Below are 117,358 nucleotides of genomic sequence, written 5' to 3' on the forward strand. Positions count from 1 at the left end.
TTGTGTGAATAAAACCCTATTCAAATATACCAAGTCCCATTTTTTGTTTTAAAGTTTCTAGTCTTTGTTGAAAGTCATATTTGTGTCTTAATAGATTTATTTTTTTGTCGTGCAAGACTTTGGTTATAATTTTGTTTGTCTTTGCAAATAGGTGTAATATTTTCTTTTCCTTGCCTTGCTGGGCATACCATGCCTATCCGGTCAGTCTGGCCCGGCTTGACCAAGCTTTGCTAACCCCGGTCTGGGCGCAGCTGACGCGGCAGGATGCACCACACCCTGTTGGCGTGGCTGCAGACTGCCATGGCCAATGGGGAATCCGCTTGTCTGGCAGGAGCAGTTAGTGCAAGTCAGCACATCGTGGGTTGTTGTAGGTTAAAAAAAAACCATGGTATATTTGTATTGACTAGTAGGGGTCTGCCTACCAGCTTGCCTTTCAAATATATATATATATATATATATATATATATATATATATATATATATATATATATATATATATATATATATATATATATATATATATATATATATATATGATGTATATAGCAGACCGGCTGGGCCTGTCAACACCCAACCGACTGCCTACATGATCAATCAACTTTCTGTCATGTCCTGTTGATGATAGCAGATCCGGTCTACCCTGTTCAACAGAGGGCAACAACTGTTGCGCCCTACATGGGTGCAGCAGGCTGGGGTTGACACAACCCCAATTTTCTTTGTCCTGTATCCAGACAACCAACAGGGTACACCACCCCTGCTGGTGCGCCTATTTTGTGGCTGCAACAAGTCTGCCACTGCTTGCCATAGCTCAACTTGCTTTCAAAAAAAAAAAATGTAATCGTTAGCATGCTTTATCGGTTGTTGCGTAATATGCACATACATGACAGGTGCGCGATAGGACTAAGGGTGGTCTGTTGTAGCCCAATCAATATATATATATATATATATATATATATATATATATATATATATATATAATATTTGAAATAAAATGTTCATTGCCTATATGAATTGGTTATACGATTGGATCCTCAAAAGGGGTTGTCACGTACTCAACCGGATGGTTGTTACATTTGAAAAACCCGATAAAATGATAAAGGAATGTGTATTTTATTATTCTGGCCATTATGTCATTGGAATGAGTGTGCATGTGTATGTTTTCACAAAAATACATTTTTTATTGCATGTATAGGAAAAGAATGTTATGCTATTACTGAGCTTTGAGAAAGAATGAGATATTGATGATACAAATGGTTTCACATGTGAAATTAGTATGTGATTCACATATGATTGTCATGACTAGGTCTAGTGTATAAACTGCTTGTTGTTGAATGCGCGATCTTGATAATTGCATAGTTATGAACATTGTGGGGTCATGAATGTTGCAAAAGCTCGAAACTGAGCTTGGGGTTATGCCGAACCCTTGTGGTGCCATTTGAGCACTTATGAAATTTTATACGTGTGACATGTCATGGTTAATGTTACGTTTGATGTATATACCTGGGTGTGCTTCACTCAGAACAATGCATGTGGTTGCATAATCAATGGGGTACGATGGGTACACCCAAATTCGAAAATAGAATTTAAAATAATGCAAGCACAAGTTCTTGGCTCGGATATGAGCCTGTAATTTTGAGAAAAATTGTGTGGGTGCCTATTGTACACCAGGTTGGTGATGTGTAATATTGTGTGTTTTTACACTATGTTAAATTCTAGCTTTTTGAAATTTTGGCTAAGTGTTGTAGAAAAATTGATAAATACTCGATTTTAGGTGGCGTCTATTGAATCTGGGCTTGGTGCATGTCTCATTATCAAAACCTAAACGAGCCAAACAAGATGTGATAAAACTTTTATTTTTGACCTTTAAAATCAAGCAAAATTTGAGTTAAATTCAAGTGAAATTCATAGGCAAATTTGAAGTTATACATCATTAGATGCACCTTGAAATGCTGAATTCAATGATATTTTATTTTTCTAAATTTGAGCTACGGTTGGCCCAAAAATCATATTTTTCAAAAAAGACCCGTCTTGATGAGACTGGGTTTGGATTGGATCGAAACATATTCGATTCGTATGATCCAAGCTAATATGAATCTGGACTCGGTTCAAGACCCATATTAATTAGGATATGATCCAGTTCATGATCCATATGGATATTGGATATGGATTTGGATCTTAGATTCAGGAATCTAGATCCAAAATCCAAATCCAATGAAATTAAAGCTTTAAATTCAATAATACAAGTTTAATTTAAGGAAATTTGAAGTTAAAAGGACTCCCAAAGAGGTAAGGCACCCTCTGGAACTTTTTGGATATTTATTAATTAATAATAAATAAATAAATAAATATTAAAAATAATAATTTTGAAAATAAATTATATGTGGTAGTTACCAAATAACTAGGGTCTCTATAAGAGCCCAAATTGGTTGAGTAAACAAAAAAATAAGGTAAGAAATTAAAAGAGGTTGAAAGTAGAAAAAGTCAACAAAGAGAAATTAGGAAAGAAGGGTTAGAGATAGAGTCTCACATGGGAAAACTCTATTTCCAAACCCATATGGGGAACTAGGGAGGGGTCACCCTCTAGAGGATTCCGTCTTCTATAAAAACCTCAAAAAAAATGGAAAAGAAAGAGAGAAAGAGAGAGAGAGAAGGGAAATCGTTGGAGGAGGAAGAAAGAAAAAAAAAAGAGAAGAAGAAGAAGAAAGAGAAGACCCTCTTCCTCTTTGATCGTTCAATTTTTCGTTCGATCTTTTTTAAACTTCAACAAAGGTGCGGACTTTTCTCTTGATTCGAATGGGGAGAAATAACTTAGGTCAAGTTTATGTAATATTTTAGTGGAAAGGAAAAAGAAAGAAAAAAGAGAAACACAAAAATCTGATATGTATATATAGGTATATACATAACGACACATCGATTATATATATATATATATATACATATACACACACATATATGCCTACGTGTGTATATATGTATACATATACATGTAATGGTAGATCAAACAATATATTCTATTTCGGTATGTGCACGCTGTTTTGATTTATGTACATCAGTCCCACTGTTCACAAGGACAGATTTAGACAGATCTGTCTTACCATGCATATGGACAGATCTGCCAATTGCAATTATGGACAGATCTACTGATCACTAATAATATGCAGATCTAGTCTAGATCTGCGGATTTAAATGATAATATGTCTATTGTTCAAACATTTTTCTTTCTCATGCCCATAGTTATATAAAAAAAAAATTGTCATAAATGGACTACTCATGCGCATATGCATACGTATGTGAATGCATATATATAAACCTAGACCGCAACTATGGTTGGGGTCAGATTTAACTCAAGCCATGACTGTCGCAGGGATTCCAACTATTATTAGATCTGAATATGCTTAACAGAAACTGCACATACATGTTAAAATAAATTTGGAATCCCACACCCACACACATTATGAAAACAAAGTGACAAACAGACACTCACTAATAAATGATTTAAACAAAGAAAAAAATAGAATATACTTTTGAACAAGCAAAGATAACTTGAAAACCATGCAATTTTTCTATAAAATAACTGACTCATGCCAATCTTTCAGTTATTTAATGATTCATGTTGTTGTTTAAAAAAATAACTAATTCAATTGTTACTTATCAGAAAAACTCATTGTTGCTGATGAAGTACCAAAAACAGTTGATAGAAAATTGCTGAAAGATTTTATCGGGGTAAGAATGTTGGAGACCACAAAAACCTTAGTTTATGGGAAAATTGCACTGGAATGTGAACCATCACTTTTATATTGATGATCGTTGCATTTAATGCTCGTACGAACATTCACAAAACTAGAGAAATTCACAGAGAGAGTATTTCCTAAATTTTTGAATGTTTGAGACCTCCGCAAATGAGTGAGAACTTCTGCATATACAAAGAAAATTCACAAAAAATATTTGTGAATGTCACCACACATTTGTGGACGTCCTTGAGGATCATTTATTTAAAGGATATTCATATGGTAGCTCGCGAATGTCGTACTATATATGTGGAGGTAATACCTTATTTGCAACGATCAATAGAGTGTGAAGGTTGAAGACATTCACAAATATTAATTTGTGAATGTTCTCACACATTTGCGAATGACCTCCTTGAGGATCCGTTACTTAAAGTAGATTCACATGGTAGCTCATGAATGTCATCAATATATGTGAATTTCATATGGTATTTGGAGATTTTCTCAAGGATCATTTACTTAAAGAAGATTTGCATGATAACTCACAAATGTCGTACTATATATGCGAAGGTGGTTTCTTATTTATGGAGATTGACCAGAGTTTAAAGGCCAAGGACATTCTCAAACATTAACATGTTAATGTCAACACACATTTGCGGACCTATTTGAGAATCAATTACTCAAAAGAGATTTGCATGGCATCTCATGAACGTCATCTATATATGCAAATTTCGTACAATATTTGCATGTTATGCATATTTTAGTTATAGGATGTTCACAAATTTGGTTATGTGAATTTTGTGAGGTTTGTGAAAACATCATGCAAAAGTATTTTTAAGTGCAACATTGAGAGATCAGAATAGTGTATTTATATATCGTGTGAATCTCAGGAGGTTCACGCGTGGAAAGGGTAAAAAAATCCTATAAAAGTTGGGCATTTGCGAATTTAGGCATGGGGCAAATTTTAGAAATTATGAAGCATTTCAAGAAATGTATTATGTTTGTCGTACAATATGATATATATGTCTGTTCAATCAAAGGAAGATCCAAAATCTACAATCAATGATAATCAACAACATTCCTTATCTAATGATCGAGTTTTTCATTGATCATACTTTACATATATATTGGATTTTTAACATTCATTTAGTGAACAACATGTTTTGGATTATGAATTTTCGATGTTTAGATGCATTTTTGAAAGCGCTAAGGATCAATGGCCCACAATACTTTGTATTATAAAGTTTTAAATTCATTGTGATATGTCGATTTTTCACATTTTAAAAAACATGTGTATGTCATAAAATCTTTAAGTAAAACATATTTCTTACTAAATAAATTATAAAGAATAAATATATGAGGTCCGATTGATGAGATGCTCAAGCAATAAAGAAGAGAAATTGTCTCATCGTCATTGGTTGTAGATTTTGAACCTTCTTTTCGTTGGATGGATATATATATATATATATATATATATATATATATATATATATATATATATATATATATATATATATATATATATATATATATATATATATATATAGGGAAAATGTTTTGTACACTTAGTGTATAAAACATGTGATACACTCTAGCATTTCCTCGCTACATTACACTATGAGATTGGATGCAACTGGCAAGGTCACATCAGCTAGCATGTACAGTGCTATCTTGATGGTTTTCGGCCAATCTGATGTGATGTTCGAAGGATACAAGTCAAGGAGTTTCAGGTCAACTTGGGTCTAAAATTGTTTCAACTATAATAATAAAAAGATTTCACGAGACTAAACATTTTATGGCCAATTAAGGGTTGTGATAAGACCAAATATGTGTAGAGGGAATCACACCCTTTAAGATGGTATTGATTTCATTGTTTTCGGCAACACAATGATCGGAAAATGGTAGAGTATACAGGACTACCTATACACATGAGTGTATGTAATCATGTCATATATATATATATATAAAGAGAGAGAGAAATGAAAACCTACGAGATAGAAAATGTACCAACCCTACCCACTAACAATTTTTTCAGTGTTTTTTCAAGATTTCCACCTTCCAGACGTGTTCAGCATGATTGATTTACTAGAAATTGACACTTGGAACATACATTTTGGATGGGGGAAATGGTATTTGAAGCTTCAAAAATTTATAAAAATTGTAGATAGGCCATTACTGAACACATCTATGAGAGAGAGAGATCTTTGAGTGTGTTTTTCCCTGCTTGATTTTATAGGAATCCACAATTTGGACCATCCAATTCCGACTGGTGATACTCGTAAGTCGTACCCTTAAAAACGGTTACGGGTAGCTTGTTTACCCGATTGAGCCGATCCATGTCCATTCGATTCGATGTTCTATTCGGCCATCCTCCGGCGACACCGAAAATGCGCGGGAGTCAGACGAACACTTCCCTCGCTCCAACTTCCGATGTTCTCTCTCTCTCTCTCTCTCTCTGCATTGATTTTTTTCTCTTTTCAGCAAACGAAAAGAAAATAGAGAGACGGCAGCGTTCTGTTCGAGAATGGAGAGCCGCGATTATAATGACGACGAAGACGAAGAGACGTCGTTGATGGTAAGAAAAAAAAAATAAGACGTAGCGGCGATTTGGGTTCCTGCATTCTGGTTGTTCTTTGTTGTTACTTTCATCACCTTTTAGTCATCTCCGTTACCGTCATCTTCGTTGAAAGCTTTAGTGATTCGGGTTGTCATTCTACAGGTACCGGTACCATGCTAGAATCATGGTCGATTTATTCGTTGAAATTTTGCAAAAACAAGTATCGGATTTTGTTCTCGTTTGGATTGCTGAGATCCTTCGTGTTTCTCTCTCTCTCTCTCTCTCTCTAGTAATATGGACTCGATAATTGATGTGCTATTTGAATTGTGGTATGGTACTCTAGAGTTTATGTTTTTTTTTTCTTTTTTAATTTAGTGTTTCGTAACTACTCAAGCTTTTGTATATTTGTTTTTGGTTATTCGGAATTAACATAGCATAATTTTGTCACTGCGTGATTTACTTTTAATCCCTTTTTATCGATTGTGAAATTGGTCATTGAGAATTCTGGAAATAATTAATGCTTCATTCCGATTAGGGTTGCTTGTCGTCGCACTATTTCGTGTTTTATGGTTTCTTTTCTTGCCACGCTATGTTAAGAAATTTGTTTTCTTTTTCTTTTTGAAAAAGTTTCTGCTCTTTTTGTGTACAGGATTCCGGGTCGACTCGGCACTTTAGTGTAATTTTCGAGTCAAGCCGAATTGGAATCCTGTAAAGTTTCACAGTACAAAAGTTTGTGAGCATGGTGGTCTTCTTTTTATTTGGATGTGGATTGTCATGTTTCTTAATGAGGAAGAAATTTGTGAATGTTATAAGGCTGTCCCAAGATTCAAAGTTGGTATTGATCAATTTTCCTGTTAATGCATAGGAGAGAGGGCTAGTGATTAAAGTGATGGAAGAAAACTTGATTTAGTTGAGATGATGCTGGTCGATAGAAGATTATTGCTTTATTTTTTCTATTTTTAGTCTTTTTTCATTTTTTGGTGTCCGCCACACGGAGCAGGTTATATGTTACCCCCCCCCCCCCCCGAACATGGCATCTCATGCTCGGGGGTCCCAAAAAGCACCACGTATTTAAGGATGTGTGTCTCGTATCCCCATGTTTGTCAGCATTAATTAGCATTGGAGTTTAATGCAATTGCAAAGACTTAAGTACCCTCTCCTCCATTGGTGCAAAAAAAAATGACGATTTTAGAAAAGGAGTGGTTGTAAAGACTTAAGTGCCTCGAAAATGATTATTTAAGACCATGATTTTGCACTGCAGGATTATCCGAGAAGGAAATCTCCCTCGGAGGAGGCCATGAACATCAACCCTCTCACTCTCTCTCTCTCTCCCTTCTCTTTATGCTTCTGTGCACATCCAACAGAAGATCTTACATTGCTCCATCAAGCACCGGCTGACCTGCACATTGATTGTTGTAGAGCCTGATTCAGAGTTTTTACCCTTACAGGAGGAGGGTTTGGGGGCTCCTCTCAGCGTGGGTAGCATCATTCAACTAAATGAGTTTTGGATCCTGATTCAGAGGTTTTAGCCTTACAGGAGAGGGGTCTGAGGGCTCCTCCCAGCGTGGGTAGCATCATTCAACTTGAAGAGTTGTGAAGCCCGATTCAGAGTTTTTACCCTTACAGAAGGGGGGTCTTAGGGTTCCTCCCAGCGTGGGTAGCATAATTCAACTTGATGAGATGTGGAACTTGATTCAGAGTTTTTGCCCTTACAGAAGGAGGGTTTGGGGGTTCCTTTGGATTTAAGAAACCACTTGAGAAGGAAGATGACAGATAACATGAAGAATGGAGAAATATGTTCTTTGGTTGATTACTTACAGAAGAAATCAAGCAATGACCCTGATTTCTTTAGTGCAATGCAACTGGATGAAGATAGATATGCTGTGAATATGTTTTGGCAGATTCAAAGTCAAGAGTAGATTATGAATGCTTCAATGATGTGCTTGTATTTGATACTACATTAAAGATTAATACTGAACAGACACAAATATACTACGATTCCCAGCGTGGATAGCATCATTCAACTTGATGAGTTGTGGAGCCTGATTCAGAGTTTTTGCCCTTACAGGAGGGGGGTTTGGGGGCTCCTCCCAGCGTAGGTAGCATCGTTCAACTTGATGAGTTGTGGAGCCTGATTCATAGTTTTTGCCCTTACATGAGGGGGTTTGAGGACTCCTCCCAGCGTGGGAAGCATCATTCAACTTGATGTGTTGTGGAGCCTGATTTAGAGTTTTTGCCCTTACAGGATGGGGGTCCGGGGGCTCCCCCCTGACACGGTTTCCGCTGCGCGGTCAGCGAGCGGGGGTCCAGGGGGGGCAGCGCTCCCCGGACCAATTTTTTTGGGGGCCTTGTATAAATTTTTTATTTTCTTTCTCCCTTTTAACTATCAAAAAAGAGCAATAAAGTGTTTTGTTTAATCGTGGGGCTCATGTTTCCTTCGGTTGTTTCTTTCTCGAGGTTTTCGTAACACCTCTTCCCACGATTTTTCTAATTTTCTTTTTCTGTTTCTTTCCCATGATTTTTCAATGACTCCTCTACAGCGATTTTTAGTGTTGTCGGGTCTCCAACGAGCCCCACAACGATGTATAGTGTTGCCTGATCTTCCAACAATGATTTGTAGTATTGTTGGACATTCCTACAGTGATTTATAGTGTTTTTGGGTCTCCAACGAGCCCAACAATGATTTATAGTGTTATCCGGCCTTCCAACAACGATTTGTAGTATTGTCGGGCCTTTCTACAACGATTTGTAGTGTTTTGGGGTCTCCAACAAGCCCCACAGTGATTTATAGTGTTATCCGGTCTTCCAACAATGATTTGTAGTGTCTTTCGCAAATCACTATAGCGATTTGTAGTATTTTTGGGTCTCCATCGACCCCACAACGATTTATAGCTGTGGGGCTCGATGGAGACCCAAAAATACTATAAATCGCTATAGTGATTTGCGGAAGACACTATAAATCGTTGTTGGAAGACTGGATAACACTATAAATCGCTGTGGGGCTTGTTGGAGACCCGAAAACACTACAAATCGTTGTAGGAAGGCCCGACAATACTACAAATCGTTGTTGGAAGGCCGGATAGCACTATAAATCGTTGTTGGTTTCGTTGGAGACCCGAAAACACTACAATCGTTGTAGGAATGCCGAACAATACTATAAATCATTGTTGGAAGACCAGACAACACTATAAATCGTTGTGGGATTCGTTGGAGACCCGACAACACTAAAAATCGTTGTAGAGAAGTCATTGAAAAAATCGTGGAAAAGAAATAGAAAAAGGAAAATAGAAAAATCGTGGGAAGGGGTGTTACGAAAACCTCGAGCAAGAAACAACCGAAAGAAACATGAGCCCCACGATTAAACAAAACACTTTATTGCTCTTTTTCGATAGTTAAAAGAGGGAAAGAAAATTAAAAAATTATACAAGGCCCCAAAACAATTTGGTCCGGGGGGCTCTGCCCCCCCTGGACCCCCCGCCCGCTGACTGCGCAGTGGGAACCGCACCGGGGGGGAGCCCCCGGACCCCCATTCTGTAAGGGAAAAAACTCTAAATCAGGCTCCATAACACATCAAGTTGAATGATGCTACCCACGCTGGGAGGAGCCCTCAAACCCTCTCCTGTAAGGGCAGAAACTATGAATCAGGCTCCACAACTCATCAAGTTGAATGATGATACAGTCAGTGTGCAGGTCAGTCGATGTTTGATGGAGTAATGTAGGATCGTCTGCTGGATGTACACAGAAGTAGAAAGAGAAGGAAGAGAGAGTGAGAGGGTTGATGTTCATGGCCTTCTCCAGGGGGAACTCTTTGCCTCCCTTGATTTCTTCTCTAGAGAGAGAGAGGGTTTTACAGTGTTTTACGGAGAAGGAAGAAGAAGAAGATGACGATGAAAAGTTCAAACAGACATTTTTTATGGTTCAGGTTCGTTTCGCCGGATGACCATCGGATCGCCGGCTCACCATCGAATCGTCGACTCACCATCGTTTCGCCGGATCACCATCGGCGAAACGATTAAGGTTCGTTACGCTGTGTAGACTTTGAAGAGTCAACATCATCCTCGACTTTCTGGATGGAAGACATGTTTGTCCTTTTTTTGAACCGTTTGTTTTTCCTTTTTTGAATGAAGGGCATTTTTGTCATTTTCTCGAACCGTCGTTTTATGAGAATAATAGCAAGAAAGGGTACTTAAGTCTTTGCAACCACACCAGACTCCAATGCTAAGTGATGTCAACATACACGGGAATACGAGCCCCATGTGCTTGTATACGTGGTGCTCATTCAGACCCCCCGAACACAGACGTAGGATTCAGTGAATCATCGGGGGAGAACATACACCACCCTCCTCCCGCCACACCTTTTTCCTTCACTGCAGAACTTTTTATTTCTGATCCTATGTTGTGCACTCAGAAGCAGGAAGCTCATCTTCGTAATACACATCTTCATAGGATTTCACATACTCTATTTCTCTTTCATTTATCTCTCTTTCTTGTCTTTTTTCTCTGAGATCATCAAGCAAACATTTTCATTTTATGATATCTGACAATTTTTTTGATGTGCATGCGACAACATTATGATGTGTTTTAGATAAATGATGCTTTAACCGAGTGACATCACCCGAAAAACTATTTTGGCAATAGTTGTATTTGATTCTTAATCGGTTTTCCTCGTTACTTATATTCACCATTGCCATGCCGGATCTTTCGATGTCATCTTTTCCCCAAAACACTTAATAACAAGCAAATAATAGAGATTTTTTACCTTAACTCACTTTTTGTGTAAAAAAATGGGTGAAAATGCATTTTTATTTTAGAAAATCGTAAAATCCTTCTCTCTTGCACAAGAACCGCCCCCCAAATCGATCTCATGAAACTTAGGGTATGTGAGATTCCTTCCAAGAGTATCTACACACATGTAGAAGTTGGCCCTTAAGAAGTCCTTTAAACCCAAAATGAAAAAACCTGTTTTCGAGTCTTTTTAAGTGTGTCAGACCCGTATCATATGATACAGGGTGTATCTTACAATACAAGTCTATACATGGCTATATCGTTAGACCAAAAAGTAATGATACGTATAGCCATTGGTCTAGCCCAACAGTTGTTTGGGCTAGCTCCAACAGTTAGAAACAAATTTCAAAAATGCCCTTAAAGATCATAACCTATTACAACTTAAGAAAATTATAAAAAAACTAAGAGAAAAACAAAAATACAAAATACATAAGAATCTAGTTTACATACTAAGATACATATACTAATAAATATATACAGATGTAATGTGTGTTTGTGTATATAATAAACAAAAAACTACATATTTTAACAGAACCTATTTAGTATTTTATCAAATGTATTTGGTCGTGTTGGTATTCTTGAAAATGATTAACTTCAGCAGAAATCTGTTGGTTTTAATTGTAGTTTATTTTGTTCCCTGAACTAGTGTAGTCAAAATATATTTCATAAATTCTTACCTTAGATCCATGATTCTAGAGAAATTCTCTTTTTTAAATTTTCTGGAGAATGTGTAACTTCGAGTTTTTTTCCGGGTGCTTTGTTATTTAATGTTCTGTCATGTTTTACCTTTTTCTTTGCTTGAAAAGGCAAGTCTCAATGATATTTCACGGTTACTTTGCAGCTTGGATTGGCACAGAAGGAAGACTAAGTATTGGTATAGTCTCACCATATACTGCACAAGTTCTTGCAATTCATGAGAAGCTTGTTGGTGAGTATGATTTGCACAGTAATTTCATTGTGAGCATCAAGACCATTGATGGGTTTCAAGGAGGTGAGAACGATGTGGTAATACTTTCAACTGTGAGAAGCAATGCTGGTGGCCTTAACTAGGGCTAGGTTTCTGCACTCCCTGTGTACCATTTGATGTATCTTTTGAGAAAAATGTTAATTCTTTATCGTACATTTTTTTTAAATGGTTTAAAAAGGGACATATAGGATAAAAATTCTTGGGAAAATTGTTATTCATGTCTATTATATCTCCTTTTTGGTCACAATGGATTGAAAGGGGAGGCAATAAAAAAAGTGAAACAAACAGATTGGAAATGGAAAAAATCTTTAGATAACATGATATTTTTGAGATTTGGAAAGTGGATATATCTTGCAATGCTTGTAAGATATAATTTTTTTAATTAAATATCTGGAAAAGAATCACTAGATATATTCTTCTCAACAGTTGTACTGAATTTGGTTGTTGACACTTAAGACTTAGACTTTTAAACCACATAAAGGTGAATATTTTTTTTAAAGTTGTAATGTGACTGGGTTCAAATTTTAGACCCAGGTCCAACTAGAGTCTAACCTAAACCTAGCTCTTCCAATATCGAGTTTAATTGGCCTGGTCAACCGTTGTGGATCAGCCTACTGACCCAGCAAAAATTTTAATATTAAAAAAGAAAACTTTTAAATGATTCAAGTGGGTTTTGGCTAGGGGCGTCAATGTGTCAGATCTGGTTTGGACCCAGCTGGGTCCGAACCAGGATCTGATTTTGAGGTGTTGGTATCGTGTCTGCACCCGGGTCTGATCAGGTCCACCATAAGAAAACCATGCCCGGGTCCTATAAGGATTACAAAAATCAGGCCCGCTCCATAACCTATAAAATAATATTTTTTAATCTATTTTACATTAAAAAATCAATCGGTTTGGTTCTGGTATGAAATTTCACAAACTATACCCGGCTCCATATACTAATCGGGATCTTTGGGTCTGACCTGGATTCTAATCAGATCTTATTTTGTCACCAAACCCTGACCCTATAGGTTTTGGTACGTGTTGGGTCTGGGTCAAAACCGATGGATTGACACCCTAGTTTTGGCCTGTTCTATCTTAGTTAAGCCAAGTCTCATATGGTTAGTGCTGTACACTGTAAAAGCTCGATTCAAGCTCAGTGTGTACCTTAGGGGATCAATGGGTATGACCAGCTCCCGTATGACTAGGGATGCACAACTGATGCAAATCCGAAGCTGGATTCAAAGAAATCTATCAATTAACAGTTATGATGGCTACTCTAAACTATCAAGAAGATTTTAATGGATAATTAAATTACATGAAATAAAAAAATTAACTCAATGTTCACCAATCCAATCCTCTATAAAGTCCCTACAATGAGTACTTATAGGAAACAATAGAAAACACTAATTCTTACTACATATACAAGACGAGTCTAAATCTTAGCTAAGATCTAAATGCAATAAAATTTAAATAACAATGCTGGATCCAAATGGTCTCAATTGCATTTCGCTCCACTCTGTATCAACAATGATCGGGTTTTCTCGCAAGAAGCTAGGGCTCATATCAAGCTTGGTTGTTTTGTTCATTGAGCATACATGGGTTGGAGGTTGGAGCCTACTTTGATGCTTGCTTAGTTACAAAAGGGTTGAGCTTGTGCTTAAGCATAGGCACATTAACAGCTTGACCAAAGCATGTATACGTACTTCTATACATGTATTAGTTAGTTCATGTTTATATAAGATGAATCAAGATTTATGTTAATGGCTATTGTTAGAGCATATATAGCTTTCAATTATTGGTTTCAAATTTGGCCTAAAATGGTACTATGAACCTTCTCATATTCGACCTAGGATGGGTCAAGCCAGCCTGACGCCACCATTGCACTCACTCTTCAAAGTCTAATACCAATAGGCAATGAGTGTATATAAACTTAGACTGTGCTTTAAAGTACGGCTGCAAATGGATCAGGGACCTCTAAGCTAAATCTGACAGTATATTTTTGTAGACATGGATTCTTAAAGTAAGTTCTAAGATGTGATTCGAGTCCGATTCGGATAATTTTCTGATTCGGATCAACATTTGAACACAAATTTTTGTTCGGATTCAGATTTGATCTGATCCATTTTCATCTTCTATATGTAAAAATGTCTCTTTTAACTGGATCCAATATCACCCCACATATTTTGGATGTGGAATATTCACATTCACGTTTACATCATCGGATCTCATTTGGATCCAGATTCAAAATTATATCTACCACACAAAGTTCAGATTCAGATTTGGATTACGCAGGATCCTGCTTGCATCTATATCTATTTGCAGACTAAGCATAGACCTATCCATAACCAAACATGAAACTCAAGTGATATCAGATGTAATTTAATTTGTGTTTGCCTTTGTTTATCAGCAGGAGAAAAGAGTATCTATTTGTTTGATAACAATAACAAATATCCATTGAGAGGATGTTATTTAAATGAAGTTAGTTAGTAGTATCTCTTGCACGTCCAGCTCAATTTTGATCAAAAGAAGCTGAAGTACAATTGACGTGGCATTTTAGGTGGAGGTTAGTAGCAATAAAAACCTAAACTAAACTTAATATGTGAGGATGATAGGACACACAAAGTAACTCGTGGTAGAGATGCTCTACGCAATTTGGAGTGCTAAAATAAGTGTTTTACAAAATCAACGTGCAAATTATTTTTACTAAAAAGATAAAAAAACTGTATGACAAAAATATGACACATTTTCTGAAATGCCCTACAATTTTAGAAATCTTTCTCATGTCCAAAATCGCAAATACCCATCTTTGTTATGACCTTTTTAACTCTCGCTTGTACGAAACTGGCAACGTTTGCATGATATATCGCTCCGCTCCTCGAGTAATGCATACTCTCACTTAAAAGGAGTTTTGCATGTTTTTTTTTTGTGGACATCACGAAGTATAAATGAAATTATGTGCAAACTTTGTGTTAATTTTAAACTTCGAAACATCACACATACCTGATGAAGTTTGCACATATGTCACAAAGTTCTCATAAAATTATGTTCAAACTTCATGTTACTCTAAAACGTCAAAAGCACATACCAAGCAAAGTTTGCACATATGTCATGAAATTCACATGAAATTATGTGCAAACTTTTTGTTGTTTTTTCAAACTTCTGAATAACGCAAATACCTGACTAAGTGTGCATATATCTCACGCATTTCGCATAAAATATGTGTGAGCTTTTAGAGGTCCGCATCAAAAATCTTACCGAGGTGGTATCCCATGTGATAGGAGGGGTCATGTGTCAAGCTGAAGGCCCGTGATCAAATCCCTCGGGCTGTAAAACTCATGAAAAAACAAAAAATAAAATTTGAATCCAGGTTGGATCTGACTAGAACCATACCCGGCACCCCCTTCCGTGTTTTCTATTTAAACATAGGGGGGTTTCCCTTTTAAGAAAAGGGAACACACACACACACCGATAGTCTCTATCTCTATCTCTCTCCCCTCTCGCTCTCGCTCACCCTCTCGTCTTCCTCCCTCGGCTCGCCGACGACCTCCCCCTACTGCTATGCACCCCTTCCCTCCGTCTCTCTCTCCTTGCTCCTTCTCTTCACCTCTCTCTTTGTTCTTTGATGGGGGCGCCAACCCTCCTGCCTCACCCCCCTCTTTGATCTCTCTGTGGGGCTGCCAGCCCTCCCCCCCCCCCCCCCCCCCCCTCCCCCCACCCCCACCCACACACACACACTATGTGGTCCACCAGGGTGGCAGGAGGGCACCGACCCTCTAGCCTCTCACACGCACACACACCTCTTTGGTCCACCTGGGTGGCGTTGGCAGGAGGGCATCGACCCTCTTGCCCCACCCTCTCTCTATTCTCTTTTTTGCAGCAAGGGAGGGGCATCGCCCCCTTCCTGCTCCTCTTTTTAATAGAAGAGGGGTGTCATGTTTCCCCTTTTCAACATGGAAGGGGTGTCAGACCCTCTCTGCTTCTCTTTTTAACAGAGGAGGGGCGCCACCCCTCCCTGTTTCCCCTTTTGCTGCAAGGGAGATGCACTAAGTTCAAGCCAAACATATTCTCAACCAAGCTATGTCACAGGGACACGTCACTTTGGATGCAGCATCTAGGGGAGACAACAAGACCCATGGAGATACCACGCATCACATTATAACAAACAAAAGTACAAAAAAAGTATAATTGAGATGCACCAGCTCAAGCCTAACGTGTTCTCTACCATTCTGTCATAGGGACATGCCATTTTGGATCCAGTGGCACAGCTATAACTTATAGTGGAGATGCACTAAGTTCGAGCCAAACACATTCTCTACCAAGCTATGTCATAGAGACACACATTTTGGAGCCAGCATCTAGGGTAGAGGTATCAATGTGTCGGGTTTACCCAGACTCTACCCGAACTAAATCCTATAGGGTCCGGGTACAGTGATAAATAAGAAGACCTATTTAAGACCCAGATCCAAATCCGAAGGTCCAATTAATACATGAACCCGGGTATAGTTTGTGAAATTTTATACTAGACACGGTCCTTTTCTTTTTTCTCAGAGGAGGGGCACCGCCCCTCCCTGGTTCCTCTTCCCAGCATAGGAGGGGCTGACACCTTGTTCTTGTGTTCTCAGGACGGAGCTGGGCTCGGCCTGGTAGCCATGACCACTCCACCCTCTGTGTTCCCAGGATGGGGCCGGGCTCAGCCTGGTAGCCGAGCCCACCCCATTCCCTGCATTCTCAGATTGGTGTCAGGCTTGGCCGAGCATACCCCACCCATTGTTTTTCCTTTGTCGGTGGTAGCCTAACCAGCTCACTCGCCCGAGTGAGCTCGGTCCTCTCCATTTGTCGGCTCAGCGCACACTGACTCAAAGCATGGCTCAGCTTAGCGACGCGGGCCAGGGTCGGGTTTCACCCCTTGCAACCCAAATGCAACACCAACGCATACTGTTTCTTTTCTTTTTCCTGTAGCACGACAAATCATTTAGCGCACCACATCGATGCAACAGACTCCATGCGTGCACCGAGGCATGCACCACTTATCACTTACGCCAAAAACGTTAGCAAATCCGATATTCTTCAAGGTAGGGAAAAGTTGCACAAAAGACAATGGATCGACAATTCATAACACTTGTGAATTATATATATACATATAGGTATTTAATTTAAGGACGTAATTTTATGATCCTTATCGTCTTTTCTTTATGTTACTTTATCGTCGCGATATTACGTACACAGGCTACTGCTTACGCATTAAATTCAAGGACGCAGTTTTGCGATCATTGTCCTCTTTCCGTTATGTCATTTACTTTACGTATTTATTTAGCCGAGGTATAGTTTTATACCTCGTGCACTGCTTACATATTTATTTAGCCGAGGTATGGTTTTGTACCTCGTGCACTGCTTACATATTTATTTAGCCAAGGTACGATATTATACCTCGTGCACTGCTTACACATTTATTTAGCCGAGGTATAATTTCGTACCCCATGCACTGCTTATGCATTTATTTAGCTCAATGTGCGATTTTGCACATCAAGTCTTGCTTTATACATTGCTATCGCGCTATAATGTGCACAGACCTGCATTTATGTAATATATGTATTATTCATACATATATGTAACCTCGTAAGATATGTAATTGTGTATCCCTTCCTATCCTGTAGCATGCTTGCACTTTTACAAAAGACAGATTTACGCATGGGTGCTAGAATTTTAAAGAGAATGAAATCCTTGCGAGAATCCAGCATTCCAAAAATACGTAGTTTTGAAAAACAAGATTCAAGTACTTGAGGGTTGCTTATTTGCAACCAGGTTTTTCCCAAATCGGCACGATAAGAGGAAATGCTTTAACTTCGATTTAATATCCGATATAACCCAGATATCCCTGGTTGGGAGAATGTGTTTGGTTGGAGTTTCTTCTGAGAAACTTATACCCCTTTTATCGTAAGCAGTATCATGAGACATGCGTAGCATGTTGATACTATGATAACTGGATGAGAGATTCGTGGTGATCTCGAATAGTACAAATTATACAATGATATAAAAGTAGTTGGAAAAACAAAATCATGTCAAACTAAACTAAAATGGTTACATCGTTTCTTTTACGAAACATTGGAGTTGGGGTTTCTTTTGAGAAACCGTTACCCTTTTCATCGTAGCAGTACTATCAGACATACACGACATGTTAGTACTACGGTGATTTATTGAGAGGGTTACGATAACCTCCAAATGTGCAAAATGCACATCGTTGAAATCGCATAATGGTGATAATCGCCTTCATAGGCAAGATGCTCGAGCTGGTTTAAAAGACCAGAGCATATAGAATGAGTCTTCAGTTAAATAAAACCTGACATACACATTCACCTATTTGTTTTCGTCAAAGAAAATGATGGGATGATACAAAAATTTTGATGGACAGATTGTTAACAATCACCCTTTGGGAAAATGACTCGGTGTCCTCAGTCATGGCAGTTAGGTGATGGGATAGCAAAAATTATCCTAGGTGATAGATCCCATGAACTTCTGCAGAAGTTGGATGCATCATTTGCCACAAATGCCTTTGAAGAATCCTCTCTTGGTCACCGACCGTCTCCTTAAGAACAAACTTAACTAATTGTTTGAGGTATAAAAAATACATAGCATAACAAATTCACGAACAATCTAAATTGTTTCTATGTTTCGCTCATGTTCGTACCCTCAAGACAGTTAATATCGAAACAAAGTTATCATGTTCACTTTACTTATGTTGAATTGCATATCATGTATGAGATAAAGCATGTGTTAGAATTGTTTTAAATTGTTACTTGTGCATCTACCAGTTTTCCATGAAATTGACTCATCCTATGAGTACAGGCGATTGCAAAATGGCATCAAGATCTCACTATTTCTTCTGGCATTCTGTCACCTAAATACATCTTTTGGGTTTTGAATTTTGTATAAAGGTTTCCTCAGAAAATCTCATTTTGTATAAACTTGATATTATCTTTTAATGCATATAATTTTTAAATGTTGTTCCGAAGATGCAAATCCATTGTAAAATAAAAGCTTTACGGTAATGCACCCAAGATTTATAGACTTACCATTTCGAAAATCATTTTCGTTATTTTGCTAAAACAAAAACTCTTAAAAAGAAAACAAGTTTGAAATTTTGAGGCGTTACACTGCCACATGGGGTGGCTGTTCTTATAGGGGTTTGCTTAACCCCAACTTGCCTTTCAAAGTATATATATAAACTTTTTGTTCTAGCTCGCATAAACCTCACAAAGTTCACACATATTTCTTGCTAACTTCGCTTATACCTCATGCATAAAAACCAAAACACCGCAACCTTGGGCTGTTTTTGCATAATTTTTGATGATTCTTTGTAGTCCCAACCAGATGGTGACTTCATCCTCGATTATTCAAGAATCATCAACAGCAAATTTTTTCAATGCAGCTTTAACAACTGAACCAGATATTTCTTTTGTTTACTTATTTTTTTCGACAATTCCTATTCTTATATTCTATCCTCCAGTTTTGTTGTTTATATTTCCAACAACTCTTCACTTATGAATGAGCCTCTTCTCTTTCACATGAGGTAAGCATCCTCCATCCCAAACATCATGCTGTTGTGGATTCCACGCAGCCGTATCCCCATAGGTAGGTTTCCATACACAGCCACAAACTTCATAGCAAAATTTTATCTCAGTGCAATCAGCTCAAGTAGATCCAAAATTCGAAACTACTACGTGGTTCCACCCGAAGACTTCAGAGTTTTTTTGCCAAATCTCCTCCATACTCTGGTTAACTCCAAAGACACCCCTGATTTTGAACAGAAACCATATCACGTCAATGTATGATTATATTTTGTACAGGCATGACGGCCACACAATCTTCAAGCTGGAATTCAGCCAAAATTACTGAGGGTAGTTTTACATCATATGGATATTTACCAATCGCAGAGATAGAATTCACATTTCATTCTAATCCATCACTGATATACAAGTACGCCATCTGTCAATTGAAATAGCATTTGGCCTTCAGCAAAATAAACTGAAAAACACAAAGTTCAACAAGCATATTTCAATGATTTTTCACATCCGTACGTTTACAAGTCATGACAATAAAATTTTATTAAAAAAAGTGCTAGTGAAAACCCTTTACAATGGACCACACGTCCCAATATGTTTATTGGTGAAAAAGCACTTTATCTTCAGCAACAACGATCCCATTTCTTCGTTTCATTAGTGACCCCTATAAAAGAGATTAATATAGAAATCTTAACTAAACCAGTCCTATTTGACATTGTTTTCTCAGAGGCAAACAAGGATAACAAAGAAAAAAAAAAAGCACTCTCTAGCATTCAATTCATAGCCACCAAGTTTATATACAGCATTTAGCCCCCCCCCCTCCCCTTCCCTATCACCCTTTTACAGCGAACACGATTTATACTCAGGGCTCAGGATACATGTGACGTACACAGTGCCAATAGTATACCTAGACATTACCCTACCAAAATTGGCAATAAATGGTCATGGTCCAAATAATTTCCCTCCCATTTTATTGAAATTTTACCCGCTTGCTCCAGCAGCTGCAGAACCCCTTTCATATTCTCCCTGTTCTTCCTTTGCAAACTCCTCAATTAGCATTCTCTGCCGCTCTGTCAAATTCCTGAAAAAGGAGTGACATAAGGAACCATGCAACTACGAATAACAAGATAACTGAAGTGGAATCAGTGCTACGATAGAGAAAGAGACCATCAACAAACGGGCAATCAATTATATGCATATGGACTGCTGGAAACAGTGGACCTCAACTCTCAACGCCCACAGAATTCAAACAAAGAACGAGAAGGGAAATACCATAGGGAGCAGCCCTCGTTGGGTTTGAACAAAATAACACCCAAAAAGATGCATTACATTCTATCCTGAAAAATAAGAAAAAAGAAAGAGATACTTACGTTGGTATTGTAACATTAAAGTGGACATATTGATTCCCGTAGAAGGAAGAACTCCGTGTCTTGATCCCTGCAAGAATGCCCAAACATAGTCTCGTGAAGTACTTCTATATGGGTGCAAGGGGTAGAACGAGAAATAAAACACATTTTATTATCAATATGACCAATCAAATTGACAGAAAAATCTGACGAGTGTATTTTAACTCACCTTTTCCTTTCAAAACTACCTTCTGAGAATGCTGAGTGCCTTGCCGAACCTAGGCAACATAAAATGACAGGTTTCACTTTTGACAATTCTAAACAAACAATAAATTTTCCAAGTGTTTTAACCAATGACAATTCAAAATATCCAAAAATAAAAGTACGCCAAATAGAAATCATTATATCTACAACACACTCATCTGGCAGATTGGAACCAGGATGCAACCCAATTGGACCTGCAGGATGGGGTTTTGTCCAATCTGTACCCAATTCTCAAATAAATCCAGGCATTAGTATACTGCAGTCACCCATGTCATTCAAGGTATTTTCTGGGTGATCTTATTTCTCAGAGAGATTTTCAAAAGTTAGAAAATCTCGCAAAATCTAGAGTTTAAAAATATTGAAAATATATAAATAAAAAAAAGGATAAGAAAATAATAGACTTGCATGATTTTTCTTGCAAAATATAAAGAAACAAGATTTAGAAGGTTTGAAAATATAAAAGGAACAAAAAATAGAAAATGTATTCTTAAAATATTAAAAACATGAAATTTTCCAAATAAAAAATCATGATATCATCACGATAATATCGTTATCAATGTTGTCAAAAACTCATTTCAAGGCGTGAAAAGCGTTCCTTGAACCGAGGCGAATCCTCATATGCCTCGATGCGCACCTACAAAGCGCAAGAGGTTATGAGGCGTGCACCTCATGTGCCTCGAGGTGTGCCTCATATTTAAGGTGGTCAAATGGGGTCAAACGCTCCATTTGACCTGTTTTATGTCATTAAAAAAAAGAAACATGAATTCTCGTGAAAGGGAGAAGTTTTAAGGCAACGTCAAACTCTTTTCCCCTTCTCTCCTCCACCTCCTTTCTAAACGGCGAGGATTTTCCAACAAAGGTTTTCCGGTGACCGACGGTATTCTTCTTATTCTTCTCTTTCATTTTTTTCCTTCTTTCAGTTTTTTCCCTTTTTTTGTGCCCTCTATTCTTCTTCTTTTCTTTATTTCATTGTTCTTTTTTCCCCATCTTCTTTCTTCTTCCTTTTTCTTTCCCCTTTCTTCTTTTTTCTTTTCTTTTCATTTTTAATCTTTCATTCTTCTTTTTCTTCTTCTATGTTCTTTTATTCTATATATTTCTTCTTCTCTGTTCCTTCTTATTTCAGTCTTTTCCTTCTTCTTTCATGACCTCTGTTCTTTTCTTTATTTCATTCTTCTTCTGTTTTTCCCCATCTTTTCCTTCTTTCTTCTTCTTCTTTTCTTTTTTTCCTTTTCTTTTTCATTTTCTTTTGAATTTTAATCTTTCTTTCTTCTTTTTCTTCTCTATTCCTGTCATCTATCTTTCTTGATCCTTTTTGTTGTCAGTGTGTTTGATGAATGCCATGCATATACGTGTATGTGTGCTTTATGATGTGTGTGTAGGTGAACATGTGGTGTGCGTGTGCTCTGTTTGTATGTATTGTTTATGGCACATTGATGCTGGATTTTATAGATGGAGAAACATTCCGCTGACAATATGCAGGATTTAATATGATTTCATCTGAATCATGATATACTTCCCTGATATAGTTTACATATTGCAATAGTTTGCTTTTCAATTTGTGTAAAGAAAAATCAACTATGATTTACTGTAGATTCTTCACTTTATCCAATTATTCATTAATAGTACATAAATGAAGCATCTTTATTTTGTTTTTTTCATTTGGTTTATTTTTTAATATTTTTTGTGAAGCTTACGCTTTACGCCTCGCTACGCCTCAATGCTATTCACAACATTGATCGTGATAATATCATAATATTTTAAGTAATGGTGATATTCTGAAAATATAGCGATAAACTGTAGATAACATTGGCTGACTTGATATTGGCGACAGAGGTGACACTAGTATAATGATATTAAGCCCAATAAGCCCCAAATATATAGACACCAATACATGCCACATTAATACATATGCAAGAAAAAGTTACAATGCAGATAAGCTTGATACGAAACAACAATTCTTAAAAATTAGGACATATACTCTCTCTCTCCCTATATATATATATATATATATATATATATATATAAGGCAATAAAACATGAATATCATCTAAGTGCAAACTCTTGAAAAATAACTCTGGAACACTATAATAAAAAATGTCAATAATAAAACTAAGTTGAAATTGAAATAAAATGTAATTGATAACAAATTTAAAAGAAAAACAACACAAGTGAATACAGAATAGGTAATGAAGTCATAAAAGGAAATAAATAAAGTTGATGACATCATGACACAATACTGACTGTGTTGGACACAGGTTTGACTATGTCCATAAAGTGCCTGGTTTCCTAGTGTCATGTTGTGCCGGACACTGGTTTGACTTATCTGAAAAATTCCTGATGTTTAACAATGATATATAGAAGCAGGGAACGAAGAAAATAAGTAGAAAAAATAATAATTTAAGAATTTTTTCTACTTAAATTGGAAAACTTAAACAGAAATCTGTCATGATTCATGATAATGTCACAATATTTTCAAGATATTGAAGATATGAGGTTGTGCAAGCGCATTCACCACAATAATACCCTTAACATATTCAACAATGGCATGGTTATTTGGTAATATCGATTTGACATGATCAAGGAATTTTAAAAATTTTATGAGCAAATATTTAAAAAATTGTCTTTTCAAGGTAAAGTTAATAACTGTCATGCACACACTGTTAAAATGTAAACCCAAAGATCCCATTATATATATATATATATACTTTTATCATAATACCCGAACAGGGTATTTCTGTAATTTCCAGTTTTACGCATATTCCACTTGGAATATGCTTGTATTTATTTTTTCCCTTTTTTTCTTTTTCTATTTCACTTTTTATTTTTATTTTTTTATGTCGTTGTCGTTACTTGGAGGGCTCCCAATAGAGTCGTTGGGGGCTCCCAACGACTCCTTTGGGAGCCCCAAGGTGGTCCCTTTAGCACTTGTATAAATAGGGGTGTTTCCCCATTGTATTTTCCAAGCTTGAGAGTCTCAAGCATTGCCCTCTTTCAATAGATACATGCCTTTGTGCATGTTTGCTTATTTTTACGCATTTGTGCGTGTTTGTTCAAGTATTGTGTGAGAGACTTTGTGCACATCTTTTGTAAAGTATTTGTGCTTGTATGCGTATTGTCTCTTTGTAGACATTTTTACATGGTATCAGAGCTTGGCTGGACATTAAAGATCGTGTGAATCTTCGCTTTTCGTGTGCCTCAAAAAGTGTGCCTTTAAATGTTTGAAGATTGAAGTGGTGGATATTCTTCCTTCAATATTTTAGTAGTGCTTTACGACAAGACTCTAAAATCTCATTGTAGTACGTATTTCATCTTTCATCTTTCTTCTCTAATGGGTGAAAAAGAGTCTGTGCTCTCGGTTTCAAACTAAATGGCTCCAACTATCACGTTTGGGCTGGGAACATGAAGGCTCATGTAAAAGGGAAAGATCTTTGGGGTTTTGTGCAAGGCACAATCCCGGAACCGGAACCAAAAATCACCGTAATGAAGGAAGGTGAAATTAAGATCCTTGAGGGGGAGGAAAAAACTAAAGCCCTTGAAGATTATTCAAAGAAACATGATGAATGGGAGATGAAAAATTTCAAGATTCTTTCTTGGATTTTTTCATCGGTTGAAACTAAGATTAATGCCAACATTATTAAATTAAAGAAATCTTCAGAAGCTTGGCATTATCTTGAAAAAATGTATACTTCAAGAGACTTGTCACATAAGTATTACCTTCAAAAGAAGGTTCTTACTCTCCTTTAAGGCGATATGACCATTAGGGAATATTTTGCCGAGCTTTCTTCTATTTAGGACGAGCTTGCTATGCTCGAACCAAAGTGGAGCGGAGAGGCGATTGAACTTCGCCATAAACAATTAGAAGAAGATATATTCTTCAATTTTTTAAATGGGCTAAGGCCCAAATTTGAACAAATAAGGTCCTCTCTTTTATCGTCTTTTACTCCCCCTTCTCTTGAGGATGTTCTTACCAAACTTAGTGGGGAAGAAACCCGTATGGGTATAAGTAAGCAAGGGTCAAATGTGCGTGCGGTTCCTTCTAACTCCGAAGACAATGATGGGGTCAATGCGGTATCTAGACCCGAAAATAATCTAAGGGCCTATCGGCCTACTCATTTTAAGAATCAAGGAGGAAATAGTGGACAAGGAGGAAAGAAGGATTATAGTAAGCTTGTTTGTCATTTTTGTAAAGAACTGGGGCATATCAAACCTATATGTTCAAAGAAACTCCTTGCCATGGCTACCACTGCTCCACCGCAAAAAGAGGAGACTTCTTTGAGTGGATCTCTTTCTCTTAACCAAATTATGGAAGCTCTCCAACCTCTTCTCAAGGGAGCCATTTCAGGAGCTGTTGTGTCCACCTTCTCTCCTCCAGGTAAAACCTCTTGGCTTTTGGATTCGGGTGCGTCTTTTCATATGTCCCCAAGCATGTATTCCCTTTCCGAATATTAAAAAAATATTTCCCCATCTTTTGTTTGTGGATGGGACTTCTCTTGAAATTAAAGGCGTAGGCAATTTTGAAACTCAAAATTTTTTTATTCCCAAAATTAGATTTATACCTAAACTAAATTTGAACCTTCTCTCTCTGTTTCTCAACTCTCGGACCATGGGTGCGATATTAAATTTTCTTCTAATAAATGTTTAATACAGGATCGCCGGTCCGGAAAATTGATTGAGGAAGGCTCTAGGAAGGGAGACTTATACTATATGGACTCTTTTCAATTTCCAAAAAATTCTTTTTGTAATGTTGCTCGACATAAGGATATAAATGTTTGACACAAAAGACTTGGTCATCCTAATATCACCAAGTTATCTTATTTATATTTTGCTAAAAATCTTTGTAAAAATACATTCTCTTGTAATGACTGTATTCTTGGAAAAATGAGAAGTATGCCTTTTGAACAAAGATCCATGTTTACTTCTGAACCCTTCGAAATCGTTCATTCGGATGTTTGGGGACCGGCACTAGTAGTTTCAAAAGGAGGGTTTTCTTATTATGTGATTTTTGAGGATGATTTTTCTAGGTATTCTTAGATTTATTTCCTTAGACATAAACATGAAGTTTTTTCATGTTTTAAATCATTTCATGTGATGGTTAAGAATTAATTTAACAACAACCTAAAGATATTCAGAAGTGATTCTGGAGGAAAATATTTCTCTAATGAATTCAAGAAGTATCTTGAAGATAGTAGAATTGTTCACCAAAGGTCTTGTCCTAAAACCCCTCAACAAATTGGGTTGGCGGAAAGAAAACAAACATATCATTGAAACCACTTGAACCCTTCTTATATCCCAAAATATTCCTAAAAACTTTTGGGCTGAGGCGGCTCTTGCTTCTGTGTACCTTATAAATCATTTACCATCTAGGAATTTGGGTAAAATCTCTCCTTTTGAAGTACTATATAAAATGGAACCTGATTATAATCGATTACGAGTCTTTGGTTGCAAATGTTTTATTCTTAAAGATAAGAATGATAAACTTTCTCTCAAGGCCATTCCCTGTGCTTTTCTTGGATATTCCGAAACTAAAAAAGGGTTTCAATGTTACGATCCTATAAATGATAAGTTATATGTCTCAAGAAATACAACTTTTTTGGAAAATGAGAGTGGCTTTGAAAGAAATGATTCTCACCACGAAAATGTTGATTATTCTTTCTTATTTGACCTACTATCTAGTGATGATGTGTCTAGTGATGATGAAATATCATCAAATCATGATAATAAAGTAAATATTGATGAATTTAACTCACCCAATATTCAAGGAGATAGAACTTCAAATGACCCAATAACCTATTCACGTAGAAATTGAGATACTTTCAGAAGTGCTATTGAGCAGTATAGTGAGTCTGTTCTCACTTATGATCACAGACCGTCTGAAAGAAATAGGAAACCTCCATCTGGATGTGTCTCCTTTGATTCTTTTTCACCTAAATATAGGGTTTGTCTTAGTGCCATCCATTCTTATTTTGAACCTAGAAACTTCGAGGAAGCCAAACAATGTGTAGAATGGCAAGAAGCTATGAAAAATGAACTCAGAGCTCTTAGAAAAGCTGAGACGTGGGAATTTCAAACTCTACCTGTTGGAAAGAAAATTATAGGTTGTCGTTGGGTATTTAAAGTTAAGACTAAGAGCGATGGATCTCTGGAAAAGTATAAGGCTCGTTTAGTCGCGAAAGGGTATGGGCAAGAATATGACATTGACTATGAAGAGACATTTGCTCCCGTAGCTCGAATGGTTACAGTCAGATGTTTTATCACTATTGCATCTATTAAAAAATGGAACATTTTTCAAATGGTAGAAAAATGCTCTTCTAAACGGTGGTCTTAATGAAGAAGTGTATATGGATGCCCCACCAGGTATGAAAATTCCTAAAGATAAAGTTTTTCGCCTTTGAAAAGATCTCTATGGGTTGAAAAAGGCACCCAAAGTCTGGTATGACAGATTTAACATGTAATGATGGAAAATGAATTTTCTTCTTGTTATACTGATACTGCATTATTCATTAGAAAATCTGATGCAGAGATTATGATATTATTACTTTATGTTGATGATATACTAATCACAGGTGATGATGTCGAAGGAATCAAGGGTATTAAATCTGTCTTAACTTCGAAATTTGAAATGTCAGACTTAGGTTTTTTGACATATTTTCTTGGAATTGAGGTTGCTTATTCTCAACATGGTTATTTTCTATCTCAGACTAAACTTGCTTGTGAGATTATTGACAAGTCAGAAATATCTGATGACAAAATTTGCGAAACCCCTGAAATAGTGGGCTCAAAAATGAAGATTGATGATGAGATTCCTCTGACCGATCCTACTCTTTACAGGCAACTGGTAGGCTCGTTGATGTATCTCAGCATCACTGACCTGATTAGACTCATGCAATCAACATTGCTAGTCAGTTTCAGCATGCTCCCACAACGGTTCACATGAGTGTTGTTCTTCGTATCATCAAATATCTAAAGGGAACTGTAAATAAGGGAGTATTTTTGTCTTCCTCTTCTGAATTAAAGTTAATTGCTTATACTGACTCAGATTTGGGAGGTGACCCTAATAATCGTCACTCCACCACTGGTTTCTGTGTTTTCTTAGGTGAGTCTTTAATTTCTTGGAAATGTAAAAAGCAACAGAAGGTCTCTCCGTCCTCCACCGAAGCAGAATATAGAGCTATGGCGTCTACCACCATGGAAATTGTATGGATTCAGCGTCTTCTAGAATATATGAGAATTTACATTGGAGAACCAACAAAGTTATGCTGCGACAACAAAAGTGCAATTTATATTGCCAAGAATCACATTTTTCATGAGCGAACAAAACATATAGAGATGGACTGCCATTGTGTCAGGGAGGAATACTTGAAGGTCATTGATCTCTCGTATGTGACGTCTGAATATCAGTTGGTGGACTTCTTCACTAAAGCACTTTGTTCGCCCAGGTTTCACTTACTTCTTGGCAAACTTGCGGTTATCACACCGTAAGTTTAAAGGGGGGTGTTAAAATGTAAACCCAAATATCCAATTGTATATATATATATATAGAGAGAGAGAGATACATATACATATACTATATGTATATGTATCTCTATATATATAAATATATATATATACGTTTATCATAATACCCAAAAAGGGTATTTCTGTAATTTCCAGTTTTACGCATATTCCACTTGGAATATGCTTGTATTTCATTTTTTATTTTTCTATTTCACTTTTTATTTTTATTTTTTTATGTTGTTGTCATTACCTTGGGGGCCTCCCAATTTTGACCGTCCTTTGGGAGCCCCAAGGTGGTCCCTTTAGCACTTGTATAAATAGGGGTGTTTCCCCATTGTATTCTCCAAGCTTGAGAGTCGCATTGCCCTCTTTCAATAGATACATGCCTTTGTGCATGTTTGCTTATTTTTACGCATTTGTGTGTGTTTGTTCAAGTATTGTGTGAGAGACTTTGTGCACATCTTTTGTAAAGTATTTGTCTTGTATGCGTATTGTCTCTTTGTAGACATTTTCACACACACGTGCACACACACAAAATCCACCTGTAATTATATCAAGAAATTTGCAAATTAATGTATTATTATATTCCTAAAATAATAAGAAAGGATGTGCATATCCCAACAAACATCAGTAGCACAGAAAATGATAGGATAAATGGGACTGTACAAACCTTCAGAACAACATCCCCTGTAAGGGTTGGAACTTGAATTGTTCCTCCCAGAATCGCCTGCAAAAGAACAGTTCACCAAGCAGATAAATGATATTAGTCTGAAAGAAAATTCAGAAAGCTGGCACCCAAAAAGAGATATCTACTGCACATCAAATTGAACCAGGTAAGTAATTAATGCATATATGGCCGAGCTGATTGCTGAGCATAAATTTAATATATACCCACATTAAATAATGATCGCAAGAAAACCACATACTCAAAATTTTCCAAATCTGTAGAGGACAACTAGCATCACCCCACTTTTTGTTAGCTCAGAAGAAAAACATGATTTAGATAGTGTCTGGCATTATTTCACGCTGATACCGGTAATATTTGAATGTTGTTTTATAACAAAAGAACAATAGTACCTGGGTGACACCAATTACAGCATCCACATGAATATCAGCACCTTCTCTACGGAAAACTGGATCTTCACGGACCTGCGAATGTATCAAGCAATCAGCACAGAAGCAACTCAACTTTAACACAGTGACAATAAAATCATCAACATGCTGTTTCACCTTGATTGTAACATAGAGATCACCAGGTTGATCACCATCAGGATCAGCCCCACCACTTCTAGAGACCCTTAAAGTTTCATTATCATCTACTCCTGAAGGAGTTACCAAAAATGAATCAAGGATCATTCCATAAGCAAGACACTTGAACATTTGACTGTGATGTATTGAGCGGTCTTAGACTCCAAGACACTTCTCTTGGAGAACATGACTTCATGGGTCAAATTGTAAAGGCACACTGATCATCATGTGCTATTGCTGATAAAAGGATACTTGAACAGTCTCAGATTGAGTATCACATAGCGTTGTTGCTTCCAATTCATATTTTGCCAAGTTGGTTAAGTAATTTTACTTCTTATTTACGATGACAGAAGGCCAATTAGGAATCTAACAACACATAAATTAGAGAAAATGGACGGTCTGTGATTCTTTTGATAAATGAATCTATTTTGGCTCTTGCAAAAAAAAAAAACCACTCGTGTAAGATTTGTCGCACCAATGTGTTGGTTGAAGATGATAAAAGATACTACACTTGATCTTAGCCAAAAGGCCGAGAAAGGTATCACTTAGTTCAAGATGAGTAAATCAATATGACAATCTGCTTCAAATTTAGATGTTCAATTAATGGGCAATATTAGAAAATTCAAAACCTAATAAATCTTTTTATCAAACACTTAAAAGCATGAATTTATTGTTAATGTATACACATATAATGTAAATATATATATTTATATGTGTTTACATATGTATGTCTATACATATATTGTTCAGGGGCATTTTAGTCCTTTCACATATATATTCAAAATAAGTGTATTTTCATTTTTGTTCTTTTTTATTATTATTTACTTTTTGTATTTATTCCCAGCCTTGAAGGGCTTTTTGGAAAATGGGTAGAGTCGTTGGACCCTACCCAACGGCTCCCTAGAGCCTTTCCTTTGTATATAAAGGGGTGAGACCCCTCTCGCTTGTTATGTATTCTCAAAGGGATTATTCCCCAATAATATCCATTATTTTCATGTGTGTTCTCAGCCCTTAGTGGCGCATTCTTGTGTTTTCAAGTATTGACCCATAAGAGGCCAATTGTTCTAAGTGTTCTCTTGCCTATAAGTGGCACACCAAGGCATATACTTCAGTTCATGACATGGAATCCGAGCCTATCGACTTCTTAGTGTTATGTATTTTGAGGTGGTGTGAAGATCGGGCTTTGCCTCATGAAACATGCCTACTAACTTTCTTGAAGATAGGTCTTCTTATTGATGCATAGAGACATTGGAGATTCAATAAGAGTGAAAGTTTGCTCAAGTATTTATTTTTTTCCTCTTTCTTTTCTCTTGCTTTGTATTCTTTGGTTTTATGGCCCAAAAAGAAGTGGTGACGGTAGATTCAATAAAATTTGATGGAAAGAACTACAATTTATGGGTTACCGCCATCAAAAGAATCCTTATTGGTAAAGGATCGTAGGAATATGTTGATGGTTCCACAGTAGAACCACAACTCACTCTTACAAAATCCATTAAAAGAAAGGATAAAACCATTAAAAAGGAGGTTCTTAAAGGAGAAAAAAAGGAAAAAGACTTTATAGGTTATAAGAAAGCTTTGAAGGAATAGGAAATTGCTCATGCCAAGGCACTTTCCTTATTTATGACAAGTATGAACGAAGTGCGGGTACGGATGCAGGTGTGGATACGGGCACGAATGCGGCACTTTAAAGAAACTTGGGTGCAAGGAAGGTATATATATAATTTTTAATAGTTTTAAGTTAACACTACATGTATGTGCGTGCATTTATGTATTTATATATATAATATAGATACAATTGGACTTGGTTAGGGTTAACTGAATCTACTTTTAGACAGATATGTCAAAGTGTTGTAGGATCGAGGCAACGAGCACTAGAGGGGGGGTGAATAGTGCTTTTAAATAACATCTTTGGAATTTTGAAGGATTTTGAGATTCGCAGAACAATCACACAATAATTTATCCTAGTTCGGTCTTCCTGACCTACATCCAGTCCCCAAGCAAAACCCGCTTGAGATATCTACTATCAACTTTGTGTAACCACAAAAACATACAGACCAAATCCGGTCTCACTTTCAATAACAACCCTACTGAAAGTAAACAACTCCTTTAAACTAAGGAGTCATTTTCTTTTACAGAAAAATATTAGTAAGCAAACTTACAATCAACCTACGAGCCTTTCTTATAAATGCAGATGAAATGCAATTGGCTTCTGAGGTTGTTCAAATACTCAACTCACGAATTCACTATCTCTCAAAATAATTTGAGTGAAAAACTGGAGTGAAAATATCGAGTGAGAAAATAAATGCTTGCATGAATAGGAGTGAAAAGCAAAGAATCTGATCTTTGTAATTCAATGTTTTTGAGTGTGGAATTCACTCATATTTATAGTTGAAAGATTTCATACGTTGAGGGTATGAAAAGGTGTAAAAAACAGTCACTTTTGAACGGTCAATTCGTTTGAAAAATGAAAAGACACACCTTTTAAAAGTTTCAGGAAAAAATGGCAAAATTAGTCGACTGGAACAGTAGTTAGTCGACTGAAATCAAATATTAGCGGACTGACAGTTATCGTCAGTCGACTACTGAGTTTAACATAGCCGTTTTAAAATCTGAAGTTTGAAAACTTAGTCGGCTAAAAAAAAGTTAGTCGACTGATAATATCATCAGTAGACTGAAAAACCTTTCAGTCAACTCCTGCTAAATTTTTCTGAAAACACACATTTTGTCCGGTCGACTAGGAAAACCTTCAGTCGACTGCTACTAAATTTTTCAGAAAGCAGACATTTTGTCCGGTCGACTAAGAAAACCTTCAGTCAACTGTTGCTAAATTTTTCACAAAATAGACATTTTGTCTGGTCGACTAAGAGTCGATTAGTCGACTAATTCAGAAAGTTGACGTTTTAGCTTAGAAAAATTTGGCGCGAAAAAGTTGGTCGACTGGTGAGTCTGTTAGTCGACTAATAAACATGAAAGATTAAGTAAAGAGTTTTCTAAAATGATTTTCATCAAGGGTTCTTTTAGAAAAGTTTTTCTAAAGATTTTTTAGGTGAAATGCAATTGAAATATGCACTCTAAGTAAGGCTCTTACAAGAATCTAAGACATTTAATGAAATTTACATTTGCACACTAGTCTTCAAAGATTCTTCATCGAATTCTTCAATTCTTGTCATCTTTTTTCATTGCCTTAGCTGAAATGCAGTTGATTCACTTGTTCATCATCAAAATCTAGTTCGAGAAATGTCATATACGACTTCATTATCGTAACAAAATGGACCTCTGTGTGGTTGACTTCACTTGACACAAAGGAAGTCGTGTCAAAGTGACGCACCCGCATGGGTGTGGGTGTGGGTGCAGGTGCGGGTGCGGTGCCTGTTAGATGAGATAGTGTAAAACTATTTTAGAGTTTGAAAGAGTCAATAAAGCATGACTCTTCATTAAACAAACATATACTCAATGCAACATTGAGTTTCAATGAAAGCTCCAAGACAAGATACACAATTGTAAACAAGGTGACAAAAGTATTAGAGAATACTTTGGCTCTTTAAACAAGTTGTGGGATCAAATGGCTAAGTTAGAGCCCGTTTGGGAAACTCCCAATGATGCTGAAACTAGAAAGAAGCAAATAAACAATGAGTAATTCTTTCAATTTATGAGAGGATTGTAACCCGAATTTGAACAAATGAAAAGGAACATCGTGCATAAAAGACAAGATGAGTTTCCTCTTATTCAAGATGTTTTAGCTCAAATTTGCATGGAAGAGACTAGATTAAGGTCTCAAAATGAAGCAAAAGAGGCTAAGGCCAATGTGTTGGTCGTTTCAAAACGGGGTGCCAACACTCATACATACAAATCCTCACACTTTTATAAGAATAATAATTATGGGAATAATCGTGTATGAAGAAAATGGAGATGGAAACAAAATATGAGATTTTTTTTGCCATAATTGTGGAGAATCAAGACATATTAAACCATTTTGTCTGAAATTCAAGAACAAAGATGAAAATAAGGTTGCTTTGGTTGGTACTTCACAAGTTAGACCAAGATTCTTAAAGTAAATTAATTTTCAACATGTCTCTTTCTCAACTCATTGAAGTATTGCAACCTCTACTCAAAGGATAATTTGTGACCGGTGTCGTCGTCTCCTCCTGCAGGTATAACTTCTTGGCTTTTAGACTCGAGTGCATCATTTCATATGACATGATAAATCTATATTTTCCAATTGTAGAAGTTCTACTAATAAAAGAAATGTTTGCACTGCCGATGGAACCTCTTGATATTAATAGAATTGAAAATTTTGAAAAATGTCCCAGTTTTAGTATTTCTCAAATAAGATTTGTTCCAAAACTAAATTTAAATTTATTTTTTGTTTCTGAAGTCATTGATCATGGATGTAAAGTCTACTTCACTTCTAACCAATGCTTAATACAAAATCTCCAGTTCGGGAGGCAGATTGGGAAAGGGCATAGAGAAAGAGACTTGTACTATATGGATCACTTGAAAATTCATGTCAGATCTTTTTGCCTTAACGTTCAAAAATTGGATAAAGTTTTGTAGCATAAAGACTAGGACACCCTAGTATATATAAATTATCCAATATTCCTCATTTGAGGATCTTTTGTAATGAACAAATCTATTGTTCTGATTGTATTGTAGCAAAAATGAAATCAATTCCATATGACATATAGTAAATCTATACTTTCCAATTGTAGAAGTTCTACTAGTAAAAAAATTGTTTGCACTTATGATGGAACCTCTATTGATATTAATGGAATTGGAAATTTTGAAAAATATAGTTTTAGTATTTCTTTTTTGGTTCATATCGCTGACCCCAATTGTTTTGGGATGAATGCGTAGTTGTTGTTGTTGTTGTATAGTTTTAGTATTTCTCAAATAAGATTTATTCTCATGGATGTAGAGACTTCTTCACTTCTAACTAATGCTTAATATAGGATCTCTAGTCTGGAAGGCAGATTTGGGAAGGGCATAGAGAAAGAGACTTGCACTACATGGATCAGTTGACAATTCATGTCAGATCTTTTTGCCTTAACGTTCAAAAATTGGAAAAAGTTTTGTAGCATAAAGACTAGGACACCCTAGTATATATAAATTATCCAATATTCCTCATTTGAGGATCGTTTGTAATGAATAAATCTCTTATACCGATTGTATTCTTGCAAAAATAAAATCAATTCTATATCAAGAGAGGTCTTTCTCTTCTACTAAACTGCTTGAACTAATTCATTTTGATGTTTGAGATCCAGCCCTTAGTTGCCTCAAGGGAGGATACACTTATTATGTTATTTTTGTGAATGATTACTCCCGGGAATATATTTTCTCAAATATAAATATGAAGTATTTGAGAATTTCCAAAATTTTCATAAGTGATAAATCTTTTAAAGTCCAAATATCTATTTTTCATTTTGACTTACATGTCCGATGACTTTCATCAATATCTAAGAAAAAATAGAATACTTCATCAAAGGTCAGGTGCTAATATGTCATAACAAAATGGTTTGGCCAAAAGAAAGCATCGACACATAATAGAGACCACTAGAACTCTTCTCATGTCTAAAAGTGTTCCCAAATATTTTTGGGCTGAAGAAGTTCTCACCTCCGTATATCTTATAAATAGGCTATCTTCTTCAAAAATTCAAAATCTTTTACCATATGAAAAAAATTATAATGTCTCTCCTGATCATCCTAGACTAGGGGTCTTTGGGTGTAGATGCCTTGTTCTCACCTATAAGAATGATAAATTATTTTCTAAAGCAATTCCATGTATTTTCTTAGGACATGGATAAATCCAAAAAGGATTTAGGTGTTATGATACTAAAAATAACAAACTTTATATCTCTAGGAATGTCACATTTCTAGAACAAGAAAATGGTTTTGACTCTGGCTCATCCAAAGATGAAAGTGAATACAAGTTTTTAGAAATATTCCCACTAAATGAAGACATTAATAAGATAACTTGCAACGAATCTCAAGCTACTAAGCCCTCACGATCATCTCAATGTCATTCAATATCAAAGAAGACTAGATAATGAACAACTAAGTGCTTTTGAAAAATATTTAACCATAGAAGAACAAGAAAACACAAGAATTAGACACTCAGAGAGACCACGTAGAGTTCCAGGTAGATTTTTGCCATATGAATCTTTCGAACCTCACTATAGAGCTTGTTTAGCAAAAATTTATTCATACTTTTGACCTTCCACATATAATCAAGCAAAGGACTATCTTGGGAATTGTCTGATATACCAACCAACAAAAAATCAATAAGATGTAAGTAGATTTTTAAAGTCAAAACTAAAAGTTATGGATTTCTAGAAAGATATAAAGCTATGTTAGTCGCTAAAGGATACACTAAAAAATATGGCATTGACTACGATGAAACATTTGCTCTTATAGCACGTATGACTACCGCTAGAATTCTCATAGCCATAGCCTCTCTTAGGAAATGGCCAATTTATCAAATGAATGTTAAAAATGCATTTTCAAATGGTGATTTAAAAGAAAAAATATATATAGATCCACCCCCTGAATATAATGTTCCTAAGAAAAAAGTTATACGCCTTAAAAAGGCATTGTATGGTCTTAAACAAGCTCTAAAAGCTTGGTATGATCGCTTTAGTTCTATTATGCTTATTGATGATATGATCATAACTGAGATTTTTCTTAGAGATTGAGGTTGCATATTCTCCTTGAGGGTAACTATTGTCTCAATCCAAATTTGCAGTTGAAATTATTGACTGGTCCGAAATTACTGATGACAAAAAAGTAGATACTCTAGAGGTGACAATAAATGCTAAGTTGAAGATTGATAATGGAGAACCTCTAGATGATCCTACTCCATATCGATAGATGATTGGAGCATTGACGTATTTGACCATTACCAGACTCGACATATCACATGCAGTTCACACGTCTAGTCAATTTCAGCATTCTCCTACCACTGTGCACATGAGTGTTGTGATGCGTATTTTTAGATATTTGAAAATTTCTACTTCTAGAGGATTATTTTTATCTTCATCTTCTCTTAATTTAATTATTTATTCTGATTCTGACTAGCGGGGGACACTCAAATGACAAACGTTCAACTACTGGTTTTTGTATTTTTGTGTTTTTTTAAGAAATTCTGTGGTTTCATGAAAATGTAAGAAGCAACAGAAAGTATCTCTCTCCTCCACAAAAGGCGAATATCGAGCTATGACAACTACTACAACTGAAATTGTATGGTTGAGGCGTCTTCTCAAAGATATGGGGGTATTCGTGACAGAGCCATCAAGACTAAGATGTGATAACAAGAGTGTCATCTACATTGATGGAAATCACACCTTTCATGAGCTGACTAAACCTATTGAGATGGACTATCATTATGTTCGCAAAGAGTTTTTGAAGAAGACCATTTATCTACCATATGTCACTTCAGAATATCAGCTTGCAGACTTCTTCACAAAAGTATTGCCCTCCCCAAAGTTTCACTTTTTGTTGGACAAACTTTCAATGATTCCAACATAAGTTTGAGGGGGAGTGTTAATGTATACACATATAATGTAAATAAATAAATATATATATATATATATATATGTGTGTGTGTTTAAATATGTATGTCTATACATATATTGTTCAGGGGCATTTTAGTCCTTTCACATATATTCAAAATAAGTGTATTTTCATTTTTATTCTTTTTATTTTTATTATTTACTTTTTTGTATTTATTCTCAGCTTTGAAGGGCTTTTTGGGAAATGGGTGGAGTCGTTGGACCCTGCCCAACGACTAGAATTCTAGGAGTTGGATAGGTCCCAACAGCTTCCTAGAGCCTTTATTTTGTATATAAAAGGGTGAGACCTTTGTCTCTTGTTATGTATTCTCAATGGGATTATTCTCCAATAATATTCATTATTTTCATGTGTGTTCTCAGCCCTTAGTGGCTCCTTTTTGTATTTTCATGTATTGACCCATAAGAGGTCATTTTCTCTAAGTATTCTCTTGCTCATAAGTGGCACACTAAGGCATATACTTCAGTTCGTGACATTTATTACCTCGGCCCATAGCAGAAGCTTTAAGGGTCCAAGTATTAACTTGTACAACATAAGCATCAAGTGTTCAGACAAAGACATGATTGGTTTTAATGCAAGCACAGGACAGCCTTAGTGATCTTCAAGGAATTGCTACTAACCAACATTCAACCAGCCTAATGAATGATTTTTGGTTTGTCCTATTTGAAAGCCCGCTATGAAAAGTTGTCTTAACTTATTGATGCATTGTAGAAACTTATGCATACTAAAAAAACAATAGAAGATTGTTCCTGGTGATCATCTCCAGTCATTACAGGGAACGAAGCCACTGCATCTTAAGACCTAATAGATGATGATTAATGAGTATTGGTCACAACAGAACTCTACTCCTTTTTGTCTATCAAGGCAAAGAAATATCCCTTCTATAACATTATTGCTGTGGATGACTTCTTTGGCCTAGGTTAGCTTCAATTTGTTTTTCTCAGTTTTCAAATAAAACTGTCCATTTTTGTCCATTTTAAGCCAAACATTAAACGCATAAAAACATATATTGGCCACAATAACTATGCTGACAACCAGCAGGTTTGGTTTGACATATTTACAGAGCTAAGAAAGACACATGGACCAAAAACTGTGCACATGGAGGAATGACACCAATTCACCAAAATAACAACAAAAAGAAGACTTTAAAGCATAGGGTACCAGAAAACAAGTAGATTGATCACAAGGATGTGAAAAATAAAAAATTGTAAAATAAATGGCAAAAATAGATGAAGCACTATGTCACAGAGACTCGGCCAACTGGGTGCCGCACCCGCATCGACGCGACGCGGGTGGGAGTGTGGGTGTGGCACCCGGTGCGGTCAACCTGACCATGGGTGCAGTCAACGCACCTAGGGTCATTTATGTCCAACTTTTGAACTATATATATATATATATATATATATATATATATATATTTATTTGTCACACCCTCGCACCCAAGTTTTTTGAAAGTGCCGCACCCCGCATCCGTACCCATGTGACAGATGAAAAATAAGCAGAATAATATCATAGTGAAAAGAGACCTTTCATGATTCAAATGCATGAACCCATTGAACAAGAAAGAAAACAAACAGGAAAACTACATCTAAAATTTCAAATGATAACTCTGTTATACCTGCCATAATATCTAGCTTGACTGATTTTGATCCTTTAACAACTCTACCGCCTTTGCACGTCTTGCAGAAGCTCTATCATGCATACATAATACAAGTTAGAAACATAAAGGAACAAGAAACTCCTACTAACATGTCATTCCCAAAGATGACCCCCCAAAAAAAGATGAGAATGAAAGATAATGAGTAACCTAAAGGAAAAAATGACAGAAAATACAAGAGAATTTCATTTAGTTGGAACATTACTAAACACCCTAGCATTCTATTTTGTAATTAGGGATGCAAACGGTTGGGATTTCAGACAAGAAAACACATTGGAGAGCTGGATCGTACCGGATCCGGGACAACCAAAATTTACAAAATCTGACCAGTTTGCAACCCTATTTGTAATTTATATTAAGACAATTTTTTGTGAATTAATCACAAGTTACCCCAGACACTGAATGCCATAAACATCAATAAGTTCTAAATTGGGGGTTTTATTCGTGGTGAGAAGAGCATATATATGCTTGTATGTGCGTGTTTTGTGTATCTCAACCCTTCTTCAAGTCTATACATGTTTCTGCCAGTACATTGTTCTTTTCTATTTCCATAAAACCAGAGACCATTAAATATGAGCAAGAGCAAGAGACTACTCGGCGCCCTTTTAGTTTTCTTGGATTTGCTTATGAGTTCTGGTCACCTTTGACTACACAACCACACAATGTGATGGTGCAGAAACCTCCAGGTTAATTTGTTCTGCCTTTCTAGTCAACTCTCAGCCTAGAGGTGCAAGCTATGATGGGAAAGAAGTCATTGGATGCTTCAATAATGCAAAATCTCAAAAGATTCTCTGACAATAAGTAATAGGGAATGACATTATTGTACAATGCTACAACTCAACAATTAATTGTTTTGTGTGTGTGTGTGTGTGTGTGGTTCTGGAGCCTGTCCTTTGCCTTGGCAAAAGTATAAGCAAGCCAAAGAACAAATCATATAAAGAATTGAAGGTGCCAAAGATAAGTCCCTTGATACTCCCAACTACATCATCTAATTGGTTATGCCAATGGTATGACCATCACCACATTAGGGATATATAACAAGATAAACTACCATAGGATATGAGACATGAGCACATGCACGCACACTATGAGACATGAGCACATGCGATCAAGTGTGTGTGCAAGTGCATGTGTGTGTGTGTGTGCATGAGTGTGTGTGTGTATGAATCAAGCCTATTCTTTGTGTCTCGGGAATGTATGATTTCTCTTTCTTGCAGAACAAAAAAGTTGAAACAATTAAAAGGGGAGACAGATCCATATCAAGAGGGCCATAAATGAAAAAATAATTTTCATTTGACTCAAGAACTGAGAAATGCATTTCAAAGGGACAGAAGCTAGTGTCCCCATCGTATTTTGTTCTGGTTGGTCTGGCACATGATTCTTACATCATATGGTTTATCCATTTATGAATCCAGCTTGTGACTAGGATTTTACTTTTCTTAAGATGTCTTCAGTTGATTGGGTTCCCATCACTTACCCTTAACATGTGAGATCAAAGATTATCATACATAGTTGTCTTTTCTTTATTCCTATTCGACGACCACACAAATATTTCTCATAGTTTTTTGTATCTCTTCCGTGGTTTAAAAAGATAATGTAGCTAAAAGCCAAAAACTAAACTATCTCTGAGGACAAGATAAATCCAAAGGTCCAATAGAAAGATTAAGTCTTTATAGTTATTCATGCACAGGTCAAAGCTGGAACTAACTTATGGAACCTCCTGACATTTATGAAAAGCGAGCAGTAAAATTAATTATATAATTCCATTAGTCATTTCTTATGTGAATACATAAAGAAAGAAGTTCTTAAGAATAGAAAAGATGATTTAGCTCATAATGTGCGAGTCAAAACATAAGAAACATAAACCAAAACACATCGTTATTATTTACAACCCTGAAAATGTACAGTTGAATGGCTGATCCAATAACGATGAAAATAGTGAGTCTACCAGAAAAACATGTTGAAAGACGGTACAAAAATCTAAAAAATGAAGTGAACAGTCGCTGGCAATTCAAGTGATAGATTATAGGATGATATCTTACATTGACAGTCTTTCCACTTCCACCACATTGTGAGCAGGTGGACTGCAACCTGAATGGACCTTTTTGCATGAATATCTGTAATTCACCAACACAATACAAACGTTTGAACCACATCATAGAAAAATCATAGCCTTTGCATATAAATCAGGTTTCTAGAATAAAAGCCTACCATCCCTGAGCCTCTGCATTGCCTGCATGTTTCTGGCTTGGTTCCAGGAGGAACACCACTACCACCTGAAAAATTAACAACAAACTCATATAAATCTGAAAACAAGATCCCAAGATAACCAAAAAAGATATAAACTTGTTCGTAAGTATTAACCAAAAGGCTGGAAATATAAAAAGATTAATTTCTTACAAAAGAGTAAAAAACAATACCACAAGCATCACAGGGTAAAGTGGTTTGGAAAGTCACTGTCTTTGTACACCCTTGAACAGCTTCCATGAATGATAGTTCAAGGGAAGCCTATTAAGAGAGAGAGAGAGAGCAGATGAGTTAACACCAGCCAAAACAATCTAAACAAGTAGTTGACTTATTGAAAGGAACAGCTAATGACCAACCTTGACATCTGGGCCGCCAAATCCTTTTTGATTAAAAATGTTCTTGAATGCCTGACATTAATTTATTACATGCCAAACAAAATGAGTAGATATATTATTACATGCCAAACAAAATGAGAAAGTTAGATATAAACAGAAATGACTCCTTAAAAATAAAGAGTTGAGTTCAGTTCCCATTATAGAGCAGTCTTTAAGGACCAATTGGAGTAAGAATGAAATTACTATATATCTCCAAACAGAATCTACTACAGGAACTAATTGTAGAAGCATAAATCTTAATAATAATTTTCTTTTAGCATTAGGATTTAAAAGAAAAAGGTACAAAACAAATGATAATTCTACACTTAAAAAGTCTGCTATGAGAAGCTTCCCAGACAGGATTCTACGCTAAAAGAAAACTACACAGAACTACTAAATTGCATTGAAACGTCCTATTTGAACCAATAATAGCTCATACTTGCTCAGAATAACAAATAATCGGTCTTTCATGTGGGGTAAATTACAAATATCTATTTAAATTTGGTTGAAAAAAGAAACTGACTTCAAAAAGGATTTTCCTTAGAGATCTTAGATCTTATTTCTAAAAACAATGGGATCTCTACTGGTCTTTTGTGTCAAAAAGTCTTAAGATGGTTTCAAAAATGTTCATTTTAAAAGCAGATAAAAGACTTTCTGAAGATATCTTGAATCACTTCTCAACACTCTGCAGATGAAGAATGACACCACAGAGACAACAACTAAGAATGAGCTCCTAAAATCTGTCAGGTGCCACCAATTGTACCAATGATATGGGAACAATTCAGTACTGAATTTTCGACATGCATTAAAGCAAAGGTTTGGACCTATCCAACCCTAAGCTAGTATTATTATTCAAAAGTATACTCAATTATCACCAAGTGAAATAACTGAGGGCAAAAGCATATCATTAATGAATGCTATGACAGAGAGGAATAACGGAACCAAAAGTATCAGATCCTAGAATAGTATTAGAATAATATCCAAAAAGGCTGAATAAGGGAATAACTCATGAGGTAAATATGGGCTAGTCAACTTCACCCTATTATGCAAGATCTAAATGCGTCTCAATGGTACAAGCCCATATCAACCTTTTACCCATGAAGTAGCCACCTTACATCAACCAAAGGCCCAAGACAAGCCATGAACCTCACTCTGTCAGTCATTCATGTTTATTCACATGTACATCCACACAAACAACACACACATGTTTCTCTCTCTCTCTCGTGTGTGTGTGTGTGTGTGTATGTGTGTGTGTGTGTGTGTGTGTGTGTGTGTGCACGCACATGGGTGTGCATGCTTGCTCCACTAAAGTTCTTAGTTCTCATATGAGCAGAACTAATAGATTTGGAAGCAACTTACTATCAAACTTTTAGTTTGCTCAATTTCATTGATGTCTGTGTATCATTTAAGAAACAATAAAAGAAAAGGACGGCCAGGAGGAATCGTCCAGCTCTCATCAAGCTTAGATCTTCTAGCTAGGGTTTTTCTACTAAATAAGCAGCATAGAGGTCTGATAGGTCAAGCAGGTTTCACGTCATAGTAAATTTGCAAAAGAAAGAGCTTGATTGTCCAGGTTATACAAAAACCAAGCCGACAAATAGTGATCATCTAATATATCTTGCTTTACATGCACTTACTGGAACAAAACAAATGTAATTTTGTAATTATCATCCTTTAGCTATACATTATTTCAATGCTGCAATGATGACTTAAATTTTGCTAACAGAAATCAGGACACTACATCTAAGTGGAAAAACCTCCAGCTTTGACTCATGGTCATGGATGTGGGAATTCGGCAGATATGGGGCAGAGAAAGAGAAACTTTGTGTAAAGTAGAATAAAGAACACATCTACAAATTTAGTTATTTAATCACTGAACATATAATACAAATAATACAGCAGATAACATATGCAAGTTTAGAAGAAAAACTCCTATTACACAACATATAACCAGGAGAATGTCATGAAGATGACAAATTAAGAAGGAAATCAACAATTAACAACAAATATCAGAACTTGTGATCACAAAAGAATGAATAAGGTCATGGACAACACAGAATATATCTGTGAAGAAGTAACTGCTCTGTATCAGCCTTTAGACAGAGTTGAACATGCCCTCCTCCAAGGTCCTTGAAAGTAATTGTAACATGATTCTACAACATGGCTTCAACTCAGTGCAACAAACTGATTTGAGATGCTCGGGTAGTCTCTAAAGGCAGCAACATTTCAGGCTATGCAATGCTTGAGAGTTAGAATCAAATGCACAAAGTCCCAGGTTGAAGCACCAAGTGTAAATTCTGTGGTTCAAGCACTGACTGCTAGTACGAAGAATTAAAGCACTTGGTTTATTTTACAGGAATGGACTAGGTGACCATGCAGAGCTACATGTAGAAATAAGGAATATATATCACCTATAACTAGATATTAACAATTTAGAAGGCGTCAAGACATGGAATCCACATAACAATAAAGGATGGATGTGTTGGCACATGCATCAAATGTAAAGAAACTTGGTTCATTGATGATTATTGGAATCATTCCAAACCTCTGCCATTATTGAAAATAATGTGAATGAAATTACCAAGAAAGATAATAGAAGGCATAAATATAACACATGACCTCATGTATGAAAATGATGTCACTAGCTGAAAGACTGAACACGAAACACAGCTACATTAAAAAAATGTTCCAAATCATAGTTGCCAATATAAACACAGAAGAGAGGCCGGAATATAAGGTGGTGAGCTTGCTGATATCTGTAATGTAATACAAAAGAAGTCCAAATGTCGCTTATGGACATACACAATCACAATGACCACTTATGGGTCAATTATATAAACACAAAACACACACAAATCAGCCACTTATGGGCATACAACACACATAAAAATATTGAATGTTATTGAGAAACAGCTCTAAGCAAAAGCAATACAAAGAATGGAGTTTCAAGTTTTCAACCCCACTATATACACAAAGGAGGCCAAGAGTAGCCCTTGGGGCATCCCCCCCCCCAACGGCTAGAAATGTAGCCCCAACGGTTCTATGGTCAAATGAGCAATAAGCCCAACCCTATTCTATAATGTACAAAAATAAAAATAAGAGAAAAATAAAAATAGAAAAAGGGTATACAATGACCATAATACCCATACATATACAAAAAGACTAAAATACTCCTATGTATATACATTGACACTCCCCCTCAAACTTACGGTGTGATCACCGAAAGTTTGACTAATAAGAAATGAAACCTACGAGAAGGGAGGCAAAATTGTCGTCTTCAAAAATTCCTCTTTGACAAAATGACAGTCCATTTCGATGTACTTAGTGCGCTCATGAAAAGTGTGATTCCTAGCAATGTATATGGCACTTTTGTTATCATAGCATAATCTCGATGGTGTTGATGATGGCACTCCCATGTCTGCCAGTAAGCTCCTCAACCAAACAATTTATGATGTTGTGGTCATAGCCCAATACTCAGCTTTTACGGATGACAGAGACACCTTTTGTTGCTTTTTGCATTTTCAGGCAGTGAGTCTCTTACAAAAACACAAAAACCAGTGGTTGAGCGTCTATCATTGGGATCTTCTCCTCAGTCAGAGTCAGAATATGCAACTAATTTAAGAGAAGAGGAAGATAACAATAATCATTTGTTAACTGAACAATATGCATAACACGCATATGAACTGAGGTAGGAGAGTGTCGAAATTGACTAGCAATGTGTACTGCATGAGATATGTTTGGTCCGGTGATGGTCAAATATGTCAAGGCACCGATCATCTCTCGATATGGAATGGGATCGTCTAATGGGGTTCCATCATCAATCTTCATCTTCGAGTTGATAACTTTGGATGTCTACTCTCATTTAGTCAGTTAGGCTAGATCTGCCAATAATCTCAATAGCAAATTTAGATTGAGTTAACAAAAATCCTCTAGAGAATAAGCTACTTCAATCCCTAAGAAAATCTAAATCAGTTATTTCAAAATTTTGTTTAAGTACATGCTTAATATGAACCAAGAAGAGTAGAAGGTACTTATTTTGGCAATGCCTCACACTTTGTTATGATGAACACTTTCAATCTTCAATGAACCAGTCACACGAGCAACACACTTCAAGTGAAGCTATGGGCACGCCTCCTGAGGCTCTATGAGGTCTTCTCGATCTACCACAAATCCCTTGAATGCCTCAATAACATTAGTAGAGCACCAAGGCTCTGATGCCATGTAATGTAATGCAAAAGAAGTCCAAATGTCACTTATGGACATACACAATTACAATGACCACTTATGGGTCAATTTCATAAACACAAAAAACACACGAATCAGCCACTTATGGGTATACAACACAAAAAAATATTTGAATGTTATTTCGAAACTGCTCTAAGCAAAAGCAATACAAAGAGTAGGGTTTCAACCCCATTATATACACAAAGGAGACCATGAGTAGCCGTTGGGGCCTCCCCAACGGCTCTATGGTCAAATGACCAATAAGCGCAACCCTATTCTATAATACACAAAAATAAAAATAATAGAAAAATTAAAATAGAAAAAGGGCATACAATGACCATAGTACCCTTACATATATAAAAAGACTAAAATACCCTTATGTATATACATTGACAATATCATCTATACAGAAACAGTTACAAGATTCAAAATGCTATTGGGAACCTAGTAATAAGCTCTACGAAAAGCAGAATTGTCTATTCCTTCTTAGCGCATCCCATTGAGTCTAAATGCATTGTAGAAGCTAGTTCAACAATAGAAGTTCCAAGGCAAATGAAATTAACAATACAGTCATGGTGACTTGAAAGAAATGCAAAATACCTCATTAAATCCACCGCCAAAGATGTCTTCAAAGCCAAAACCAAATCCACCACCCCCAAATCCAGGACCTCCAGGACCCCCTCCAGCAGCAGCTTGTTCAAATTGTTCAGGACCAACCTGTCAAATGTACCAATAGACATTTCAGAGCAATTTGAGGTTAAACGGCACTCATGACAACTGCTGAAAGAGGCACACCAAACCACACAGAAATTTCCTAAGAATGCATAAAACTCAAGCCATAAGGTAATAATACAACACAAAAACAAGATAGTGTACATGTGTATACAACTACGAGAAAGCACAAGGAATAGAAAGAAGTTCACAACACATTCAAGGAACAAGAAGTCAAGAAAATTTTATTCAGAACACATGCATCAGCAATATGGTAGTAAAAAATTACTTTTCAACCTTTCCTGTGAGAAGCCCAGAGCAACATGAATTTAACTTTTGCACACATTAAAGCAAACATGCACACACAAGCACAAGCACATGTGTGGGAATGCGTGCATGCATGCCCACACACACCATTATATATATATATATATATATATATATATATATACATACAGAGAGAGAGAGAGAGGAGAGGGTGGATGTGCACGCCCTAAGTGCAACGGTGTTAGACACTGTTTTTCAGCGATTAGACTATACGGGTATGTTCGGCATGCTCCATTTGCTAGGAAGCAGCCCTTGGTTCGGGTTTCTTTTGACAAAAAACATGATTTTGTAAGGTTTTTAAAATTTGTGGGTACTTGGCTTTTCAACCCTCATAAAAAACTGGTTGTGTTGGAATCAGAATTTATAAAAATAATAATAATAAAGAACTGGTGAAAAATTAAGTGCACCTTGTGCTCACAGATAAATTCGTGCACCTCTCTCTCTCTCTCTCTCTCTCTCTCTCTCTCTCTCTCTCTCTCTCTCTCTGTGTGTGTGTGTGTGCGTGTGTGTGGATAGTAAGGTTTGATCATGGTGACCTGGCCATTCGAATGAGTGGGAAATCATAGATTCAGGTCATGTTGACCCAATTGGACCTCATAGATGTTACAGCATGGTCCAGATGCTAGAAATCAACTCTTAGATCATGCTTGTTTGATGAAAAATCATAATTTTATGAGGTGAGAAAATATACCACATTGTGGGCTGATGATTTTTTAAGTCTCATAAAATCGTGGTACATGTAGTAATTGAATGATCCAAGGGCAACCAAACATGTAGATCACATCTATAAGGTTTGTTTTACAAAAAGCAACAAAGAAAAAAGAATTTAAAAAAAAATGGACATCATGGCTACCTGACCAAAAACTTACCCTTACACAAACATATATTTTATAGGAAAATATTTGCTACGCTCTAGATTACCATACTTTCTAGTTAAAACTCATACATGCAGATTTTATTTGATCAATTTGACTCCATAGATGTGTTCAACATGGTCCATTTACTAAGGAATAAAGACATGATTTTCTCAATCATGGAATGTTCACACATTGTGGACCATTGAATTTTGAAGCCCTTAATAAGTAAGCTTATACATTAAGATTGGACAATCTAAAACATGTCTTTTACTAAATAAACCATATCGATCATATCCACAAGGCTTGACCCACAAAAAAGACATACACAAGGAAATGTGATGGAACGTGTTTCCACTAGTGTACAAAAAAGACACACAGGAAATGTGATGGAACAGCATGTTTCCACTAGTGTACGGTACACTTGAGGATAGCCAATATTTTCATATATATATATATATATATATATATATATATCAATTATATAAAAAACCAACCGAGCATTTTGCCTTTCCTTTTGGTAATTCTAACCCTACAAATGTGATCTACAAGGTCCATGTAGAGAGGATTGACTTTTGAATCAACGAATTCCAACATGTAAGCAGGCTTTTCAAGCAATTCAAAAATTGATGGTCATAAAGGCTCCAAAATTTCATGATTTAAAAAACACATCTATCGTCCAAAAAATACAATCTCAGGATTGATCCCTAGTATATTGACCATGCTAAACACATTTACAGCATCAAAGTCGGTCAAAACAACCTAAAATTATAAGTTTCTAGGTTGATTGTTCCTAGGGGTGTCAACGGGTCAGGTTTGGTTCGGACCCAGGTAGAACCATACTTGGGCCGATTTTCGGGTATGGTATCGGGTTCGGTCCCAGGTCTAATTGGGTCCACTAATAAGATAAACCACACCCAGACCCAATAAGGACTACATGAACCAGACCCGGACCATACCCGGTCTTAATCGGAACTCGGAGCGGGCCCGGGTCTCGTATAAAATTTCACAAACTATACCTGGATCAATGTATTAATCGGACTTTCGAATAAGGACCCAGGTCTTAATTAGGTCTTATTATTTATCACCATACACGGACCCTATAGGGTTTGGCTCGGGTCGGGTATGGGTATACCGAACCCATTGACACCCCTAATTGTACCTACAATCGATGGCAGCAATCTATATATATATCATAGTCAATGATATCAACGATGTATTGAAAATATCGTGAGAAATACCGAGAAATTAAGGTACCCGATAATATCAGGCAAATCTCATGATATTTTCAAAATATTGCAAAACAAAAATACCTCGATATTATCACGATATTTTTGCAAAAAAAAATAAAAAATCTTATTTTTTATATTTTAAGTTCAATTTTTCTATTTTTTTTTATTTTGCATTTTAAAAACTTTTAAAACTTTTTTCATTGTATTTTTTTAGGAAAAATAATCAAAAATTTATTATTTCTTACTATTATTTATATTTTTTCAAATTTTTATGCTTCCCAGATTTTCAAACTTTTGAAAATGTCTTCGAGAAAAAAATTGCTGAGAAATTACCTACCCAAACAGGTGACTATGATATATATATATCGGAAGTGTTACAGTGTGCACTGTAATAACATGCACAATTGGTTTTAGGACAAAATATGCCCTTAAAAATTGCGTCTTAGTAATTTTTGGTGTTGGTTTTCTGTCTTCAAAATTGCATCTTAGTACTTAAAAACCAAAATGCCCTTCCTTTAAACCTATCAACATTTTCCCTAACTGCTCCCCCTCATTCACCGATTGTCCGCCATCAAAACCCATCAGAAAATCGTCGGAATCTAATTTGGGATGAGTACCTCTCTCTCTCTCTCTCTCTCTCTCTCTCTCTCTCTCTCTCTCTCTCTCTCTCTCTCTCTCTCTCTCTCACAAAATCAACATCCAAAAAAACAAAAAAGCAATTGATCTCTACAATCACAAGAACCACCACTATTGAAAACCCCGAAAAAAAAACTTGGATTTGGGTCGGACCCGAACCCAACCTGAGGCCACCACCTCCCTTGCGCCTTCTAAAGACAGCGAGGCAGGGGAGGGGTTTCAAATAGAAACCCCCTTTCCCCTCTCGCTCTCTCTTGTGTCTCTCTGTACTCCCTCTCCCCTTTCACTTTGTGTCGGCAACCTCACCGCCACCGGCGACCCCCTCCGGCGACCTCCAGGTACGCACTCTTTCTTCTTCTTCTTCTCCTTTTCCTTCTGTCTCTCTCTCCCTCACTTCTTCGTCTGCGCAGGGAGGGGCTGGGCCACCTCCCTGCCTCCCTCAATCGTAAGGGAGCGGCAAAGACCCTTCCTTGCTGCCTTAAATCGCAGGAGAGGGGCAGAGCCCCCTCCCTGCGATGTGTTTTGCGAGGGAGGGGCCCAACCCCCTCCCGATACCTTTGTTTGCAGGGGAGGGGTCGAGCCCCTCCCTGCGCGCTGTATTTGGCAGGGGAGGGGTCGAGCCCCCTCCATGCGTCTCATTTTGGCAGGGGAGGGGCCAAGCCCTCCCTGTGCTCCCTGCAGCCAAGGGAGGGGCCGAACCCCCTCCCTGCACCATCTTTAGCAGAGGAGGGGCCCAGCCACCTCCCTGCACCCTTTTACGACAGGGGAGCTCCCTGCTCCCTTTTTCCGACAGGGGAGGGGTCGAGCCCCCTCCCTGCACCCGCGTTTTTCAGGGGAGGGGATGTGACGCTCCCTGCACCTTCCAGAGACAGGGAAGGGGCGGAGCCCCCTCCCTGTACCCACTGTATGCAAGGGAGGGGTTGAGCCCCTTCCCTGCGTACCCTTTGGCATGGATGGGGCCAAGCCCCACCCTATGCACTCGTTTTGCAGGGGAGGGGCCAAGCCCCTCCCTGTGCACTCATTTTGCAGGGGAGGGGCCGAGGCCCTCCCTGCACCCTCAGTTTGGTGGGAGAGGGGCCGATCCCCCTCCCTGCGCCTCCTCCTTCTAGTAGGCATGGGCGTGGCCCCTGCCTGCGCTAATTCCGGCAAGCAGGGGTGAAGCCCCTTGACTCCCCCTTTTTGATCGACGGGCAGGGGCATCGTCCTTGCTTCCTTGCTCCTTCGACAGGCAGGGGCGAAGCCCCCTGTCTCACTTGTTTTTGTTAGGCAGGGGCTTTACCCCTGCCTCTCTTCCACCATGTCAGGCAGGGGCACAACCCCTGCTTACTCTCATTTTCGGAAGGCAAGAGTGCAGCTCCTGCCTCTGTTCGATTTTTCGAAAGGCAGGGAAACAACCCCTGCCTCTGCATGAACCGTTGACAGGCAGGGTGCAGCCCCCTGCCTCCCCGTTGGTTGCTGACAGCAGGGGCTCGCGGTCCCTACTTTTTTCGCGTTCAGCAGGTTCCCAAGGGCACGATGCCCCTGCCTCTTCTTCTTTCACGTTAGGACAGCGACAACTCCCCTGTCGTCTCTACCTTTCTGGTTGAAATAGCATGTTGATGTCTTGCTTTTGCAGCTCGTACGATGCATCCCGCTCGCGCCCCGCTACCCGACCCGTTAATCGCTTATACCCGCAGAAGCCAACAAGCTCGCAACTCCCCAAGGTAGGGAAAGATTGCACGGAGGACTTTGACAATTGAATTGAGTTCAATTAAATGAAAAGGATAATTACAACAACAACAACTACGCCTTCATCCCAAAACAATTGGGGTCAGCGATATGAACCAAAAAAGAAATTCATTTTGGGTCTTCCACATGAATCCTTTTCCTCCAATCATTTCTATCCAACGCCATGTCCTCGGTGAGGTTCAAAGCATTCATATCCTTTCCTATCATCTCCATCCAAGTCTTCCTAGGCCTACCCCGACCTCTTTTAACTAATATATTTTCCCATTTCTCCAACCTTCTAACTGGAGCATCATTAGGCCTTCGCCGAATATGTCCATACCACCGTAAACGATTCTCTCGCATCTTATTTTCAATGGGTGCAACACCTACCTTCTTACGTATCTCTTCGTTCTGAATCTTATCTTTTATTGTATTTTCACACATCCATCTCAGCATACGCATCTCAGTTACACTCATTTTTTGAATATGATGTCTCTTGGCAGCCCAACATTCCGTACCATATAGTAAAGCGGGTCTAATAGTCGTCCTATAAAACTTTCCCTTCAACCGCAATGGCATTCTACGATCGCACAGCACTCCAGTAGCACTTTTTCATTTCATCCACCCAACCTTTATCCTATGATTTACATCTCCATCAATTTCTCCATACTTTTGAATGATGGATCCCAAATATTTGAAATAATCATTCACCGGTATATCTTGCATAATTAAATATATATATATGCATATATATATATATATATATTTATATGAGTACGCATTTAACTCAAAGACGCGGTTTCGCGATTCTTGTCCTTTACTTTCTCTCATATCTTTACTTTGCCGTCGCGCTTTGCGCCCAAGCACTTGCTTTTGCAAATGTTTCGTTACTGCCTTGCCATTACAGATGATGCTCAGGTTTTCGCTGATTGCATCTGCTATAAAGGCAGCCTCGTGGATGATGCAAGAGGCATTTACCACTCTCCCTCTTGAGACAAGAGTTGAGTCGAGAGCTTAACGATATTCCTAGCAGGGATCATCACTTTTCGAGTGAGCAGTCCTGCAAAGTAGACTTGAGAATTTAGAGAGTTGCGCAAATGCATCAAAGACTGCTCAAATCGATGTATTTGGAAGGATGTGATTGGTTGGTTTTGTTCGTCTATCTGACATATCTCGGGTAACCCCGAATTAGGGCTTGAACAAACTTCTCAGCGGGGGTTCTGTTGAGAAACTCGTATCTAGTTTATCGAGGCATGTAAATAACACGATAGCGGATGAGATTCTTGAAAATCGCATGTCAAATGTTGGCACAAGTTGTTGGTTGTTTCAAAAGATAAAGAATGTCAAAAGTAAAGTTTAAGAAACATTACATCTTTGTTAAACACTTTTTTGAGGCTCCTATTGAGGAACTATACCCCTTTCATCTTAGAGTACTTGTAGCCGTGCACTACACGCTAGTACTGTAATGATCGAATGAGACGGTCGTGTGACCTCGAACAGTGCTAAATGCACAATGTTGTAAACACATAAAAATGGGATCGCCTTCACAGGTAAGATGCTCATTTATTCAAAAGACCAGATCATATAGAATGAGTCGTCAGTTAATTTACCCCTGACGCACTCAATCGCTTCTTTAGTTTGTCAAGGGAGAGGACAGAGTGGTACACACTCCAATGGACAGGTTGTTAATAACCACCCCACGGGCAAAGATCCGGCCTCCTCAGTCATTGGAGTTAGGGGAAGGGATTACCAGACATTATCCTAGGTGGTAGATCCCATGGACTTTTGCAGAAGTTGGATGCATCTGTTGCCAAGTACCTGCCTTTGGGGAATCCTCTCTTGGCTAAAGTCGTCCCCTTTATGAGCGGACTGAACTAGCTATTCGGGTTATTGAAAATACATAGAATAACATACGCCTGAACTAGTCTCAGTTGTTTCTACGATTTGTTTGCGTGTACCCGCAAGCCAATAATATCAAAACATAAGTCTATTCAGACTGGTAGATGGGTCATAAGACTTGCTAGTTACGCGGTAGTTCATAGCTTACGATCAAATGAATCGTCATGTTGCGTTTGACGGTTGAACTGATTACCTGTTTAACTATTGATCTGCTTTAAACTGCTTAGCATGCTGAATTAAATGTTATTGATTTGGTTTTCTGTAGTCTCTTTTGTGCACCTACTAGTTTTACGCAAAACTAATCCATTCTATGAGTACATGTGATGATTATGGACACCACAGGCGATGGCAAGATGGCTTCAAGATTTCATTTTCTTGCTCTTAGCTCGCGTCCTAGACGTTTTTGAGTTTTGTCACTGATTTTCCTTTGGATATCTGAATTTTGTACTATTTGGGAACTTTAAATGAAAGTGGTTTTTCCAAGTATCATGTGTAGTGAGTTTTGGTTCTTTTAGCTAACGTGCCCAAAGTTGTCAGCTTGCCTTTCTAAATTCAACAAAAGAATTATCTTCCACTAATTACATAAACAAACTCTGAAAGGAAAGAGATTTTCTTCTAGTCGCTTGCCTGTTTTCTAAAAGGTTCGCAAGTTTGAAATTTTGGGGCGTTACAGATTCTTGACCATTGAGTATCTGCATTGTGTTGTGAGTATACAATTTCTCTTGCTTTGTAGCTGTATTTTGCATTGTTAAGCTAAGTGGCTTGACACGTTCTGCTTATGTACCAGCATTGCTGGACTTTTGTAAACTACTCATGTTACGCATAAATGGTACTAATGTTTTTGGCTTCTATCTTGAGCTTTCTGAAATTTCTGATCTTTGGTATCCCTTGTTTACTTCAAGGATGATAGGAAACTCGAACGAAGATTCTGCTGACAAATGGTGAAATCAGCGAGGTTTCGTGATAGATTCTCTAAGTACCCTGGTAGAGGCTATGCGAGACCAGGTTCGTTCCTAAAGGGATCAAGCGCCCTTTCCTGAACCGAGCCAGCATACTGTAGTGACGTACAAAAAATTTTTGAAGCTTGACCCCCCGACCTTCATCAGTAAGCCTGACCTAGGTATGGTCGAGAACTGGGTGAAGGAGGTGAAACGAGCGTTTGAGGTCTTCTCAGTCCCCAACGTCAAGAAGACGTTATACGGGACCTTCAGGCTGAAGGACAATGCCCACAGCTGTGGGGCAAGGCCCGAGGTGTGCAGTTTTCGAGAATTTCACAAATTCCTTGGAAAGCTTTCAGAAAAGCTTTCTTGGAGAACTACTTCCCTCCTCATGCGAGGGAGAAGAAGGTGAAGTTCTTGGAGCTCAGCCAGGGCAATTCGAGTTTGACAGATTACATCGCCAAATTCCAAAGTTTAGAACATTACTGCCCCAACCTGTTCGCGGATGATCGCAAGCGGACAGGAAAGTTTATTCGGGGGCTGAAGGAGGAGCTCATGTATCGGGTCCTAACTAGTTGCCCTCGACCTTCTCTGTGACAGTTGTTGCCGTCACCCTCTTGAGTGAAGCCTGGGAGCACTCTAAGAGTACACAGAGCAGGAAGCCACCCGCTGTGGGTGGTGAGCCGAGGACACCATCCGGCGACCCAGGCAAACGGTCGTTCTTTCCCATAAAAATAGAAGAAGGAAAGAAACAGTTTCCTCTTTCGAAGCGCCAGCGGCCTCAGGACAACCCTCCAGCCAAGCAGCAGGCTGTCAATGTATACCCCAGATGTCGACGATCTCACATTGGGCAGGCGTGACTGCTCGAGATAGGTGGATGCTTGTATTGTGGCAAGATGGGTCATTACCTCCGCGAATGTCGCAAAAAGGCGGCTGATGACCTCAGGCAGAACAACGGAGCACCTCTGCTCCCTCGACCATCGCAGCAGCATCAGTCGTCACAACCGCAGTCGAGCGGTCAAAAGAAGGCATCAGGACGCATCTATACCGCCACGGTCGATCAGTTGACCAAGGGCGACCCAGTGCAAGGTACCCTTTTTATCGCTAACCAAGCGGCCCTTCTGCTTTTTTATGGTGGTGCCACAGACTCTTTTATTTCGGTAAATTTTGCCGAGTTTTTGCACATACCTGTAAAACTCTTGCATAATACCCTTAACCCGATTAGAAAAAATACAATTTGTGCGGCCTACGTACGTACCAGAGTTGGACGTAGTCTTGGCAGATCGGATTTACTGGCTTGTGCTATCTTGCAAGATATGACAAAATTTGACATCATCCAATGCATGGATTGGCTGTACAAGTATTATGCCAAGATCTTCTGCCAAGATAGCAGGATTGTCTTATCTCCACCATGAATGCCCAAGGTGGAATTCAAGATCGTGAAACCTGTTCGGGCCAGCAAGTTGATTTTGTCACTAAAGGCGCAGAACTAGGAAGGGATACATTGTCTTCTTGGTCAGTGTCATCCAGTTTGAACCGATGCGAGTCCCGATCGGGGACTTGGAGGTGGTTCGGGATTTTCCTGACGTCTTTCCAGAGGAGCTGCCAGGACTTCGTCCGTCGCATGAGGTTCAGTTCAGCATCGAGTTGCTATCGGGTCCTGCGCCAATTTCAAAGGCTCCATATCGGATGGCGCCAGCAGAGCTCAAGAAGTAGTTGCAGGAGTTGATGGATCAGGGATTCATTCGCCCCAGCATCTCGCCCTGGAGAGCTCCTGTCTTGTTCGTGAAAAAGAATGACGGATCATTGCGGTTGTGCATCGACTATCGGATGCTCAACCAAGCAACAATAAAGAATAAGTACCCGTTTGCATGCATCGAGGATCTGTTCGACCAGTTGCAGAGGGTCAAGATCTTTTCAAAGATCGACCTTAGATCTAGGTACCATCAGCTCAAAATTAAGGGAGATGATATCTCCAAGACAGCCTTCCGGACCAAATACGGGCATTACGAATTTACGGTCATGCACTTCGGACTCACTAACGCTCCTGCAATCTTCATGGACCTCATGAACAGGGTGTTCAAAATCTTCTTGGACACCTTCGTGATTGTGTTCATCAAAGACATCCTGGTGTATTCAGACAGTTGGGAGCAACATCGGGAGCACTTGAGAGTTATTCTCGAAACCTTGGGAGAGGAGCGTTTGTTCGCTAAGTACTCTAAGTGTGAGTTTTGGCTCGAGAAGATCATGTTTTTAGGACATGTCATCTCCAAGGAAGGTGTGTATGTGGATCCAGCGAAGGTGGAGGTTGTACTCAGTTGGCAGCAGTCGAGGAATGTTCGTGACATCAGAAGTTTTCTTGGATTAGCTGGGTACTACCGGAGATTTATCCAGGACTTTTCTAAGATCTCTCTACCCATGACGAAGGTCCTAAAGAAAGAAGCTAAGTTTGTGTGGGACGGTAAGTGCAAAAGCAGTTTTCAGATATTGAAGGAACGTCTTACGACTGCTCATATTTTGGCCTTACCTTCGGGTCAAGGCGACTTCGTGATCTACACCGACGCTTCCGGGACAGCCTTGGATTGTGTCCTAATACAGAACGATAGAGTCATCACATATGCATCGCGCCAACTTAAAATTCATGAGAAGAATTATCTGACTCATGATTTGGAGTTAACAGCGGTGGTCTTCGCATTGAAGATATGGCAACACTATTTGTACGAAGAGCAGTTCGAGGCTTTTACAGATCACAAAAGCCTAAAATACTTGTTCTTGCAGAAGGAGCTAAATATGAGGAACCGGCGTTGGATGGAATTCCTCAAGGATTATGACTCCACCCTGTCCTACCACCTAAAAAAGGCGAACGTCGTGGCCGACGCCCTGAGCCGCAAGTATCCCAACGTTTCTATTAACTTGTTATTCGCTGGGTGGAAGCTAATCGAGGATCTGGTATCGTGGGAACCATTTGCGGTCACTCAAAATTCGATCAGTCTTTCCAGCATGGTAGCTCAGCCTGAGTTATTGTCCAAGATCTTTGTCAGACAGAAGATCGATGCGCAGTACGAAATGCTGAAAGCTCTAGCGCAGCGGGCCGATACCCCCTTCCGTTTGAGTGAGGAAGGAAGTGTATGGCATAAGGATCGCCTCTCGGTACCAAAAGATCCTAATTTGAGAGAAGAGATTCTCGCAGAAGCTCACAAGTCCAAATATACGATTCACCCTGGCGGCACGAAGATGTTCAAAAATTTGCAGCGCAGATATTGGTAGAGTGGAATGAAGCGAGACGTAGCCGAGTACGTCTCAAAGTGCTTGACTTGCCAACAGATTAAGATCGAGCACCAGCAACCAAGCGGAGTGATGCAGCAGATGGAGATTCCACAATGGAAGTGGGAGGACATCATAATGGACTTCATCGTCGGTTTGCCGAGGACGCAGAGGAAACACGATGCGATTTGGGTGATCGTGGATCGACTCACTAAATCGGTGCATTTCCTCCCTATCCGCCTCAGTCAGTCTTTGGGCAGCTTAGCGAACCTCTATGTCCGGGAGATTGTGAGATTGCACGGTGTTCCTGTGTCAATCATCTCCGATCGTGACCCGAGGTTCACCTCCAGGTTTTGGAGGCAGCTGCAGTTGGCCTTGGGCACGAAACTGAAATTCAGCACTGCCTTCCACCCTCAGACCGACGGACAATCTGAACGTACGATTCAGACTTTGAAGGACATGCTGCAAGCTTGCATGATGGACGGAAAGGGGAATGTGACTCTCATACCGAATTGGCAGAATTTGCGTACAATAACAGTTATCATGCTAGCAACGGAATGGCCCCATCAGAAGCCTTGTACGGGAAGCCTTGTCGATCACCTGTTTACTGAGACGAGGTCGGCGAACGGACGCAAGATTCACCTATAGTGCTACAGCACTATACTTAGCAAGTGCAGATGATCAAGGAACGTCTGCGTTCCGCGCAAAGTCCGCATAAGTGTTATGCAGATCGTCGGCATTGAGACTTCGTTTTCTCAACGGGAGATATGGTTTTGGTTAAGGTATCTCCTACAAAGAGCGTTTTCTGGTTCGGGAAGAAGGGACAGCTGAGTCCCCGATTCGTCGGATCATTTGAGATCCTGGATCGAATCGGTGAGGCGGCTTACCGTGTTGCACTGCCTCCTCAGTACGCTCAGATCCATGTCTTCAACGTATCTATGTTGAGAAGATACGTTCACGACCCATCGCACATCATTCATTACGATAATGTGGACATCCAAAAAGACTTGACGTTCGAGGAAAGACCTGTGGCAATCGTTGATCGTCGAGACCAAGTGCTCAGGTCAAAAACAATTTCTCTTGTAAAGGTACGTTGGCAACACCATGGAATAGAGGAATGTACATGGGAGCCAGAGTCAGATATCAGGGAAAAGTACCCTGACTTGTATTATGATTAACGAATATAACAAAAATTTCGCGAACGAAATTATTTTAAAGAGGGTAGGATGTAAAACCCGAAAAAAAAAATTGGATTCGGGTCGGATCCGGACCCGGACCCAACCTGAGGCCACCGCCTCCCTCGCCACTTCTAAAGACAGCGAGGCAGGGGAGGGGTTTCAAATAGAAACCCCATTTCCCCTATTGCTCTCTCGTTTCTCTCTGTACTCCCTCTCCCCTTTCACTTCGTGTCGGCAACCTCACCGCCACCGGCGACCCCCTCCGGCAAGCTCCTTTCCAGCGAGCTCCCTTCGGTGAGCTCCAGGTTCGCACCGTTTTTTTTTTCTTCTTCTCCTTTTCCTTCTGTCTCTCTCTCCCTCACATCTATGTTTGCCCAGGGAGGGGCTGAGCCACCTCCCTGCCTCCCTCAATCGCAAGGGAGGAACAAAGCCCCCTCCTTGCTGCCTTAAATCGCAATGGAGGGGCAGAGCCCCCTCCCTGCGATGTGTTTTGCGAGGGAGGGGCTCAGCCCCCTCCCGATGCCTCTGTTTACAGGGGAAGGGTCAAGCCCCTCCCTGCGTGTCGTATTTGGCGGGGGAGGGTTCGAGCCCCCTCCCTGCGTCTCCTTTTAGCAGGCGAGGGGCCGAGCCCTCCCTGTGCTCCCTACGGCTAGGGGAGGGGTCAAACCGCCTCCTTGCACCATCTTTAGCAGAGGAGGGGCCCAGCCTCCTCCCTACACCCTTTTACAGCAGGGGAGGGGGTCCTGACCCTCCCTGCTCCCTTTTTTCGGCATGGGAGGGGTCGAGCCCCCACCCTGCACCCTCGTTGTTCAGGGGAGGGGCTGTGACCCTCCCTGCACCTTCCAGCGACAGGGAAGAGGCGGAGCCCCTGCCCTACGTACCCTTTGGCAGGGATGGGGCCAAGCCCCTCCCTGTGCACTCGTTTTGCAGGGGAGGCGCTGAGCCCCTCCCTGCACCCTCTGTTTGGCAGGGGAGGGGCCGAGCCCCCTCCCTGCGCCTTCTCCTTCTAGTAGGCAGGGGTGTCGCCCCTGCCTCCTTGCTCCTATGGCATGCAGAGGTGAAGCCCCATGTCTCCCTTGTTTTTGTTAGGCAAGGGCTTTACCCCTGCCTCTCTTCCACCTTGTCAGGCAGGGGCACAACCATTGCCTACTCATTTTCGGAGGGCAGAGGCGCAACCCCTACCACTGCCTCGACAGGCAGGGGTGCAGCCCCCCGCCTCCTCCTTGTTCGCTGACAGCAGGTCAGCAGGGGCTCGCAACCCATGCCCCTGCTTCTTTCGCGTTCAGCAGGTTCACAGGGGCACGATGTCCTTGCCACTGCTTCTTTCACGTTAGGACAGTGGCAACGCCCCTGTCGTCTCTACCTTTCTGATTGAGATAGCATGTTGACGTCTTGTTTTTGCAGCTCGTACGACGGATCTCGCTTGCGCCCTGCGACCCCACCCGTTAAACGCTTGTACCCGCAGATGCCATCAAGCTCGCAACTCCCCAAGGTAGGGGAAGATTGCACGGAGGACTTAGACAATTGAATTGAGTTCAATTAACTAAAAAGGGCAATTAAATAAATATATAATAATATATATATTTATACGAGTATGCGGTTTTGTGATCTTTGTCCTTTACTTTCTGTCATGTCTTTACTTTGATGTCGCATTGTGTGCTCAGGCTCTTGCTTTTGCAAATGTTTCGTTACTGTCTTGCCATTGCAGATGATGCTCAGGTCTTCGCTCATTGCATGTGCTATAAAGGCATCCTCGTGGAGGATATAAGAGGCATTTACCAATCTCCCTCTTGCGACAAGAATTGAGTCGGGAGCTTAAAGATACATCATCGTCTAAGGAGAGGGATTCCTAGCAGAGATCCTGGCTTTTCGAGTGAGCAGACCTGCAAAGTAGACTTGAGAATTTTGGGAGCAGTGCAAAACATCAAAGACTGCTCAAATTGAAGTATTTGGAAGGATGTGATTGGTTGGTTCTGTTCGTCTATCCGACATATCTCGGTAACCCCGAATTGGGGCTTGAGCAAACTTCTTAGCGGGGGTTCTATTGAGAAACTCATATCCCGCTTATCGAGGTCAGTATCGAATCATCTGAGGCATGTAGATACTACAATAGCAAATGAGATTCTTGAAAATCGCATGCCAAATGCTAGCACAAGTAGTTGGTTGTTTCAAAAGATAAAGAATGTCAAAAGTAAAGTTTGAGAAACATTACATCTTTGCGAAACACTTTTGTTGAGGCTCCTATTGAGGAACTATACCCCTTTCATCCTAGAGTACTTGTAGTCGTGCACTACACGCTAGTAATGCGATGATCGGATGATACGGTCGTGCGACCTCGAACAGTGCTAAATGCACAATGTTGTAAACACATAAAAATAGGATCGCCTTCACAGGTAAGATGCTCATTTGGTCAAAAGACCAGAGCATATAGAATGAGTCGTCAGTTAATTTACCCCTGACGCACTCACTCGCTTCTTGTAGTTTGTCAAGGGAGAGGACAGAGTGGTACACACTCCAATGGACAGGTTGTTAATAACCACCCCACGGGCAAAGATCCGACCTCCCAAGTCATTGGACTTAGGGGAAGGGACTACCAGACATTATCCTAGGTGGTAGATCTCATGGACTTCTGCAGAAGTTGGATGAATCTGTTGCCAAGTACCTACCTTTGGGGAATTCTCTCTCGGCTAAAGTCGTCCCCTTAGGAACGCACTCAACTAGCTATTCGGGTTATTAAAAATACATAGAATAACAGACGTCCGAACTAGTCTCAGTTGTTTCTACGATGTTTGCGCGTACCAACAGGCCAGTAATATCGAAACATAAGTTTGTTCACACTGATTGATGGATCATAAGACTTGCTAGTTGCATGATAGTTCACAGTTTACAATCAAATGAATCGTCATGTTGCGTTTGACAGTTGCACTGCTTACTTGCTTTGAATTGCTTACCTGTTTAACTGTTGATCTGCTTTAAACGGCTTAGCATGCTGAATTAAATGCTCTTAATTCAGTTTCCTGTAGTCTCTCTTGTGCACCTACTAGTTTTTCGTAAAACTAACATATTCTATGGGTACAGGTGATTATTAAGTACACCACGGGCGATGACAAAATGGCTTCAAGATTTTCTTTTCCTGCTCTTAGCTCGTGTCCTGAACGTTTTTGGGTTTTATCATGGATTTTTCTTTGGATATCTGAATTTTGTACTATTTGGGAACTTCTTTAAATGAAAGTGGCTTTTCAAAGTGTTTTGCAAGTATCATCTGTAGTGAGTTTTGGTTCTTTTAGCTAATGTGAACAAAATTGTCAGCTTGCCTTTCTAAATTCAATAAAAATTATTTTCCGCTGATTACATAAACAAACTCTGAAAGGAAAAAGATTTTCTTCTAGTGTCTTGCCTGTTTTCTAAAAGGTTCGCAAGTTTGAAATTTTGAGGCATTACAACTACGGCTTTACATTTTTATATGAATTCACTGTCACAGCAAGCATCTCATTCCAACCTCAAACCGACCACTCAGTAGTACTAAAATCACCCAAAAGCATACACAATTAGATAACACCCGAAGGTAAAATGCAACGAAAAAAAAAAGGAAAAAACAGAATTAAAAATAAGAAATTGTTGGTAATTTGAAGATTTAGAAAAAATGCACAAAAAATCATTTGTTGAAAATTGCAACAGATAATCTAACGATGAGAGTCCACACAATTGGCAGAAAGCATTTGGAGTTGGAAAAAATCGAAAGCGAAGATAGAAAGACATCATAAAAAACATTGTTCACAACAAAGGCTGAATAGGTGGGAAAGCCAAAAACGAGATAAAAAACAAAGCCCAAAACTGTAAACAACCAATCTGAAAAAACAAACAAACAAACAAAGCAACCAAATTCTCAAATAGGATACAACAGTTCTAAAATTCTCAATAAAACTGGAAAACCCAAACCAAAATCCCCAATCCAAGATGGTCTAAGAGCATAGAAATAAGGACGCCAGCAAAGACCCATGCAGGATTGGATTCTGGCAATTTTTTGGCAGGTTTCGGGTGATGGTGGTAACTCATGACTGAGAAGGAGGAGAGGTTAGGGAAAGGGAAAGGGAAGGGGGCTTTAAAGTAAGAGCAGATTGGTCAGTAGGTACTCATTAAATAATATATTTTGAGCAAAAGACAAAAAAACAAATACAGAAATAACAAAAAAAACATTTTAAAAGGTATATTTTGTCCTAAAATAAATTGTGCACCTTATTACAATGCACAAATGGTTGCGCATTGTAACACTTCTCAATATATGTATATATATATAGAGAGAGAGAGAGAGAGAAAGAAAGAGGAATGAAAACCTGCACACTAAAAAACATGCCAAACCAACCCACTAAAACCTGGACCCACCTGTGATAAAATGCACCACTTCACGCAGGTCTACCGGATAGTCGGGACGAACTCCCGGAGGTTCTAGGCTCACTGTGTGATAGGGATGGAGACAATAGCTGACACATCACCAAAGGTTGTCGGACGACGCCAAAAAATGGTGACAAAGTAACTATCTTTGATCATCGATAAAACCAGATCTCTGTAACTATGTAGGGCTCGAGTACGATAAAACAGGTCGCATCATGAACTATCTACGATCATCGATCTGAGACCACTGTTGGAAAAATCTTGACATGTAGTATGCCAAAAAGTACTTGGCTCTCCCGGATTCCGCTGGAATTGGCTAGAATCTTCGCCGGAAGTTGCAACTGCACTACTAGTGGGTAGGTTCTCTCTCTCTCTCTCTCTCTCTCTCTCTCTCTCTCTCTCTCTCTCTCTATATATATATATATATATATATATATATATATATATATATATATATATATATATATATATATATATATATATAGGAGAGAGAGGAAAAGTGGTAGCTGCCTACCATGTTTTGGGCAAGACCCGAATGGACACATGGGCACACCACACGCATCGTTTTTTTTATCAAAAACTCTTTAGCGATGAACCTCTGGTAAAAGTCTTTTTGTGATAGCCCAGCGTGCAACCGTCAGATCGTGCGGTCCATCGCTGTTTAGCCAAGAAGGTGGTAGCTGCCTACCACTATTTGGGCGAGACCCAGACAGAAGCACAACGCACATCATTTTTTTCCCGCCCAAAAACTCTTTAGTGGATGCTCTAATGGTTGAACAACATTGAATGAGCCACACTGGTCCGATCGCGTGAAATTGCTCAAAAAAATAACCTTTAGCAGCAGTTGCGACCAGCACTAAGGGACTTTTTTATAGATGTCTGTGTGTTTGAGGCAATGTTGAACACTTCATTAGGCCTTCTCCTATATACATATATATACATGGACATATTGAATAATCTAACTTTACTAGTTATATTAATTTTCACAATTTTTAAAATAACTAAAATGGCCAAAACACCCTTAAATTAATATTGTTTTAAAAATATATAGTTACTTTAAGGGTCAAAGTGGATATTTGTTTTGGAGAGAAATAAAAAGCCCACCCATTTTTCAAGAAGTAACAAGGTATACTTTAGTAATTTGAATTTGAAAAGTAAAAGGAATTTCCTTGACACTAAAAAGTAACAACGTATTTTAAAAAATGCAATTGCCTTTTAAGGATATTTTGGTCATTTCAATCATTTGAATGTTGCTAACATTATACATTCATACATATATGTTGGTTCCCACATACATTAATATTTTCTCCAACACCACCCCGGCCCCCCTTCACCTTTTAATTTAACTCCAAAAATGCACCCAATTCTATATCACTGGAAGCATGACATTTAGGAACTTGACTTTTGAGTTCTATTCTGAGACAAAAAATTGCAAAAAACAATGTAGCAGCAACACAATATCCATAACTCCAATTTCTACAGTATAACAATTTTCTGCATATGATAGTTACAAATATCATGCTGCTTTTGATGATCTTCAACTTCTCTTCCATTATCTGACACAAAATATAGAAAGCTTCAGAAAAGATACAATGGACAGATAGCAGACATCAATCAGAAACATCATCATCATACTCACCCTTTTCTTGCAGCCGTCTGCATAAGACATTTTCATACATCTAGGCATCAAGCAATGACGTGGACCATGAGATATCCTCATTTGGCCATTTTGCCATCACACCCAAAATCTTTGGAAAATATGGGGATGGTGAAAAGCAGACAGCAAATGGAAACAACATCAATCATATTGTTCACACTTATTGCTTCCAAACCTAATTGCTAGTACATGAAAGAAGCAGCCCATTCAACTTATATTTGTTCTTAGAAGGCAAGACCACGAGCGCTCTTAGTGAGACAGCAGCCACTACCATTTCAATTTTCATTGGAGAGAAACTCATCATAACTAAGCCTCCTAAATCTTTTAAAACGCGCCATGATTTCCTAGAAACAAGGTGGAAGCCATCACAATCAGCATGCTTTCTCCAAATGAACTTTCTTGGATGCCTATTCAATCCGTTCTCCACTCTCTTCGACATAGAATACAAAGATATGCAAAAGGAAGGTAAGCACAAGACCCAGGTGATTCTCCAAACTATAGATAACATTCTAGGCTTCTAGCTGATCAAATTTGAAATTTATGCAGAACAGAATCATCGACCCCTATCTAGTGTAACTCCCTTCAGATACCCTCTTGTAAAGGCATATCATGATATTATATTCAGAAAAAAAAATGTCAATTCACAACCAAAGATCCTCAGACTTGCCTGCTTTATTTCTTCATTTATGATAAAAACCAAAAGCCTGCTCTCATGGTCATTAATTTTCAGCCCTGAAACCAACACAAAACCCTTTAACATTAGTCAAGTCCTCCACATTTGCTCTAATGATGCTTCTCCAAGCACATCTACAAGCTAAAGGTGAACTGATGGCTGTACACTGGGCAGATTTAGTCCCTTTATCAAGTTTTCTTGAATTGATCATATTGGTGCAGGGCCCTTCCCGTCATGAAAAAATTGCATTGTATATTATTAATGGACACATTGATCGAGGCCAACTCTACAAAGTTTCTAATCCACAATAGTCATTTGTTCCCAAAAAACACCCTCTAAAATCTAGAACATCATATGTTACCAAAATCAAAGGCTTTTCCCAAGCTCATCTATTACGATAGAAGAGGGTTTCTTCCACTTCACAGCTTTATGGATTGCCTCACTGGCCAAATGGTATACTCTTGGATTCTTCGTCCAAGGACAAAAATATGCTGATTTAAAGTGATAACAAAATCTATCACCTACTTCAAACGTTCAGCAAGTATCTTAGTGAAAAACTGAAAAACCTAAAAAGTGCAATCAAGAAGTGATATAGGTCTAAAAAACATGCTGATTTGGCGCAATGGCAAAAATCATCACTTTGTTCAAATGTTCAGCAAGTATCTTAATGAAAATCTTAAAAATGCAACCAAGAAGTGATACAGGTCTAAAACAAGAAATATCCTCAACCAAGGATCTTTAGGATTAAAAACTAATATACTTGGGTCTTTCACAATCTTCCTGTTCATAAACAATTCTTTTAATCCTTCCAAAATGTGCCGCTCATAATCATCGCAAACCAACTTAAGTTCCATAGGAAAATCAAGGGTTCCCAGTTTCTTATGATTATCCAATTTCCATACCACAAGTTTCAGTACTTCTCTAGAGAGAGGCATTTTTAACTGTTCCATTATATTTTTCAAAAGAATAATGAATGGGGAACCCCCATAGATTATCCCCTCAATCCATATGTTCCCCATTCTCAAGGCTGCGATTTGATTAATTCTACATCTTTATGAGGCTATGGATTAAATAGCTTGTGTTTGGTCTCCACACTGCATTCACTTCATTCTGCATTTCGTTCCACTCTATGTCACAGGGATTCGGTTAGCAGGGTGTCGCACTCGCGTCGACGCGACTCGACGCAGGTGCGGGTGCGGCACCGGGTGCGGTCAACCAGACCCTGGGTGCGTTGACCGCACCCAGGGTCATTTTGGTTCAATTTTTGGGGGTTTTTTTTTTAAAAAAATTCCGGAACAAAAACACAAAAAGGATGAAGAAAAGTTCTGGACCAACAAGTGATGTGTTTCTTATCCTTCTTTGTTATTGTTAGGTAGGTAGAAGGGAAGAAGAAATACTAGAAGAGAGGCGAACCGCATCTCGTGGCGATGCGAGTCGAGGGGCTTTTGCAGGGGGCAGAAAGCTCTGGTCTTCTTCGATGTGGGATTTCCATTGCGGGTGTTGCTGCTGCTCATGATGGCTTTGAGGAGCCTCCATTTAACATCTGCTCCCTCTGTTAACCTGATTTTTCTTCTGAACGCACAGACGAAATGGGCAGAGAGAGAGAGAGGCGTCTACTGTTAACCTGATTTTTCTTCTGAACGCACAGACGAAATGGGCACAGAGAGAGAGAGAGAGGCGTCTACTTTTCATTTATTGTGCACACTGTTTAAAGTGTGCCGAGGGTTGAATTATTAAAAGACGAAGCTATCGATTTAGCTTTCGTATCTTATTCATTTATTGTGCACACTGTTTGAAGCTTTTGAGTGTCAAGATTAGGGGTATCAACGGGTCAGGTTTACCCGGACCCGACCCGTACCAAGCCTTATAAGGTCAGGTATGGTGATAAATAAGAAGACCTGATTAAGATTCGGGTTCAGACCCGAAGATTCGATTAATCCCAGTATAGTTTGTGAAATTTTATGTCAGACCCAGACCCGACATGTGTTTCGATTAAGACTCGCAATTTCTCAATGTAAATATGATAAAAAATAGTAGTTTATCTGGTATGGCCTGAGTCTGGTTCATGTAGTTTTTATCGAGTTTGAGTATGGTTTTTCTTATGATCGCTGACCGCGCAGCTGGACCCATGCCGAAGGGAACCCCCGGACCCCCCTTATATATATATATATATATATATATATATATATATATATATATATATATATATATATATATATATATATATATATATTTATTTATTTATTTATTTATTTACAATTTTGCCCCTGCCGCACCCCCGCACCCGGGTTTTTTGGAAGTGCTGAATCCCCGCACCCGCACCCATGTGACATAGGTTCCACTTCATTTCATTTCTAACCTCCATTAATTGATGTTGGCCATTAAATACCATATCCAGTCCCACCTTGACGATCAATATTTTCATGTCCAGATTCTTTTCTAACAACAGTAAACTCTACAATGCAGCTTCCTATTCATCAATATTTCTAAGAAAAATTTGTTGCATCTCTTTTCCTCCCATCTTTTGTCATTTTCCTCATAAGTCTAAGTGCTGCCCATCTGCCACGTTCAAGAGTTAATAATGTCCAGAGACTCCCTAGGAAACCAGGTACTTTGCTCTACCAGAGTTCGAATAAGAAGGGTGGTTGGGTTTAAGGTTTCCATCCCATTGGGATCATAATAGCATAGTTGTCCAATGAGAATATGGAGGCATGGCCCACTAAATGATAAGACCAATTCAAAACATCCTGTGAAAAGAGATAGCCGTCGAGCTTTCTCAAATAAGGTGAATCTGGACAGTCTGACCAGGTATAGCAACTGCACCAAGATGGTATATATACCAATTCCTCTCAGTCCGTGAATGACCTAAAACACCTTATATTTACCATTTTCATCCTTAAACTATGTCACAGGGATTCGGCCAGCAGGGTGCCACACCCACGTCGACGCAACGCTACTCGGGTGCGGGTGCAGGTGCAGGTGTGGTCAAGCCGACCCTGGGTGCGGTCAACACACCCAGGGTCATAAATGTCCAAATCTGGACTTTAAAAAAAATGTTAAAAATTAGTGATACTGCTGTTAACTATAAAAAAATTTATATATATATATATACCCTCCCGCACCCAAGTTTTTCTAAAGTGCTGCATAGCCACACCCGCACCCGCACCTATGTGACATAGTCCTTAAATTAGTCCCCTCTTATAGATTAATCAGTGACTTAAATGTAAGCTAGGCAGGCTAGTGTCTGTCTAACAGCAGAAACCACAAGCAGCCAAACGTAAACACAAAAAAGGTAAGTGATTAGATGTAACAAGATCAAAAGTTAGAAAGACATTCATAAACTATTGAAAACAATGAAAAGAAAAGGAGAAAAGAGAGAAAATTCATTGACAAGTACCTGGTCATAAAGTGCCCGTTTCTCATCATCTTTAAGAACCTGCAGCCAACCATATGCAAAGACAATGTTATATTCTCAGTGAACTTGCTAAGTTCTACATAAAATGGGATAACAATTTTCAAACCGCAACAAACCTCATATGCACGTTGAACTTCTTGAAACTTCCTCTCAGTATCTGCATCATCTTTGTTGGTATCAGGATGAAGTTTCTTTGCCAGCTACAAAAGCAAAGGAGAGAGTTACAATGAAGTGGCAGAAACATGCGGACAGAGAATTAAAGATAAAAGAGTATAGTATTTAGACTCAGTAAAAAGAAGAGGGCTATGGAAACACATTGTAAGAATAAAATATAGGACCTCTTCCATTGATGCAGCTAGGAAGCAGACATCTACTGTGTGTAACATTTTGAACAGGTTCATTAACTTCGAAAAGGTTCATCCATTTGGTTAAACGAATACATCTTTTAATATTTAGTGCCTCCGATAAATGAAATCAAGTCAATGAAGATCAATGAATTACAAAGCACCTAGACAGACAGACCCTATTCATTCATGTTGGAAGCCTGGTGAAGAGTTAGAATTGGCAATAGGACCTGATCAAATAAACCTTACGTATTTTGATTTGGCAAATCACTCACAATAGCATGGTCTTTGTTATCAACCTTCAAAATAAACTTATAGCTCATGTTTTGCTTTCATTCTGACCCAGAAATCTCTTTTCTCCAAGATCTATTATTTCTTATGTGTCTCTCCTAGCATAGCTACCTTTATGCAAGCCTAACAAAGAAGATTTCAACTCCTTAACAAATACATCTTCAAATAATTCAAACATACCATTTGAGATGCCTTTCCTCATTAATAATGTGCAGATCACTGAATGGCCCTTGATCATATGTCTCCTCAAGAATATCCACAACAACAAAAGCTTTTTGCAGTTTTTATCTTTTCTTTCCCAAATTTTTCACATGTTTCCTTAACATGATTGTCTTCTTAAAGGAGTTTCATAACATGGCTCATACTACCACAAAGGTTCTAGGTGAGTTTCCCTCTATTCATTGGATATGTTCCTTATAGCCAAAATCTAGACTAACACTCCAGCTTACCATGCAAGCCAGACCTAGTCTATCAAAATCCATGTCTTCATATGAACACCATCTAGACAAAAAGTCTTGCATAATTTCCCCTGTTAGCTATTGATGTTTCACCCAGTGTTATCAATATTGTATCATATCAAACGATGGGATACACTGTATCACAGAATTGGTGGGTGAACCGTTACGACATAAGGACCATATTGTATTCGGTACAATCATCGTACAGAAATGATATGACTCGGGTGTATTGTACTGTATCATACGATACACCCTATATTCTACGAGTCAATTATGTTTTTTTACTTATCCAGCCACGAAAAAAGTGGCTACCGGCCACATATGAGGGTCATTTTTTAGCCCCCAAGGATCATTATGACCCCTTTTTTGCATGTTCTCCCTCCCAAACCTCTTTTCTAAGCCTACCCACCCTATTTTTAGATCAAATCCACCTTAAAATTTTGAGGCTTTTAATAGCTAGATTTGAGCCCTCTAAGTGTGATTTGCCTCAAATTTCATTCATTTACATCCTACCCAACTTTTTTTTTGTTTGTAACCTAAGTAACAGGGACTCGGCAAAGCAGGTGCCACACCCGCGTCGACGCGACGCGAGTGAGCGCGCGGGTGCGGCACCGGGTGCGGTCAACGCACTCAAGGTCGTTTTCATCCACATTTCGGACATTAAAAAAAAACGAAGAAAAGGAGTGATTAGGGCAAAAAAAAATCCCAAATCACTCCTCTCCTCTCCCGCGCAGCTCAGATCGAGCCCTCTCCTCCCGACGCCACCTCCTAAGCTCCTCATCGCAGGTACGTCCCTCTCGCTCTCTGCTTGTGTTGACATGGAAGGGGCCAAGTCCCCCCTGCGCCCTCTCTTTCTCTTGTTGGGTCGGCAGGGGAGGGGCCGAGCCCCCCCTGCGCCCTCTCACTCTAAAGGTGGTTCGGCAGGGGAGGGGTTGAGCCCCCCTTGCTCCCTTTGATTTCGGCAGGGGAGGTGTCGAGCCCCCCCTGCTCCCTCTGATTTCGGCAGGGGAGGGGCCGAGCCCCCCCTCTCACTCTCTTATTGGGTCAACAGGGGAGGGGCCGAGCCCCCCTTCTCGCTCTCTTGTTGGGTCCGCATGGGAGGGGCTGGGCCTCCCCCTGCTCCCTTTGTTTTCGACAGGGGAGGGGTTGAGCCCCTCCCTATTTTCGGCAGGGAAGGGGCCGAGCCCCCCACCCTGCTCCTTTTGATTTGAGGGGAGGGGTCGAGCCCCTCCCCCCCCCCCCTCTCGCTCTCTTGTTGGGTCGACAGGGGAGGGGCTGAGCCCCCCCCCCCCCCCTGCTTCCTCTGTTTTCGGCAGGGGGAGGGGGGGGGCTCCCCCTCTCGCTCTCTTGTTGGGTCGGCAGGGGAGGGGCTGAGCCCCCCTGCTTCCTCTGTTTTCGACAGGGGAGGGGTCGAGCCCCCCCCCCCCCCTCGCTCTCTTGTTGGGTCGACAGGGGAGGGGTTGAGCCCCCTCCTGCTCCCTCTGTTTTCGGCAGGGGAGGGGGTCAAGCCCCCGTCCCTGCTCCCTGTTTTTGGCAGGGGAGGGGGTCGAGTCCCTCCCTATTTTTGGCAGGGAAGGGGCAGATCCCCCTTCCTTGGTGATTTTATATCAAGATAATGTCAGTCTGTATAATTGATCTAAAATTTTGAATGTATTTTTTTTGTGTTTTCAGAATAAAAATGACGGATAAAAAGAAAGGACGTGCGTCATCCTCATCCCAACATGTGAGTTTTGTTGCTAGTTTTGCTGATAGTTGTAGTCGGATTGATGATGTGGGGTCACTATGGGTACATGTAGATAAACTTGCAAAAACTGAAGAATGAGGTGGTGGAAACAAGAGATTTCGATGCAAGCTCTGCGAAAGAGATTTTGTTGGGTCTTACACAAGGGTGAAGGCTCATTTGTTGAAGATATCAGGACATGGCATTTCAGCTTGCAGAAAAGTCGATGAGGCAATGCGAAGACAATACAAGAAAATACAAGAAGAATATGAGAAGAGAAAGGCAATGGCCGATTCTTGTGCAATTAGAGTGTCATTTGCAAGCCACTAAGAATATGCTGAAAAAAAAAGTCAATGTAGGAGGTAGAGGAACGATACAAACATCATTCAATACATATGGAAGAGAAGAATTTGATAGAAAAGTTGTGAGGTATTTTTATTCTGGTTCACTCCCATTTAATGCGGCTAGAAATCCTTATTGGAAGGATTTAGTAACATCCTTGGCAAATTGTAATTTGAGTGGTTATGTGCCTCCAAGTTCAGAAAAAATACGAACCACACTTCTTACAGAAGAAAGGCAAATGTGGAGAGGTTGCTGGAGATTAAAAAATATTCATGGGAGCAAAATGAAGTTTTTATTATGTCTGATGGATTGACAGATATTCAAAGGCGTTCATTGATCAATTTCATTGCTTGTTCACTTAGTGATTCAATATTCTTGAAAGCAGCTTATGCATCTAGGGAATATAAAAATGCAGAGTATTTGAAGGGATTGTTTATAGAAGTGATAAAAGAAGTGGGTGATCAGAAAGTGGTACAAATCATTACAGACAACACTCCAGTTTGTAAAAGTGTAGCATTGAGTTTGGAGAGTGAGTACCCTCATATTTTTTGGACTCCCTATGTAGCACACAGCCTAAATCTAACCCTAAAGAGCATCTGCAACCCCAAAGAAGAAGAAAATTCACAAGCATATGCTTTATATTCATGGATTGAAGATTTAGAAAGAAATGTCAAAAGCATTAGGAATTTTGTTGTTAACCACCGTTGTGCTAATGTTATATTTAATAGGCATTCTGACGTGAAATTGTTGAAGGTCGTTGAAACACGTTTTGCGTCCATCATTGTGATGGTGAAGATGATTAAAAGAGTGAAGATTGTTTTGATTAACATGGTGACTGATGAAAATTGGACATTCTATCGTGTTGATGATGAGATCAAGGCTCAAGAAATTAAAAAATTCATTCTTGATGATGAGTTTTGGGACAGAGTGGTATACTTTCTTCAATTTACGCAACCTATTTGGGAAATGTTAAGAGAAGTTGATAAGAATGAGCTCATGCTTCACAGGGTTTATGAAATGTGGGATAATATGATTGAAAAAATACAAGCTATAGTTTTCAAGCATGAAGAAAAAAATTCTGCATTGGATGATTCAGATTTTTTTAATCATATTCATTCAATTTTAGTCAGAAGATGGGATAAGAGCAACACTCCTTTGCATTGCATGGCACATTCTCTTAATCCAAAATATTATGCAAATAAGTTGTGGGCTGGTGGTATTGGTCGTGTCCCTCAAAATTTAGACCCAAAGCTATCAAGACATAGAAATATGTGTATGACAAGACTTTTTCTAGAAGCATATCTTCTACATCAAGTCACACAAGAGTTTGAAAAATTTTATCTTCGAGATTATATGGACCGGCATTATTCACGAGAGAAGAAGATAATATAGATCCTATCACACGGTGGTCAACATTTGGATCAGAAACACCTCTTCTCCAACGTCTTGCATTAAGATTGCTATCGCAGTCTGCTAGTTCATCTTATTGTAAAAGAAATTGGAGCACATATTCTCAAATCCACAACATGAAGAGAAACAAACTCACCAGCAAGCGTGCAGAGGATTTAGTATATGTTCATTCAAATCTTCGATTACTTTCGCGAACCAATGATGAATACAGGTACTAATTTGCTCTCTTAGTTATTTGATTATTTCTTAGTTTTTCATTTAAATATACTTATATTGCATTTAACATTTTCAAATTGGGTTTGTAGCACAGACGAGGAACATCCAAATTTTGAGATGTAAACCCAGAAGAGTGTGACTTCGAGAGAGAGCATGATTTCAACATAACAAACATGGATTTAGTTGAGCCCAGTATTCCTTCTAATGATGCATTTGATGATAATGAAGAAAATTATTAGCATCCATTACTTCATCTGGAGATACTTTGGTATGTAATTTAGTTCTTTTATGCTTTACTTATTTGATTGATATTTATGTTGATTTATATAATTGATTTACTTATTTGATTGATAATTTGATATTTAGGTTGATATACTGCATGCATGATAAATGATATTATGACAATGTTAAATGTTAAATGTTAAACTGTTAAAACTTTAAAATTATATATATATATATTATTTATTTATTTATTTTACATTTTTGCCCCTACTGCACCCCCGCACCCAGGTTTTTTGGAAGTGTCGCATCCCCGCACCCGCACCTACACCCATATGACATAGTTTGTAACCCTTAAATTGAACCCTAAAGCCTCTCTTTTACCCTAAAGCCCCTCATTTCCATCCTAACTCGTTTGTTCGCTTCTAACCCTCAAAACCAAGTCACACTTATGGGATTTACCCTAAATCTACATATTTACATCCTACACATTTTTTTTCCTTCTAACCCTCAAAATTGAGCCCTAGGAGTTTGATTTGTGTGAGATTGAAGTTGGAGGAAGGCTTTAAGCATGAAACCCAAAGGTAAACTCATTTCTTTTGATGTTATTCTAATATATTTCTTCTTATTTACTTTAGCCCTTTTTTAATCCTAAATGTATTGTTGATCTTCGTGTTTTTTATTTTTCATCTTAAATCACATATTTTTGTCTTCTTAAATATCAAAATTATGCCCTAAAGGTCAACGGATGGTAGAAGTTGTGGCTCAAAATGATCCAACATGAAAATATTGCAAACCAGTGGATTTATTTACCGATCTTCGATCAAGGTACGGATTTCTCTCTGAATTCTTACGGGCCAGAAATACGTATAAATTGATTTATGTATTAGGTATTAGAGGAAAAGGGAAATCTGATTTCATGTGTATATATAAATATATAATGTTGTATTTATATATATATATATATAGAGAGAGAGAGAGAGATTTATTTGTTTATAAATGATGTTTTCTCTTGTGCATCAAAAATCTGAAAATATACATGTCGATTTCATGGTTCATGCATCTGAATATGTATATGCATATACATATTCAGATTTGACGATGTTTACACTAATGAATAGGCATGTCGGTTTTTAATTTTCGTTGCTTATGCATATGATTGCATATATTCAGATTTAATGGTTTTTATGTGTTCAGGCCATTGAATATATATGGATATGTACATGTTCAGATTTCTAGTCATGCAAGGAGGCACATGTATTTAGGTTTATGGGTTTTATCTAAAGATATGCATAAAGTTTCAAATTTGTCGATTTTGATATTCATACATCTGAATATATGTTGTCGATTTTTTTTAATGACCATACATGCTGAATATATATATATATATATATATATATATATATATATATATATATATATATATATATATATATATATTCAGGTCTTCTTGATCATACATCTGAATATGTGCATACAGTCCATGGACCATGTGTAATGATTTTTTTTAGCTTGTCTCTGAAAATAAAAGTTGTGTTCCAGATTTGTATACTATCCTTGACTTAGATCAGTCGAGTGTTGTATGCATGCAGCTGAAAAATATTTTTTTTGTTATCAGATCTGCCAGGCATATATGTATATATGTCACATGGGTGCCGGTGCGGGGGTGCAGCAAAAATATAAAAAAAAAATTTATATATAAATAGTCCAAAAGTTGGACATAAATGACCCTGGGTGCGTTGACTGCACCCAGGGTCAGGTTGACCGCATCGGGTGCGGGTGCGGCACCTAGTTGAAGAGTCCCTGTGACATAGAATAAACTACAATGGGTGGTACACAATACTCACCACACGTGGTTGTAAAACTGATAAACAAGTTCCCTTGTCCAAAGAAAAATCACTTAAATAAGAGGGAAGAGTGGAAAAACAAGAGAGTTAAAAATATTGTAATAAAAACAATTTGATATCAACATAAATAAGCAAGAAGATTTGAAAACAATATTCAAATCAATGCAAAAGCAATAAATTTTATAATATTATGAGATTTAATCCCTAAGGACCAACATGGTCACAAAAAAATAACAGTTTAGCCATCACTGATAAAGATTAATACGAGCATCCAATAAACAACATGGGCCAAATAAGCAATTGAATGATACAACTCACTCATAGAACCAGAGATCTAAAACCGTCGGTCATAGCCAAAACAAGCGCCAATACTGCACTCATAAATCGACAATCTAAACTAACAAAATACTGAGGTGCACACAACTCACCCAAACAAACATCAATGGCTTCACAACACCGAGGTGCACACAACTCACCTCGAAAAGGCTGAACAAAATAATAGATGCATTGAATAAAAAAGTGATGGACTAAGCCAAAACCCAAGGGGCAATAGGAAAACCATGGAAATCTCTTTCCAAGGATGAAGGAAACCAAAACCAATTTGACAATAAAAGATTTAAATCAAGCCAACTAACAAGAGTTTGAATCCTCAAATAAGTTTAGTAAATCCATGCAATAAACAAAGATGCAATCATATGACAAGATCGTGACAAGTTACAACTCTGAGGTGAGGTGAGGTGTGTGCACCTCTCATGGTTTATTTTCTATATATGGTACCTTTATGTTTTGTTGGTGTGCTTAACCATCCTCTCTTCATATATATATATATATATATATATATATATATATATATATATATATATATATATATATATATATATATATAGTGTGTGTGTGTGTGTGTGTGTGTGTTGAAACTATATATACATAATCTATAACTATTTTTTACCTTTTGTGTTAAAACCATTTTTTCTTAAAACTATTTAGTTAGAATATTTTCCTTTTTATAGTTGGAACCTTTGTTATGTTCTCTCTGTAGGATATAGGTCGATAAAATAATTTTTCATGCATCATATCATAAAGATGGAGATAGCCAATGAAGGCATTCGGTGAAGATTATCAATGAAGACATTTGAAGACTTTAATTCAATCCTTTGTTTTTCTTGTATTTACAAACTTCTGGTTACTCACCATAAGTTTGAGGGGAGTGTCAAAATATATATATATATATATATATATATATATATATATATATATATATATATATATATATATATATATATATATTCACACCAATGTTGTGAAAAGCATTAAGGCGAAGCAAAGCGCTCCCCAAAAAACTGAAGTGAGGTGTAAGTTTTTTTTAAACCTTAAAAAAATATCTAAAAATACAAATAAATAAAATAAATGCTTTATTGATGAAGCAACAACCAATAAGAAATAGAAAATCTCAAATAAATACTGAAAATATGAGATTAACATGTAAAAGTATGAATATATGAAGACTTTAATTCAATCCTTTGTTTTTCTTGTATTTACAAACTTCTGGTTACTCACCATAAGTTTGAGGGGAGTGTCAAAGTGTGTGTATATATATATATATATATATATATATATATATATATATATATATATTCACACCAATGTTGTGAAAAGCATTAAGGCGAAGCAAAGCGCTCCCCAAAAAACTGAAGTGAGGTGTAAGTTTTTTTTAAACCTTAAAAAAATATCTAAAAATACAAATAAATAAAATAAATGCTTTATTGATGAAGCAACAACCAATAAGAAATAGAAAATCTCAAATAAATACTGAAAATATGAGATTAACATGTAAAAGTATGAATATATGAATAAAAAAGGACCTATTCATATTATGAATAGATCCTTTTTTATCTTACTTTCAGTTACAGGACTTGTTTTTCAAGTTCAAAGTGTTTTTTTTTCACGGAAAATATTGAAAATCCATTAAACAAATACCACCCGAAAAGAGAATAGAGTAGCAATACCACAATAAAAACAACATAACTGAAAAAAGATCCTACTGATATCAAATTATTATGTTTCCTCCTCCTCCTCCTCCTCCTCCTCCTCCTCCTCCTCCTCCTCCTTCTTCTTCTTCTTCTTCTTCTTCTTCTTCTTCTTCTTCTTCTTAGGGAGAGCGAGAGACGAAGGAGAGGTAGAGAGAGAAGGAGGTTGAGAGATGAGAGAGGCAGAGAGAGAGGTCGAGAGACGAGAGAGGGAGAGAGTGACTCTAAGAGAGAAAGATAGAGAGAGGGAGGTCAAGAGACGAGAGAGGGAGAGGGAGGTCAAAAGATGAGAGAAGGAGGAGAGACTGAGAGAGACTGCGAGAGGGAGAGGCAGAGAGAGAGACAGCGAGAGAGGGAGGTCGAGTGACCACGAGAGGGAGAGGCACAAAGAGAGAGGGAGGTCGAGAGACGAGAGAGGGAGATTAGGTCTCCCTCGATCTGCCTCCCTTAAATTTAGTCAAATGGGAGCTTTGACCCAAAAAATGTTTGAGTGCGCCCCATGCTGAGGCGCGTCCCACCCTAAGGCATATGCCTCAACACATGAGGCACATGCCTCGGGGCATTTGCACAATTTTACAGCACCTCAAGGCATAAGGGGCCTCGCCTTGTGGCGAGGCACATTTTTAACCACACACACACACACACACACACACACATATATATATATATATATATATATATATATGTGTGTGTGTGTGTGTGTGTTTCTCTTTTGTAATAGGTAATACCCTCTAGGGGTATTTTTGTAATTCTGCATATGTAATAGGTCTGCCTCACTAGGGGCAGAATTGGTATTTTTATTTTTATTTTTTGTTTTGTTCTTTTATTTTTGTTTGTCTTTTATCACTTTGATAAAGGGCATTATGGTCCATTGGACCATATAATGGTTGGGGGTCCTCTTGTGTTGGTTTTGTGAGTGCCCCTTTATGGGTTGCTTTTTTGCTCTTGCTCATAGTAGGCATTGTACATTTGAATCCCTGAGGATTCTTTACAGTTTCACCCTATCAGTCATCTCTTGATTAGACTCTCCCCCTTGGTTTTGTGAGTGCCCCTTTATGGGTTGCTTTTTTGCTCTTGCCCATAGTAGGCATTGTACATTTGAATCCCTGAGGATTCTTTACAGTTTCACCCTATCAGTCATCTCTTGATTAGACTCTCCCCCTTTGTTCATTTCATTATTGTAGTCTTCACTTGATGGGTCATAGAAAAAATACCAATTACCCATTTAATCCCATCATCTTTACGGATCGGGTATGACCCGATTCCGAGCCATACCAGATCCTATACAGTCAGGGTTTGGTTACAAAGAAAGGGGGTCTGATTAACTATTTGGGTTGGACCCATGAGATCCGATTATTAAATGGGTCGGGTATGTTTATGAAAATTTATACCAAACCCGAGTCCGACACGAGTTCCAATTGAGATCCACAATTTTTCAATCTAAAAAACTTAAAAAATATTATTTTACAGGGTCTGGTTTATGTAATTCATATCGGATCTGGGTATGGTTTTTCTTATGAAAAATCCGGCTGGACCCAAAACTGGATCCGATACCCACATCACTTAGTTGGATCCGGGTTTGGACCCACCCATTTTAGTGGGGGTCCAACCTGTTGACATCCCTACAAGAAGATATCATCTTTATCTTTAATGAAACTTGCACAGTTAAAATATATTGCCTTCTATCCTGTAATCATCACGAGCTTGTATATATTAATCTACCTTTGTATCTAGTCTAGTGCAAAGTTTGCCAACCTAGTGTAAAGGTTAAAAAAATCTTCAAAGCTAGTGTTGTTTGCAGCATTCATAATTTAATTCTATGATGTCAAATCTTTGAGATCCTCAATCAATAAAACTGATTGAGCCTGCCACTTAACTCACTTTAAATGTCTAAATGAATTTACTATACACTCTTCAAAAGATTGAACAAGTAATGTACTGAGAAACCAATTCGTTTGTTTGCACTAAGCTTTAATGGTTCATTATATCAATCATTTATAGGAATGAAAACTACTGCAGGTTATCAAAATTAGTTGCAGGAGATCCTCATACACAATGTGAAGCCCAAAGCAAACACATGTCAAACCCATCTGTACTATAATGCCTTCCATGAAGAGATCATCGTCGTTTGTCCATTTTTTAACTACCTGAGCTTTCGTCCATTTACGTTCATACTTCCACAAACGAACAATCAGACTCTTTCATTTTTAGCATAACCACTAAACATCAGCTTTAGTGGAATGCCTGTGTTCCTCAGCATTCGATAATAAGAGATTGGTTAAGGGCCCCAAGCATTCAACGCCAAGATCCACCAACATATTAACTTCTTGCCATATAACAAAGTGGGTGCAAATGAAGATGAACTCCCTTTCAGTAAAAAGTGTTGGAGATGGGTCTTAGGTCAGCTGAGTTAGTAAAGGGGTCAATGATTTCTTGATAACTACCTCCGACATCTAATTAAATAGGGTGAGTGGCCTTTTCTTAATAGGGAACACAGTCAAGCATCTACCACAGTCGGAATGATAGGTCGAGAGATGAAAATGAAAGCATAGATATTCCCATTTTTGAGGAATTGGAAGATTTTCTTTTATCGTTAGTGTTGGAAGAGGTTCAAAGGGGGCAAGTGGGCTTTTTTGGACAAACATACAAAGAGAGGGGGAGAGATACTCCCGGATAAAAAGAAAAACATTGTTGAAATAGACTTAAGACTTGGTTGTGGGTGCGCAGTCGATCGATTATCCACCCGCCTAAGGAAGAAAGGTTGGGTACCCTGAATCTGAAGATTGATTAAAGCATCAGACCTTTTCATCCCTTTCGTGCTCGATTCACCACGAATGACTTATCCCCATCTGTTGTTTTTATTTTCACATGTAAAAGAAAATGATCCCTGAGATAAAAATGAGTTCAAAAAATAAGTTCTAAATCTTTTGCTGCCTCTTGTAGATTGTAGAAGTTTTCCTCCCTCAAACTCCCTTCACAATTTTGCTTAACCCCACGTTGTCTCTTTATTAAACTACTTCCAAACTATAAAGGCTTCTTCCCTAAAACTTCTGTCACATTTTTTCTTAATCCTGCCAAACTGCTTCCTGCTAAGGGACGTGACAGAGATGGCAGGCATGTGCTAGTAACTACCCATTGGTCCATTCCAACCCAGGCCACCCAAGTGGACAGAAAACAGTGGCTAACTCGCTATTTCCAAATTACCCCCTCTTTTTCCAAGTAAGATGGTGTAGAATAGTAGTATAGCACCATAAAGTAAGGGTGGCAACACCTTCACTGGTTCCTATCAACCAATAGATGAAGGTGGCTAAAAAACTAAAATGTCCACATAACCCATAACCTCTTACATCTTCCCAGAGCATCCATTACATGTCCACCACCGAATAGCTGAATTGAAGGGGAGGAGTAAAAAACATGACACTGAACAAGCTAAAGCTTCAGTGTCCAATGCTAAATAATCAATGATTATGGAAAAGAATGTAAGGACAAAATACATTTTAAGGTAAGGACAAACATATTTTAAGGTTATGTATTATGTTTTGTTAACCTTTTTTTTCTAAGAAGAAGAAGAAGAAGCATACACAAACACGAAGATAGATTGTTAGTTCATGCATTGAAGTTAACCTGACTCAAACAAAATTATAAACAGATGAAAAGAAGATGGTGTGAGGTTACATACAGCATAATAAGATTTTTTGATTTCTGAGGCAGATGCATTTTTACTCACTCCAAGCACATCATAATAATCCCTTGCTGCCATTGACCTTGATCCTACAACGAGAAATAGAGATCAACAGAAGTGAGAAGATAAAGACATAAGAAACAGTAACTGACTACCAAGAAAAAGAAAGTAGAAAAAAAAACAAGAGGGAGTGAGAATCATACAAACCTGTAGCATGGATCAACCTAACGCCATAACTTTTATCCCTCAGTGCTCCATCAAATTTCTCACTTCTTGGTCTCAATTTCCCTAGATAAGCAGAAGTACACTGATTGAAAAATCCACTATACCCAAAGATCAAATCTAAAAGTTTAAAGAGTTGGATCCCTTTTGGGATATAGATTAGAACTGTTTTAGGTACAGCCTCAGTACAGACTACCAGCCCACACCACTAAGATGAGTTGGTTCTGAGTCATAATGATGAGAGGTGGTTTGCATACTAAGTCTTCATTCTAAGGATGGGTGAAACAAGCTTGTTGTGAGAATATTGGGCTCTCAAGCTTGTATTATTAATAAATGACCTGTGCTTGAGTCCGGAGTTTATCGAACCCTAAATACATGTGATGACTCTATAAGTATGCACTTTTATATTTATTTACACTCACTGTGGCCCCATTAAACTGTTGAATAAGATGCATGGAGCTTCCATTAATGAAATAGCATAAAAAGAATAGCGTTGGTGTGGTGGAATGTCTATGGGCTTGCGAGACAGAGGCAACAGATCACCGGGCTTAACTATACTTTCATTGAGCTCACAAAGTGCTTGTTCTTGAGACCGAATAACAAAGCTTGAACTCAACTAAGTTAGTTATCAAGCGGAGCTTGAATGACCTAGGAACAGGCTCGGCAATGGCTGGCCTCAACCAATCCATTGTAGTTGTTCCTATTTACTAGACCTTAATGATCCCGAAAAACAGAGCAAAACTAAGGTGTGAAATAAACACCGAAAAGAAAAAGGTTCGTAACCAAAACACTGATCAAGCAATTGGTAGCACCCCATCGGTTGAACGAATAAAAACAACAAGCGAACAATGTAGACTTCTGATGTCTAAAAAACAAGAAAGTTCTAGCTTACATGTATTGCTAACGCTCCCGTAAATACCAGCAGAATTGCAAATGCCAGAAGCAAACACCCAAGAGCCATGATGGCACGATCCGTGTGCCAACTTCTGAACCTGTTAAACCAGCTGACACCATAAGCTAGCCGTGGATAGCACGCCAATGTTCCAATAACAGAGCCATAAGAAAGGAATCTTATTTGGGAGGCTGCACTTACGACGATGTTCGTGGAATCACTGGGCTCCCGCAGGCTGCAAAGCGTTCTTCTAGCAGAATTTCGAGCGGAGGAGAGGAGGAGCCTAGCCACAGCGCCATGGTGCACCATTGGAAGCCAAAAAAACTGCGCCCCTCTATGATGCCCAAACTTTCCAGAAAGGAAAATGCGAGAACCGAAAGCCCAAAGACAATCAAGTCGTGACAGGAAATCCTACTCGACGAGAAATCAGGCGATCCCGGCCACTGTTTTCCTGCATCACATACAGAAAAAACAAGGGGAAAATAACACGATTTTGTTCAATCCCAGAAGTAAAATCCGCACCGCAACCCTCCTCCATTCAGAAACAAAGAAAAAGTTACAACTTTTTGAGAAACCCGATAAGACGCAAACGCACAAAAACGAACCGAAAGCAGTCCAAAAACGACTGAAAAAACAGTACAGCAAGAAAAAACGCTCGATTCCTAAAAAAAGAAAAAGCCAGTAACGCGCTGAATCAAACAGACGAAAAAATCGCAACGAAGGCAATTAGAAAGAGTACAGTTCTTTAGCAGAAATGAATCAGAAAGAGGAGCCGATCGAAAGAGAGCGAGACGCTGAACTTGATCCACGAGCGAAGAAAGAACGGTTTCAAGGGGTAGCATCAAAATCATTACCTCTCGATAGATATGGCGATGCTTGAGAGATGGAAGGAAGGAAGGGCTGGGCGTGGAATCAGGGGGGAGAGGGTTGGGGATTCTTCCTGTCGCGGAGAGAGAGAGAGGACCCCAAAGCCCGTCCGTAGCCCCAAAGAAGCAGGAGGAGAGGCACACGTCGATCCTTCTGGAACGAGGGCTCTGATCAAGGGTCCGTTCCCCTTCACTTATAATGACCGCTGCCCTACCGCTCGCTCTTTCTTTCTTTTTTGTTCTCTGGCTTTGGACCACGGTGGGGCCCGTGGGACCGACCTAATGGAACGGGTATGGTATGTGTGAACGGAATTCGGATCTGTACCGCATGATGCACAGGTCAGCGGGATGTGAATAAGGTCCAAACTCGATCAGATACTGCCTAAGGGCATGTTTGCAATTTCCTATGATTCTTGAATTTTCTCTTGTGATTGTAAATCACAATCACAACACTTTCTCAACGTTAGTGAAACATGTAACTGTGATTGCCAGAATCTCACCAGATTGGCCTTGTGACCAATAATCGCAGCTTCTACTTTCTCAGCTGCGATTGTTCATCCCCACCTGTGACCAACATGCCCTAAATGTATTCTCAAATGTTAGATGCTGTTTCATTTCAGTTGGATAATAGTTTAGTCTGTAATTGGATCATTTCATTAGAGCTGTCAAACGGTCGGGTACACGACCCATAAGGGTAAACCCAAATCTGCCCAAATAAAAAATTGCCATCGAATTTTGTCAAGTCGCAAAATTGAAACTCCCATACTCGAACCCGCATAATTTCAAAAAATTATTATAATTAATACATAAGGTGTTTTTCATGCCCATACCCTGGAATTTGAGTTTGGGTCGAGTCGACAAACCCGACCCATTCACAGCTCTACATTGCGCTTTTTTTAATTTGTAAAACCATTTAAAATGCAAATATCCACCATTTTCATGAAAAAAATTGTGCTTATTATAGAAAGGTTCTTGCACCCGAAATTGGACCCAGCATTAGTAGATCTCGAGCCAACTTGAGCTATAATCAAGCAACTACACCTATGGGATCGGCTGGGCCTGAAGAAATAAGAAGGCACTCTCCAACTATAATTGACCTCGACCCTACTGAGACCAACAGAGACCGGGCCTTCACGGCAACTTGGATCAAGTGAATATCGTCTGACCCACGTAGGTGATCCATGGTCCATGTCTAATCCTATGTACAATATTTTGAAAACGTCACAAAGTAAACTCTTCAAAACCCAATATAATGCTTAAGAATCATGATAATATCTCTATTGTTTATACGCATCACATTTTTATTCTAATATTAATGTGGCGCGACATTTTCGTATTCAGATATTGTTTAGCCCCAAGGGGTTTGGCATAGTGGCTGGGGCCTAGGCCATAAGACGGGCAACCTAGGTTCAAATCTCACAGGCGTCACCCCCTCCCTTTGCACAAGCTGAAGCTCATGCTCTCTTGGGGTAAGTGGTGCGCTATGGTTTAGCAGCGGGAGAAGCAATTGTAAGCATGACAGACATAGTCCAGCATGGCCAGGTCTCTTGCTTGGGGTGGTTTCTCCGTTCTTTCATGATAAAAAATATATTTAGATATTTTTTGTTTTTTGTTTTTTGTTTTTTGTTTTTTGTTTTTTATTTATAAATATTAATGTTTTTGCAGGATTTCTCTGAATAAGCCAGTCCTCATTGGTTGTTTTTTTTTTTTTAGGGAACAAGATTTGTGACATCAGTCTCGTTCGAAGTCGATTTAACTCATTGAATGAGTGTTAAATCCTGATGACTCTTAATGCCCAAATTGGCGACGACTAAAGCAAAGGATTTTTACAGTTCTGAGAGACTCACAGGGTACTTCATGCTAGAAAAAAATGGAGGAACATTTCAAGGGCCAATACTAGTCCAAACTTTGCCCTTGTGCAACATGTTTATCCAAATCTCTATAAAAAAAAATCTAGCAAGTGGATGGATTTTCTCTGTTTTGAAAAGTTTCCTTTGACCAACCGGTTCTCTGCTTGTCTGGAAGGAGTAGTTAGTGCATGTCACCTTGTGTTGGGACATTGGAAGTTCGAACCCCAAATGGTATGGTTGTATAACTGGTATGTGGGTTAGACAAACCCCAGCTTTCAAAAAAAGTTCCCTTTGGTTCACCATCTTATTAATCTTATATAGAGAAAGCAACATGAAGTGTGGGCGGAAGAGAATAAGAAATCGAAAAATGAACGTATTGTACGGGTAATTTGACATGTTTTCTTAAAAAACCCTATAATTTTTTTATATTTCCTCTATGTCTAAAATCATAAATAGCCATCATTGGAATGTCCTTTTTACTCGATAAGAAAGTTCACATGATATAACACTTCGCTACTCGAGTGCCGCATATGCTCACTTAAAATGAGGTCTGCAATTTTTTTTTGTGAACTTCATAAAGTTCGCATAAAATTACATGCAAACTTCCTGTTAAACTTGAACAAAATAAGGAAATTCACATATATTTTATGTGAACTTCTTCAAGTCCTCATATATTTACAGAAAATAACCATAATGTATGGGTAATTTGACATATTTTCTTAAAAAACCCACAATTTGCGATATTCTTCTCATATCCAAAATTGCAAATAGTAAGCATTGATGTCCTTTTTACCCTTCGCATGAGTAGAACTAATGAAGTTCACATGATATATCACTCTGCTCTTCAGGTGCTGCATATGCCCACTTAAAATGAGATCCGCACATTTTTTTTATGGACTTCATGAAGTTCGCATAAATTATATATGAACTTCCTATTAAACTTGAACAAAATAAGGAAGTCTGCAAGTATTTTATGTGAACTTCCTCATTTTGTTCAAGTTTAACAAGAAGTTCGTATGGATATAATTTTATGTGAACTTCGTGAAGTCTGCAAAAAAATGTGAACATCATTTTAAGTGGACTTTCACATCCTCGCCTATGTTCATTGTTTGCGTGTTTAGGAGAAATAGTCTATCTTTCATATGACGTTTATCTCCGATCGCTCATTAGATCAAGGTGATCTTAGTGGCAATGAAAAGCTAATATTTTGATCTGTCTCTTCTATTTTTTTCTATTTTTTTAGATTTTCGGTGCTGGTAGACAGAGAAAAGCAAAGAACATATGAAAATTGCACAACCCTAGAAGGTGCATGTTTTTATTTCAATTTTGGAACTTAGAAACAGGAACCCTAGAGGGGGTTTTGATTCTGATTCAAAAATGAAAGTCATAGGCCTGTGTCTCAACTTTCAAATGACTATAAAAACCCAGGTTTTTTACACATGATCTCAGAGATACAAATATGAGAACAAAGATTATTCTATAAAAAAAGTCAAATATTTGGGAGGAAGTTCACATATGTAGGAAAAGTTCACATGTGCAATGGGTAAAAAGGTCTTTTTACATCTAGATATTTGTGATTTTGAACATGAAGAGAATATTAAGAATTATACAAATTTTAAAGAAACGTGTCAAATTATATGGACAGGACGGTCATTTTTCATATATTTTATGTGAACTTGAGGAAGTATGCACATATTTTATGTAGACTTAAGGAAGTTCACGCTAATTTTATGCAGACTTCCTCAAGTATGCATAAAATATATATGGACTTCCTCAAGTCTTCATAAAATATTCTATATGGTCTCGAGGAAGTCCACATATATTTTACGTGGACTTGAGAAAGTTTGCATCTATTTTATACGGACTTACTCAAGTCATTTTATGTAGACTTCCTAATCCCCACCAATGTTCATTGTTTGCATGTTTAGGATAAACAATCTATCTTCTAGATAACATTTTTTGCTCATCAAGTCAAGGTGAACTTGATGGCAATAGAAAGCAAACATTCTTATTTGTCTTTTTCTTTTTTATGCTTTTCTAATTTTTTGGTGCAAGTGGCCAGAAAATAGTATAAAACAAACAAAGAATATGCAACCCTAAATATGAATCAAGGTATGAGTTTCTCCCTAATTTCTTATGGAAAGAAATATGTATAAATCGATTTGGGCATAAATTTAGGGGAAGAAAGGGAAATCTAATTTTTTTATGTTAGATATGTATATATATATATACATTGTCGATATATATATATAGTTAATGCTTTTTTCGTTGAATTCCCTTTTTCATTTATGATGAAGGTATGCATATCAATTTTCAAACCATGTATCTGAATTCATATTGTCGATTTTCTCATTCTCATGCAAATCTCAATATATATATATATATTCATGTGTGTTGAGTTTTCTTGTTCACGCCAACCTAGACATATATGTATATACATATATATATATTTCAGGTTGGTCGATTTCTATAGATTTGGATATATGCGTGTGATTCAGACTTGACGAGTTTAGCATGCATCTGGATATAATTTGTTCTCGTCTCAAACATGTCGAGTTTGACAAGCATGCATGTAAATAATTTTTTCCCTGTTTTAAATTAGTTGTGTTTCATATACATTCATATGAATATGGTTTTGATCCAGATTAATAGACTGCATGCTTATGCTTATGAATATATCATTTATATTCAGATTTTGTTGAGTTTCACATACTTGCATTTGAATATATTTTTACTCAAATTTGTCAAATTTCATATACATGCAACTAAATATATTTTTACTCAGATTTGTCGAGTTTCGTATGCATGTAGCTAAATATATTTTTACTCAAGTTTGCCGAGTTACATAACCATGTATCTGCATATTCTGTTTTGATTCAGATCCGCTAAGTTACATGCATATACATGGTTCAGATCTGTTGTGTTACATGTGTATACTGATTTGATTTAGATATGTCAAGTTCCATGCTTATTCATCAAAACATATTGTTTTGATTCAGACATGTCTAGTTACATGTTTATGCATTGAATTATTTTGTCTTGATTCAGAACTGATCGAGTTACAAGTACATGCATTTGTATATTTTGTTTTTGTAATGACCACAACTTATCCGCGTGAAAAGTGATTTTTTTTTAACAATTGTGAAAACCAAAGCCAAGGATCTGGGTCTCACAAATTTAATAATTACCAAACCACAAGAGATAGTGCATTGAATCAACGAAGGAATAATCAACTTTATTAACCAATAGAATAAACATCATAATAACAAAAATAAATAAATAGTCTGTAACATACATTCACTCTGTCAAGAACATCAGAACATGTCACGCAAACTCACAGGCTCCATGTAGCAAGTCACCCCATCAATGAGCTCCGAGTTCTGGAAAATATTTTTGAAATACAGGGTAAAAACAAGAGTTCTTTGTACGAATTTTTCTAAAAATCTAAATAAAAAAGAAATGACATAAATTTCAGAGAAATATATCAACAACAATTTCATAATCGATTTACCATTCAAGCATTTAAAACAAATACTATGCAATAACAAATTTCATATGAGACAGAATAAGTGTGAATACATAAACTAATGCAGAACAGTAAAGATGCATGATTCAATGCACATGCATGAATAACTTATTAAGTTATTATAAGAGTTTCTTTTGTATGCATGTACCTATTAAATGCACACAATTTTAGTTTTCACTTTTCTTAAACCCGCATATACTTAAAATAGACACAACAATTTCCGAAGTCTAAGTTAAGTTCTCAGTTATAGCTTAACACACAATTTGTATTTTATTACTGGGTTCCACACTTGTTCCTCAATCGATATCAAGAATCAACATCACCCATCAGAACATTAGAAATCAACATCAAATGTTGGGACATCAGAAAAATTTACATCCACTGACGCCACATTATTGGTATACCAATAACAACAGTTGTGTTAACAACAACACCCCTAATTAAAGTGACTGAAATCTCCCTAAAACCGTGGTCGGGAGGTGAATCACCACATTGAGTTGGGGGGCACAATCACATACAAAGTTTTAATATACTCATTTTTTTAAAAACTACTATCCAAGATTTTCACATTGTGGAAGGGACATCCAGAAAGAATTAATTACACAGTTTGGTTTCTTTTATCTTTTTAAAGAATTTCAAGTTCTTAACACAATAACTATTTTGCAAATCAACATGCAAAACTCAACTCGGACCCTGACTCATCATATTTTAACAATGCAATTAATTTTAGAAAGCCAATAATTCCAGAAATAAATTTTGCAATGCATACAAATAAATTCTTTAAGCAACTCTTGCTCTTGGCCCACATGGCATGCAATGGTTTTCAACTAATCATATAAGCATTTCAAGAGATATATACATATTATGCAAAATTCTTGGTGAACATACACACACTTGTTCAAAACATGTTCACAATACACATTCGATTACACTCAACAAGAATGTACATATAAATCAATTTGCAAACTCATGCGAACAAAGGTTTGCAACATACATTAACATGATCTAAATTCATGCATAAGCTCTCAAACATGCACATGATCATATTCATGCTTACATCAAAATAAATTTCAGAATTTCCAATGTGTATGACATGAGCAATAACAAGTCAAACAAATCCAAGTCATGTTTTTGTATCATTTCAAAAAATACATACATAAATCTTAAACATGATCATGTTCGTGCATGAATTAATCTGTGCAAAAATTACTAATCGAGTCAACCACTAGGCACATTGAATTCATAATTCAAATAATCATCTTCCCAATAGATTTGGACCAGAATGGTGTATACAAGAGACTTGGCAAGTCTAGTCAGATTTATAAATTCCAAAACAATGTGAATCTGATCAGGTTGGCACTCACTAAGATTCGGCAAAACTGATTAGTTTTACACTCAAGCAAAGCACACTAAATCTGATTAAATTTGCACTCACTAAGAGTTGGCAAAACTGAACAAGTTTGCACTCAAGCAATGCCCTGCAAATCTGATCAGATTTGCACTCATAAGAGTCGGCAAAACTGATCACATTTGTACTCAGGCAATGCAGTGCAAATCTAAGCAGATTTGCACTCACTGGGAGTCGACATAACTGTCCAAATTTGCACTCAAGCAATGCATTATAAATATGATAAGATTTGCACTTACTAGGAGTTGGCAAAACTGATCAAGTTTGCACTCAAACAAATCAATTTAATATTGGTCCCCAAATATCCAAATTAAAATCTAATAATAGTCATCCAATAACGGTATGTTTAAATCTAATGACAACTATCATATATAACATATTGCTAGATCTAATGTCAGACATCAAATTAACATGCAGTTAAATCTGAAATCAATCATCAAATTAGCATAACAAGGTATCTAGATTTGATAAGCATCAAGAATAACATATATGGACAAGTCTAAAATAGCATAAAAATAAATTTTTTGCAGCAGCTCTAGTCATACTAAAATAAACTTAATAACAGTCCATGGTATGGTTCCACCCACCTGATTTCCAGCCAAAAAAATGACTATCATAACAATCCACATATAAGTATCAAAAATTATTTTTATGACATGAACTCGAGCTAACGATAGTTGGCCAGCAATCAACCACTAACATGACCAGATATATGCTCAACACAATCAACAAGATCAACTTAAAAATAGGTTGATATCTTATGAAAAAAATAAAATTTCAACCGACCTAATCAGCATGCACTAACATTGCATATGGGTTGGCAGATCTGAACCAAATATGTCGACACAAACAGTCGACAGGCCGGTCCAGAATTGTCGACACATTTTGCTGACATATCTAACCAGATCTACCCACATGCACAACTTGACAAGCGCAAGGCTGCAAACATAGCTGGATACATATTTTTTTTTAACTTGAAGAATAGAAACATGCCTGTGCCAAAATCGGCAAGGCCAAAGTTTATATATATATATATATATATATATATATATGTGTGTGTGTGTGTGTGTGTGTGTGTGTGTGTGTGTGTGTAGATATAAATATTCAACAAAAACACACTCGGTAACAATAGATTACAAGCATAATATCATGAACAAAAATATCAAAACATATCTACATGCTTCTTTTATTATTTTTTTCATGTAAAAATTAAGAATCATAGGTATCAACAAATCTGAAAATATATTTATAAATATTTCCAGATTTATGCACATAGGAAAATTAATACATATTTCAAAAATGATACGAATAATTTAATCTATTAAAATCAACAATACATGTACCTAAATATATATTGTTTCAAAACCAGATTTCTCTTTTCCCTCAAACCCATATATGAATAAGTTTTTTACCTACTCCTTCATGTAAAACCTTAGAGAGAAACTTGTACCTTAGTTTGAAAACGAAAATAGACCAGAAAATCATCGGATACAGGGTGGAAATGACGGATCAACTTGTTCTTCCTCTTCTTCTTCTTCTTCTTCTTCCTTCCACTCTTTCCCTCTCTCTTCTCTTTTTTTTTCTCTATTTCTTTCTTTTCCCTTTTTCTTTCTATCTCTCTTTCTAGAAAACGAGACTTAGAGAGAGACGAGTAAGGCCCCTTATAATTTCTTTTTTATCTTATCTCTAAAAGGCTCCTTTAGAGGGTGATGACCACTCTAGAGATCTCTATCCTATAGAGAATAGAGTTCTACCAAATATAAAACTCTATCTCTCTCTAACCTCTCTTTATTATCCTCTTATCCTCTTATATTTTTTTAATTAATTAGAGATCAATCTAGAACACCTATCTAGGTAGAGTTCTACTCCATGTAGAACTCCACCTTATCCAATAAATACAATTTTGAAATTTAATTAATTAATATTTTTATTAATTAATTAATTTTTATAATATTTCAAAAGGTGTCGCCCCCTCTGAAAGTCCTCTCATAGAAAAATTCTTATTCAATTTAACATTTAAATTGATTTTAAAGCTATAAATTGGTTATTTTTATATTTTAGATTCAAGACCAGATCCAAGATCCAAATCTATATCCAAAGTCCATATGAATCCCAACCTGGACCAGATCTTAGTTAATATGGGTCTTGGACTGGGTCAAGATCTATATCAACTCGGATCAAATAGATCAGATCTAGTTCGATCCAATCCAAAAAAAGGTAAAAATAGAGGCAGATCATTTTTGGAAAACATAATTTTTAGGCCAACCGTAACCCAATTTCAGAAAAACAAAATTCTAATGTTCTCAAAATTATGAGACACATCTAACGGTATACTTACACAATTCTTGCCTCCGAATTTTGTTGGAATTTAACCTAAATTTCAATCATTTTTTGCTTAATTTTAAAGGTTACAAACAAAAAGGTTGTCAACTATTACATGCCTCATTTTGGTCTTGTCAGAGGGCCATGGGCCACGCCCAGACCCAGTTGACATCACCTATAATTGAGGATATTTTCTATGATTTTATCAACTTTATAAAACACATCCAAATTTTCAAAAATTTCAAATTTAAAACTATGAAAACACACACGATATTACCTCCCTACCACTTAAAAGAATTTTGTCCATGAAATCAGAACATACCAAATAAATATGGGTAGTGATCACACATATCGGCCTCAGGCTCTCAAACTCGTCCAATACGTGATGCTGCCAATAAAGCTTTACGAATGAGATCATACTGCTATACAATGTTCTCTCCTAGCGATCCACAATCTCCACCGACCTCTCCTCTATCATCAAGTCAGATTGTACCTCAATTGCCTCATAGTGGATCACGTGTGAGGGGTTAGGCACATACTTTCTCAACATCGAGACATCAAAGACATTGTGAATCTGAAAAAACTGAGGAGGAAGCGTCATACAATACGCTAACTCGTCAACGTGCTCGAGGATCTCAAAAGGTCCAACATACTGATGACTCAACTTTCTCTTATTTTTGAACCAAAACACACTCTTTGTAGGCGAGATTTGAACAAAAATATGATCACACACTGAAAAACTGATCTCCCTATGCCACTGATCGATGTAGCTCTACGCCGCGATCGACCTCTATCGGATCAAACATGCTCTCACTCCAACCTAATCTCAACACACCGGAGATCTGCATGGTCTGCCATACAAAGCTTCATATGAGGCCATACCAATACTGACATGGTAATTGTTGTTGTATAAAGACTCTGCAAGCTTCATATGCCTATTCTACTCTCCTACCCAATTCAACACATACTTTCTAAGCATATCCTCAAGCGTCTGTATCGTGCCCTCTGTCTGCCCATCAATTTGTGGGTGAAATGTTGTGCTGAACTTTAATGTGATAATAAGGGTCTTCTGCAACTGGTGCCAGAAATGAGACATGAAGCGTGGGTATAGTCTGACACAATCGAATGTGGCTCCTCGTAAAGTGAGACAATCTCATCTATGTACATATATGCTAAGCTCTCCAAACTCTGACTGATCCATATCAACAAAAAATGAACATTCTTTGTCAACTGGTCCACAACCACACAAATGTATTTGTGCTCACGACGGGTCCTCGACAAACTCACAATGAAGTCAATCGAGATGTCCTCCCACTTTCACTTTGGAATGTCTATCGGCTAAAGAAGTTCACTAGGTCTCTAATGCTTGATATTCACCTGCTAACAAGTGAGACACTGAGACACAAACTCTGTAATATCATGCTTCATCCCGTTCCACCAATAAACTTGTTGGAGATCCTTGAATATCTTAGTAGAATAAGCGTGAACAAAATATCTTGATCTATGGGCCTTACTCATCAGCTCCTCCTGCAGTGCCTTCAGAACCCACCATCTATCTCCAAACATGATGGTCTCATCCTCCTCACGGCGAAAATTGCATATTAGGCTTCTGGGTACTCATGCACAACCTCTCAAACTCTAGATCAGTCGACTGAAGCTCCTCTATACTGTCTATGTTCTCAGACCGCACCTGTATTTCAACATAAAAGATGCATCCAGAATCGTCTGCAAACAACTGCCACCTGACAAACTCCTCAATCAAGTCCCAATTGTGAGCTATTTTGTGAAATTTGGTCTCCTTGCTATCTAAAAAATTATGAATTTCTATATTTTGACTATAGAGATATATATATTTAAATTAATGTGTATTATTTAATTTTTTGTGCTTGTTATGATTATGCTTGTTGTTCTAGATCAATCCTAAGAGGTTAGACTTGATCAGGATACGAAATTACTAATAAATTCTGTTAAATTTGTGTTATAGATGTATGCTTATACCCGTACTTCTTCCAATGCTCTAGCTGAGTGGAAGGAGCAAAGCAACTTTCTTACGAATGCTCTCAATACTTTGGCAGCAATAGTCACCACACATGTCTAGGTGCAGATGATGTAATCGATGACATGTGTCCACCTTGTATTAGTTATTGTGAACACTAGTGTAGTTACATACAATAAATTATTGAAGTTAGTCCCACCAACTTTTTTAGGAAAGGCCAATTGAGAGAATACTTAGAGTTGGGTTGAAGATATCGAGAGAGCATTTTGCATCCTACTTGTGCCCAAGGACAGACAGATAGATTTTAGCCCATATCAGCTAAAGGGCGATGCCAAAAAGTTGTGGGACACCTGGCTCTGGGTGAAGTTTGTGGGCATCAAGAGTATCCCCTAGGAGACCTTCAAAGGAGAGATTTTGGAGGAATACTCTGCCTCCTACACCGAGTAGCTCATTTAACATCACTTTCTCGAGCTCGTACAGGGAAATATGAGTTTGGTGGACTATACCACCAAATTCGAGAGCGTGGAGAGATACTGCCCAAACCTATTCACAGACGACAAGGTGAGGACAACAAAGTACATGCGTGGGTTAAATGACATACTTTGGGTTTACGTCATGACTAGTCGACCGACTATGTTCAGTGATGTGATAGGGTTTGTGTCCATCCTTAACGAAGAGTGGGATAGGTTCAAGGGTGGATCGTAGAAGAAGGGAGGTAATGACAGTGGCAGTGCATGGAAGAACTCACCTGTGAGCGACAAGGTGCAGGTGAGTAAGGCCAAGGGGCAGAAAACCCAATAGAAGAACCAGCAAAGTCGACCCTAGTAGATGCAATAGTAGGGGAAGGCTTTTTCAAATTATAGGTAGTGCAACAAGAGTCATCCTCAGGGATTTTGTCTATTCTTCAAGGGGGTATGCTACTAGTGCCAGCAACCCAGACACATTGCTTCATATTGTTCAAACAAGCCAACGGCTCAAGGCAGTCAACAACAATAGCCATAGAGACCTCAGTAGCAACAAACATAGAGGAAGAATAACAAGCGAGTCTATGCAACCACAACTACCAAGTAAAGCAATCAGGCTGACCTGATCGAAGGTATTATCATAGTCACTTATCATCTTGCTCATGTTATGTTTGATTCAAGGTCAACCCATTCTTTTATATCTTCATATTTTCCTAGACTACTTGACCTTATACCGTCTAGCCTAGAGAAGACTCTTGACATGATGTCTCTGATGAGCATGTCCACTTGATGTGGGAAGTACCTTCCTGCAGATCAAGTAGTTATCAAGGGGCATGAGTTGCCTGCCGACCTAGTCATACTAGACATAACTTTCTACAATGACATTCTTTTATATCTTCATCTTTTTTTTCTTTCCTTTCCTTTTTGTTTCAGCTCTTTTTCCCTCTTCGAAGGGGAAAAAAAGGAAAGAAAGAAAGAGAGAAGAGAAAGAAAAGAAGGAAGAAAACTCTTTTGCAGGGTCTCACTTGACCTTTATTTGAAAAAGATTTTGAAAATTTACTCGCCTCCATTTTGAAAATTTTGCAGAAAAAATGGAGAGACAGGATTCGCTCGTCAGTACGAGGTTCAACCGTTCCTAGCGCCTTTACCAGGGGTAATTGAACCAAGGATTAAATTCAATGCCTTTTGCTTTGCCTAAACTTGTCTAAGTGATTATTATGAACTTCCTAAATGCGCATTGAATCATGCTTGTGCTTATGAAAATGCAAAGATGTATGTTTTTGAGAAATGCTTCAGAAATTTTGGATTTTTCCAAGTGATTTTGAATAAAGTTTGAAAATATCCTTGAAGAAGAGGTTCAAAAATTGAACTTGGTTTGAAAAAATTGAAATTTGAATCCAAACTTAGAATTTGAAATGAATTTGAGATTTTGAAAAGGAAATAAAAAATTTGGGAGTTAAAATTGGAACTGAAAATCAAAGGTTGAAATAGAATTGAGATTTCGAGAGTTTTTTGAATTTTGAAGAATGAAGATCGAAAATGGAATTGAAAGAGAGGGAATTGAAAAATAAGACACTGAATTTTAAAGTTGGAACTTGAAAACAGAATTTGAGACTTTGGAATTGATTTTGAAATCAGAATTTGAACTTGGAAATAGATTTGGAAATTGGAATTTTGAATTGGTTTTGGAATTGAAGTTTAACTTTGAAATTGGAAATAAATTTGGAATTTGGAATTTTGAATTGAAATTAAAATACGAAATTAAAGAATGAATTTAGAAATTGAAAATTTAGAACTTTAAAATAAATTTTGAAGTTGGATAACTTAAAATTAAAGATTTGAAATTGAAAATGTAATTGAATTTGGAAGTTAAATTGAAAGCTTAAAATTGAATTTGAAATTGAAATTTTAAAATGAAATTGGAATTTAGAATTGGAAATTCAAATGGAATTCAAAATTTAGTTTGAAATTAAACTTGAAATTGATAATTGAATTTTGAAATTAAAATTGAATTCTGAATTTGAAAGGGAAAATTTAAAATTGAAAACTTGGAATTGAAATAAAATATGAAATTAAAATTGGAATTTAAAAATGGAAAATAAGAATTGACATTTAAAATAAAAATCAAAATTAGGAAATTAAAAATAGAAATTTGAAATAGGATTTAAATTTGAATAAAATCGAAAATGAAATTGAAAAATAACTTTGAATTTGATAATGGAAATTGAAAATGACTTTGAATTTTGAAATGAAAAGTGTTTTTGAAAATTATTTTGAAAATCACTTGGAAATTTCAAAATGACTTGAATAATTTGAAAAATGATGCAATTCTATATTAAATGTTGAATATGCTAATTTTTTGAAAATACATTTGAATTTTAAAGAGAATTTTACACTTTATAGAATTAAAACAAGATTAATTTCCATATATTGATGACCATGGCCACAAATATACTTTGAATTAATCTCTATTATAATTCTAATAAAGAAGGAAAAAATATTTTTGTGTCTTTATAGAATTAAAACAAGATTAATTTTTATGTATTCATGACTATGACCACAAATATACTTTAAATTAATCTTTATTTAAATTCGAATAAAGAAAGAAAAGAGAATTAATTTTGAATTTGACCTAAGAGTGTAGGTTGAATTTTTATTTAATAAAGAATAATAATTCTAAGTATTATTCATATTCCGACTTTGAGCGTAAATATGAACTTTACTTAGTTTTAGTTATCTTTTATTAAATGATGCATAAGACATTCGTGTTTCCATAGTATATTTAAAAAGAAAAATAAAGAATGTAATAAATTAATACGAAATTGAAGTATATGCTCATTTATTCTAAACTAAGCATAAAATAAAATTTTATTATTTGAATTATTACAACCCTTGAATTAATTATAATAATTAGAAACAAATATAAATGAAAGTTTCTGCAAAATTGGCAAACATGTTAAAAATAAATGTAGACATTTATAAATTTACTTTAATTATTGAAAAATTAAAGAAAATATCTAAATTAGCCTTTTATGCCCTCCAAAAAATAAAGAAAAATTAGAAATAAATGCAAATGATGCTTCGCCTTTGCAAAAACATTTTGAAAATATGATTTTGGGTTTTTAAATTTTCAAAATTAGGGGTTTAAAAATGTAAATTCATTTTAAAACTTGAATTTAAAATGAATTTAACTTTGAAATTAAGGTTTTAATGAAAATACTTTAAAAATGATCAAAATAAAAGCAAATAAACTCTAAAATTTATTTAAAATAAAGTTAAGGCATTTTAATTTGATAAAAATCATTTTAAATTCATGAAATGCATGAATTATGATTGAAATTTGAATTTAAAAGTGATAAAAATGTCCAATTTAACTTTATCTTAACAAGACAATGCTTTTTACAAAATTAATTTAAAAAAATGCAATTGATGAAGGGACAAATGATGATAGAAATTTATGATATTTGATGTGAAGGTTCCTAATAACCTTAAAGGTATTCTAGAATAAAAAAATGCAAGAAAAAGTTGGAGAAAAAACAAAATTGGAGCTTTTTATCCAATCAAAATAGGATTTCGCAAAATCAAGATATACAAACAGACCCTACCATAGTATTTCAGATGAATTAAGGCCTAAAACAACTCAAATGAAACTCAAAATCAATCCATGGATTCATGATACATCAGAGAAATATTTTTTTTACAAAACTTCAAAATCATTTTTAAAACTTGAGATATGACTAAAACATTAGAGTTAATTTTAGAAATAGGGAATTGAATTTTAACAGATAAATTTATGTAATTTTGGTGTTACAGGGGCTAAACCGACTCAATTTATTCCAAATTTGTGGGAGACGTTGCTCAATTCAACTAAAAAACAAATTCAATTTACAGAATTAGAAAATCAATCCTGGTTTAGAAATGGTGACTTCGAGAAGTCACTAAAAAATAACTTCAAGATATATAACCAGTTTTGGTTTTTAGACAAATTAGAATATCAAATGAAAATAAAAGTTTATAAAATTTAACATGAATACACTAGAGTCAAAATAAAAGAAAACCTTTTTTACAAATTCCAAAAACGAGTTTTCATTAGAGAGAGCTAATCTAAACAAATTAAGATAAAATTTAAGTAATACTCAATGAGGCAAAATGATAGAATTCTAATTTTTTATCAGAATAAAGCATGAAAAAACCATAGAAGTTGCTAAACATTTGTAGAGATAAATCAGAAATGCAGAGGAGAAATATCTAATTTACAAATCTAGAAAATGATCTCCCATTGGAGAGATCCAATCCAAACAAGACAGATCAAAACCTATGAAAAACCTGTGAAAGAAAATTGACAGGGTTCTGGTTTTTTATCCGAATCACAAAATAAAAGGAAATGTAAGTTTATAAAAATTGACATGTATAAACTAGAAATTCTAAGAAAAAAACTTCTTTTAAAAAATCAAGAAAATAATCTCTCATTAGGGAGATATGAATGCAATAAGTCGATCCTGGGCCTGAGCAATGCCTGAGATTGCAAACATACAAAGTTTAGACTTAAAATACAAAAGAACTAAAAATACTTCATAGAAATGAATGAAAGTTTACAAAGATGAAATATACATTCAGATGAAGAAAAGACTATTTATAGATCTAAAAAATAATCTCCCATTAGGGAGATATGACTCTGACAAAATGAACAAAAAATCAGACCATAAAAATGATGCAGTATAACGCGGTCATGGTTTCTGACCAAAATTAGGTATGAAGACCATAGAAATTGATAAAAATTGGCATGGACAAAATAGATTTAATGCTAGAGACAACCTTTTTTACAGATTTGAGAAATCATCTATGGTTAGGGAGAAATCACTCCAACAAGTTGGTCTAATTTTGGGTCAAATCCGGATGTCTCAGAATGATATGGTCTGAATCTTTTTTTTTTGTGGAACAAACCAACTTAGAATGATCTAATTTTTGGTGGAGATTCCGAAAACATATGCATGAAGATTCAGTAAAAAAATAAGATTAAAATGATGCCTAATTATATGTGAATTGATAGAATTAAAATCAGACCAGAATGAAAAATATCATCTAAACATGATTGAATGAAATAGAATATCATAAATGAGTTGATATAATGATCAAGTGTGAGATCTATTATTTCAAACCATGGATGATGATAAAAATGATGCAAAAATATAATCAAAGCATCTAAAATGAATTTGAAAGCATTGGGGCATAAATTGAAATCGATTTAGCACATTGAATATGAGATTTGATCTATTGAAGATCAAATCTCATAATTCCTAATGGGAAGAATGAAAATGCACAAAGTAAATAGCAATTCAAAAGCATAAAATATAGATTAACATGGAACTAAAGTAGATCTACATAGTTATTTTAGAAAAAAAATTTGAAAGAAAATAAAAGATCGAATTACAAAAATCAAAAATTAAAAAAGAAAGAAAGAAAAAAAAATCAAAAGAAGGAAGAAAGGACTTACCTTTGGGCTGAAAGGGGATTTTTTTCTCCCTATTTGGTACCAATTCCAAAGAGAAAGGAAGGAGAGAGAGAGGGGGAGAAGAGGAGAAAGAGAGAATTCTTTTGATTCTCTCAATTTCTCAAATTTTCAAGTTATGGAAGAGAGACCCACAAGGGGACTTATTTATAGCCTAACTTGGGGGCATTTTGGGCATCAAAATAAAAGAAAATATCTCCCCCAAGTTGGCGCCAACCCCATGTGGGTATTTTTTTTTTAAAAATAGACAAAGTTGGTAATTTTTAAGAAAATGGACATGTGGCACCCCTTTTGCAAGTGGGTGCCCATGTGGGTCTTTTTGAAAATTCTTAAATGGGTAAAAGGGGTATTTTGGCAAAAATAAGAGACATGGAACCACTTTTGCAGGTGGTGCTCATGTGGGTTTGTAAAGATAAAAGAGGTTTTTAAAAGTAGAAAAAAATAATTTTTTATTTAACTTTGAAAATGGCAAGTGGTGCCCCTTCTTTGAAAATTTATTTTTCTTTTTTATTTAAAAATAAGATGAAAGGTTTTAAAAATGCAAGTAAAATAAAAGATGAAAAATTAAAAGGGAATTTGAAAATAACAGATTTCAATTGGATCCAAGATCCAATTTGATTTTCAAAATCCGAATTGAGTTAAAACTCGATCCCGATTGAATTTTGAGAAATTTTGCAAAAATATTGAATTTGGATTTGAAATTCAAAATTTATTTTTCAAATTGGGATAAAAATAGGATTTTGATTTTGAATTTAAAATCCCCAAATTGATTTTGAAAAAAATTGGATTTTGGATTTTGATCCATTTTGATATTCCATATTGAATTATAAATTGGATCGAGAGTATTTTTTAAAAGATTTTTACAAAATGATGGATTTAAATTTGAAATCCAAAGATTTATTTTGAAATTAATTTAAAAATTAAAATTTGAGAAGGATCTGGATCCGAGGTTTTGAAAAAGATTGGATCTGGATCTCCATTTGAAGGAAGTTGGTTCAAAAAATGGGAATCGAACCCTGAATATGGATTTCAGAAGAATTGAAAATGAAAAACCCCAAATTCATAATGAAAATTGAGATTTTAGATTTGGATCTTGGATCCAACTTAGAGAATGGAATTGGATCTTGGATCTAGATTAGAAGTGAAATTGAATCTCAGATGTTAGATGAATCTGAGTTCATAAATTGATTCAATTAACCTTCTGAATGGATCAGAAGGTGAATCCAGACTGAAATGGACCCAAAGTTATTAATTGGATCCCGAATATCCCATGAGATATTCTGGGTTAAGAGGATGAATTGGACTCTGGGTATGGATTATAGAATGAATCACCTGAAAAATCCAAGTCTGGGATAAAAATTGTATATCAGATCCAATATTGGATCCACTATCCGAATTGAAATGGATTGGGTCTCAGATATTGGTGAAATATCAGATGAAGGAATTGATCCAAGTTCGAATTTGGGACGTCCCAGTTCAAAAATTGTTAGAAATGATATTTTAAAGAATTTTTTATTTTTTAGTTTTTGTCCTGCAGGGGTAGAAACACGGTACTAGACTGGTTTAAACTAATTTGAACTGGACAAGGTTGGAATGAATTGAATGAGAAGTCAATTATACTCAGATGAACTAAATTCGAAGCTAAAACACTAGCTCAACCAGCTGAAGTTAGCTCAATTTGGACTGAATCGAGCTTAAAAGAGCTAAAATGAGCTGAAACAAAGATCTGGGTGTGTAAAAAGTGACTTTGAACTAGAACTGGACCATTCAAACTCTTGATAAACTCATATTAGACTTCTGGGATAGGATCTACTGGATTTGGCTGACTCGAGGACAGTCTGGCCGAAATTCGAGCTAAAAATGAGCTTATTTTGCCTGAAATGAACTTAATTTTAGCTCAAAATGGACTGACATTGCTCATTGTGAGCTCATGGAAGTTAGAAATGACTGACATTCTAACTCTTCTGAACTTAGAATGAGCTTGGCTAAAAAAGGTTAAGGTTGACTCAAGGGTAAAATGATAATTTTATTATCAAAATGGGGGGGGGGGGGTAAACTAACCTCTAGACTGGAGCAGACCTAAAGGTGAGACTCTATATCACCCTTATGAGGACTAGCATTTGTGAAATGAGGGTGTTTGGAATGGACTTGAAAAAATTGGGGTGTTTACAAATGCCCCACTTTGCTGCTAAGCCGGTTAAAAGCTGAGCTTAGCGGCAAAGAAAAACACACCAAATTTCAAAAGAAATGCCCCAGTTAGGAAGATCTGACTGGGTAGGAAAGAATTGATATTTGAAAATGATCCTCACGAAGTGAGGTTGCAAAAAGGTGAGAAAATGAGATTCTCTAAAGCTTTGAAAAGGGAGATTGATAGAAGATAGGTTTCACAATTGAGGCAAAAATAAGCTTTTGAAATGGCTTTTTGGTGAAAATTTAGGTTTAACCCTTAACTTGGATGAGACGAAAATACCTCATGGAATGAGGCTTAGTTTTGACCCTTACCTGAACGGGGACAAAAATACCTCACGAAGTGAGGGTCTGGTTTAACTCTTAACCTGAGCAGGAAAACAAAGAAACCATGGTGAGACTTTCGGATTTTTGCATAGAGAATTCGAAAGGGGTTGCAAAAAAAAAGTAATGAAAATGGGATTGTAGGAGGCAATCTTGAAAGATGAATAAAGCAATTCTTTCAAAGGAGTATAACGCGAATCTTTCGTCAATGCGAAAGACGAATAAGGTGATCCTTTCAAAAAGGAGCAGAGTGATTCTTTCAATAATGCGAAAGACGAATAAGGTGATCATTTTAGAGATGAGCATGGCAATTCTTTCAGTCAAAGCAAAAGACGAATAGGGTGATCCTTTCAGAGAGAAGCATAGCAGTTCTTTCGGTCAAAGCGAAAGATGAATAAGGCGATCCTTTCAGAGAAGAGTATGCTGATTCTTTCGGTCAAAGCAAAAGACGAATAGGGTGATCATTTCAAAGAGAAGTATGACGAACCTTTCAGTTAAAGCGAAAAATGAATAGGGTGATCCTTTCAGAGAAGAGTATGGCTATTCTTTCGGTCAAATCTAAAGATTAATAGGGCGATCCTTTCTGAGAGAAGTATGACGATTCTTTCGACAATGTGAAAGACGAATAGGGTGATCCTTTCGATCACAATGAAAGACAAATAGGGCAATCATTTCAGAGAGGAGCATGGAGATTCTTTTGACAACGCGAAAGATGAATAAGATGATCCTTTCAGCAATGAGTAAGGTGACGCTAGGATGTGTCAAAATGGGGATCAAGTTTTTTTTTCATATCAGGAAAACCAAAAAATATTGTCAATAAGATAAAACTGTAGCTAATTCAAATGTTGAAAATGTACACGTATGTGCAAAAGATATTCTCTCTTTCACCTAGAATATTTCCTTCAACGAGGTTAACTCTATTGATTCAAGGGTCAAATTCAAATTTTGTTGTTGTTGGGCTTCTTCAAGGAAGTTATCCATTTCCTTGATATGAAAAGAGAGGAATTATTCTCAGTTTCATAAAAGTAAATGATGAAAAGATATTGATGAAAGAATTTCGCGTAAGAAAAGATGAGTTCTGACAATTTCAATAGTTTTATATCTGGGGTTTTTTCCATGATGATCTTTTTTTTTGCACCCTTTGAGACATAAAATTGAGCTCTTTTGGGGTTTGGCGAGAATTTCATCACATCATCCTTCATCTTGGAGATGTTCTGATTTTCTCTAGAAGGGTACATCACACGCTCCTTCAATTCAGATATGATTGAAGCCTTCTTTTTCACCATGAATTAAATTGATGATATTGTCTCATTGATTGGAAATCTTTTGACGATAACATAAATAAAATATCTTTTAGGGTTTGTCGGGAGGTTCATCGCACCAACCTTCAACTTGGCGATGATCTAAACTTTTCCAAGAAAGACTCATCATATGCTCCTTCAACTTGGAGATGATTCGAGTTTTCTTTGTCCCCAGGGGTCTAACTCGTCTATCGATCTTCAACTTGATGATAGTAGAGAGATCTCTTTTGCAGATGAATGATTATGTTTACAAAATTTTGAGGGAACTGAGTGAATTCTTTTACTACGCAAGATAATTCCACTGCCTTGTTGTCAGAAAGTTTGTCTTTAAAAATGCGTCATGGCTATGATCAATATCATTTCATTTCTGGATTTTCAACATCATTGAATTTTCCTTTGCTGACCATATCGAGAATCTTTATTCATCCTTTTGGTTGATCAACAGAAAAAAGCTTGAATTTTGCTCTTTTTCATAAAAAGTTTCACCTTTTTGAAAGAAATACTAGAGATAATTTGAGGTGATTCTTTTGTGTAATAAAATTTTGAAATCAACAAATAGCTTTTGTAGCAAACTGGCAAAATGTCCTGGAATCCTTTGTGAAAGAATTACTTGACATCAGATTGATGAAATCCTTAGCGAGAATTTTAAAGGAAAGTCCGAGTTGAAACTCAGATCTTGCAAGGAAAATTAAACCAACTTGAAAGTTGGATTTTGGAAAGAAAGTTTGAGTCAGAACTCGGATCTTTGAAGGAAAGTTAGTCTAATTTGGGAGTTGGATTTGAAAGAAATTTCGAGTCGAAATTCTGATCTTCAAAGGAAAACTATAGAGTTCGAGTTGAAACTCGAATCTTTAAAGGAAAACTAGAGAGTTCCAGTCAGAACTTGAATCTTCAAAGGAAAACTAGAGTTCGAGTCGGAACTCGAATCTTCAAATGAAAATTAGGAAGTTTGAGTCAGAACTCGAATCTTTGAAGAAAAACTAGAAAGTTCGAGTCGAAACTCAAATCTTGAAAGGAAAACTAGAAAGTTCGAGTCGAAACTCAAATCGTATAAAAGAAAATTAGAAAGTTTGAGTTGAAACTCAAATCTTGAAAGGAAATTTAGAAAGCTTGAGTTGGAACTTGAATCTTTAAGGGAAAATTAAAAAGTTTGAGTCGGAACTCGATTCTTCAAAGGAAAATTAGAAAGCTCGAGTCGGAACTCGAATCTTTAAAGGAAAATTAGAAAGTTCGAGTCGGAACTTGAATCTTTAAAGAAAAATTAGTAAGTTCGAGTCGAAACTCGAATCTTTTAAAGAAAAACTAGTCCAACTCGAAAGTTGAATTTGAAAGAAAGTTTGAGGAACTCAGATCTTTGAAGGAAAACTAGTCCAACTCGAAAGTTGGATTTTGAAGAAAATAGCATAAAGTTGGATTTTGAAGAAAATTCCAGCACAAAGCTGGATTCAGAAGGAAAGTCCCAGCTTTGGAAGGAAATTCCTACACAAGGCTGAATTTGGAAGGAAATTTCAACCCTGAAGTTGAGTTTGAAAAAACCGATTTAAAAATGTAATTTTGAAAAAGGTTTCAACCCTAAAGTTGAGTTAGAAATGATCGGTAAAAATTGCTTTTTGAAAAGTGGATCAACCCAGGGGCTGATTTTGAAAAAGATTGATAAAAGTTAAGTTTCGAAGAGGAGATCAACCGAGGGGCTGTTTTTTGAAAAAGACGAGTAAAAATTAAATTTTGGAAAGGAGATCAACCCAAGGGCTGATTTTGGAAGAAGGTTGGTTTGAAACTAGTTATGGTAAACAGAAGATCAACACGAGGGTTAATTTGAAAATACCAGTTCGAAACCAGTTTTTGTAAAAGGAGATCAATACGAGGGTTGATTTGAAAATGCCGGCTCGAAACCATTTTTTGTAAAAAAGAGATCAACATGAGGGTTGATTTGAAAATACGGGTTCAAAACTAGTTTTTCTAAAAAAAAAAAGAGATCAACATGAGGGTTGATTTTCAAGAGACTGGTTCAAAACCCATTTTTGTAAAAGAAGATCAACGCGAGGGTTGATTTTGAAGAGACCGGTTCGAAACCAGTTTTTGTAGAAGAACCAACCAGGTGATTGATTTTGGAAAAGGGCTGATTTTGATAAAAGATTATCATCCCCGAGAGTCAATTTTTTTGAAAAATGTCGGGTAAAAAGGAAGTTCAACTCAAAGGTCAAATTTTGAAAATAATTGGTGAGAATCAATTTTTGAAAAAGGAGCTCAACACAAGGGTTGGCTTTGAAAAGCCTGACAAAAATTAGTTTTGATAAAAAGACTCAATCCGAGGATTGACTTTGATATGGATTAGTTCGAAAACTAGCTTTGATAGGAAGACTCAACCCAATGGTTGATTTAGAAAATGATCGTTGCTTTGAATGCCCTTGGTGACCACGATGGAGATTTTGTAAAAAAAATAAAAATTTATGATTTCGGACAGACCTCTATAGGTAATCCTATCGCTCTCATGAATGATGTCAGGATTGTCCCTTATCTTGAACGGGAAAAAAAAGGAATTTGATGAGAAATTGAGAATTGATGAAAGTTGATGATAAAAGATTTTGTTTGGTCCTGCCTGCGTACAAGACGTTTGAAATAAATACAAGTTTTCAAAAGATGCCCTAGTGTAACAGTGAAAAAGGATATTGAAGAATGCTTTCTAAAGATAACAAGGCAATGAGCTTCTTGATTGATTCAGGAGGCATTCTGAAAGAGGTCATCCCTCACAAAAAAAAAACATTTTGCAAAAAGAAAAAGAAGCAAAGAAGATGACGCCATGCTATGAGAAAAATTGAAAATTTTACTGATGCATTGAAGAAAGAGTGACAAATCAAGGAAAGAAATTACATCGTCCTTTTAAATTGACAAAAATGCAAAATGAGAAATGAGAAGGCACTAACATTGTCAGTTTCTCGAATGATCAGGGAAAGACTCAGTCAGGATGGTTGGTCAGTCCTCTTCTTCATCTTCAACAAGGAGATTCTTGTCAATGCAGTCTTGAAAAATATTTTTGAAGATGAAGCAGTGGTCGGTGTCATGTCCTACTGCCCGATGGAATTTGCAGATCTGATTCAAGAATCTTCCCATGATCGTGGGAGGGTCCGTGGCTCTTGGGAGTTTTACCAATCCCTTGGTCAGCATGTATTCAAGGACTACTTCGAGCGATTTCTCTAAGGGAGTAAACTTGTGGTCGCTACCCCAACCGTCACACTTTATCTTTTCTTTTTGTTGAACGTTGGATTGAACCGGCTTGTTTTTCTGCTTGGAAGACTTCTTCCCTTGAGCTGCACATTTGTTCTTGCCACTTTTGTTGTCATTGCTGCCAGAGTTGGCAGAGAAGGTGAAATTTGTCTTCTTCTTTGAATCCTGATTGTTCTTGATGAGAGTGATGCCTTCATAGACTCCGTTTTCCATTCCCATCTCTAGACACTCGGCTCGTTCAATAAGCTCAATGAAAGACTTGGAAGGCAAAGTGGAAAAAAGGCTTCTCAGAGGCTACAAGAAGTTGTTCAGGATAATCTGGAGTGCGTGCTCCTCTGAGTTTGGGCTCCTCATTTTGTTGCAGGTGCCTCGCCACCTACAAATGAAGTCTATGGCCTTCTCGTTGTCTTTCTGCTTAAGATTGCAGAGATGATTGAGGGTTGGTAGCTCATTAGTGTTAAACAGGAACCTCTCAGTGAACAAATTGACAACTTTGTCAAACTCTCATAGTTCGATCGAGTTGATGTGTTCAACATACCACTTTGCAACTATACCTTCCAGACTGCGCAAAAAATAAATGAACAAGGCCCTGTTGTCCCTCTTAAATCGGTTGCATTCTGCGAAGAACATGGCCAAATGAGTCTTGGGATTGCCGGTTCCATCAAACTTGATGAACTTTCAGGGAAGGTCCTCCAAGTTGTCATCTCCTTCTAGGCCGTCATAGAAATCTTCATTGTTGTAGACTCTCTTGCCTTTGTCCCGAGCCTGTAGATCTTTGATCATGCGGGTCATCTCCTTGAGCTGTATTTGGATTGGATCCTCAGTTGTTGGAGTCTGACCCTTCAATGGATTAACGAATTTTGGTTCTGGCATCTAAATGACCCTTTTAAACAATAGAGGGGTTTGTATAAACATTTTTCGTTCCTCTTTAGATATTTCTGCCACTGAATCTTCCCCTTCTGAAGAGCTATCGTGTTGGATTTTTTTCTTGGCAATCTTGACGTGTTTCTTTACAGGTTTGTCCTTAACTTTCTTCTTAGAGGGCACTTTTTCTGAGCTCGCCCTAGCCCGTTCAAATAACATCTTGGTCATTATCTTCTGAAATAACTGGTACATAGATGGGTCAACATTGTCACTACTCATCGGGCTTTGTCCTCTGGTTGACCTTGGAGAATCCATCTCGTCAGTGCTACTTTTGTTATAGTGAGGTGGAACGGTCCTTTTCGCTGATCTTGTTTGAACCATTTGACAAATGCCAAGGTTTTCTGCAGGAACCAAAGGGATGATTAGACTGACAAGAATTTTTTAGAGAAAGTTTTGATGAAAAAGATGATGGAGACATTGATAATTAGGTTGACAATTTTGAAGGGAATGTCTAGAGTTTGAGAAATTTATTCTGAAAAATGCAAGGAAATATAAGAAATAAGCAAGCATCACAGAATCATGATAAAGTTGTACAAATAAGGATGCGTAAACAACACTTCCTAAAAGTTGACTCTAAATGCACAAGTTTTGAAATGGTTGTAGGACTCTAATCCTAACTTTAAGGTTTAGATCATGTGAATCCAATCAAGATATGACGATATATACAAGCTGAAGCTCGAAGTACGTGGCATAAAAATATCTCTGGTTATAAGGCAATGATTTTCCAACATCCTTGAGCGTCTACAGATATACTTTGAACAATGGCCCTCAGTACGTGGCCGGGTTTTTTTTAGCCCAAATAAGTGGCCCAATTGTGAGGCTTTTTCCCGAACTATCATTCATGGAGAGAGCCGAACAACATGAAGACCAGGACAATATAGGTAGGAGATGTTTTTAGAAATATGATCCAATTATGCAAGAAATCAGACGTCTCTAATGCAAAGTCCTAAAGAGATAGAATTTTTAAAATTTATAAGCATACACTTGCATACAATGTTTGCATTCAATCCCTAGATTGAGGAGAGTTGTATTTCACCTAAGTCTAAGTGAGCATGAATAAATCTCCTCAATTTGGTCCTACCAAACCATACTTAAGTCTATATGCATCATGTCAGCTGGGTCAGAGTCTAAGCTCCTAAGTTTTGCATGAAAATGAAGCTGACATTTGTAGAATAGTAACTTAGACAATTTTAAGTAAGGCAAAGACATGAATTCGATCAGACAAAGACGAGCCCATCATGGTCACCAAACCTGTGACCGTTGCAAAGAGAAAACTCTCGCAAGGTCCACTTGACCTTTTGAAAAGATTTGAAACAAAAATTACTAGCCTCCATTTTTAGAAAATGTGGAGAGACGGGGCTCGCTCATCGGTACGAGGTTCAACTATTCTTGGCGCCTTTAGTAGGGGTAATTGAACCATTGATCGAATTTATGCCTTTTCTTTGTCTAAATTTGTCTAAGAAATTATTCTAAGTCCAAAGAATGTACATAGAATCATGCTTGTGCTATGATTTTTGAACCTGAAAGTATGTATGCTTTTAGAAATACTTCAAAAATTTGGATTTTCCAAGTGTTTTTGAAATAGATTTGAAGATATTTGGAAAAGTTATTTAGAAATGACTCGAAATGATTTAGAAATTGATCTAAAATCACTTAGAGTTATTTTGAAATTACAACTTGAAACTGATTTTGAAATCGAAATGGAAAGTCTTTGAAATTGCAAATGAAGTTGAAAGTTTTAATTTGAAACTGAATATGAACTTTGAACTTGGAACTGAAATGAATTTGAGTTTGAATTGAAAAAGTTGAAGTTTGAACTTTGAAATTGAAGTTGAAATCGAATTTGGAGTTTGAAAATTTAGTTCGATTCTGAAATGGATTTTGAAATGGAAATCAGAGTTTAAAATTGAAATTGAAAGTCAGAATTTAAAATTGAATTTTGAATTTAAAAACTTAAAATTGAAAATGTAATTGAATTTGAAAGTTAAATTGAAAGCTTAAAATTGAAATTAAAATTTTAAAATGAAATTGAAATTTAGAATTGGAAATTCAAATGAAATTCGAAATTTAGTCTGGAATTAAACTTGAAATTGAGAATCAAATTTTGAAATTAAAATTGAATTCTGAATTTGAAAGAAAAAATTTAAAATTGAAATCTTGGAAATGAAATGAAATATGAGATTAAAATTGGAATTTGAAAATGAAAAATAAGAATTGTTATTTGAAATAAAAATCAAAATTTGGAAATTAAAAATAGAAATTTGAAATAGGATTTAAAATTGAATGAAATTAAAAATGAAATTGAAAAATAACTTTGAATTTGATAATGGAAATAAAAAATGACTTTGAATTTTGAAATAAAAATTGTTTTTGAAAATTATTTTGAAAATCACTTGAAAATTTGAAGATGACTTGAATAATTTGAAAAAAATAATGAATATGCAATTTCTTTGAAAAATCATTTGAATTTTAAAGAGAATTTTATGATTTATAGAATTAAAATAAGATTAATTTTTATATATTCATGACTATGACCACAAATATACTTTGAATTAATTTTTATTATAATTTCAATAAAGAAGGAAAATAGATTTTTGTGCCTTTATAGAATTAAAACAAGATTAATTTTTATATATTTATGAGTATGGCTACAAATATACTTTAAATTAATCTTTATTTAAATTTAAATAAAAGAAAAAAATAGAATTAATTTTGAAATAGACATAAGAGTGTAGGTCAAATTTTTATTTAATAAAGAACAATAATTCTAAGTATTATTCATATTCTGACTATAGTCGTAAATATAAACTTTACTTAGTTTTATTTATCCTTTATTAAATGGTGCACGTGTCATTCGTGTTTTCATAGTATATTTAAAAAGAAAAATAAAGAATATAATAAATTAATACGAAATTAAACTATATGCTCATTTATTCTAAACTAAGCATAAAGTAAATTCTCATTATTTGAATTATTACAACCCTTGAATTAATTATAATAATCGGAAAGAAATATAAACAAGAGTTCCTGTAATATTAGCAAACATGTTAAAAATAAATGTAGGCATTTATGGATTTTCTTCAATTATTGAAAAATTGAAGAAAATATCCAAATTAGCCTTTTATGCCCCCCCAAAAATAAAGAAAAAATAGAAATAAATGCAACTGATACATGGACTTTGCAAAAGCATTTTGAAAATTTGATTTTGTAGTTTTAAAATTTTGAATTTGGGGGTTTAAGCATGTAAATTCATTTTAAAACTTGATTTTAACTTTGAAATTAAGGTTTTAATGAAAATACATTGAAAAATGATTGAAATAAATGCAAATAAACTCCAAAATTTATTTAAAATGAAGTTAAGGCATTTATATTTGATAAAATTCATTTTTAATTCATTAAACACACAAATTATGTTTGAAAATTGAATTTAAAAGTGATAAAAATGCCCAATTTAACTTCATTTGAACAAGACAATGCTTTTTACAAAATTAATTTTTGAAAATACAATGGATGAAGACCATAGAAATTTATGAAATTTGATGTGAAGGTTCCTAATAAGCTTAGAGGTAATCTAGAATCGAAAAATGCAAGAGAAGATTGGATAAAAAACTGAATTTAGGTTTTTTATCCAATCAAAATTGGATTTTGCAAAATCTAAATATACAAAGAGACCCTGTCAGAGTATTTTGGATGAATTAAGGCCTATAACAACTCAAATGAAGCTCAAAATGAATCCATGAATTCATTACACATCAAAAAAACATTTTTTTTTTTACATAACTTTCAAATCATTTTTAAAACTTGAGATATGACTAAAACATTAGAGAGTTAATTTTAGAAATAGGGAATTGAATTTTAACAGACAAGTTTCTGTAATTTTGGTAATTTAGAGACTAAACCGACTCAATTTCTTTCAAATTTATGGAAAAAGTTGCTCAATTCAACCAAGAAACAACTCTAATTTACAGAATTAGAAAATCAATCATGGTTTAGAAATGGTGACTTTGGGAAGTCACAACTTCTAAACACGAAATGATCATATTTCAAAATTTAAAGTTCTGTAACGAGTCCCGATTTTTTGCCAAATTGAAATATCAAATGAGCATAAAAGTTTATGAAATTTAACATGGATAAACTAGACTCAAAATGGAAGAAAACCATATTTACAACTTTTGAAAATGAGTTTTCATTAGAGAGAGCTAATCTAAACAAGTTGAGATAAAATTTAAGTAATGCTCAATGAGGCAAAATGATAGGATTCTGATTTTTTATTAGAATCAAGCATGAAAAATTCATAAAAGTTGCTGAAAATTTGCAGAAATAAACTAGACATGCAGAGAAGAAAGATCTAATTTATAGATTTAGAAAATGATCTTCCATTGAGGAGATCCAATCCAAACAAATCAGAGCAAAACTTGTGACAAAACTCTGAAAGAAAATCGACAGGGTTCTAGTTTATAAAAATTGGCATGCATAAACTAGACATTATAAGGAGAAAACTCCTTTTTACAGATCTAGAAAATAATCTACCATTAGGAAGATATGAATACAACAAGTCGATCCTGGGCCTGAGCAATGCCTGAGATTGCAAACAGACAGAGTTTCGACTTAAAATGCAAAAGAAATAAAAATCCTTCATAGAAATAGATAAAAATTTACAGAGATGAAATAAACATTTAGATAAAAAGAGACCTTTTACAAATATAAAAAATGATCTTCCATTAGGAAGATATGACTCTAACAAAATGGAGTAAAAGCTGGACCATAAAAATGATACAGTATAACAGGATCATGGTTTTCTACTAAAATCAGGTATGAAAACACCATAAAAATTGATAAAAATTGGTATGGACAAACTAGATTCAATGCTAAAGACAACCCTTTTTACATATTTAACAAATTATATCTGGTTAGAGAGAAATCACTTCAACAAGTTGGTCTAATTTCGGGTCAAATCCGGACAACTCAAAATAACAGGGTCCGAATCCTGATTTTTTTGGTGGATTAAAACAACTTAAAATGATCTGATTTCTGGTGGAGATTCCAAAAACGTATGCATAAAGATGTAATAAAAAATAAGATTAAAATGATGCCTAATTATATGCAAATTGATGGAATTAAAATTGAACTAGAATGAAAAATATCATCTAAACATGATTGAATGAATTAAAATCTCATAAATGAATTGATCTAATGATCAAAGAGATCTATTATTTCAAACCATGGATGATGATGAAAATGATGCAAAAACATAATCAAAGCATCTAAAATGAAATTGAAAGCATTGGGGCATAAATAAAAATCGATTTAGCCTATTGAATATGAGATTTGATCTATTGAAGATCAAATCTTATAATTCCAAATGGCTAGAATGAAAATGCACAAAGTAAATAACAATTCAAAAGCATAAAATAAAGATTAACATAGAACTAAGGTAGATCTACATTGGTATTTTAGAAAAGAAATTTGAAAGAAAATAAAAGATCTAATTACAAAAATAAAAACTACAAAAGAAAAGAAAGAGAAAAAAAATCAAAAGAGGGAGAAAGGACTTACCTTTGGGCTTAAAAGGGGATCTTTTTCTTCCTATTTGGTGCCAATCCCAAGGAGGAAGGAAGGAGAGAGAGATAGAGGGAGAAGAGGAGAAAGAGAGAATTCTTTTGATTCTCTCAATTTTACCAATTTTCAAGTTATGGAAGAGAGACCCCCAAGGGGTCTTATTTATAGCCTAACTTGGGGGCATTTTGGGCATCAAAATATAAGAAAATATCTCCCCTAAATTGGCGCCACCCCCATGTGGGTACTTCCTTTTTTTCTAAATGGACAAAGTTGGTAATTTGCAAGAAAATGGACATGTGGCATCCCTTTTGCAAGTGGGTGCCCATGTGGGTCTTTTTAAAAATTCTCAAATGGGTAAAAGGGGTATTTTGGCAAAAATAAGAGACATGGCACCACTTTTGCAGGTGGTGCCCATGTGGGTTTTTAAAGATAAAAGAGGTTTATAAAAGTAGAAAAAATGATTTTTTATTTAACTTTGAAAATGCCAAGTGGCGCCCCTTCTTTGAAAATTTATTTTTCTTTTTTATTTAAAAATAAGATGAAAGGTTTTAAAAATGCAAGTAAAATAAAAGATGAAAAATAAAAGGGGAATTTGAAAATAACTGATTTCAATTTGGATCTGGATCCATTTTGATATTTCAAAATCCATATTGAATTATGAATTGGATCGAGGGTATTTTTCAAAAGATTTTTACAAAATGATGGATTTAAATTTGAAATCCAAAGATTTATTTTGAAATTAATTTAAAAATTAAATTTTGAGAAGGATCTGGATCCGTGGTTTTGAAAAAGATCGGATCTGGATCTCAATTTGAAGGAAGTTGGTTCGAAAAATGAGAATCGAACCCTGAATATGGATTTCTGAAGAATTGAAAATGAAAAACCCCAAATTCATAATGAAGATTTGGATCTTGGATCCAGCTCAGAGAATGGAATTGAATCTTGGATCTAGATCAGAAGTGAAATTGAATCTTAGATGTTAGATGAATCTGAGTTCATAAATTGATTCAATTAACCTTCTGAATGGATGAGAAGGTGAATCTAGACTAAAATGGACCCAAAATTATTAATTGGATCCCAGATATCCCATGAGATATTCTGGGTTAAGGTGATAAATTAGACTCTGAATATGAATTATAGAATGAATCAAATGAAAAATCCAGGTCCAGAATGAAAATTGGGCACCAGATCCAGCATTAGATCCACTATTCAAATTGAAATGGATTGGGTCTCGGATATTGGTGAAATATCAGATGAAGGAATTGATCTGAGTCTGAATTTGGGACGTCCTAATTAAAAAATTATTAGAAACGATGTTTTAAAATAATTTTTATTTTTGGGTTTTTGCCCTGCAGGGGTAGAAACATGGTACTAGACTGGTTTGAAGTAATTTGAACTGGACATGATTGGAATGAACTGAATCAGAAGTCAGTTATACTCAGATGAACTAAATTCGAAGCTAAAACACTAGCTCAATCAGCTGGGGTTAGCTCAATTTGGACTGAATTGAACTTAAATGAGCCGAAACCAAGGTCTGAGTGTGTAAAAAGTGACTTTAAACTGGAACTAGACCATTCAAACTCTTGATGAACTCATATTAGACTCCTGAAGATAGAATCTACTGGATTTGGCTGACTTGGGGATAGTCTGGCTAAAATTCAAGCTAAAAATGAGCTTATTTCGCCTGAAATGAACTGAATTTTAGCTCAAAATAGACTAACACTGCTCATTGTGAGCTCAGAGATGTTAGAAATGACTGACATTCTAACTCTTCTAAACTTAGAATGAGTTTGGCTAAAAAGGGCTAAGGGTAACTTAGGGGTAAAATGATAATTTTATTGTCAAAATGGGGGTAAACTGACCTCTATACTGGGGTAGACCTAGGGTGAGACTCTATATCGCCTTGCAAAGGACTGACATATGTGAAATGAGGGTGTCAGGAATGGACTTGAAAAAATTGGGGTGTTTACACTCACCTGCCAGCAGGTGAAGATGGAACATCAGAGGCTTGGTAGACTGCTTCATTCTTTGGACATCCCCGAGTGGAAGTAGGATGACATATCAATGGACTTTATCATGGGTTAACCGATGACCCATCGTCAGCATGATGCCTCATCATCAACACGATGCCATATAGGTGATTATGGATAGATTGGCAAAGAGTGTCCATTTTCTACCAATCAAGATGAGTCAGAGCTTGGAGAGCCTAACAAATTTATATGTGGATGAGATAGTTGGATTTCATAGGATGCCAAGTTCGATCGCGTCAGACCAAGACCCTCGCTTCACATCTCATTTCTGGCATCAGTTATAAAAAGCCCTAGGTACCACATTGAAGTTTAGCATGACTCTTCACCCACAGACAGACAAAGCACACAATACAGACACCTAAGGACATACTAAGAGCGCACACGCTGGATTGGGCAAGGGATTGAGATAGGCATGCAGATTTTGTAGATTTTTGTATAACAACAATTACTATCTGAGTACTGGCATGATCCCATATGAAGCTCTGCATGGTAGACCATGCAGAATCCCGTTGTGCTTGGATAAGGTTGGAGTGAGAGATGTGAAGTCTCGAGAGGCTATCCAACACTACTCAGACCAGGTGCAGTTGATTCAACAATGTTTGGTTATAACGCAGAGCAGGCAAAAGAGCTATGCTAATCAACGACATAGGGAGGTTAGTTTTGCTGAGAGTGATCATGTGTTTGTTCGAATAACACCTATGAACAGTGTGTTCAGGTTTGGGAAAAAGGAGAAATTGAGTCATCGGTTCGTTGGACCTTTTGAGATCCTCAAGTGTGTTGGTGAGACAGCTTACCGAGTGGTGTTTTCTCCATTTTTCCAGATCCACAAAGTCTTCCATGTCTAGATGTTGAGGAAGTATGCGCCCAATCCCTCACACGTGATTCACTATGATGAGATCGACCTAATTTGATGACGGAGGATACACCGATGGAGATTGTGGATCGCCAAGAGAAGACACTCCGGAGTAGAAGGATTTCGTTCGTGAAAGTGCGTTGGCAACATCACAGTCTGGGCGAGTACACCTAGGAGTCTGAGACCAATATGCATAACCATTACCCACATTTATTCGATACGTTTTAATTTCGTGGACAAAATTCTTTTAAGGGGATAGAGATATAATATCTCATATTTTTTCAAGATTTTGAAAGGCAAAAATATAAATTTTCTATTATATATTATATTTAAATTATTAAAATCATGAAAAAATAATTAATTTAAAAGTGATGTCAGCTGGGTCTGGGCGTGACCTAGACCCCACTGACATAACCTAAATGAGTTCATTATAAGTTGTGCCATTTTTTATTTTTAACCTTTAAATTTG

At 37.0% G+C, this 117,358-nt stretch overlaps 1 protein-coding gene and 1 pseudogene across 1 annotated transcript; both read right to left on the bottom strand.

Moving 5' to 3' along the window:
- Positions 1-20,092: 20,092 nt before the first annotated feature.
- On the bottom strand, positions 20,093-83,578 carry LOC149817082 (chaperone protein dnaJ GFA2, mitochondrial-like). Its single transcript, XM_089987210.1, has 19 exons — positions 83,400-83,578; positions 82,747-82,996; positions 82,546-82,645; positions 81,639-81,719; positions 81,429-81,520; positions 68,992-69,075; positions 68,858-68,896; positions 46,593-46,709; positions 41,751-41,801; positions 41,568-41,655; positions 41,359-41,423; positions 41,190-41,264; positions 39,109-39,181; positions 29,910-30,001; positions 29,757-29,828; positions 29,350-29,406; positions 21,151-21,199; positions 20,946-21,012; positions 20,093-20,656 (listed from the first exon to the last, which is right to left on the bottom strand). Exons 2-19 carry the CDS (start codon positions 82,852-82,854, stop codon positions 20,557-20,559), a joined length of 1,410 nt encoding a protein of 469 aa, XP_089843336.1. The 5' UTR covers positions 82,855-82,996; positions 83,400-83,578; the 3' UTR covers positions 20,093-20,556.
- Positions 30,344-30,469, bottom strand: LOC149817083 (U2 spliceosomal RNA; annotated as a pseudogene).
- Positions 83,579-117,358: the final 33,780 nt, after the last annotated feature.

The sequence above is a fragment of the Nuphar pumila genome, chromosome 14, assembly GCF_984573655.1.
Source record: "Nuphar pumila chromosome 14, dmNupPumi1.hap1.1, whole genome shotgun sequence".
Lineage (NCBI taxonomy): Eukaryota > Viridiplantae > Streptophyta > Magnoliopsida > Nymphaeales > Nymphaeaceae > Nuphar > Nuphar pumila.

What these genes read in the sequence shown, in the direction of transcription:
- LOC149817082 (XM_089987210.1), bottom strand. Translation starts at nt 82,854, where the DNA reads ATGGTGCACCATGGCGCTGTGGCTAGGCTCCTCCTCTCCTCCGCTCGA. An exon ending in TTTACCCTGTGATGCTTGTG is followed by an intron (nt 41,424 to 41,567) that starts GTATTGTTTTTT and finishes TTAATTTTTCAG; the next exon opens with GTGGTAGTGGTGTTCCTCCT. An exon ending in GAAGTGGAAAGACTGTCAAT is followed by an intron (nt 39,182 to 41,189) that starts GTAAGATATCAT and finishes TATGCATGATAG; the next exon opens with AGCTTCTGCAAGACGTGCAA.